At 47.3% G+C, this 141,921-nt stretch overlaps 4 protein-coding genes across 11 annotated transcripts; 2 read left to right on the forward strand and 2 right to left on the reverse strand.

The window, feature by feature from the left end:
* Nucleotides 1-11,930: 11,930 nt before the first annotated feature.
* CCDC116 (coiled-coil domain containing 116) lies at nucleotides 11,931-19,356 on the reverse strand. Its single transcript, XM_007490397.3, has 4 exons — nucleotides 18,257-19,356; nucleotides 16,385-16,972; nucleotides 14,954-16,216; nucleotides 11,931-13,156 (listed from the first exon to the last, which is right to left on the reverse strand). The coding sequence occupies exons 1-4, from the start codon at nucleotides 19,079-19,081 to the stop codon at nucleotides 12,200-12,202; spliced, it is 3,633 nt and encodes a 1,210-aa protein (XP_007490459.2). The 5' UTR covers nucleotides 19,082-19,356; the 3' UTR covers nucleotides 11,931-12,199.
* Nucleotides 19,357-42,019: 22,663 nt separating this feature from the next.
* On the forward strand, nucleotides 42,020-43,597 carry LOC100027865 (ras GTPase-activating protein-binding protein 1-like). Its single transcript, XM_056821350.1, is given in 2 exon segments — nucleotides 42,020-42,270; nucleotides 42,273-43,597. Coding segments are annotated over 2 exon segments (1,380 nt in total). The 5' UTR covers nucleotides 42,020-42,215.
* A 3,011-nt stretch (nucleotides 43,598-46,608) lies between these two features.
* On the forward strand, nucleotides 46,609-51,469 carry YDJC (YdjC chitooligosaccharide deacetylase homolog). Of its 7 annotated transcripts, none has more exons than XM_056821352.1 (5): nucleotides 46,609-46,972; nucleotides 48,073-48,661; nucleotides 48,829-48,988; nucleotides 49,312-49,489; nucleotides 50,373-51,469. In XM_056821352.1, the coding sequence occupies exons 2-5, from the start codon at nucleotides 48,266-48,268 to the stop codon at nucleotides 50,689-50,691; spliced, it is 1,053 nt and encodes a 350-aa protein (XP_056677330.1). In that variant the 5' UTR covers nucleotides 46,609-46,972; nucleotides 48,073-48,265; the 3' UTR covers nucleotides 50,692-51,469. The 7 variants fall into 7 exon arrangements, with proteins under 7 accessions (XP_056677330.1, XP_007490457.1, XP_007490456.1 ...); XM_007490395.3 differs by having other exon boundaries at nucleotides 48,829-48,973; XM_001377995.5 differs by lacking the exon at nucleotides 46,609-46,972 and adding an exon at nucleotides 49,077-49,176 and having other exon boundaries at nucleotides 48,247-48,661.
* Nucleotides 51,470-61,425: 9,956 nt separating this feature from the next.
* On the reverse strand, nucleotides 61,426-117,848 carry UBE2L3 (ubiquitin conjugating enzyme E2 L3). Of its 2 annotated transcripts, XM_007490392.3 has the most exons (4): nucleotides 117,725-117,848; nucleotides 96,950-97,045; nucleotides 74,465-74,651; nucleotides 61,426-63,998 (listed from the first exon to the last, which is right to left on the reverse strand). In XM_007490392.3, exons 1-4 carry the CDS (start codon nucleotides 117,749-117,751, stop codon nucleotides 63,844-63,846), a joined length of 465 nt encoding a protein of 154 aa, XP_007490454.1. In that variant the 5' UTR covers nucleotides 117,752-117,848; the 3' UTR covers nucleotides 61,426-63,843. The 2 variants fall into 2 exon arrangements, with proteins under 2 accessions (XP_007490454.1, XP_007490455.1); XM_007490393.3 differs by lacking the exon at nucleotides 96,950-97,045 and having other exon boundaries at nucleotides 117,725-117,815.
* Nucleotides 117,849-141,921: the final 24,073 nt, after the last annotated feature.

Here is a 141,921-nt window from a genome sequence, read left to right on the forward strand (position 1 = left end):
ATGTCCATCTCGACTGACAGTTCTGGAGTCTTTGCTTTTCCAGCCTTTGTTGCAGACTTCTTTTTTCCCATCTCTCCTTCACACACAGCTCTATTCCCTTCATTCATTTTTTTAACCCTACCTTCTGCCTTAGAATCAATACTGTGTTCTGTGTTTGAGTCAATACTGTATATTGATGCTAAGACAAAAAAGGATAAGGACTAGGCAGTGAAGTTAAATGACTTGCCCAGGTTCACATAGCTAGGAAGTGCCTGGAGGTCAAATTTGAACCCAGGACCTCTCAGTCCACTGAGCCATCCAGCTGCCCTTTCATTTCATTCTCAGTTAGTTCATGGGATTCTTTCATTCTTCTTTATATCTCATATATTTATCTTTCCTTGGTACAGCCACAGGAATCAAGACCGTAAAACTCAGCCCAGTAATATTCTACTCTATTTATGTACCACGATTTGTTTAGCCATTCCCTCCTCAGGGAACATCTAAATGGTTTCCAATTCTTTACTAGCTTTCCTATTGCTATAAATATTTGTCATATTTTGAGAGCTTTTTTCCTATTAATGAACTCTTTGGAATAATGGAATTTCTAGGACAAAGGATGCAGCCATGTTAGTAATTTCATTTGCTTTATGAAATAATCATACTGATTTTCAGGTTCACTAACAATGCACTCTCACGTCTATCTTTCTGCGTCCTCTAATATTGACCATTCCTTTCTATTGGCATCTTTGTCAATGTGTGAGGTAGCTGGGTGGTGCAGTGGACAGAACACTGGACTTGAACTCAGGAAGGCTTATCCTCCAGAGTTCAATCTGGCCTCAGGCACTTACTAGCTCTTGATACAGGGCAAGTCTTTTCACCCTGTTTGTCTCGGTTTGCCTCAGTTTCCTCCTCTGTAAAGTGATTTGGAGAAGTCAATGATAAACCACTCCAGTATCTCTGCCAAGAAAATCCCAAATGGGGTATGAAGAATCAGAACAACAGAATGGGAGGTAACTTTAGGGTGGTTTGGATCTGCACATCTCTTATCACTAGACTGTTAACGTTTGTAATTATTTTGAAAATTGTTTCTTTATACCCTTGCTTGCAGCTCTCCTCATATTGAATATGCCCTGCTTCCTGGTATCACTCTAGTCTGATCAGACAATGTGGCTTTTGTAATATATTGTTATGATCTCTTTGCTAGGATTTTATTTAAAATGTTATATCAGTATTTATTAGGGAAATTGATCAGTAGTTTTCTTTCTCTATTTTGACTCTACCTCGTTTAGATATGGAGAAAACGAAATTGATTTTCTAACATCTTGTTACTGATGCTATTTATAAGTAATTGGTTTTGTCCTGTAACTGCTTCAGTCATGGTTCTTGGTCTCTGAACTTAGTCCCAAATGTAGCTGGTCCATAAAGGGTTAAATTGAGAATTCTAGCTCCCCCGCTAATCACTGATCTAGTCTTGCCTCAAGGAATTAGCCATAGGGGATGCGTGTTAACACATGGGAGTCAGACCCAATATCTTTACTGTGATCCTTCAAGGATGGTTTGCTGTCCAAAAAGGTCTGGTCCATTACCTCCAAACCGCAAATAATGAGCACTTCTTAGTCTCTTGAAAGAAGGAAGGAGATCAATTGCTAGATCCAAGACCAGACTTTCAGCTAACCGTGTTGCTCCCTCTGCCTCAGCTCTGGGACCAATCCTCAACCCCATAGTGTGCCTCCCCTGTTCTGCACTCCCCAAAATCCACAAAAGGGGAAATATCTTTTTGCTTGGGGTCTTTGGCGGAAGTGGCGGCAAGCCATTGACCTGTTTATTGACAGGCCAGTATGTTCTTGCTAATAAATATTATCTTGCCTGAGGAATTCCCTTAATACAACCTTCTGTTAAAATTTTCTCACAACAATATCAAGACCATATTTGTGTCATGGAAGACATTTGATCAGATTCTTCTCTCCCTATTTTTTCAAATGAATTGTTCTTGAATTTATTATCAAAATGCTATCTACCTCCAGAGAGAGAACTGATGAAGTCTGAACGCAGATTGAAGCAGACTATTTTTTTTTTAAACCCTTACCTTCCATCTTGGAGTCAATGCTGTGTATTGGCTCCAAGGCAGAAGCGTGGTAAGGGCTAGGCAGTGGGGGTCAAGTGACTTGCCCAGGGTCACCCAGCTGGGAAGTATCTGAGGCCAGATTTGAACCCAGGATCTCCCATCTCTAGGTCTGACTCTCAATCCACTGAGCCACCCAGCTGCCCCCTGAAGCAGACTATTTTTAACTTTATTGTTTGCATTGTTTTTGTCCATGTTTTCTTTCACGATGTGACTATGACTGCACATGTATAAACTACAGCAAATTGCTTGCCTTCTCAATGAGGAGTAGAGAAAGGGAGGGAGAGAACTTGGAACTCTGAATTTCCAAAAACAAACATTAGAAATTAGATAATTGTAATTAGAAAAAATAAAATATTAAAAAAGTGAATTGTTCTTTAGAACTCTTTTGGCAGAATTCCCCCATGAATCCAGCTGGGGCTAGAGTTTTTTCCTTAGGAAGTTCATTTACATCTTATTCAATTCTTTTTCTCAGATAAGGTTATTCAAGCATTCTGTTTCCCATTCTGTCAATTTGGAGAATTTATTTCAATCCATTTCATTTAGCTTAAGTTTTATTGGCATATAGTTGGGCAAAATAGCTCCTGATAATTGCTTCTGTTTCTTCTTTATTGCTTTTAAACATAACCTTTTCATTTTTGATACTGACAATTTGGTTCTCTTTCTTTTCTTAATCAACAACCTACATTATTATTTTTGTTTGAAACCCAGTTTTATTGGTGAGTTCAATGACTTTTTAAAAATCCTTACCTTCTGTCTTAGCTCTAAGGTGAAAGAGCAGGAAGGGCCAGGCATTAGGGGTTAATTGACTTGCCTGGGGTCATCCAGTTAAGAAGCATCTGAGGACAGTTTTGAACCCAGGACTTCCCATCTCTGGGCCTGGTTGTAAGGAAGAGATAAGAATGGTCTGCAGAGGACAATTGCATGAGGAAAGATTCTGGAATGTTGGAAAGGGAAGGGTTGAGCTGAGAACTCAAGAGCTGCTGGAGTCTCTCTGGGGGTTTGCTGACTGCAAGCACCTGGAAGGATTTGCTGCCAAATACTTGGTGGAATTCCGGTACCTGTCCTTGCTGTTGATACCTGTGTTTCCCTTGGAAGAAGATCTTTGAACCTGAAGCTGGCCTGAAACAACATCTGGTCATCTGCAGCTGTCAGAGAGTGGGAGGTCTGAGTCCATCTGGGCTTGGGTCCCTGCCTAACCTGCCACAGACCTTTAGTGACAATCAAAAGAGGTTTGGGTTAGTGTAGGAGAGCTAGTTCTAGGGTTCCAGGATTTTAGGTGAGAGAGGAGAGGGTGATAAGATAGTCCAACAACTCGATGAAGACCCTTTTCTCCAAGGGGTAGTTCCTGGGTCATTGCTAGAAAATTAGTGATAGTAATTCCCTTTCCCCTCCAAACCTCTCTTAAAGAATAAATTACCACCTCCAGTGACTTTTGTCTAATCTGTGACTGATTGGTCTGTGTGTGGGACCCTAGACCAGACTCTGGCCTGAGCAAGCCATATAGTAAAACCTTTGTTACTGGCCCAAGGAAGTTCATCCAATCCCATCTCCCATATCCTTTCTTAACAGCCTGGCTCTCAATCCACTGAGTCACCTAGCTGCCCTCAGTTCAATGACTTAAAAAAACCACAACGCTTTAGTTTTGTTAATTTATCCTTTAATTATCAGAATTTATATTTTTGTTTTTATTTGAGGATTTTTAATTTTTTAGTTGCATGCCCAATTCCTCTCTTTTATTGATATAAGTGTTTAGAGATAAAAATTTTCTAAGTAGTAAGTGCTGCTTTGGCAGCATCCTGTATGTTTTGGTAAGTGGTCTCATTGTTGACATTATCTTTTTTTTTTTAAACCCTCACCTTCCATCTTGGAGTCAATACTGTGTATTGGCTCCAAGGCAGAAGAGTGGTAAGGGCTAGGCAATGGGGGTCAAGTGACTTGCCCAGGGTCACATGTTGACATTATCTTAATGTCAATTGTCAATTATATTTATGCCTTGTTTTTTTGATCCATTCATTCTTTATGATTATTTAGTTTCTAATTAATCTTTATTCTGTGCTTCCAAGGTCCTTAATTGAATGTAATTTTTATTGCATAAAGGCAGTCTTGCCTTTTTAACATGTAGATTGAGAGCCAGGCCTAGCATCAGGACATTTTAGGTTCAAATCTTGCATCAGACACTTCCTAGCTGTGTGACCCTGGGCAAGTCATTTAATCCCCATTGCCTAGCCCTTACTACAGTATTGATTCTAAGACAGAAGGTAAGAGGGTTTTAAAAATATTTATTGTATTATGATCATAAAAATATGCATCCAATATTTCTGTTCTTCTGTATTTGTTCATGAGTTTTTAATTGCCTAGTACTTGATCAATTTTTGTGTAGGTGTCATGCACAAGAGAGAAATAGCCATATTCCTTTCTATTCCCATTCAGTAGTTTTTCTAGATCTAACATATTAAATTTTTCTAAAATTCTATTCATCTCAATTTCTATCTTTTTTATTTTATGGTTAGATTTCTCTAGATCTGAGAGGGATAAATTGTGGTCCCCCACTATTATGGTTTTATTATTTCCTTATGTAACTCATTTAACTTTTCCTTCCAAGAATGTGAATGCTATGCCATTTGGCACATATACGTTCATTACTGATATCAATTCATTGTTATTTAGCAAAATGCAACTTCCTTGATTGTCTCCTTTAATTATTTTTGCTTTTGTTTTGTCTGAAATCATGACTGTTATCCCTACTTTTTTTTTATCTCAGCTGAAGTACAATACATTCTCTTTCTGTCCCTATTTTAAGTCTGAGTGTAACTTTCTTTTTAAATTGTAAACAAGTCTTGTAAACAATATATTGTTGGAGTCTTATTTCTAATCTACTCTTCTATTGGCTTCAGTTTTATGAATAATTTCTTCCTATTCATATTCACATTCACAATTATGATTGGTAACTGTGTATTTCCCTCGCCCTATTCTCTTATATTTATCTTTCTCTTTTTTTTAAACAGTCCCCTCTTAAAGTGAGTCTTGTTTTGCAATTGATCACTGCTTCCTTTAATCTATATTTCCTCTTCTCACCTCATTCACTGTGCTACTTTTCTCTCAAACTCTTTTCTTTCACTCACCCTCACTTCCTCCTCCATTATATAAACACTTCCTTTCTCATCCAATTTATGTAAGATAATTTTCTTCATCCTTTCTCTCCATTTTCCCCTCTCCCCAGTGTATTCTTCTTCACCACCTTTCATTCTGCCCAGGGCCTCTGTCTAATCTCTTGGAGATGAAAAAGTTTTGAAAGTTTATTTATATATAAAATGTATAAATACACACACAATCCACTCATATAAGAATATAAACAGTTTAACTTTGTTTTATCCATTATGATTTTTTACTCATGTTTACCTTTTTATGCTTCTCTTGAGCCAAGCCCTTTGCTCCTTCATAGTGGTAGCTGCTAAATCTTGTGTGATTTTGACCATGTGTCCACGATACTTGGATTCTTTTTTTAAACTATTGTGGTACTTTCTTCTTGACATAGCAGTTCTGGAAGTTGGCTATAATAAGAATTTTCTTCCTTCCTAGAATAGATACTAGTATTGGCTCTAAGGCAGAAGAGCAGCAAAGGGTAAGCAGTTGGGGTTAAATGACTTGCCCAGGTCACATAGCTAGGAAGTGTCTGATGCCAGTTTTGAACCCAGGACTTCCTGTCTCCAGGCCTAGTTCCCTATCTATTGAGCTGTTTAGCTGCCCTGACTGGTGAATTCTTTCAATTTCTACTTTGTACTCCAATTCCTAGATACCTGGTCAGTTTTCCTTCATGAATTCTTGAAATATGTCTAGGCCCTTTTTTCTTCATAGCTTTTAGGAAGTTCAGTTATTCTTAAATGATCTCTCCTTAATCTATTTTCTATCTTAGGTCTTTTTCCTATGAAGTTTTTTTTTTCAGTCTATTGACTTTGTTTTATTGGTGATGTTTCATGGAGCTCCTAATTGACCATTTCTAATTTTTAAAGAGCTATTTTCTTCAGGGAGGTTTTGTGACTTTTACAAAGCTGTTAATTTCATACATCTCATTTCATTTCCCAAATTTTCCTCAACACATTTGGTTTTTAAAATAATTTTTGTTTGCCTTTAAAGAAAACACCCACGATTCTTTAAGTTTTCTAGAAATTCCTATTGGGCTTGTATCTGCACTATTTTTTTTTTTGAGGACGTGGTTGTAGATGCTTTCAAATCATTGCCACCTTCTCTGTTTTTGTCTTGAGGTTCTTTGTCACCATAGTATTCATTATGGTTGGGCTCTTTTTTTTGTTTGCTCATTTCCCCAGCGTCTTTCTTGACATTAGACTTGATGTTACTGTTGGGCTCTGTTCACTTCTAGGGAGGATGGATAGCATGAGCTTCTGACCTTTTATGTCCTACTGTTGCTTTCCCAGCTCGTTTTGGGGTCCTGAAAGTTTTTAGTGCTTCTGAAATGTTGTGATCTCGGGCAGAAGCCTGTTCAAGGCCTTCATCCTCTGAGCTTTTCTAGTTCCTAAAGCAGAGGTTTGGGTCTGTTGGTTATTTGGGAAACTCATTGGTTAGACCCGGAGGGTTAGGATGGGGAGGGTTTGGTAGGTTCAGAGTCACTGATCTGCCAGCTTCTCTTTGGTCTGGGACTCCTGCTCTGGTTATTCCCCTGAAGGTTTGTGAGCTGAGCTAATAAAGACTAGAACTGAGTCTGAACTCTACTGAGCTCAGAGCCACGCAGCTACATCCCTAGAATATGTTCCCTGCTTAATCCTCGGCTCCATGCTTTCATACAACTGTTCCTCTTCCCATGAATTGGGTAATGGGCAATAGATGGCATCTGTTCTTGCTGACCATGCAAAAAAGGGGGAAAAGACAGTTCCTGCCCTCAAGGATCTTACAGTTTAGTGGGGGAGATAACATGCAAAGAAATACCTTCAAAGCAAGCTAACTATAAGCTAAGTAGAAAATAATTAACAGAGGGAAGGCCTAGAATTAATTGAGGTTAAGGAAGGCTTCTTGTAGTAGGTGGGATTTTAGCTGGAAGATCAGCTATTGGAATGGAGGAGGGAGAGTGTTCTAGGCAGGAGAAATAGCCAGGCAACCGGAAGATGGAGTGCCTTGTTTGCAGAATAGCCACGAGGCCAGGCTCTTGGGCTTGGAGAGTAGGTTTTAGAGTAAGTCTTGAGAAGACTGGAAAGAGAGGAGCAGGGAGGTTAGTAAGGGCTTTGAACTCCAAACAGAGCACTTTGTATTTGATCCTAGAGACCAACAGGAAACCACTGGAGTTAGTGAGTGGATGTGCATCGGGGTGTGACGTGATCAGGCTGTACTTTAAGAAAGCCACTTTGCTGGCTGAGTGTAGGAGTCCTCTCTGCAGAGAGGAGAGACTTGAGGCAGACAGACCCCCCCCAACACACACACACACACACACACACACACACACACACACACACACACACCGCAGCAAAGTCCACAGTGAGGTAATGAGAGCCTGCACCCTGCGAGGGGCAGTGTCAGAGGAGAGAAAGAGGAGCACCATGCAGACATCTCTCTATTTGCACATCTCATGTTTCCTCAAGTTGGGTTTTGCTCAGAAATGCAGGCACATCCTGTTGGGGGGTCCTGTGTCTCCTCTGTCTCCCAATGGACACTGACGTTCGTTAGAGAGCCTGTAGATCCCGTCTTCAGACCTCTGTGTGAGCGCTTGTCTTCTACAAGTTCTCTGTGAACCAGTCTTTTAGGCAGACATGTTTGGCATTTGAACATGGCCAGCCCACTGGCGTTGAGCTCTGGGCAGTAGAGTTTGAGTGCTTGGCAGTTCCCTGAAAGAAAGGACCTCAGCGAAGAAGAGTAATGCATCCCGTGGGGACGTCCGAGAAAAGAACAGCCACAACGTCAAGAGAAAAAAGCACCGAGTGAGATGAGCCCAAGGGGGCCCTGAAGCAGAGGGCGTTGGTGTCGTTTTCAAAGAAATGGTAAGTCGCGTGGAGTCTTGTCGTTGGTGATGGTGGCTGTCAAGGGCCTGATAAATGTGAATTTATGGAAAAAAGAAAAGACGGCGATGCCTGCCATATGCTCTTGTCAGAGCTGCAGTCTGGTAGGCAGCCTAATTCTTTCAAAGCCTCCCAAGCACTAAGCTCGCCCTGGCAATGCGTGTATCAGCCTCATCACCTGTGTGGACATCCCTGGAAAGGGCACTGCCAGGGTCGCTCCATTTGCCTGAACCATCGGTTCCATGTATGGACGATGCAGCACCGGCCAGGGGAGAGCCTCTGTTTTCTTCGTGATAATTGTTGGTGTACATTTAGCCCAAGTGGCAGAGAGTGGATCCATGCTCTGTGGCATCTCCGCCCCAGAGGACACGAGCATCTGCAAACACAAAGTTGGGCACCACCAGCTCTCCCTCCACTTCTCGAGTCAACTGGTTTCCCATCAGCATGGTAGAGAAATGGTAAACCAGTGGATGATGGGCAATGTCTTGACTTCTGCCTGAATGGGATTTTGAAGGCTCAGCCTCACTGTCTTCCAGAGTCCAGTGGCAAGACAATAGGATGGCAGGCGATGGCCCAGGCTGGCATAGGATGGTGCCCCGAAGTCTAGCAGTGCGTAGAGCCAGGGCAGCTCTCCGGGGAGAGTATTCCGGCCCCTTCATTTCAGAGAGGTTGTCAGAAAATGGTCTGAGGATTTCCGTGGACTGCATACATGAACCCATCGTCCAGGATGTGCAGAGAGGCAGTGAGATATCTGGCTACATTCAGGGAAGCAGATTTCAGGATTAAGGAGACGATGACTGACCAGCTGGCCATACCCGCTGCTTCTCCCCCCACTTACTATGATAGTCATTGCTCTACTGGCTCCCAGGCCCGAGTTGAGCGGGAGACCAAAGGAAGTCACCCAGGTGAGAAGTGAGGAGGGCCACTTCCTCTGGGCTTGGCAGCCATTATAGGGGAAGGAGTGAGACGATGCATGGCCCGTGGGATAAGCCACCCAGGGCTTTCCAAGACTGAGAGCACCAATGGGTCAAGGCACTCCCCACCAGCACTGACATAGAGCTGGGACTGACCCCAGAGAGAGCTGTGGTTGCTGGGATGAGGAACCGAAGGTGGGGCTAGGCAGAGGGGAGCCCAAATGAGATTGAGGGAGAAGGGATGCCAGCTAGCTTCGTGCCTCTGAGCGCTTGATGAGGCACTCCCTCCCAACCCCTGGACAGACAGAGGGTGGGGGCCGCAGATGGGAAGGAGGAAATTGCTGGGTGCTTATAAGAATCTGTCTGGGTTTCAATCACACGGCCATTAAACAGTCTCATGAATGATGCTGGCCACTAATGAATGAGGAGACCCCAAATGCATGTCTAGAGCATCAGAGGAAGGAGGATTTCCCCATTTGGTCATTTTTAGCATGTCTCAGCCCATCCTCCGGGGTCTGCAAACAGTGGCCCCTAGAAGCATCCGCCAAACTCCTGCCAGGGGAAAAAGCTTTCCGGAGCGCACCTAGGGTTCCTGCCCTCTGATATAGCCTCTGGGCTGCTGACCCTTCAAGGCAAGCACTACTTGGTAACTAGTCTAGGTGCTCTGCCCTCTCCCCCTTCCCTCAGTTCATTGACAGCCTGATTCTCTGCAGGCATCAGGAAGCAGGGGAACTCAGTGTGGCCAGCTTCTCTAGGTCCTTGTCTTCAGGGGCCATCCATCCACCAAGGGCCCCATCAACGAGGGCCAAGGATGAGATGGAGAGTGTCCAGAAGAGAGAAAGGACATTGGTGAAGAACTGAGAATGTACCCTGGAAGAGGGCTGGTGGGAGGAATGAAGAGAAGCCATGGAGGAGACAGGCGGTTTGGCAAGGGGAGTAGAATGTTGGATTTGATTTCAGGAGCCATTGGATGTAAATCCTGACACCTATCAGCTGTATGATCTTAGGTAAGTCATACAGGCCTCCTGAGGCCTCAGGCCCTTCATTATTAAATGAGAGGGTTGAACTAGAGGACTTCTGGAGTCTTTTTCAACTCTAAGGCTAGTATCCTGACCTCAAGGAGCTTCCACTCTATCACTGACTGTGATGTCTCCTCGACATGAGCACACAACTCAACAGAAAAGCTACGGTTATTCCACAGATGGCCAATCCATCCAAGCTGCTTGAACACCCGTCTTCCAACAGGCAGTAAAGTGTAGTGGATAGAACACTGGTCTGGAAACCATGAAGACCTGCGTTCATTTCTCGTATGGCTTCATTCCTCTGAGTTTCTCCAGGGATACCTTCTCACCCTTCTCCCTGTCCCCCACCTCTTTTGAAAATTATTTCCCCTCACTAGATTGTAAGCTCTGAGAAGGCAGGCATCATCATTTGCCTTTCTTTGCATCCCTAGTGCACAATTCTTGGCACATAGTAGGAACTTAATAAGTGTTTGTTGACTGACTGCCTCTAACCCACCTCGGTTGAGCCAGTCACTTAACTTGTGTCCCAGGTACCTAGGACTGTCAGGTACACAGTTGGCACTGATCTTCATTGGTAGAGGGAGTTTTCTCGTGAATAGTTCCTCAAAGGGGCAGCTAGGTAGCACAGTGGATAGTGCACCATGCCTGGAGTCAAGATGACCTGGGTTCAGTCTGACTTCAGACACTTTCTAGCTGTGTGACTCTGGACGTAACACTTTACCTTACCACTTGGTAAGGACTAGGAAATTGCAGGTAAGTGACTTGCCCAGGGTCACACAGCTAGGAAGTGTCTGTGGCCAGATCTGAACCCAGGACCACCTGTCTTCAGGCCTGGCTCTATAATAACTGAACCACCTACCTGCCCCCTTAGTATCAATTCTAAGACAGAAGAGTTTAAAAAGAGAGTCCCCAAAGGGATGAAACCACGGGTCCAGTCCAGATAAAGGAAACTAGTCTCTTCTAGAGAGCTAGAATTCCTAAGGAAAGAACCAGACCCCACCAAGCCCATTCACCTGGATGGATTTCCCATCTGGCTACACTGCTCCGAGTCTTCTCTGTCTTCTCTCCATGCCCCAGGAAAGTCGCTAGGGGAAACCTGCTTATCACTAGCCTCTGGCCCCCTGAGCCTCCCTTTAAGGAGCGCCCTCAGCTCTGAAACCTCCTCTCTTGCCTGGCTGTGCTTGACTTTGGGATTTCTCTTTCCTTTCTCTTCTCCTGGCTCCCTCACTGGCCTTCAGCTTTCCTTCATGGACCTGGCACAGGCTTTTTTGGGCTTTGTATGCCCAGCACCGAGGACAGCTCCTGTCACATAGTAGGCACTGCCCAAGCCTGGGATCCTCAGCTGGCTTCTGGAGGGACTCTTGGAGTTGTCTACACTCCACCCAACCGAAGTTTACAAAACATGTTTCATCACCACAGCCCTGGGAGATGGGTTCTTCTCCATTTACAGAGGAGCAAATAGCTTGCCCAGGGAAGTGACTTGGCCAGGGTCACAAAGCATCTTTGAACTTAGTTCTGCTCTCTCACCACTGTCCGCCTTGAGATCGTGATTGGTGTAGAGTCTGTGCTTCAGAGCTAGTCCACCTGCAGAGACCTGGGGCCTAGGGTGGGGGTGGGGGGACCAAGATCTGGAACTCTGGAACCCAGCTAGTCCAGAGGAGGCGCCTGAGGCAGAGCTAGGATTCAACCCTAGTAGAGACAGGTTATGTCCCCAGAGCCTAGCACATAGTAGGAGCTTAATCAGTGTTTGCACCTTGATCACCCCCCCCCTCCTACCCCCCAGTTCAGGGGCCTTTTAAAAGAAAAAGGACCTGTGTCCTGAACCCTGAATTCTGTGCCTGCTGACCCTCTGTCCAAGCAGAGGCAGTGAGAAGCAAGGGAGCAGCAGAGTAACCTAAAATAACTTCCATTTATTAGGTACATAGGGATGAGGTAGGGACAGTGCTAGAAGGAAAGAAGGGAGGGAGGAAGGAAGGAAGGAAGGAAGGAAGGAAGGAAGGAAGGAAGGAAGGAAGGAAGGAAGGAAGGAAGGAAGGAAGGAAGGAAGGAAGGAAGGAAGGAAGGAAGAAAGGAAGGAAGGAAGGAAGGAAGGAAGGAGGGAAGGAAGGAAGGAAGGAAGGAGGGAAGGAGGGAAGGCCATTCTGCCGGCAGGGACCTCTAGGCATCTTCAGTATCTTCAGAGATGTTCTCAGGTTCATCCTGATAGTCTCCATTGTCTCCATTTTCTAATTCTGTGAATGCAAAATGCTCAAAGTCTCTCCTCTCCTCCTCCTCCTCCCCCTCCCTCTCCTGAGTCACCTCCTCCTCCTCATAGAAGTACTCTTCCTCCTCTTCCTCCTCTTCCTCCTCGTCCTCCTCGTCCTCCTCATGGTACTCCTCTTCCTCCTCCTCCTCCTCCTCATCATCAACATCTTCATAATATTCTTCCTCTTCCTCATAGGCTTCCTCCTCTCCCACCGTGCCAAAAAAGTCCCTATAAGGGCTCAAGTTGTGGGAGCTCTCTTTGGAATAATCCAGAGAAGCTTTGGACTCCTGGCTCCCGGAAGCGGGAACGCCGGACGACATACTTATGGTGGGGATGGAAGGCCCTTGCGACCCCTCTGCCGCGAGGGAGGGCCTAGGTTTGGCTGTTGTCCTGGGCACAGACCAAGCCGTGTGTGGCTTCAAGGACTTGGTGGAAACTTGGCGAGTGGAGGGGCGGCTGGAGGATGATGATGAGGAAGCGGTGGCGGTTGGGCCACTTATTTTCTTGGCGAAGGGTGCAAAGAGAGCTGCCTGCTCGGCCTTCTCCAGCTTGTCCAGCATGCAGGGCCAGTTGATCTTGGTGCTGAGGCTGATCCTTGGGGCCGCACCCTGGATATCCTTGTAGCCAAGGAAGAGGTCCATGAGGGTACCAGCAACGGAGAAGGACATGAAGCCGAGCCTCTTGGCCAGGCTCTTCTCGTAGTTGTACTTGTAGAGGAGGAGTTTGATGGCCTGGTCCATGAGGAACTGAATCATATACTCCTTCTTTGGGTTGAGGAGTGAGAAGTAGGACATGAGCGATTTGTGGGACTTGGTGGAGATCTCAGAGGGCAGCTTCATGAGGGTCTTGCTCAACCTGTGGTACCTGGCCTAGGCAGCAGCCCAGGGGGGGAAAGGAGATCTGTTATACCAGGAGCACTCCCCGACTCCAGGCTGGCCACCATCAGCCAGGTACAAATCCCATCCATCACTCTTATCACAGCCCACTGCTGGGATCCTTCTTCACACCCGCACATCACTCCATGGAGAGAGCCGTCAAGTTCTTGGCACACTGCCCGCTGCTAGAAAAATGCCCATTCTCTTCCCATCTGCCATACCTCCCTCGACACACTCAGCACTCCTAGGGACACCATTCCTGCCACATTCTGGCCACATCGGTCACCCCAAAGGGTGCCACACCTGCCATCTCTCATCCTCTTCCCTCAATTCAGGGGGCCACATCTTAGGAAGAGGACCCACAAACAGGGCCACGTGAGGACCAGTTGAAGTAACCAGATAGTTATCGATGGCTCCAAGCATACAGAGGATGGGCCATACCTGGTCTATTTGGGCCCAAAGGGCAGAACCACCGATTTAGGGTCCAGCGTGACCCAGGCTGCCTCCAAGCACCCTCCCCTCAGGCATTGAGAGGATCACAGGAGATCCCCCTAGATCACACCTAGCAGGCAATTCCCAAGTCCCTCTAGAGCTGGAGAAGCCCTCTTCAGGGGGCTGGGAGGTTTGGGGGGCCCACCATGGCACTCCTGGCTGCCCAGACCCATCTCTGCTAGCACGAACACACCCATTAGTCACATGATCATTCTTGCTGTGCTCAGCAGAACGCCCACACCCAGGGCACTGCCCAAAGGGCAGCCACTTGGGTGTGCTGGGCTGTGGGGTGTGTGTGAAGAGGGCAAGAATAGGCAGACCTGGGCTCTCGTTTGTGCCCTTTGGGGAGGAGCAGTCCTTGATGTTCTTGGGAGGGCACTTTGCTGAGGGGTCCTGCCTTCACCCCCTCTCACCCCAGGGGAACTTTCTAGAGGTGGGACAGCCCCCCAGCAGCCTCTCCTAAGCCACCCTCAGTTCCAAAGTCCACCTGAAAGTTGGGGCTAATAAAGGGAGCTGTCCACTGCTTGAACAGCTGCCTTATGCTTCATCACCCAGAAGCCCCCAGTGCTTTGGCTCCAAGCCAACTTGGGTGGGAACAAGTCCCAGACCTCAGCAGCACCTGGAGCCTGTAATGGAAATCCTGAAAAGGCTAACATTAAGAGGCAACCAGGGGGCTCGGTGGATAGAGTGCTAGGCCTGGAGACTGGAGGTCCTGGGTTCAAATGTGGCCTCAATGCTTTGTGGCTGTGTGACCCTGGGCAAGTCACTTAACCCCAATCGCGGCCCTTGGGCCTTGGAACTGACACTTGGTATCAATTCTAAGGCCGAAGGAAGGCAAGGGTTTATTTCTGGAAAAGCTTGAAGGTTAAAAAAGTTTTGTTTTGATTTTTTGAAGTGTGATTTAAAAGAATGAAAACCTTTATTTGGTGTTTGTGAACTGTCCGGCCCTGGTCTCCCGCTCCCCTGCCTCCCCCTTCGAGGCAGGTGGAGGGATGCCCAGTTCCCCTTGGGGGAGTCCTGAGGGGGGAAGGAAGGGTGGGACGCAGGAGAGAGTGGGCTAGGGCTCCTCCCCTCAGCAGCCTGGGCTAAAGTCAGAGGTGGGCCGGGAGCTGGGAGTGTCCTTAGTGACCCAAGAGGTTCTCCCTCCCGTCTTCTCGGGAGAAGTCAGGTGGAGCAGCCCTGAAGGCCACTGGGGGGGCGGGGCAGGGGGCTGCTGGGGGAGGGGCAGGGGCCCCCTCCCCCTCCCCCAGCCCCGGCTCCCACCCCTCCAGCCTCCTAGACGTAGCCAGTGGGCGATACCTGTCTCATACTTTCGGAGTCCTTCCTGACCCTGGCTTTGATCTGAGACAGGGACTTGACCTCCTGGGCCTGGGCCTTGGCCTCGGCCAAGGCCTTGGCTTCGGCCTGCACCTTCTCCCTCCGCCGGCGCAGAGACAGACTGGTGGTGCCCAGAGGCAGGGCCAAGGCCGTCATTAGGTTCCGATGGTCTTTGGCCTTGGTGAGCGGGCCTTTGGACGCCTTGCCCTCGCTGGGCTCCTCGGGGAGGTACCACACGGCCTTGTGGGAGATGTGCTCCCACACCTTGTTGGAGGGCTCTTCCTCCTCGGCCTCCTCTTCCTCTTCCTCCTCCTCTTCCTCCTCCTCGGGTCCCACCTCCTCCATCTCCATAAACTTCTGCGACCTCTGTTCCGTCTCCTCCAGCAGCGCCGGGAAGAGGGGGACCCCGTCTTGGCGCCGGGCGTTTCGCAGCTTCAGCACGGCCTGGGTCACCACCTCCTGCAGCACCGGGAAGAGCTGGTGCTCGGCCAGGAAGTCCAGGGTGTGGAAGGGCTCCTTGGTGGAGGTGTAGGGAGGCAGCTCGGAGCCTGTGGCGCAAGAGGAGGACGTCACCGAGGAGGAGCTCAGGGAGCCCAGCAGCAGATCCAGCACTTCCTTCTCGAACTGCTGCTTGATGACGGACAGCTCCCGCTCCATGGGGCACGGCTTGGCCTCTTCCGGGGCGGGGCACGGCTTGGCCTCTTCTGGGGCGGGGCACGGCTTGGCCTTCTCCTCGGGGGCAGGGGGGCAGGCGGGTGGCGCTGGGGCGTACTTCGGGGTGCAGGGCCTCTTGGGGTACTCCATTTCTGTCTGCGAGGCCTTGTCCACCCCGCAGGGGATTACCTGGGCGCTGGGAATGGAACACGGGCTGGGCAGCCGGACTGGGCTGGGCGAGTGGCAGGGGCTGGGCACCTGGGTGGCTTTGGCCACCTCGGTCGGGGCGGGCTTGCAGGGCGGGCTGGGCCTGCAGGGCGGCGGACTGGGCCTGCACGAAGGCGGGCTGGGCCTGCACGGGGAGCTGGCCCTGTCCTGCGAGCTGGGGCCCTTGGCCCTGCCCGCCTGCTCCAGAACGGCCAGGATTTCTGTCAGGCTGGGCATCTGGGCAGTCTTTCTCGGAGGAGCCTCCAGGAGCTTGGCCAGCCAGGCCAGCCTCTGCTCCTTGGACCAGACCAGGTCGAGCGGGTCCACGGACTTCTTCCAGAGGAAGACGTCCTCTCTGTGAGAAGACAGCGGGTGTTTGGCTCTCTGTGAGGGAAGAGATGGACAAAGGTGAGGGCCGATGGGCTCAGCCTCCTCCTCCCAGGCTGTCCCTCCCTCCAGAGCAGCAGCAACCGCAGGGCCCCAGGGAGACTGGCCCAGGCTAGCTTCCTCCCAAAGTCCCCTCGCTCTGGGGCCTCTGCCGGCCCGCCGTACCTTCCCAAGGAGATGGCCTAAGTCTCTTTCCAGGCGAAGTTTCTCGCGGATGGGGGGGAGGTGGGAGGCGTGACCTCGGTGATCAAAGCAGGGGACCTTCCGCCTCAGCCAGGGGGGATTCAGGAAGATCCCTCCGCCAAGGCCACCGCAGGTACAGCGGCCCCCGTAGCCTCTGCCGTCGTCTCTGTGGTAGTAGTGGTTGGACTCGGAGCTGGAGCTGGATGGGTAGTTGTTGGGGAAGCCAGGGTAAAAGTGGTGGCGGCCCCTCCGGAGCCTTCGGGCCTCTTCCATCTCCCCTCTTCTCTCCGACCTCCGGCTGGTCTCCTTCTCCACCTCTATCAAGGGCAGGCCGGCCTCAGTGCGGAGGCGGGTCATCTTCCTGGAGGCTTCATCCACCACCAGCTGCAGGCTATCTAGCACAGGGCCCGTGGCCAGAAAGTCCAGGAATTCCGAGAAGGGTTCAGCCTTGGGGGGCTTCTTGTGGCCATGGGACCGAGGAGGGATGGGAAAGCTGAACGGATAGGGCGGCCGCAGCGCCTCCTTCATCTTGGACGTGTCAACGTTCACAGCCTTCTTGTGTACCTGAAACTAAAATAAAGGAGGGCTGCTATTCCCAGGGCCGCGGAGGGAGAAGCCTCCAGGGCCCGCTGGGTGGGCTTCAGTCCCGAAACTCCCCAAGAAAGAAGACGCTGACCGCTATCATTTGCTGAAGTGTCTCCCTGAACCCACTAAGGGCCAGACACTGCAAACAAGGACAAAAACCAAGCAGGCCCACCCTCAAGTAGCTTATGTCCTACTGATTCCAGAAGGACAGTTACTAGGTGGAAGGAAAGAGGGACAGAGGGAGGGAGGGAAGGAAGAAAGGATAGAAGGGAGAGAGGAGGGAAGGAAGGAAGAAAAGAAGGGAAGAGGGAGGGAAAGAAGGAGGGAGGGAGGAAGAAAGGAAAGAGGGAGGGAATGAAGAAGGGAGAGAGGGGATGAAGGAAAGAGGGAGGCAAGGAAGTAGGGAGGGAGGGAAGGAAGGAAAGAAGAAGGAAGGAATTCTAGTGATTGTCATCACAGTAGCTCCTGGGGTTTTCCCGCCCCCCTACAGCCTCCCCCCGCCCCTCATGGCATTTCTCACTCGGGACTTTATGTCCACGACTTATTTGACCAATAGATTGGAATCTGCCTAAGGGCAGGGACTATTTGATGGCGAGTTATGTCGTTGTACCTCCAGGACCTCGGACAGCACCTGACTTTTTTTTTTTTTAATACCAACCGGGCAACTACTAACCCGGAGCCAGAGCCCTCGATCTGGGCAGCTGACAGTGTGAGGGGCCTCCTAGAGTCGGGTGCTCAGAGACCCAGCGACACCTGTCCAGGGTCATCCAGCACAGGTGTCTGAGGTAAGACTGGAAGCCAGGCCTCACCTTTCCTTCTCTGCTTGCCACTTTAATTGGGCTGTCTTGGGGTGGGAAGATACTGCTGGTGGCCAGGGCTCAGACTTCCTAGGTCCGCCCAAGAAGTCTGGCGGCCTGTTGGGAAGGGAGCGCTTTGACGTGAAGTCGGGGGAATTCCCTTGGAGGGAGGAAAGAGGAGAGGACGAGAATGGAGAGCGAGACCTGGGGCCGAGGCCTGGGCGGAAATGATGCCCCCCCTCATGCAGGAGTGGGGTCCTGGACCCGAGGCCCAATGAAGGCCCCGGTGCGGTGGGCCACGTGGGCCTAAAGGAGCGATGAAGGGAGCCCCTTGGGGTGAATTCCCGCGAGAGGGGAGCAAAGTGAAGAAGCAGGGATTCCTGGGAGGGGGCTGAGAGGCGAGGTCCGGGGGTGCCAGGGCTTCCGAGTGTGCGTGAGCTGGGGGCTGTTTCCCAGGGAGAGCTCCTCTTACCCGAATGGGGCCCTGGGTGCCTTCGTCGTCGGCCAAGTAGCCCGAATGGTGGCGGTGACTGCCCGAGGTCCTGGAGTAGACGGGCCCCAGGGCCTCGTGGCTGCGGGCCTCCCGGGCTTCCAGGATCTGGGCAGAATAGCTGGTCCTGGGGCCCCGAAGGTTGCGGGAGGCCTGGGTACCGGTGCTCTTGGAGATCCGGGGTATGGAGGTCTGGGAGATCGGGTGGGAGCCGTGGACTACGGAGGCCTGGGAGCCCTGCTGGGAGCTCTGCTGAGAGGCCTGGCGGGAGACCTGGCGGGAGACCTGGCGGGAGACCTGGCGGGAGACCTGGCGGGAGGCCCGCTGAGAGGTCTGCCGGGAGGCCTGAAGGCTGGAGGTCTGGGAGACGTGCCGGGAACCCGGGGTCACGATGCTGCTGTCGGAGGCCTGCTGGACGGAGCCCCGGGAGATTTGGGCGACGGAAGTCTGGGAGGGCCCTGCGCTTAACAGGGGAGAGTTTGGGTCTGTGGATTCCTGGTTCTCGAGGCCTTCGGAGGACCGAAAGTAACTGGGGGCAAAGCTTAGTGACTGCTGCATATCGCTGCTCCGCGGGCGGGCGGTGGGGAGGCCTTGGAACTGCCTCTCGAGGTCCCGGGCGGTCCGGTAGTCGGAAAGGTCTCGGGAATTTCGCAGGAGTTCGGAGCCGCGAAACGAGCGGAGCGCAAAGACGGGCGGGGGCCCGGGCGCCTGCTCCTCCTCGGAGCTCAAGGACGGCTGAGTAGTGCTGGAGCCCTGCGAGTGGTGCGATCGGGGGTCGTCTTGGCTCGAGTTCGGCTCTCGCTCCATCTCGACGGCGCCCTTCTGACCCCAGCTCGGGCTCAGGTTCCTGCTGACACAACGCGTCCGCGCTCGGCTACAGCAGCTCTGCGGAGGGCCGAGGCTCGCTGCCCGCTCGTCCTAGTCGCTGCCCGGCGTCTGGCGCAGCCAGAGAGGCTCTGGGGCCGTTGCTAGCCAGGGAGCTCCGGCTGCGGCTCGCTCGAACATTCCACCTTCGGTGTGCAGCACAATGCTGCGGCTCATTTGCATACCGCCGCCCGATTGGCTTGGGGGCGTTCGGAAGAGCGTCCCATTGGTCTCCCCACAATGGGGGCGGGGTCATTGTGGCGAGAGGCCGAACCTGAGGAGAAAGGAAGGCCCTCGGCCTTGGTCCTCCCCCAGCAGGCGCTCCGGCGCCTGTCGCTCCCGTCAGTGTCTCGGCTCCCCGGCATCGACACGAGTGTTCTCTGTGGCGGAGGGGCTGCGAGAAGGTTTGCCAGAGAGCGGCTCAGAGCTGGGGCAGAATGTCATTTCGAGCGCTGCCCTCAGTGGCGAAGCAAGCAAGGCGCCCAGCCCTGCCCACCCGAGCGCCGGGGGGAGCGAGAGAGAGGGCACAGGGCCCGCGTCTCTTCTCACTTAGAGAAAGCGCACACAGAGAGCACTGCTTCCCGGGGCTCCGTCAGAGAGCGCCCAATCCGCCGCAGCCTGAAGCCTGGCCAAGGTCAGAGCGGAGAGCCCGTGCGGCGCACCCGCGCCTCTGCCGAGGAGATCTGACTGACTGAGAAAGATCGCCAGCTGGATGAAGGAAAGGATGGGCGGACAGTGAAAACGGGCGGGCTGGCTGGCTGGAGCGAGCAGCGACGTGCCGGAAAGATGGAGGAAATGAGGCGTACTCAAGGGGATCACCCACTGTCTGGAGAGATGCTTAGGCCAGAGAGAGGATGAATGAATGACTCTGAATGGGGGAAATGGACAGAGGAAAGGATAGTTGGATGGATGGGTGAATGGAGAGCTTCAGGACTGGATGAACAGATCTGGGGATTATTAGATGAAAGAAATAATGTAGGCATGGATGAATGGATCCATAGGTAAGTGCATGAGTGACTGAAGGAATTGATGCCTGGATGGATGAGTAGGTGAAAAAATGGCGGGCAATTGGATGACAAATGAGTATATCGTTTGGGTGAATGGATGACTGAATCACTGGATGGATGAAAGAAAAAAGGCTGTATGGACCAATGAGTGAACAAGAAGATAGAGGGAAGGAAATGGATAGATGAAAAGAAAAGATGGATGGGCATATGAAGGGATTGATGAGTGAACAGATGAATCATGGAATTATTGTTATATTGAGTAGCCAATGGATGGATAGGGGAAAGGAGGGGGAGTTTGCTGAATAAGTGGATAATTGGGATTATGTGGATGATGGATGGGAAAATGGGAGGATGGTTAATGCATCAATGAATGAATAGGTAGATAAAGAATGTGTAGCTGTGTGGAGGACTGGATGAACAAGTAGCTAGAGGCAGAAATAGATAGGTCACTGGACTATGAATCAGGAAGACCCAAATGCAGATCCTCTCTCAGGTCCTTTCTAACTGTGTGATATGGCTCAAATCTCTTAATCTCCCTGAGCCTCAGTTTTCCTTATCTGTAAGAGGGAATGATAACACGCACCTCACATGATTATTGTAAGTGACCAGCAGTTAGCATCAACATAAGCAGGGAGTCCTTGTGACCTGAGGAGGGAAGCTGGGACTTGAAAACAAGGGGCAAAATAAAAGATGCATAGAGTAAAGACACACACACAGAATTCAGAAACAGCCCAGGCAAACTGCTTCTTTGCAGCAACTGCTCAAGGTGTATATTTAAATGTAAATGGACCAATGAGAGCTCAGTGGATGACCCATGTTTTCACCCAGGAGTACAAGGCCTTCCAAGGGTTTACACAACGGTTTTGTGGGAAAGGAAGTTGATTCTGAAAGTTGTTGATTGAATTGTACTTATTCAGGGATCTTCCAGGACATAGTCTGAATCGGAGGAATGCTTTTCTGCTAACCCAGAGAAGGGTGGAAACTCTTGTCGGTTTTCAAATTTTTCAGCCTACCAGACTCCATTTTCTCCATAGGAAGCCGAAGAGAATGTGACATCGACCACAGGTCAAGAGAACTTCAGTTCCCTCGCCAGATAATTTCATCCCCAAGCCACTTTTTCTGATAGAAGGAGCCAGCATAAATCAGTCTTGTGAGTTATCAAATATAGAGCCAGAACAAGAAAATTGCCTTTGCAACTATATCTTGCTAGCACTGACCCTGAACCCTTGTTCATTGGAATCAGTTTTGACCTTATAGTCATAACTCTCAGGGTTCGTTATGTCTGATTCTTCCTCTCACCCCCTTTTATTCAAGATATCCCTGGGGTAGAACAGCTGGGCAGCTCAGTGGATCAAGAGTTGGGCCCAGCCACTTCCGGGTAAGCATGGCTGCAGAGTAGATGCAGCTTGCTTCCTCTCCTCAGAACCAACAACACAGACGACCGCAAAAGACCCTCCCAAAATAAAAAACAACCATCCTCATGAGAAAGGAAATACCCCACAACAAGGCGAAGCTCTGAAGGTAGGTGGGATTCCGGCACCTCCACAATATAAGGGAAGTAAAAGCTGACCCACCCTCCCCTCCCCGACCAAACAGCTGGAGCCAGAGTTAAAGTCAGCACTGGACAGAATCAACAAGTGAGGGAGGGGCACCCCAGGGCTGAACAACGGGCAGCCCCAGATCTGGGGACCTGAATAAGATGAGGTCCTTCTCCTGAGAGTACTAACACCCAAAACCCCGGCTGGCTGGCAAGGGGAGCACAGATCTCGGGTGCCCAGAACTAGCATGCTGTAATCACCGAGTGCGTGAAGGGATCCCCTGATGTGAGCAAGGGGCACCTACAGGTCTTGGGAGTTAGCTAAGACCACCAAAGACTTTCACCTGAGAGCACTAACTCCCAAAACACTGGTAGGCAGGGGAGGGCAGTCCTTGGGCCTCCCCAGGAAGACAGCACAGCTGCAGAGAACCAAGAATTAGCCCGAGACTAAAGCCTTGACCATTAGACCCTTATACTGAGAGCAAGTGCTACTCATTCAGATTTCTGACTGGAAAAGGGAGGGAGGAGGAAAAAACAAACAAAACAAAGAGATGGCAAACTGTACCCAAGAACCCCAATACCCGAACACCAAGAAAAGCAAGAAGAAGGGGGTGACTTTGGATACATTTTATGGAGGGAAAACACAAAAAAAACAGAAGAAATAGCAGAAGAGGAAGAGCAAACAAATGCTCCAAAACCTTCCAAAAGAAATGGAAATTGTCCACAAGCTCTTGAAGAATTTAAATTGGAAGTTATCAAAAAGATGGAAGCCTTCTGGCAGGAAAAAATGGGAAATAATGCAAAAGGAACTCAGCAATCAGAATCACGAAAAAATGCAACTACAGAAACAGTTTGAAGCCTCAAATAGCAGGATACACCAAACTGAAAAGGAAAGCCAGGCTTAAAAGGTCAGAATCAGGCAACTGGAAGACAATGATCTTGCAAAAGAGCAAGAATTAATCATGCAAAGCCAAAAGACTAAGAAATTAGAAGATAACCTAAAATATCTCACTGACAAGGTGACAGACCTGGAAAATAGAGGAAGGAGAGACAATCTGAGAATAATTGGCCTACCAGAAAAGCCAGAAAAAACTAGTAATCTCGACCTCATAATACAAGATATCATCAAAGAAAACTGCCCAGAGATTCTAGAACAAGGGGGCAATACAGGCATTGAAAGAGTTCACAGAACATCCTCTACACTAAATCCCCAAAAGACAACTCCCAGGAATGTAATTACCAAATTCCAAAGCTTTCAAACAAAAGAAAAAATCTTACAAGAAGCCAGAAAAAGGCAATTTAGATATAAAGGAATGCCAATCAGGGTCACATAAGACCTTGCAATTTCCACTCTGAATGACTGTAAGGCATGGAACATGATTTTCAGAAAGGCAAGAGAGCTGGGTCTTCAACCAAGAAGCAGCTATCCAGCAAAACTGACTATATACTTCCAAGGGGAAAGTATAGGCCTTCAACAAAATAGAAGATTTCCAAGTATTTGTAAAGAAAAGACCAGAGCTCTGTGGAAAGTTTGATATCCAAACACAAAGAGCAAGGAAAACTTGAAAAGGTAAATATGAAGGAAAGGGGAAAGGAGAAAAATGTTATCTTTTTTTATTCAAACTCTCTTCTATAAGGATTGCATTTATATCAAAGTATATATATTAATATGTGGGGAAAATGTAATGTGTAACTCTCAAAATTTGTATGCATCATTAAAGTAGTTAGAAGAATCATGCATAGGGAATGATTGGTGCATTAAGACAATATGGAGAAATGGGGGGTGAAAGAAAGAAAAAGGGAGGGGGTGAATCGCTGATGGTACTAAGATATACTTCAAGAAATAGAAAAAAAAACTAAATAGAGTAATCTTTCTCACACAAAGATACACATGGGAAGGGGAGGGGAAGAAATTTCATATAGGGAGGAGAGGAAGAAAGTGCTAATTGGTATTACTTAAACCTTACTCTCAGTGAAATCAACTCTGAGAGCTTAGAACACCTTGATCCATTGGGATCTTGAACTTTATCTTATCCAACAGGGTAAGAGAGAAGGGGAAATTAAGGAGGGGTGGAGGGAGGGAGTATTAAAAGGGAGGGAAGGAGAGGGGGGAGGGGAAGGGAACAAAAAGGGAGGGCCTAGAAAGGGAAGCATATCAAGGGAGGGGACTAGGGGGACTAATCTAAAGTAAATTACTGGTTTAAAAGGTTATAGCTAAGGAAGAAAGGTCAGAACTAGGAGAAGATATCAAAATGCCAGGGAATCCACAAGTGACAATCGTAACTTTGAACATGAATGGGATGAACTCACCCATAAAACGTAGACAAATAGAAGAATGGAATAGAATCCAAAACTCTACCATATGTTGTCTTCAAGGAACATATATGAGGTGGGTTGATACTCACAAGGTTAGAATTACAGGATGGAGTAAGACCTTCTGGGCCTCAACTGATAGAAAGAAGGCAGGAGTTGCAATCATGATATCAGACGAAGCCAAAGCAAAAAGAGACCAGATCAAAAGGGATAGGGAAGGTAAATATATTCTGTTAAAAGGGAGTATAGACAATGAGGAATTATCACTAATCAACACATATGCACCAAATGGTATAGCACCCAAATTTCTAATGGAAAAACTAGGAGAATTGAATAAAGAAATAGACAGTAAAACCATATTAGTGGGAGACTTGAACCAACCACTATCAAATTTAGATAAATCAAACCAAAAAATAAATAAGAAAGAGGTAAAAGATGTGAATGAAATCTTAGAAAAATTAGAGTTAATAGACATATGGAGAAAAATAAATAGGGACTAAAAGGAATACACCTTCTCAGCAACATATGGCACATTCACAAAGATAGATCATACACTAGGTCACAGAAACATGGCACGCAAATGCAGAAAAGCAGAAGTAATAACTGCAAACTTTTCAGGTCATAAGGCAATAAAAATAATGATCAGCAAGGGTACATGGAGAGCCAAATCAAAAATTAATTGGAAATTAAATAATATGATACTCCAAAATCGGTTAGTTAGAGAAGAAATCATAGAAACAATTAATAATTTCATTGAGGAAAATGACAATGGTGAGACATCCTTTCAAACCTTATGGGATGCAGCCAAAGCAGTACTCAGAGGGAAGTTCATATCCTTGAGTGCATATATTAACAAATTAGGGAGGGCAAAGATCAATGAATTGGAAATGCAAATCAAAAAACTTGAAAGTGAACAAATTAACCCCCTCAGAAGAAAACCAAACTAGAGATCCTAAAAATTAAGGGAGAAATTAATAAAAATTGAAAATGATAGAACTGTTAAACTAATAAAAAAAGACTAGAAGCTAATACTTTGAAAAACCAGACAAAATAGTACTGGTCAATCTAATTTAAATAAAGGAAAGAAGAAAGACAAATTAACAGCATCAAAGATGAAAAGGGGGACCTCACCTCCAATGAAGAGGAAATTAAGGCAATCATTAAAAACTACTTTGCCCAACTATATGGCAATAAATATACCAACCTAGGTGATATGGATGAATATCTACAAAAATATAAATTGCCTAGACTAACAGAAGAAGAAATAGATTTCTTAAATAATCCTATATCAGAAACAGAAATCCAGCAGGCCATCAAAGAACTCCCTAAGAAAAAATTCCCAGGGTCTGATGGATTCACAAGTGAATTCTATCAAACATTCAAAGAACAACTAATCCCAATACTATACAAACTATTTGACATAATAAGCAAAGAGGGAGTTCTACCAAATTCCTTTTATGACACAAATATGGTACTGATTCTAAAGCCAGGCAGGTCAAAATAGAGAAAGAAAACTATAGACCAATATCCATAATGAATATAGATGCAAAAATCTTAAATAGGATACTAGCAAAAAGACTCCAGCAAGTGATCAGGAGGATCATTTACTATGATCAAGTACGATTTATACCAGGAATGCAGGGCTGGTTCAATATTAGGAAAACCATCCACATAATTGACCTTACCAACAAACAGACAAAAATCACATGATTATTTCAATAGACGCATAAAAGGCCTTTGATAAAATACAACATCCATTCCTATTAAAAACACTAGAAAGCATAGGAATAGAAGGGCCTTTCCTAAAAATAATAAACAGTATATATCTAAAACCATCAACTAACATCATCTGCAATGGGGATAAACTAGATGCATTCCCAATAAGATCAGGAATGAAGCAAGGATGCCTATTATCATCTCTATTATTTGACATTGTACTAGAAACATTAGCAGTAGCAATTAGAGAAGAAAAAGAAATTGAAGGTATTAAAGTAGGCAAGGAGGAAGCCAAGTTATCACTCTTTGTGGATGATATGATTGTCTACTTAAAGAATCCTAGAGAATCAACAAAAAAGCTAATCAAAATAATCAACAATATTAACAAAGTTGAAGGTTACAAAATAAACCCGCATAAGTCATCAGCATTCCTATATATTTCCAACACAGCTCAGTGGCAAGAATTAGAAAAAGAAATCCCATTCAAAATCACCTTAGACAAAATAAAATACTTAGGAATCTATCTGCTGAGACAAACACAGGAACTATATGAACACAACTACAAAACACTCTCCACGCAACTAAAACTAGACTTGAGCAATTGGAAAAATATTAACTGCTCATGGGTAGGACGAGCCAATATAATAAAAATGACCACTATTTGACAAAAACTGCTGGGAAAACTAGAAGACAGTGTGGGAGAGATTAGGTTTGGATCAACATCTCACACCCTACACCAAGATAAACTCAGAATGGGTGAATGACCTGAATATAAAGAAAGAAACTATAAGCAAATTGGGTGAACACAGAATAGTATACATGTCAGACCTTGGGAAGGGAAAGACTTTAAAACCAAGCAAGACCTAGAAAGACTCACAAAATGTAAAATAAACAATTTTGATTACATCAAATTAAAAAGTTTTTGTACAAACAAAATCAATGTAACTAAAATCAGAAGGGAAGCAAAAAATTGGGAAACAATCTTCATAAAAACCTCTGACAAAGGTTTAATTACTCAAATTTATAAAGAGCTAAATCAATTGTACAAAAAATTAAGCCATTCTCCAATTGATAAATGGGCAAGGGACATGAACAGGAAGTTCTCAGCCAAAGAAATCAAAACTATTAATAAGCACATGAAAAAGTGCTCTACAACTCTTATAATCAGAGAGATGCAAATCAAAACAACTCTGAGGTATCATCTCACACCTAGAAGATTGGCTAACATGACAGCTATGGAAAGTAATGAATGCTGGAGGGGATGTGGCAAAGTAGGGACACTAATTCATTGCTGGTGGAGTTGTGAATTGATCCAACCATTCTGGAGGGCAATTTGGAACTATGCCCAAAGGGCGATAAAAGAATGTCTACCCTTTGATCCAGCCATAGCACTGCTGGGTTAGGACCCCAAAGAGATAATAAGGAAAAAGACTTGTACAAGAATATTCATAGCTGCGCTCTTTGTGGTGGCCAAAAATTGGAAAATGAGGGGATGCCCTTCAATTGGAGAATGGCTGAACAAATTGTGGTATATGTGGGTGATGGAATACTATTGTGCTAAAAGGAATGAGGAACTGGAGGGATTCCATGGAGACTGGAACAACCTCCAGGAAGTGATGCAGAGCGAAAGGAGCAGAACCAGGAGAACATTGTACGCAGAAACTGATACATTGTGGTACAAGAGAACGCAATGGACGTCTCCATTAGTGGCGGTGTAATGTCCCTGAACAATCTGCAGGGATCTAGGAGAAAAAAAACACCATTCATAAGCAAGGGATAAACTGTGGGAGTAGAAACACCGAGGAAAAGCAACTGCTTGACTAGAGGGGTTAAGGGGACATGAATGAGGAAAGACTCTAAATGAACACCCTAATACAAATACCAACAATATGGAAATGGGTTTGAATCAAGGACACATGTGATATCCAGTGGAATCGTGTGTGGGCTAGGGGAGGGGCGGTGGGAGGGGGGGAGGAAAAGAAAAGGATCTTTGTCTCCAAGGAATATTGTTTGAAAATGACCAAATAAAATAATGTTTAAATTGGGGGGGAAAAGAGTTGGGCCCAGAGATAGGAGGTCCTGGGTTCAAATTTGGCCTCAGACACTTCCCAGCTGTGTGACCCTGGGCAAGTCACTTGACCCCCATTGCCTAGCACTTAGCACCCTTCTTCCTTGGAACCAACACACAGTATTGAATCCAAGACGTAAGGTAAGGGTTTAAAAAAAAAAAAAATATATATATATATATATATATATATATCCCTGTGGTGATACAATGCAATCCCAGGATGCATCTGTTTAATATAAGCGCAGTTTAGGCATTGTCTTGGGCAGCTGTGAATAAACATTGACACGATTGTCAAAAGTATGATAGAGACCAAGCTTCCTGTGTTCTGTCGGCCAAACCAACTCCTCGGGTCTAAAGAAGTTATGGCCTCTTTCCAGTTTAGAGCTACTTTGCCAGGTTCCTGTTCACATATAGTCTGGTCTGGAATAATATCCGATGTACGATTGTGTTTTCCCCTAGCTTCCTTGACGTGTTCTGCAACATTTTGTCACTCGGAGATATTATTATATTCAAAGGTGTAATGCAATATCCTGTTCTAGGATTCAATGCTTCAACCTCTGCCAAGCCCAAACACGGCATTTCCAATTCATCCCGGCAGGCCAAATTTGTGTCGTGTGTGCCACAGTTGACATGAATTACAAACAATGTCTTAGATAGCGCTATTGAAGGGGTGGTGAGGGAAGAAATCAAAGTGCCGATTGTTGCTAACGTTCCTCCTAGTGCCAATACAAAACAACATGTGCTTAAAGGCCTTATGTATGAAGGTGACTGCTGGCGTGGATGCCCAGGCAGCCATACCAGAGGGGGTTGGTACATAACAGCAATATTAACATCCTTATTCCAATAATCTATACAATGATGACGATGGTGATTTGTACACTGGATGTCATATAACCCCTTAGCATTCTTAGTAATGTTAAAACTACTACAAAATGTAAGATTAAAATTAATATCCAATATCTCCAATGATTATATTTTATAAGATTTATTAATAATCACTTGAAGTAGAAAAATATAAGAATAAAAGTAAAAACCTGAATAAAGACATATGAGAAAAATTATCCTGTCTGGCACTCCCCCAACCTCCACAAAACTCAATTAGGGGAAAAAACAGTGAGGGGCGGAGTCGCACAAAAACTTGATCTCCAAAACATAAGGATGTAATGTTAGAATGAAAGTGGGATGCTGGGGTTCAAAATTCTAATTACACAATCCCCCCTGTGATTCCCATGGGAAACGAGCAGGTGGAAATCTCCCAGATTTACATGCCTAGTTTCTCCAATGAATCAGTACAGATAACCAACTTATATCTCTAAAGATCTCTAGAGGTACATACAATATTGTACTTTCTAAGGGGAAATTACAATAATTTGGGGATAAGAGGGAAATAAAAGAGAAAGAGAGCAAAACCAATGATTGCTAGGCACACTGAAAAAAAAAGCCAGTTAGGGGTCAGTTCCCTTTGGCATAAGGGTATACATTCAAAATAAATGCATTCAACCCCCCACAGTTCAGTTTCACTACATCCCAAAATCCATTCTGGATCCTTTGGTGCAGTATGTGGTTTCTGCAGGCATCTCTATGATGCCTTGTCCAAACAGTTCATTTTCTGGATTCGGGGAGATAGCAAGTTTCATATCCTAAAATTATTCTGAACCAAGAAAAATTTGTATAAATCTAGAATTTTATGACAAGTATAAAATCCCTCCTGAGGAGGATGTTGACCAATACATGAATCACCTTGGGATACATGGCTGAGTTATGAGGTATATGAATAATTTGTCAAAAGAAAATCAAGAGAGAGAGAGAGAGAGAGAGAGAGAGAGAGAGAGAGAGAGAGAGAGAGAGAGAGAGAATGAAGAAGCAGAAAAGGGAAAAGGAAATATCATTCCCTGGTCTGATTTCACCTTTGCTCTCAGGGATAGGGGAGCCAAAATGGCAGCCAAACTGCAAGTCTGTATCTGGCTCAAGGGAATCCTACGTCTGACATTGTCAAACAGCCACTTACTTGAACTCCCAAATAAGTTCAAGTTCCCTATCTTGGCACAGAATATCATCAATCCCACTGAAATTGGTTGGTCTCCTTGACCTTGTGCTCCTAGGTACTGTGAAAGTTAACTTTGTGCTCCTTGGCACTGTGCAGTGGCTCTTTTGTGATCTTTTCTCCAAGAATTAGACATAATCATTAATCAAAGTCCCATAATATTTAACAATTAATGGCAGGATCCCATATTCTAAAGCTTTTGGGTATTCATTGATATTAGTGCTAATAGACATTTTTTCAAAAATCTTATTTAATTAATTAATTTAGAATATTCTTCCATGGTTACAAGATTTATGTTCTTTCCCTCCCCTCTCCTGACCTCCCCTCCCATAGCCAATGCACAATTCCACTGGGTTTTACTTATGTCATTGATCAAGAACTATTTCCATATTATTAGTATTTTTGCACTAGGGTGATCATTTAGAGTCTATATCCCCAATCATATCCCCAACAATCCATGTGATCAATCAATTGTTTTTCATCTGTGTTTCTATTCCCACAGTTCTTCCTCTGAATGTGGCTATATAGTGTTCTTTCTCATAAGTCCCTCAGAATTGTCCTGGATCATTTCATTGCTGCTAGTAGAGAAATTCATTACATTCAATTGTGCCACAGTGTATCAGTCTTTGTGTACAATGTTCTCCTGGTTTGTCTCCTTTCACTTTGTATCAATTCCTGGAGGTCTTTCCAGTTCACATGGAATCCCTCCAGTTCATCATTCCTTTCAGCACAATAGTATTCCATCACCAACATATACCACAATTTGTTCAGCCATTCTCCAATCGAAGGGCATTCCCTAATTTTCCAATTTTTTGCCACCACAAAGAGCACAGCTATGAATATTCTTGTACAAGTCTTTTTCCTTATTATCTCTTTGGGGTACAAACCCAGCAGTGCTATGGCTGGATCAAAGGACAGACAGTCTTTTAGCACCCTGTGGGCATAGTTCTAAATTGCTTTCCAGAATAGTTGGATCAATTCACAACTCCACCAGCAATGCATTAATGTCCCAGTTTTTCACATCCCCTAAAACATTTATTACTTTCCTTTGCTGTCATGTTAGCCAACCTGCTAGGTGTGAAGTGGTACTTCAGTTGGTTTGATTTGCATTTGTCTGATTATAAGAGATTTAGAACACTTTTTCATATGCTTATTAATGGTTTTAATTTCTTTACCTGAAAATTGCCTATTCATGTCCCTTGCCCATTTATTGATTGGGAAATGGCTTGATTTTTTGCACAATTGATTTAGCTCCTTATAAATTTGAGTAATTAGACCTTTGTCAGAGGTTTTTGTTATAAAGATTTTTTCCCAATTTGTTGCTTCCCTTCTAATCTTGGTTGCATTGGTTTTGTTAATACAAAACCTTTTTAATTTAATATAATAAAAATTATTTTGCATTTTGTAATTTTAATTTTTTCTAACTTTTGTTTGGTCTTAAAATCTTTCCTTCCCCAAAGATCTGACAAATATACTATTCTGTGTTCACCTAATTCACTTATAGTTTCCTTCTTTATATTCAAGTCATTCACCCATTCTGAGTTTATCTTGGTGTAGGGTGTGAGATATTGATCTAAACCTAATCTCTCCCATACTGTTTTCCCAGAAGTTTTTGTCAAATAGTTGGTTTTTGTCCCAAAAGCTGGGATCTTTGGGTTTATCATAGACTGTCTTGCTGAGGCCACTTATCCCAAGTCTATTCCACTGGTTATCCCTTCTGTCCCTTAGCCAGTATCATATTCTTTTGATCACCACTGCTTTATAGTACAGTTTCAAATCTCTTACTGCTAGGCCACGTTCCTTCACATTTTTCGTTCATTAATTCCCTTTATATTGCTGATCTTTTGTTCTTCCAAATGAACTTTGTTATTTTTTCTAATTCGTTAAAAAAGTTTCTTGGTAGTTTGATGAGTATGGCACTAAATAAGTAAGTTAATTTGGGTAGGATTGTCATTTTTTTATGTTAGCTCATTCTACCCATGAGCAATTAATGTTTTTCCAATTATTTAGATCTAGTTTTAATTGTGTGGGAACTGTTTTGTAGTTGTGTTCATATAGTTCCTGTGTTTGTCTCAGCAGATAGATTCCTAAGTATTTTATATTGTCTAGGGTGGTTTTAAATGGAATTTTTCTTTCTAACTCTTGCTGCTGGGATGAGTTGGAAGTATATAGAAATGCTAAAGATTTATGTGGATTTTTTTTGTATCCTGGAACTTTGCTAAAGTTTTTGATTATTTCCATTGGCTTTTTAGTGGATCCTCTAGAATTCTTTAAGTAGACCATGATATCATCTGCAAAGAGTGATAGCTTGGTCTCCTCATGACTTATTTTAATACCTTCAATTTATTTTTCTTCTCTAATTGCTACAGCTAGTGTTTCTAGTACAATGTAAAATAGTAGAGATGATAATGGGCATCCTTGTTTCTACTCCTGATCTTATTGGGAATGCTTTTAATTCATCCCCATTGCAGATGATACTTGCTGATGGTTTTAGATATATACTGTTTATTATTTTAGGAAAAGCCCTTCTATTCCTATACTTTCTAGTGTTTTCAATAGGAATGAGTTGTATTTTGTCAACGGCTTTTTCTGCATCAATTGAGATAATCATGTGATTTGTGTTGGTTTGCTTATTGATATGGTCAATAATGTGAATGGTTTTCCTAATATCGAACCATCCTTGCATTCCTGGTATGAATCCTACCTGGTAATAGTGAATAACCCTTGTGATGACTTGCTGGAGTTTTTTTTTGCTAGTATCCTATTTAAGATTTTTGCATCTATATTCATTAAGGAGATTGGTCTATAGTTTTATTTCTCTGTTTTTAATCTGCCTGGCTTTGGAATCAGTACCATATTTGTGTCATAAAAGGAATTTGGTAGAACTCCTTCTTTGCTTATTACGTTGAATAGTTTGTATAATATTGGGATTAGTTGTTCTTTGGGTGTTTGATAGAATTCACTATTAAATTTGTTTTTTTTCCCCTAGTTTTTTAATATTCATGCCCAATTCATTGAACTCTACTCTCCCTAATTTGTTAATATATGCACTCAAGGATATGAATTTCCCCCTGCAGCTTTGGCTATATCCCATAGATTTTGAAAAAATGTTTCTTTGATTTGTAGTTTAACTAACCAATTTTGGAGAATCATATTATTTAATTTACAATTAATTTTTGATTTGCTTCTCCATGTACCTTTACTAATTATTATTTTTATTGCATTATGATTTGAAAAGGTTGCATTTATTATTTCTGCTCTTTTTGCACTTGTTTGCCATGTTTTTATGCCCTAGTACTTAGTCAATCTTTGTGAATGTACCATGTGCTGCTGAGAAGGTGTATTCCTTTTTGTCCCTATTTGTTTTTCTCCACATATGTATTAACTCTAGTTTTTCTAAGATTTCATTCACATCTCTTCCCTCTTATTTATTTTTTTGGTTTGACTTATCTAGATCAGATAGAGCAAGGTTCAGGTCTCCCATTAGTGTGGTTTTACTACCTATTTCATCCTTGAGCTCCACCAGTTTCTCCTTTAGAAATTTGGATGCTATACCATTTGATGCATACATGTTGACTACTAATATTTCCTCATTGTCTATACTGCCTTTTATTTTTGAATTAATTTATTTAGTCAATTTAGAATATTATTCCTTGGTTACAAGAATCACATTGTTTCTCTCCTTCCCCTCTCTCCACCCTTCCCGCAGCCAATGCACAATTTCATTGGGTATTACATGTGTCCTTGATCAGAACCTATTTCCATGTTGTTGGTGTTTGCATTAGGATATTCATTTAGAGTCTACATCCCCAGCCATATCCCCTTGACCCAGATATTCCAGCAGTTGTTTTTCTTCTGTGTTTTTACTCCCATAATTTATCCTCTGCTTGTAGATAGTGTTTTTTAGATCCCTGCAGATTGTTCAGGGACATTGCATTGACACTAATGGAGAAGTCCATTACCTTCGATTGTATCACAGTGTATCAGTCTCTGTGTATAATGTTTTCTTGGTTCTGCTCCTTTCGCTCTGCATCACTTACTTCCTGGAGGTTATTCCAGTCTCCATGGAATTCCTCCACTTTATTATTCCTTTTAGCACAATAGTATTCCATCACCAACATATACCACAACTTGTTCAGCCATTCCCCAATTGAAGGGCATCCCCTCATTTTCCAATTTTTGGCCACCACAAAGAGCGCAGCTATGAATATTCTTGTACAAGTCTTTTTACTTATTGTCTCTTTGGGGTACAAACCCAGCAGTGCTATAGCTGGATCAAAGGGCAGACATTCTTTTGTCGCCCTTTGGGCATAGTTCCAAATTGCCCTCCAGAATGGTTGGATCAATTCACAACTCCACCAGCAATGCATTAATGTCCCAACTTTGCCACATCCCCTCCAGCATTCATTACTTTTCATAGCTGTCATGCTAGCCAATCTGCTAGGTGTGAGGTGATACCTCAGAGTTGTTTTGATTTGCACCTCTCTGATTATCAGAGATTTAAACACTTTTTCATGTGCTTATTAATAGTTTTGATTTCTTTATCTGAGAACTGCCTATTCATGTCCCTTGCCCATTTATCAATTGGAGAATAGCTTGATTTTTTGTACAATTGATTTAGCTCTTTGTAAATTTGAGTAATTAAACCTTTGTCAGAGGTTTTTATGAAGATTGTTTCCTAATTTGTTGCTTCCCTTCTCATTTTGGTTACTTTGGTTTTGTTTGTACAAAAACTTTTCAATTTGATGTATTCCAGATGATTTATTTTGCATTTTGTGACTCTTTCTAAGTCTTGCTTGGTTTTAAAGCCTCTCCCTTCCCAAAGGTCTGACATGTATACTATTCTGTGTTCGCCTAATTTTCTTATAGTTTCCTTCTTTATGTTCAAGTTATTCACCCATTTTGAATTTATCTTGGTGTAGGGTGTGAGGTGTTGATCCAAACCTAATCTTTCCCACACTTTCCTCCAATTTTCCCAGCAGTTTTTATAAAATAGTGGATTTTTGTCCCAAAAGCTGGGATCTTTGGGTTTGTCATATACTGTCTTGCTGAGGTCACTTACCCCGAGTCTATTCCACTGATCCTCCTTTCTGTCTCTTAGCCAGTACCAAATTGTTTTGATGACCACTGCTTTATAGTATAGTCTGAGATCTGGGACTGCAGGGCCCCCTTCCTTTGTATTTTTTTTTTCATTATTTCCCTGGATATCCTTGATCCTTTGTTCTTCCAAATGAACTTTGTTATGGTTTTTTCTAGATCAGTAAAAATTTTTTTTGAAAGTTCCATGGGTATGGCACTAAATAGATAGATGAGTTTGGATAGGATGGTCATTTTTATTATATTGGCTCATCCTACCCATGAGCAGTTAATGTTTTTCCAATTGTTCAAGTCTAATTTTAATTGTGTGGAGAATGTTTTGTAGTTGTGTTCATATAGTTCCTGTGTTTGTCTCGGCAGATAGATTCCTAAGTATTTTATTTTGTCTAGGGTGATTTAAAACTAGACATGGGCAATTGGAAAAACATTAGCTGCTCATGGGTAGGAGATTTTTTCTTAGGGATTTCATTGATGTCTTATTCACTTAATTTTTTTATGAGATGGAATTATTTAAGTATTCTATTTCCTCTTTTGTTAATCTAGGCAATTTAAATTTTTTATAAATATTCATTCTTTTCACTTAGAATGTCAGATTGATGGTGAATTCATTAATTTCATTTTAAATATTGGTAATTTTATTTTCTTTTTTCCTTTTTTAGGATAAAATTAACCAATGCTCTATTTTACTTGTTTTTTCCCTTCTTTATAAAACTAACTCCTATTCATTTATTAGTTCAATAGTTCTCTTATTCAATTTTATTAATTTCTCCCTTGATTTTTAGGATTTCCAATTTAGTCTTTAATTGGGAATTTTAAAATTTGTTATTTTTCTAGTTTTTCAGTTGTAAAGGCATGATTTTCTTAAGTGAGCTTTTGTATCTCCTTTCCCATTTGGACAATTCTGCTTTTAAAGAAATTCTTCTCTTCAATAGATTTTTTTACCTTCTTTATCAATTGGCCTATTCTGTATTTTTGTGCTATTTCTTTCTTCAGTATTTTTTGTGCCTCCTTTACTAAATTATTGACTCTTTTCCCATGACTTTCCAGTATCTCTCATTTCTTTTTCTAGTTTTTCTTCTACCTATCCTTTTTGAGCTCCTCCATCAATTCTTTTTAGGCTTGAGAATGATTCATATTTTTCTTAGAGGCTTTGGATGCAGCAGTATTAACTTTGCTTTCTACTTCTGAGGTCATGTTTTAATCTTTCACCAAAATAACTTTCTATATTGAGTTTCTTGTTTTGTTGTTTGTTCATTTTCCAGCCTTTTTTCTTTTAATCTAAAAAACTGTTAAAACTGGGCTCTGTAACTGTGGTGAAATGGAACCATGTCCCAAGCTTTAGGCTCTTAGGGAAACTGCCTTCAGAGCTGACTCTAAGAATCTATCTGTTTTCAGTTCTTCCACCATGATATGATGTACGGAGAGCTGTGTTTAATACTCTCCAGGCCTGTGCTGTGGTCTGTGAGTAACCCCAAGAACTCTTTTACCTCTTGGAATTATGACCAGGGTCCCCTGATCCCCTGTGGCTGCAAGTACTGGTGTGTGCTAGTGCCCCTCCTCACCCTAAGACTCTGATTCATGATTGAGACCTAGGACTGCGACCTGGATCTGTGTATGGGAAATGCAACAAAAGTCCTGCACCCAGAGCCTGCAAAGGGATGTCTGAAATCTCTTTTTGAGCAGTTGTCTGACCCCCCCCCCCTATTATCTGTGGCTGAGAGCTCCAGAAACCTTTGCTGCTGATTCAGTCACCCCCAAAGCCTGTTGCCACAGTGGCGCCTGTCTTGGTGTACTGCTTTGTACTCCTCTTCCCCTCTGGCACTATAGATCTTTTGTGCCAGCCTTCTAAGTTGTTTTGGCCTGAGAATTGTTTCACCCCACCTTTTTGTGGACTATGCTGCTCCAGAATTACTTTTAAGGGTTTATTTCAAAGTTTTTTGAAGAGTAATTTTGTAGAGATCAGATGGTTGGTGTATCTTCTCTGCCATCTTGGCTCCAGCCCTCTGTCCTATAGACTTCTTAAACTCTACATGTCCACATTGAACTTCATTTTCCAGGCTCCCAGTACTCCAGGTTTGTAGTCTGGGGGGGGGGGGTAAGAATCCTAGATGTCCTCCTCCTTACATCTCAGTGCTCCCCACCCCCAACCACATCCAAAACTATTGCCAAAACCTGTTACATTTCTATTCATAATAGCTCTCAGGTTTCCTTCCCTTTCTCCTCTGCTGCTGCTGCTGCTGAGAAAAGGGTGTGCACGGTTAATAGCTTTTTAGGCATGGTTCCAAATTGCTTTTCAGAATGTTTGGCCAGTTCATGGTTCTGCCAATAGTGCATTAATGGGCCTGTTCTCCAAAGATCCCTCCAGCATTTGTCATTTTCCTTCCCCCCTAACTTTGCCAATCTCATGGTTGCCAATCAAATGGTGCTGCAGGATTGTTTTAATTTCAATATCGCAAATTATTTATGATTTAGAGCATTTTTTAATTTGACTATTGACTACTTGGATTTCTTTCTCTAAAAACTTCCCTTTTCAATTCCTTTGGCCATTGGTCAATTAGAGAATGGCTTCTACCCTCATAAAGTTGACTTTGATTGCTATATATCCTAGAAATGAGAACTTTATTGGTGAAACTGGCTGCTGAGATTTTTACCTAATCTCCTACCTCTGATTTTTTATGTTAGTTTTGGTTTTGTAAATTTAAAAAATTTTATGTAATTAAAATGATCCATTTTATCCATAGTGAAATTCTCTCTCTCATTTGGTCATGAGCTTCTCTCTTATCCATATATCTGACAGATAATTTCTTCCCTGCCCCATGAATTTGCTTTTGCTATTATCCTTTATATTTAGATCATGCATCCACTTTGAGCTTATCTTACTATATGTAGTGTGAGATGCTGGTTTAGTCCTAGTTTCTGCCAGAATACTTTCCAGATTTCCCAAAAGTTTTTGTCAGATAGTGAGTTCTCACCCCCAAAGCTGTGATCTTTGAGTGTACCACATACTAGATTACTGTGCTCATTTACATCTGCATGCTGTGTGCCTAAACTATTCTACTGGTCAACCTCTCTAATAATAATAATAGTTACCTTGTGAACTGCTAAGTGCTTTACAAATATTACCTCATTTTATTCTGACAACATCCTTCTCCCCTATTCCTTTCTGATTAATAAAATCATAAAATTTGAAGCCAATCTCATTTTATGAAAATAAAATTTTATTTCATAAATTTCTAAATAAATAATTTATTAGAATTATAATAAAATTAATACTGTGTATTGGTTTCAAGGCAGAAGAGTGGTAAGGGCTAGGCAATGGGGGTTAAGTGACTTGCCCAGGGTCACACAGCTGGGAAGTGACTGAGGTCAGATTCAAACCCAGGACCTCCCATCTGTAGACCTGGCTTTCAATCCCCTGAGCTACCCAGCTGCCCTGTATTCTCTCCTCTTTTCCCCTCATCAGAGGCTTCTTGATTCTCCATCCCCTGCTGCCATCAGAGGCATATGGGCTGCCTGTCTGACACGGTTGACGTTTCTCCCAGAGATGTCACGTCCAGCCTGGCATTTCGAATGCTGCACCGTCTCTAGCTTTGCTGCGCTCTTTCCCCGATATCAGACCAACCAGTTGGTCCATGTGGATCCTAACTGTGGCTTCTTGACGCACGCGTGGGTTCCTCAGGAGCCCTGTAACATGCTCTGGTGCCTCTTCTCTTTGAGGACTTGCCCCATTTTGTTGTGATCCACACAGTGAAAGGTTTTAGCATAGACACGAAGCAGAGGTAGATTTTGTTTATGGAACTCCCTTACTTTCACCGTTAGTCAGACAATGTCGGCAATTTAGCTTCTAGTTTCTCTGCCTCTCCACTTTGACCAGTGGAATCAATTAGGCACACAGCATGCAGATGTAAATGAAATGAGCACAGTAATCTAGTGTGTGGTAAACCCACTAGCTAAGTTCTGCAATGGTTAGAGCATCGGGGCTGGAATTGGGAGGACCTGGGTTCAAATCTGCTCTCAGAGACTTCTTATCTGTGTGACCCTGGGCAAGTCACTTGACCCTGATTGCCCAGCCCTTGCTGTTCTGTCTTAGAATTGATGCTGAGGGGGCAGCTGGGTAGCTCAGTGGACTGAGAACCAGACCTAGAGATGGGAAGTCCTGGGTTCAAATCTGACCTCAGCCACTTCCTAGCTGTGTGACCCTGGGCAAGTCACTTGACCCCCATTGCCTAGCCCTTACCACTCTTCTGCCTTGGAGCCAATACACAGTATTGACTCCAAGATGGAAGGTAAGGGTTTAAAAAAACAAAAGAATTGATGCTGAGACAAAAGGTAGGGGTTAAAAAAGAAAAGAAAAGAAAAGAAACAGAACCTGCTCTTCTGGTAATTCTCTGTTGACATACTGCTGAAGCATAACCATGCTGACCTGTGAAATGAGTGCCATTGTTTGGGCATTTGGACACCCTTTGGCCTTGCCCTTCTTTAGGACTGAGACTTAACCAGATCCTTGCCGAACCAGGCGCCACTACCTTGTTCTCCATATTGAGTGCAGCACTGTGACGATGCCATCACTTGGGATTTGAAGTGGCTCAACTCTGCCCTTCATCAGCCTTATCCTAGACTAGCCCCATCCTGGGAATCTGGGGCCACCCTATTCTGAGGAGCAGTTTCTAAGCACTCCAGCCCATCAGTCAATCCCTGAGGATCTTCGTTCTGACCAGCTATTTCTAACTGCCCCCAAGAAGACCTCCACATCCCTGGGCAGATTCCTGGACAGAGACAACCACAAGGACATTTTGCCACTCCCCTCCTGCATCGCCACTATTCTGTGGCTCCACATTCAATGCCCTCTTTCAATTTTCCATGACTATTGCCTCTAAAAGTGCTCTTTCCCCTTCCCTCCCCAACCAGCCCTGTCTGAAAAAGGTGCCATATTGTCCTGAATTGCAATTCCTCCACCCTGAACAAAGGCGGCTCTTTCTCCACTCCTCACCTAGCTGGGCTGAGCTTTTGTACAGGTTGACCGTGGTCGATGGGGACGTTAAGACCTTTCCTGGATCTCTTGGGATATTCTTGCCTCCTCCTCCTCCTCCTCCTCTTAGTTTCTTCTTCCTCTGTTGGGTCCTTCCCACTTTGGTGGCTCATCCTGTCCATTTCCACATGAACCATTTCCTTGCTCTTTCTGCTTTCCCTTCTGTTATGGTTTTCTTCCATTTCTTTGCATTGCATGTCTAAGAAGGCTGCATCCCTGCATCCTAGCATCTTGCCATCCCAGCATCCTGCTCCTCTTGTCTGGAATTCTGCATTCGGCTGAAGGTGTCTTTGCTTGGCTATCTGTAAAGACTCCTCAGCCAGCCAGCCAGCCAGTGGGGCTTCTTTCTCCTTTTCTTTGGGAAGGTTCTTGCCGCTGCTGCCTGGGTGGTGTCTAAGCATCTCTCCAGAATTCTTCAGACTTCCTTCGACCAGATCTGATCCCTGGAATCTATCTTCACATTCAGAAGGGTGGTGACTTAGGTCTTACCAGCCTGTCTGGTGGCTTCCCCTCCTTTCATGGGTTTAAATCTAAATCATGATCAGAGCTCTGGCTGGCTGGAGCTTCTCCACTCTTGGCTTCAAAGGGGAAAGCCCATGTGATCTCAGAATGGACGTCCACGTGTGGAGTAACCTTTTAGGTGTTAAAAAGGAGTGTTTGCAATGACCAGCGACTTGGCTTGACCCAACTCTATTAGTCTCTCCTCTGCCTCCTTTTGGATTCCAATGCCAAACTTGAAGGGAATTAATAGAAGAGCTCATTCTTTGATCCCTGAAGCAATAGGGAGCCAGGGGGGTTTATTGAGGAAGGGTAGATCTCTGCCTAAGGAAAATCCCTTCAGCAGCTGGGTGGAGTACTGAATGAGAAGGACTAGAGGCAGACAGACCCATTGGAGGCTGCTTTAATGAAAGTCCAGGCACAGAAGGGGTGATGAGGTCCTGGGCTCTGGGGGAGCACAGAGATACAGGTAGATGCAAGAGTAGCTGTAGAAGTGAAAACAAATGGAAGGCTTTCCAGAGGATCATGGGGGAAGGAAATTTGGCAGGGAGGCAGGTTCAAAGGAGGAAGAAGTCTCCCATGGATGCCTCCAGGATGGTCACCAGTGGTGGCAGGAGCTCTGTGAGGACAGGAGCAGCCTGAGTCAGGCTCATTATATCCTGATCTCTCTTCTCTTGCACAGGGCAGGCTCATGGTCAGTGTCTGCTGACTGACTAACCAATGCAAGAGTGAAAATTCCAGGCTGGATGTCCAGATACCCAGAGATGGTAGTTTACACTCAGGGCAGCTGATGAGGTCACTGAGGGCATGTAGGGGCAAAGAGAACCTTGTGGAATCCCCACAACAAGGCTGGGGGGGCCTGAGAAGGAAAAGCCAGACATCTAGGAGAAGAACCAGAGCAGGAGGGGAATAACCATTTCTAGAGCACCTACTATGTGCTAGGCTCTGTGCAAATATGATCTCATTTGATCCTCTTGTACCCCAAGAGGTAGGTGCTATTGCTCCCATTTTACAGGGGAGAAAACTGAAGCAGATAGAGGGGAAGTGACTTGCCCAGGATTACACAGCTAGTGGGTGTCTGAGGCAGGATTTGAACTTGGGTCCTCTTAGGACTGCAGTCTTAGCTCTCTATCCATGGGGCCACCAGTAGTTGAGAATCTAGGAGGAGAGGCTGCTCAGCAGGGTCAAAGGCAGCAGAAAGACCATGAGCCTTTGCAAGCATGAGATCATTGGTCACTGTGTAGAGAGTGTGAGGAGGATCAGCCTCGGACCCTGGCTCTTGGGCTGATGCCAGCTAACCCTCTCCGCTCTCTAGGCCTCCCTTCTGCCTTCTGGGCATTTCCTGCCATGAGCCCGTCCACAGAACTATCTGCCCCTCTCTGGATGTTCTTACAAAGTCCTTCCCAAGACAAGGTGCCACCCGAGGGCACAGGCCACCCCAAGTGTGAGTCAGCAGAGGACAGTGGGATGCTCACTCTTTCATTCCTGCTCAGGGCATGAGGCAGCCACGTGGTACAGGGCTTAGAGTTCAAATCTGCCCTCAGACACTCATGTGTCTCTGAAAAAGTATCTTAGACTTTTGCCTGCCTCAGTTCCCTCTACTGTAAAATGGGGCCAAGAGTGGCATCTACATCACAGGGTGTACCGATGCTTAAGAAATGAGTTTTCTGGGAGGCCATTGTGTGAGAGGGTTTTGCCACCCGGCCTTCTTCCGAGTCAAGACTCTTCCTCTCCTGCTCAGCCCTGCAGATTGCAGTTGACCAAAGAGATGGTTATGGAGAAGCCAAGTCCCCTGCGGGTCGGGCGGGAATTCGTGAGGCAGTATTTACTCTGCTGAGCCAGGCACCAGACATGTTGCATAGGTTTTATGGCAAGGACTCATCTTATGTTCATGGAGGTTTAGATTCCAATGGAAAACCAGCTGATGCCGTCTATGGACAAAAGGAAATTCATGGGAGAGTGATGTCCCCAAACTTTACAAATTGTCCTACCAACATTCGTCATGTGGATGCTCATGCTACCCTCAACGATGGCATTGTGGTCCAGGTGATGGGCCTGCTGTCTCATAATCACCAGGCATTCCCAAGATCCATGCAGACATTTGTACTTGCTCCTGAGGGTTCTGTTGCAAACAAATTCCATGTTCATGATGACATCTTCCGATACCAAGATGAGGTTTTTGGTGGCTTTATTACTGAACCCCAAGAAGAATCTGAGGAAGATGTAGAAGAACCAGAAGAAAGACGGCAGACCCCTGAGGTTGTTCCTGATGACTCTGGAGCTTTTTATGACTAGACTGTCAGCAATGCCCTGGAGGAGCATCTGGAGGAGCCTGTTGTGGAGCCAGAGCCTGAGCAGGAAGCTGAAACTGAAAGCCAGGAAGAAAAGCCTGGACCAGCTTTGGAAGAGCCTGTTTCTGAGGAGACTCCAAAGAGTTCATCATCTCCTGTCCCTGTAGATACAGCTCCAGCAGTACAGGAGGACCTGAGAACGTTTTCTTGGGCATCTGTGACCAGGAAGAACCTCCCACCTAGTGGAGCTGTTCCAGTGTCTGGAATACCACCTCATGTTGTTGAAGTACCAGCATTGCAGGCTCGCCAAGAATCAAAACCGGAATCTCAGACACCACCACAGAGGCCCCAGAGGGACCCGAGAATAAGGGAGCAACGAACTAATATCCCATCCCAGCGGGGACCCAGACCAATTCATGAAGGTGGTGAACAGGGTGATATGGATACAAGGAGAATTGTACGATACCCAGACAGTTATCAGCTTTTTGTTGGAAATCTTCCACACGATGTGGACAAAGCCGAACTAAAAGATTTCTTCCGAAGTCACGGGAATGTTGTGGAACTTCAAATTCATAGTGGTGGAAAGCTACCCAGTTTGGGTTTTGTGGTGTTTGATGACCTAAAGCCAGTGCAGAAGATCCTTGGTAGCAGGCCCATCATGTTCAGAGGTGAGGCCCGTTTGAATGTTGAGGAAAAGAAAACAAGAGCTCTTAGAGAAGGTGATCGTCGGGATAATAGACCACGTGGACCAGGAGGCCCACGCAGTGGCCTCAGTGGAGGAATAAGAGGGCCTCCCTGGGGAGGAATGTCCCAGAAACCAGGATTTGGAGGCGGAAGGGGAATTGGTCAATGTCAGTGAATTCGGGGCCCATGATCCTGCAGCGTTGTGAATTTCAGCCTTGGGCATCCTGGAATGTGACCCTAACCTGTTATATAGACTGCCTACATTTGATACAATTTCAGGCCCTTTTTGGTTTGGGTTAATGTGCTGTTTTCATTCCCCGCTGCCGCCCCCCTCCCCCCCCCGCCAAGTCCTTGTCCCCAATTCCATTTTTGTGGAACAATATTTTAGGAAAAGTCCATTTTAAAAGAAGAAAAGAACCCTGAAATTCTTGCTCACCTCAAATATACGGACTAGATTTTCTTCTTCTATTTTACATCAGTGGTTTTATCCCAAAGGACTCTATCTTTTGCTTATAACTGATATTGGAATAATTTTTCGTTCCTTTTCCCACATGTTCCAAGAATCTGTCAGAAGCCCAGGATTTGGCAAACATTTTGAGGGCAGGAAAAAACCCCGGTTGTTCACTGAGGGCCGGGACTACTCTCTGGTTTGGAGCTGTTGCCACTGGAAAAATTGACAGTGCCACTTTTCTCCGTGGCTGGTCAAAAAACGGAATAAAGCGTATTCAGAGAACTTTTGTTTTGCTTTTGATCCGTGATCACGCACAAATGAATTTTTACCACTTGCAATTTTGGATTGTGGGATAAGTTTTAAATGCGTAGAATTCAACTCTATAAAACGCTTTTCCTGAATCTGTGGAAAATGTTTTTTATTGGATTAGGGAGTTTTTTTTTCACATTTTAGTTTGTATTTGTAAACAAAACAAAACAAAAAACCAGCAAAATTGTTGTACCTTCTATTTATCTCATTCCAGGCTTGGCAAATTGTTTTAAAAACAAATAAAAAATAAAAACATCTAAAAAATGACTTTTCTGCCTTATTTTGGCCGCCGGATCACACTGCTGGGACAGCGAGGGAGCGCAGAGGATAGAGCAATGGGCCTGGAGTCAGAAAGACGCATCTTGCTGAATTCAAATCCAGCTACAGACACTTCCTAGCTGGGTGACCCTGGGCAAGTCACTCCCCTTGTTTGCCTCAGTTTCCTCATCTGTGAAAGTGCACTGAAGAAGAAAATGGCCAACCAGTTGAGGACCTTCGCCAAGGAAATCGCAAATGGCGCCCCGTGACTGAGAAGGCCTGACCACACTTTGTAGTTGGCTTCTCCTGGGCTCTCAGGCCATCAACGCCGCGCCTCTCGTCTTGTCCTCTTGGACTCCGGATTGCTTTGGCCCAGGTGGACGACTTTCCAGTGAGCACTACCGAATCGGAACCCTCTCAGAAATCTTTGGAATATTTGCCTTGGCATGTTTGCCAGGCTTGTGCCCTCTGCCCTTCTGATAAGTGGGCCACCTGGGCTTCTACCCAGAGCATTTCCACCAATGTTTACTAGCCCAGGGTCAACCCTGGTTCCCATGGAGGCAGGGACACTGCTTAGGGGACCATTGCTCTCAGCAGATGGAGAGCCAGGCCCAGGAGGTCCTGGGTTCCAATCTGGCCTCAGCCACTTCCTAGCTGGGTGACCCTGGCTGAGTCATTTCACCTTTTGCCTAGCCCTTGCGGCTCTTCTGCCCTGGAACCAATAGCAGTATTGATTCCAAGATGGAAGGATGGCTTTTGTTATTATTGAAAGGGTCTGATCCCAGGTTGAGGCCCTGAATTGGGGGGAATGTCACCAGTTCCATTTTGGACATGGCGGCTTTGCCCTGGGTCATCTGGATGGAGAAGCTGGAGCATTCACTGATAATGGAAGGCTGGGGCTCAAACACTAGATGAGGACAGGAGACAAAAGTGTCTTAGAAAGCCAAGTAGGTTCATGGATTTAGAGCAGAGAGGAAAGGGAAACTGAGGCCCCCAGAAGATTTGCTCAAGCTCACACGGAGGGCAAAGCCAGGCTCTGAACCCAGTCCCCCATGCCAAATCCAGTGCCTTGAGGCAGCTGGGCTTGAAGTCAGGAAGACTTGAGTTCAAAAGCCTTCCTCAGACAGTTTCTAGCTGTGTGACCCTGGGCAAGTCACTTCACGTATGTCTCCCTCAGTTTCCTCAACTATAAAATGGGGGTATTAACAGCACCCACCTCCCAGGGTGTTTGTAAGGGTCCAATGAGGTACCATCTGTCCAGGGCTCAGCACAGGCCGTGACTGAGTATAAATGCTCCGGCTCTTCCTTTTCCGCTGTCCCACCCTGGAGAGAATCCTGGGTAATGGAGGTAGCTGAACCAGGAGGAGGAAGAATGAGAAGGGGCTGCCGGAATTCTGGGGGCGACCTTGGAGAGCTCCCATCAAATGGAGCTGTGCTGGTATCCCTGCCTGCCTCAGTTTCCTCATCTGTAAAAGGAGCCCGAGAAGGCAGAGGCGAACCACGCTGGCATCTTTGCCAAGAAAACCCCAAATGGGGGCCCCCAGGGTCTGACACGAGGAGCAGCCGCCTCTGTCCCAATCCCCCGGCGCTGGAGAGCTCGGCCCAGGCAATAAGGCCAAACCCGCCCCCAAAGTGAAGGCTGGGATGCCAACGGGGAGCGAGGCCGGGAGTTGGCCCCCCTATAGCGGCCAGAGCGCGCATTGCCGCGCGCTGGCGAAGCAGGGCTGGTCTTCCAGAGCTTGTATTCTAGCGGGAAAGAGGTGGAGAGTGAGAGCGGGAGGAACTGGCCAATCCGAGGAAGCCGCCCCCCCCCCCCCGCAGGAGCACTTCCGGGGGAGCCGCGGCGCCCCTCCCCGCTCCTTACTGACAGTGTCTGCACTGAGCGTGCTGGGCGCGTATTAGGCGCTTGCCAGGTGGGATCTTTTCCGGGAGTCCCTGGACAGTGGAGCCCCGGGGGGCACACCGACCTGGGGAGGAACGGGCCGAATCAGCCCGGAGAGTCCGCAATGGCAGGGCTGGCTGGAGCGGGGGGCGGGGCAGGGGCGGGGCTGGAGGCCGAGACTAGCCCCGCCCCGCATCGCCGGGTCTCCGTCTCCACGTGGGAAGAAGCCCCGCCAGGCGAACTTTCCCTGCGGCCTGTCCCGGCTCCTGGCAGTTAGCCGCCCCCTTCTGCCCCTCCTCTCCAGGCTGGCGACGGTCCCTCGAGGGGAGGCCAGCCTGCCGCCACTCGGGTGATTGTCCTCACCCGGCCCAGTGGACCTTTGGGCTGGCCCCGGCTCCCCGCGCGGGCACCTCAATTCAGCGGCTCCGGCCGGGAGGCTGCCTGGGAATCCCGCCGTTTAACACCCCCAAAGCAGACGCCCGCCGACTCATACCTGTCGGTGATTTCCTAGGACAGCCGCTAAGAACTTCGGGAAAACGAGTTCTGAGGCTTCGCGATCAGAATCTCTGCTCTGCGGTGGAGATCAGTTCGCGGGACCATAGACTGAAGGCTGGCCCAAACCCCTTATTTGGCTCTGCTGTTGGTCCAAGGTGGGATTTGAACCCAGACCTTTCTGGCTGCAGGGCTTCTAGGTGGTGAAGTGGACAGAGCACTGGGTAGTTCCCCTGGATAGAAGCTGGCATCCCAAGTGGAGGGGACCCCAGGTCCTTCTGACAATTCCGAGGGGGTTATTTTGCCCAAGTGCGCTGGCAATTCCAGGGTAGGGAGTGCTCTCTCCCTCACATCATCAATAGCTCCCTACCCTCTCACTAGTGGTCAGCTTCAGGAGAGCGGGACACTGTCCTCCTGCCCTAGCTTTGTCTGCTTTCCCCATCAACCGGAGTACTTCACTTGGAGAACAATAACGAGTTCTCATTTTTTAAAATAATTCTTTAAAATTTACAAGTGGTTTTCTCCCAACCTTGTATTTTACAGAGAGAGAAATTGAGGCAAAAGTGTCCACCTTGGTAGATAGAATGTTGGGTATATAATTAGGAAAATCTGAGTTCAAATCCTGCCTCAGGCTTTATTTTTCATCTGTGTGACCTTGGGGCACCTCAGTTTCCTCATCTGTAAAATGGGGATAATGATAGCACCTACTTGACACCTGAGATAATACAGATAAAGGCACCCTCAGTGGAGGACTCTAAATGCTGCCTGTTATACGATTCTCGCCCAGAGCTGGTCTGTCTGTAAGACAGAGACAGCAATAATAGCTACTGCCCAGCCCCAGGGTGCTTGTGATGATCAAGAGAGACTAACTGGAAACTCCTCCGCATGATGATGCAGCGGGTGCTTAGCATTTATTAAGACAGTATTTGGGACAGCAGCAAGTGGGCTCAGTGAGGCCTAGAGAGGGAGGTTCTGGGGCCAAATCTGGCGTCAGACACTTCTTAGCTGTGTGACCTTAGACAAGTCACTTAACCCCTATTGCCTAGAACAGACTGCTCTTCTGCCACTACTCAGTATCGATGAGTAAGGTTTATTAAAAAAAAAAAAAAGTACTCAGGCAGCTGGGTAGTGAAGTGGTTAGAGCCCAGGGCACTGAAGTCTGGAGGGCCTGAGTTCAAATCGAGCCTCAGACACGTCCTCGCTGTGTGACCTTGGACAAGTCACTTCACCCGATTTGCCTCGGTTTCCTCATCTGTAGAAATGAGCCGGGATCTCTACCAAGGAAACCCCAAATGGGGGCACGCCCTAAGGACAGACAACCAAGGCATCTATCAAGTGCTGACCCGACAAAGCCGAACCATCAATGAAGGCAGAGAGGCGCAGGAAGCCGGGAGGTGCTCTGCGGCTGGGCAGCCCGGATAAGGCCTGAATCTGGGGCCCTCCGGACGGAAATGCTCCCAGGAATCCTGGCCCGAGGAGATGCTGCGGTCTCCTCAGGGTCCTCCGTCTGCTCTCCTCCATTTCCAGCCGCCCGCAGCTTCTCAGGGCTCGGGAGGAGGCGGGGGCTGCTAGGACCACCCGGCCCAGGATGGCCCCGCCCCCCCTCAAGGCCCCGCCCCCGCAAGGCGGTTTCCTGCTCCGCCCGCGCCCCGGCCGGGTCCCAGCTGTGCGCTGTCCCGGACCATGAGCGGGCCGCGCGTGCGGCTCGTCGTCACCGGGGACGACTTCGGCTACTGCCCGCGGCGCGACCGGGGCATGGTGGAAGCCTTCGTGGCGGGGGCGCTCAGCGAGGTCTCCCTCCTGGTCAACGGCGCCGCCGCGAGCTCGGCGGCCCAGCTGGCCCGCAGGTGGGGGCGCGGCCAGGCCCTGGACGGAGCCCGGAGCCGCCTCGGTCCGCGCGGGCCCGGGAGGGGGAGGAGCCCGGGTCGGGGAGGTCTGGGGAACCTGGGACGGGGGCTGCCCAGGAGGTCCGGGAGCCGGGCCCGAGGTTCCACGAGCGCCTCGATCCCCGCAGGCACCGCATCCCCGCCGGCCTCCACGCCAACCTGAGCGAGGGGAGGCCGGTGAGCCTGAGCGCAGGCTCCGGGGCCTCCTTGCTGGGCCCCAGCGGCTGCTTCTTGGGCAAGACGGGCTTCCGCGAGGCCCTGGCGGCAGGCCAGGTAGTGCTGCCGGAGGTGAGGGCAGTCTCCTAGGGGCGGGGGAGGAGGAGGGGAGGGGAAGGAGGAGGCCCCGCCCCAGCCCCCCCTCCCCCTCGGGCCGCAGGTGCGGGAGGAGCTCCGCGCGCAGCTCAGCCGCTTCCGGGACCTGGTGGGCCGGGAGCCCACGCATGTGGACGGGCACCAGCACGTGCACGTGCTCCCAGGTAGGGGGGAAGGGGGGCTCCCAGTCCCGGGCCTGGGAGAGGGGGGGGGGGGCACTGCGGGCGTGCTTTGCAGGTGTCAGGTCGGCGGGCAGAGCCCCGCCCCCATCCAGGCAGATGCTCCTGCCCCGCCCCCAGGCGTGCGCCAGGTGTTCGCCGAAGTGCTGCGGGAGTACGGGGTGCGGTACACGCGGGTGCCCGTGGAGCGCGGCCTTCACCGCTGCGAATGGCTGGAGCCCCAGCTGCAGACCTTCGCCGTGGCCCTGGAGAAGGACGCCCTGGCCGCTAGGGAGGAGTTCCAAGAGCTGGGCCTTCGGTAAGGCCCCCCCACCTGCTTGTGCAGGGCCTGGGGTTCCCTCTCCAGCCAGCCTCAGACTCTCAGCCCCGCCCATCCCCCCCCTCGCTTTGGACCCCGTCTCCTTCCTGTGCAGCTGGGTGACTGACGAAGTCAGGAAGAGCAGCGTTCAAATGTGGCCTCAGTTTCCTCATCTGTAAAATGAGCTGGAGAAGGATCTCTGCCAAGGAAACGGCCACAGAGCCAGGCGGGCCAAAATGGCTGAACCGCACGCTGGGAGACAAACAATCCCTCTGCCTGATGTCACCAGCTCAGAGCTAGGGCAGCCCCTCCTTTCCAGAACTGGGTGGCACCCAGGCCCAGGACTGTGGCCCCTTTGCCCGGCTCTCCTCCCCATCCTTTCACATGGACTGCCCAAAGTGAGCCCAGGCCCGGGGTCTTCCGGGGGCCTCCCAGCATTCCTCTCAGCCTCTCTGCACCAGCCTGGGCAATGAATGGCCACTATTTGTCCCCTCATCTTGTTGGGGTGGCTCAGCAGGCCCAGATGGAGGGATGTGATCACTCCTGGCCCCAGCATGGGTGCTCTCTGGGGATGCCTCCCCCATCCTTGCTTTCAAACTTAGGGGTGCCTTGGTCTCCAAGGGGGAGGCTGGGGGGGGGGAGACCTCACCCTTGCCCAGTCAGTCCAAAGAACCTGGGGAGCCTGGAGAAGGCTCAGAGGGACCCGGAGAAGGGATCTGAAGTCACTGAGGCACATTTCAGGTAAAACAAGGAATGAGAGCTGTGCAGTGGGCTCCCTTAGGAGACCTGTAAGCTTGTCAGGGATGCTGGGTCTGCCATCCAAGTGAGGTAGGGCGTTACCCTCCACCCCCCACCCCCCGGGACACAGTTTTTGTCTCTCCAGGTGTCCGGACGCATTCATTGGCTTGAGCACGATGGGCAAGGACATGTCTGTAAGCCGAATCGAGGCTGCCATCGACCAGGCTGTGGAGAGCATTCAGATTCCAGAGGATGCCCTGAAGGGAGGCCGAGCCATCACTCTGGAGCTCATGGCCCACCCTGGGTACCCCAGTGTCTCGCCTGTTGGTGGCTGTGGGGAGGGCCCCGATGACTTCTCCCAGTCCTGGGAGAGGCTACACGAGCTGCAAACCCTGTTGGACCCCACTCTCCACAATTTCTACCGACAGAGGGGCATCAAATTGTGTGCCTTCGAGGACTTATGAGGCTGCTGGGGAGGCTATGCCCACCATTCTTGGCTTAGAGGAGCCTGCATTTTAGCCCCATCTCTATCACCTGTGTCCAGTGGGAGATCTTGGACAAGTCACTTGTTTCTTTGGCTGTAAAACGAAGGACTCATCTAGCCCTGACATTCATCCATTTAATGGGCAGCCTGCCATGGTGTAAAGAGCACAGGCTTTGGAGTCAGAGGAACTGAATTCATCTCGCCTCTGCTACTTTACCATCCTTGTGACCTTGGGTAGATTCCTTTTTGCTCAATTTCCTCACCTGTAAAATAATGGAAATGGACTAAGTCCTAGTTTAAGGTCTCTCTAGATCTATGATCTCCACAGACGACAAAGTCAGCCTTGGAATTTAGATGCCTCAGTTTGAGTCTTGGCCCGGACAGAGACTAGCTTTATGGTCCTGGGCAAGTCATTTTACTGGCTGTCTCCATTTCCTCTATTGAAAAATGGGGATAATAGCACCTACCATCAAAGATGATGATATTTGTAAAGAGCTTGGCACATAGTAGGCACTTAATAAATGCTGGTTCCCCCCTTCCCTGTTTGCTAACAAAGAGGCTCATGGAGGGTCACTGTGTGTAGAAAGGAGTACGGACAAGCTTTGAATGCCGGGTTTTATATTTGATCCTGGAGTTTACCGAGTCAGTAAGGGGAGGGGCACAATGCCATGGTGGGAGCCGCACTTTAGGAAGGTAATTTTGGCAACTAAATAGAGAATGGCTTGTATTTCTTAATTAAATGTTTTAGTGAGCAGAAATCTAATTTCTTTTTCCCTCTTCCTCATGAGAGGGAAAAACCTCCAAACCTCTAGCAAAAATGCAAGCTGAAGCAAAAGAAATGCCCCGCGGCCATTGCCCAGGCAGATGGATCTCACTGGGTACCCAGAATCCATCACTCCTCTGGTGGGTAGCATGCTGGTTGGTCTGTCCTGAAGGTGCTTTGAAGGCAGAGGAATGAGGAGTGGGGCTGGTCGGCAGGCCATGATAATGGAGGCAGGGCCTAATGGGCTACAGGTGGAAAGCTTGATCTGTGACCCTTGGGTTTCTCTGGAGAGTGGGTTAAAGCCCGCCAAGATTGGTGCTCCTCGGCAGGAAAGTAAGGAGCAGGAGTGATGGTGAGCAGGGAAGAGAGCCCAGTTCTAGGCCTGGGCCTACAACTCTTGCTCATGTACCTTTCTAAGGAGTGACTTCCTCTGCCAAGGAACTTGAGTGGTTCCTGGGAAATTTTGAAGAGCAGATAAGGAAGCCTTAGAGCCAAGACTAATGTAGTGAGGCCTCTGGGGAGTGGTTGGGCGGGCGGGCGGGCGGTCCTTGTGGAGTTCCATCTGCCAGGAGAACTTCCTCCTCAGCCAATGGGCTGGGGAGGATTTGTTCTGTCCTCACCGGCAGGCTTGCATACTTGGCCCTTTACAGCTGAACTCTACAAGCCAGTTCCCTAATGGAGGGCAGCCAGGAAGGGGGCAAAACTTCAGAGACAGGCTTGGCAGGCTGGATTTCGCAGCCCATCTTGTGGGAAAAGCCCCTGAACCACTGGTAAATACCCGAGAGCTAACCAAGAGATTCCTTCAGCCAGAGCAAGGGAAGGAAGCTGAACGAGAACCCACGTGGATGCAGGGGTGGGCATTGACTCCTCCGCCTCAGTTGTCCCAGACAGTCTGCCTGTCAAGCAGCAGGCCCAACTTGGGGAGTTTTGTACTCAGGGAACCAGGAAGCCACCTCGAGGCTGAGCTCGTGAAATCCTGCTGAAGAAAGCAAGTGGGGTCTGGGTAGGGGCTGCTTAGGCTATCACCACCGCCCAGCACCCCCTATTCCGCTTCCAGTGCTACTTGGAGAACACCAGGCTTTAGCTAGGGGTCTCCCTGTCAGGCCACTATATGGGGCCAGGCAGATCAACATGTGAAATCTGGGGATGGTGGCATGAAGCACAATGCTGGTCACCACATTGCATGAGGAGTTTCCAAAAGGACGTGATGGTCAGCCGGGAGGGGGGGGGGGGGAGGGATCAATAAAGCCTTATTGGGGGCCATGGCTCTAGGATGTTTTCTGTGGCCATTTCTCCATCTCATCCCATCTAGTCTTTGGAGTTGAGGATCTGTTGGAATGGATCCCCCTAGAACTGTATTGGCAAAGACGTGGCATGTGTGCCCCAGTGGCATGGAGGCGGCTGCTCCCCTCCCCCTCTCCACTGTGCCTAAGGATAATGGTCACATGTCCTGCTACTCTGCCTAGCAGCCCAATACGATTCCTCCCTCTTCTGTCTGGGGTAATTGGGGTGGGGGGTGGGGGGGAGGCTCATAGGCAGCTTGAAGGTGCATTTTAGGCACACAGTCTCTAAAAGGTTCGCCAACACTGCCCCAGGACAAGACCTTATCCTTCCTAGTGTGATAGACCTAACCTTTGGCAACCTAGTGAAACCTGGGGATTCCTTATCAGAATATTTTATCCACTAAGTTAGTAATCAAAGGAAATGCTCAGTTTTAGTTAGAGGTTAATGGAAATAAGGATGACATTTTCCATTCTTTCCAATTCACTGAAATATCTCCCTGGACCCCTTGGCTGAGGTCAAAGGATCCAGATTAAATGCAGAAGCCCCCCCTGAGGCTAGAACTGTTCTAAAGGGCATACAGTGATGGGGTGGGGTGGGGGGGGCTGGGACACTATGGTTTGGAAAGAGAAACCTGCCAAATTTAAGGGGCTGCAAAGTACCAGCAGCCAGGATACCATCACACCAAGAGACTCCCAAAGGCAGGGGGAACACCCCCAATGGTCCTAGAACCCTTGCTCAGGCAGAGATGAACAGATGCCCCGTTTGTCTGAATCTCAGGCCAGTGGATCAGGGGAAGCGTATGGTGGACACAGCATCATGAGTTCTTGGCAATGAGTACCTAAAGACATTTGCAACATTCTCTATGCCAATTTTTGTGGAGAGGGAGGGCTAAACGGAAGCCCCTGGTCTTGTCTGAGACATTCCGTGTAGTTCATTTGAAACAGTATTTATCTCTGTGAAGAAGGCCAGTGATACTGAGCCCCTCAGTAGATGATCCGTTGAATAAAATTCTTATACTGATTGCTACTCCCATTCCTGAGCTCTTGGATGCGGATCAGGTAGCCCAGGAATTAGGGTTAGCCCCAGGGGAGTGGAATGGGATTGTTGAGGCTGACACTCTTCAGGAGAGCTCATCAGACCTTTATTTGGGCCCACTTCCTGAAGGCAGTCATGTCCACTGCCACATTGACAAGGTGCTACTGACTGGGTTGGATAGTGCCTCAGAGAAGCCACAAGGGAAAAACCCTTAGAAAATTCAGACTGGTCTGCTCAGCTGCGTTTTAGGGGAACATTGGACCAGAAGGGCCTAGATAGTTCCAGATTTAGTTTGTGATTATTTCCTAGGGACCAAAAAGGACGCCCTGAGGCTATGGTGGCGAAAGTATGGCCAGAGTTCCTAGAAAGTCAGAGGGACTTGGGGGGAGCTGCTTCCCCCTCTCCATCACGCCTGAGGACATTTCTTTCACTTCACCCGCCCCTCTGCCCAGGGAGAAGAGATTTGGGTTAAGGGGAGGAGTGCCGTACATGGCACTCGGGCTCTAAAAGGTTTACCATCACTGTCTTGAGGCTTCTTGCACTCAAGTGTCAGAGAACCCATGGTCCTCACCTGAGGATTTTGATGGCCTCAACTTACCAAGTTGTTGCTAAATCTGCCTCTTTCAAGGTCATAGCCTTAGAAAACCTAAGGGGAGCCCATTTTCTTCAAGGTCTCTGTTCATGGCTCAGTCTGAGTAGAGCCTTTGGCAGACAACAAAGGGGTGGATCGATGAAATGATCCTCTCTTTGGACCATGGGGCATATCAGTAGAAGGCCTGCTGAGTCAAAGGGTACCACTATTCCTGTGATGATACTTAATCATTAAGGGCTGCAATCTGACATATGCGTAGGGCCAGCATTCCTGAAGACTAATCCGGAGACCAAGTCACAGAAAATGATTCTGTATTGATTTGATGAGCGAGTCCCTGCAGAGCTTTGGGATGAGCAGTTGGTTGGATGGTGGCCTTGCCCAATGGCCTTACCTGTGTCTCCCTACGTACATGGAAGAATGTGAGAGATGTGGTGTTTGAAAACTGGAGAAATCTGCGGAGCTGTAGGCTAGAAAGGATATAACATGCTCGCGATTCACTAGTGTGAGATCCTGGATCAGAAAGAGTCCAAAGAAGGGGACACCCCATGTGTGGTCTGCTGTTTGTTCTAAGCATCTGCTGCCCCCTGGGGGAAGCGGAGAGGCTTCAGCACTCATACCTGAGGAAGCTTTTTTGGCTAGTCTGGCCTGGAACAAGACTTTTCTGCCTTCTCTGAAATACTCCAGGAAAGCCTAGATGTGGGTTTTATGCTAAGAAAGCCTGTCAGTGTTCTCTTTCTTTGAGAAAGGGGTAGGCAAGGGTTTCAGCTGAGCTAGAAGCTAGAGGCAGCAAAGCCCCTACACAGACAGCAGCGTCCTGTGCAAGTTAGGGGTCCAAAAAGGCAGTGCCCTGCATACGAGTTTGCTATTTGAGACCCTCCACAGGTGGGCCCAGTCACGTCAGTTCCCTATAATCCTGCTCTTCTCACTGAGGCTGGATTTCCTGCTATCGGCCCCCAGATGTAGGGGGAGACTTTGTTCCTCCCTTTCTTCCCAACTGCTGGGTGTGGCACTAACTGGGCTTTCTGGGTGGCTATTTAAGGCAAATTCAGTGGTGACAGATAAAAGAGCTACAGTTTGGGGGAATTTACCCAGACTACTTTGGGGCAGGGGGTAATAGTTACCTGGAGGCCCCCCACCCCATGGGGACAGTTGGGGAGCCTGAGGTACTTGGCTTGAATATTCTCCTATATGTAGCGGGTGTCCATTAGGGCAGGCACGGGTGCATTTTGGGTTTTGCATCTCCAGGCCTAGCACATAGTAGGTGCTCGGTAAGTACAGAGGAAGTCCGCAGTTTGTACCTTCACATGATCTCTCTTCTGACCAGTCCTCTCTAAGGCCAAGTCCAAGAGGAGCTTAGGATCATCCGGGCGATGAATGGGCCTGGGGCTAGCGTGGGGATGCCCGGGACAAGGTGAGTGCAGGTCTAGCCAAGGAAATTCCACGCCTTGCTGTTTTTTAAAAGTTTTATTGAGGCCTTTTCTTTGTACACCACTCCCTGTAGTTAGGGCTACTTACTGCCAACCAGCCCCTCGCCACCCCACCACAATCTCTCATAACAAAGAACCAAACCCCACACGTACGGCGACCTTGCACTGGGGCCACAGCAGTGTGCCAGGAGGTGCCTCTGCTGGGGTCAGGGCTCGGGGTCCCACGTTCTTTGCATAGCACTTATCGGTCCCCAAGGGCGCTGCTGCTCCCCTTCTCCAGCGGCTCCCTGGGATCTTGTCTCTCTGGATCCCGCTTGCTCTTCGGCTTTTCTCTTCGTACCAAAGACAACGTCCATTGCGTTCACAGCCCACGGTGTACTGGGCCCTCTGCCCATCCCTGGGCTCTCCCATTCTCATCCCCAGTTCTCCGATACACGCTGCTCTGGGCATCTCGGTCTAACTTGACCGCTGCTTGTCCGGCCGCCTGGGGGATGTAGATGGCCAGCGGACTGGCGAGTTGTCACAGGACACACTCTGCTTGAACAATTTCCAGCTGCTATCAGCAATGGCTGGACCAATTGACAGTATTGCCAAACAAATCTGCGCCCATCTACCCAGAGCTCTTTCAACACTGACCCGACACTCATCACGAGGAGATAATCATTAACGTCGGAGCAAAGTGCTGGGCAGCGGGGAGACCAGGGCCTACAGGACAGACCCAGAGGGGACGGGGGCCCCGATCAAGCCCTTGTTGGGGACATCGTGGACCCACGTGAATGCCTTCCAGTTCTGAAGTTCTCTTCTGTCCTTATCTGTAAAATGAGGGCGTTAGGCTCAGCATCTCCAGGCCCCTTAACATAACCTGCCTCGTGTGACGTTGCAGAACCTCCGACATGGATCACACCTTACAGAGAGGCTTTCTGCTAATGGCAAGGGGGACCCCTTCAGCCACCCTAGACTCCTCCTCTCTCGAGCTCTAGGGTTACCTTGGCAAAAGGAAACCAAACCAGGACAGCCGCAGAGCTCTCCCTTTCGATAGTGACCAAAAGAGCGGGGCAAAGCCGGTCCTGCCCCGAAGTCAAGGCTGGGGTGCTGCTGGGGGAAGAGCCCTCCAGCCTCTGGATGGGCTTTTCCTTTGCATTCCTGGGGTCCGTCCCTAAGCTGTGCTTCCATTTCCTTCTCTCTGCAGGGCTTTCTCCGAATTCTTCCTGCCTACCATTGCTCAGGGCACAACAATCTATTGTCAGACCTCAGTTTCTAGCGGTTTCCCCACGGCACCTGGCACGTGGTGCCTCACCTCGGGAGGCCTTGTGGCGTATTCCCCAGCCTCCTCAGACTTGACCTGTCCCAAGCTGAACTCATCAAGAGAAGATTTAGGAAGGAAGAACCAGCTGGCCCTTCCCAGTTTGTGCCAGCAATATTGGGCTCAAAGCTGCTTAGAGGCCTCCAGTGCACCAAGTTCCAGGCACTCTGCCACTACACCTCCACTTGCAGACACCAGGCCTTCCACCTCTGGAATATGACAGCGTCCTAGCCAGCTTCCCACCCCAACCCCCTTGAGAGGCCATCAGAATCTCCCTAAGGCTTTCCTGCTCCTTTGAACCTTTCGATAGCCCCACAGTGTACAGGTCAAGTATTGTGGTACGGCATTCAAGGCCCCCACCTAACACTACTCCTTTATAGGTGCTCTATTTGCCGTGCACATTCCAGGCTCCCTACCTTTGCCTATATTTCTCCTCTGACCAAGAGGATCTTTTCCTCCCTCTCCATGAAGACTTTGCTGACCGTCCGTCCTTCTAGCGCCTCTTCACCTGCCACTTATCTGGCCTCTTGGGGAGCACATCCTCCCCCACCTTAACGATAAACTGAGGGATTTGGGAGCCCAGAACATTGTGGGCATGCCAGGGATGTCCAAGGCCTGGCAGAAGCTTCCTGAATACGTAACGGATGACTCGAGGAGCAGGGCTGGGCAAGCACATCTCAATCTCATCCCCGGAAACCCACCCCACAGATCCAAGCTTTGATCCGATTTTGTCAGTGTGCTCTGTCCCTCCCAATGGAGAAGGTAAAGCCCGTGAACCAAAGAACGTGCAGCGTCTAGCAAAGAGAACCCCATTCACTCTGCCCAGCCTTCTGGAATCGTGGCCACCGAACGGATCAAGGGCTGTTATTCGGGCTGGACAGACCCTCCACCCCCCTGTTTACAGGCTTGGGCCAGGGGAAAAGGACCTCTTGTACTTGGAGACATAAGGGTCCTCCCTCCTCGCCCATGCCCCCCCCCCCGCCCCTCATTTCCCCGATTCTTCATGACTTGGGGCCGTTTTTGCATGGTGGTTGAGAACACTGATGTATTCCTTTGAGGATTTTACAGATGCAAAGCTACCTGGGAGTCAGGAAACAGGCCTGTAGCTGTTCATCTGATTCCAGGAGAGAAGGTTCTGATGGGCACTCGGGCCAGGCCAGAATTCCTCCACTTCCGAGTGGGACCTTAGTACTTAGTGCTCAGACTCAGAACATTAGCACCTGCTACACGGGGAACCCTGCAGACGGGATGATCAAGGAAGTCCAGCAGGTGGCGGCAGGCCCCGGAGGCCGATCCCCCTACAGTAGTCATCCTAGCCTCCCTCCAAAGGGTTGGATCAGTGATGGGAAAGAGTCCCGGGATGGTCCACAGCTCTGCGGCTTCCTGCGGCACCCCATCTGCCAGCTAGCAAGACCTTCTCTCGAAAGGGAGTCGAGGTAGGACGGAGGCTGCCAGTGGAAGGCTGGGGAGTGCTGGGGAGGCGGCCTTCATTCAGCAAGTCAAGCACGCTGGGCCTATTCCCTTCAGAGCTGGTACGTGTCTGGAGAACTCCTGTCGTGCAACACAGGCAGGCAGCTCCCAAGGCTCAGAAAGGCCTATTTCATATACACGCAAGGGAAGAGGACGAGACTTGAAAGGATGCAGACTCAAATCTCAGCTTTGCCGTGCTTTCTGTGACCCTGGCCCCCCTCCTCTGGCCCTTTTCTTCATCTGCCGAGGAAGGGAGCTGAAGCAGATGAGCGCCGGGCCCCGAGTCAAAGCTACGGGGCGAGCCTGCAAGGGAATTCCAGGACAGGCCCGTTCCTTCACCTGGAAAGCATCCCGCCCTCTTTGCCTGCGAGCCACAAAGAATTTAGGCCCAAGAAGGAAAGAGAAGAGGCGAGAGCTGATGGCAGTCTCAGAGCCGGTCCGGGGTCGGAGACTCCATTCGGGGCATCACGCACAACGGAAGCCCCTGGAGGCCCAGGACTGTGGTGCCCGTTTCCGGTCCCTAGCCGCGGACGGTGGTCCAGCCTGGCTGGCTGTTTCCCCAAAGCCCTGGATCCATAAGGAAACGTCTCTCACAGCCTGAGGACGTCCCGGACAGCAGCGCTCTCCCTCTGAAAGGGTGACCAAGGGAGCACAAACTCATTTACAAGCGCATGCGATGCTCGTGCCGTGCAGTTTCTGCTGCAGGACCTCGAGTGCAGCTGGGCAGCCTCAGCTGGGAGAAGGGGGATTTAGAACGGGGAGGGAGTTGGGGACGAGCCCGACTCCTTTCCCAACACACCAGGCCAGGGTCCCCAGGGGCCACAGTCATCTCAGAAACTCTGGACCGGAACGGCCCCACACGAGGCAGTAGGGCAGGGTGTTAGTGCTGGACTAACAGGACGTGGCTTTGAATCTTGACTGGGCAGGTTGCAACCTCTATAAGCCTATCCTCTTGCCTGTAAAATGGCTAAAGCAATGTCTCTCCCTCCCTCTCCTTCATCTGTGGGCGTCTTCTACAACAAAGAACAAGGAGGGGGGAATGTCCAGGAAACCTGCCCAAACAACACACCAACCCGGAGAGTGCCCCTGGCCGCAGTGGGCTAAGTGCCCCTCTGCAGCTCTATCCATCCTTGATCCCCCGGACATCCCCTCATGAAACCGCCGTCCTAGGCCTTACAGTCGCCAGATTCTGTTTCTTGCCCACGTGCCTCCCATCCACGTCTACACTGCACCTCCACCTGGCGTCTAACTCCGCTTCTCTCCCAGACCTCAGCACACGGCCCAGGTTCACACAACTTGAATGGACAGCTGTTCACCCCAGGAAGAGCTTTTGAGACAAGGTGGGCATCAAGTCCTGGAGGCTGGCCACCCGCCAAGGCAGGGATGCGACTCAAAGACAAGCTAGGCCGTTGCAGAAAGCAGGAGTCCGCCCCTCTGACCTTTGGCCCGAGAAAGCTTCACATGTCCTGAGGGGCTTCCACCACTAACACATTTCAGTATTTCCGTCGGTACAGAGCTTATCGTTATTGCTGTAAGGCAAAGAATCGAAGGTTCCCTAAAGCCAGCACGTCGTACCCCTAATTGAGGTCGATTCTTTTTTTTTTAACCCTCATCTTCCATCTTAGAAGCAATACTGTGTGTTGGTTCCAAGGCAGAAGAGCGGTCAGGGCTAGGCAATGGGGGTCAAGTGACTTGTCCAGGGTCACACAGCTGGGAAGTGTCTGAGGCCAGATTTGAACCTAGGACCTCCTGTCCCTGGGCCTGGCTCTCCATCCACTGAGCTACCCATTTAGTTTGAGTCTTGCAGCTGCACTTCCTGTGTGAGACAGACTCCTCAGAAGGCCAAGTCTTCTCCCCCAGTGATTGCTAGGGCTGTTGACGAGGAGATGAGACTTCCTAGGCAGGCTGTCCATAAAGGGGAGTAGCCCCTTCCTCAGCAGCCTCATCATCAGGGACAGACAACACTTGTTTGGCCAAGACCGAGACATTAGAAACAAATGTGGAGAAATGTGCTGCTGGTCCAGAGTGGGCCCCAACGGTGGTGACGAGGGCAAGCAGGGCAAAGGAAGAGAACTTGTGAAAACCCTCACAACTTCCCAATCCTTTGGGGCAGGGGGAAGTAAGGATGAAGACGAAGAAAACGCTCGAGGGAGAGGCCTGTGCCAGGTGCATGCCGGGGAAGGGAAGGAAGCTCGCTTCTTCTGCATCTTACATGGCCAAGCTGTGTCCTGGAACCAGACCACGGTCACTGGCCTCTCCTAGCTAAGTTTCAACGATCTTTGGATTCTAAGACTCAGAGTGAAAAGGAACCCGGGAGGGCAACCAGCCTCCATTTTACCAATGAGGAGGTCAGGACCTACAGAATAGGTGCCCAGTTGGTGGTCAGCAGACCCTGGCCTGGCTGGGCTGCAGGCTGTTCCTCCCAAGCCCGCGTTCTTTCAGGTCTGGTGGCAGTCAGAAATCCGAAATCCAGCAAAGCAACAAACCTCTTCCTTATGCTAGATGAACTCTCCATAGATTTGATTTGATTTCCAACTACAAAGATTTTTCCAGCTCAGGCTAAAGGCCTCTGCGATGTGTGACAACAGGGACCAGGGGCTCTTTTGAAGATCCCAGCCAGTGTGGCTGGTGGGCAGCTCTGCAGTGCTCCCTTCCAAGCCTAGGGATGTCACGGAAGATACAGCCTGGAGCCCGTCAGGAAGGGGCCCGTGCCTAGACTGAGAAAGGCCCCAGGGGAGCATGTCCTTACAGAGCAATTGAGATGAGTGCAAATGGGGATGCCAAAGCTTACTTTTTCCAGGCCCCGCCGGATGTCTGACAACAAAAAGTCTGGCCACAAAACCTTTGAGAGCATTTTTATTTAGGAGCAGAATGGAATTGCAGAACCTTAGAAAGCCTAGACCACAGCGAGGTGGAAGGGAAGGGATACGGAGAATCTAGCACACTGGCAGAGAACAGTTAAAGGGCAGGAAGGAGAGCAGTCCTGAGTGACCCCAAGGACAGCCATCGCCTGTCAGCCACCACCACACACAGCCATGTGGGTCTCGTGCTGGCAGAAGCTCCCCACCCCCCTTTTCCCAACTCTCCCTCCTGAGCTCTTTACAGAAAAGCCAGCCACTCCACATCTGCCACCCAGCCTCGGCCTGCTGGCCCAGAGCAACAGCAAGCCCTCACACCCGCGCACTTCCCAAGTGCCCGCGGTGGCCATGGAGGTTCCCTCTCAGTGGCATTAAGCGGAGAGGCAGACAATCACAAAAGTCTAAATGCTGTGAGAGAGAGAGAGGCAAGTGTTATTCAAAGAGGAAAGACCAGACAGTTTCAAAGAACAGCAGACATTTCCTGATCGGAGGCAGTCACCGGACAGACAGTGGGGCGGTCTAGGGAGGAGTCTGACGCTTTTGTTTGACAGAATTTGGCATTTTATTACAAATCCAAAGGAGGGAAACAAAGTCTGTACCAATTTTCAGCAAATGAAGAGACAGTGGTGGCTGTGTTGCTTATGTGCGCTCCTCTGCCCTCAAGGGCATCCCCCAAGGCAGTCAGGCAGGCACCCCATTTCCTGGAGAGGGCCGAAGAAGCTAGGGCTATTTACAGGCCAGCAAAGGGTCAACTGACAAAGGAAAGCATCAGATGCTTTTTAATGAGCAATACCTCCCCCTTCTGCAGACAAGAAGCAGGGTAACCTACATTTCGATGCCCCAAGGGAGGAGAATGTTACGGTGGTCTTCAACCATCCCTTCCTCTGAGGCCTAGTCCGCAGCAGCCAGATTAGGCTAAAGATCTGAGATCATTTGAGGCAGAGTTTAAAAACGGAGAAAATAGTCAATCTCATGCCACCAGAATGACGCCTGCAAATCCCTGTGTATCAACTATGGATATTCTTTAGGATTTTATTCATTTACTTATTGCCTGGGAGGGATTGGGGGGGGGGGGGTCCTCCTTATTTTTAAGAGACAGCAACATTCTAATCCCTTTAAGTCCATATGATTGCAAATCTATAATCACTTTGTATTTCTACCCAAAAAAAGGCAGTCAAAATGCTTACTATGAAACACAAAACCCAAAGCAACCATCTTTAAAGGGCAGGAGAAGATCTGGCAGCCAGAAGGCAGGCTGGAGCTTCCTTACTGGGGCAGCCTGGTCCAGAGGGAAGGGGAAAATGCCTTGTTTCCCTGAAAGTGGCTCTCAAACAGGCCCGGGGGTGGGGAGGAGGAAGCTCCTGATGAATGATGTTGACCAGGGCCAGCGCTACAAGCAGAGTCCCAAACTCAAAGAACCCAAGAAAATTCATCTTGGTGGTAAGGGCGGATTTGGCACTCAGATGCCAAGTTCTCTACTGTGATGGAAAACGTCAGCAGAATTTGCTTTCGCCCATCACCCAGTCATCTCCGGGTGGCATTCTGCATTTGAATATTAGAAGTGGTGTATGACCCTGCTCAGCCCATTCCAAAAGCTGCAACCGCCTGGCCCCTGCCAGCAGCCCCTTGTGTTTCTTAGCTAGTTGGCCAGGACAGTCCAATTCAAATCCGCACCAGCGTGGTACTAAGGGCTCTTCCCCTTGGCTGGGGCAGGTCTGGAGCCAGGCTGGAATTCAATCACACACACAAGCAGACAATCGGGGGTTTGCCCATTTAATCAACATCATATTTATAACATCAGCCAGAGTTACACAACAGCCAGGCTCCTTCCTCATCAGACTTCACCCTTGTGATCAGCCTCACAGCCCCATGGGATCTCACAAAGCAAGGGCTGCTGGGCCTTAGGCCATGGCTTTTCAGGGCTGGAGGAAGTGGGGGGAGGGAAGAGGGTGCATGGGTGGGTGGCTGGGGTGTTCCAAGGCATAGTTCTAGGGTGAGGGAGTGTGATTAAATGAACGCAATAAAATAAGACCTACGAAGGGACATGGAGGGCTCGGGAGTGTGCACCGCTCACTACCTTTCTGTTTTAAACCTGAAGAGAAACTGAAGATTTAGGATCGATTTGGGCAAGAAAAGAACACACCATCCTTTAAGCTAGATTGAAGCAGTGATTTTTAAAACAAAGAAAGCAGAACTAGAACATCTTAAATTTTTAATCCTTTCTTTACAGGTTTACCTAGACCACTTTTGATTAAGAAAACTGTAGAAAGTTAGTAACTGCCACAAGTTAACGCCAGGAGGTGGCACCTGTCAATTTCCCAAAGAGTCCTGGTTGCGGGGTGTTGGAAATGCACTGCTCCGGGTCTCCGCTCACCCTGGTTGGAATCAATCACGGAAGATTTAGTCCACGGGTCGCTTTTCCCCATATTTCTTTGTAAACTCTTCAGCGTTCTTACAGAATTTTTTACGGTCCTTAGAGTATTCTTCAGCTAGGTCAGCCCGAAGGGGGTGCTCAGGCTGGGGGTCGTTCACCAGTGCTATGAGGGACTGGATGACTGCCAAGAAAAGGACAAGGGCCATCAGTGGTTAGAACATTCAGCTGCACAGCGCTAGCCTGGCAGGGCCTCTAGAAAGAACTCAGGGGTCAAACCAACCAGAAAAAGCCATCCAAGGTCCAAGGGGGAAATGAACCTCCAGATCGCCTCATCCCAATTCCCACCCAAATGTCAGAAGTTGGGGACAAGAAGGGACCGACCAAGCTCTACAGTTTGGTCTGGGTTCAAACCCCAAGCCATGAGCATGAGGGGCCTCACTCAGGATTCAGGAGGATGTCCATCCACCACAGGATACCAGACTCAGAGGTGAGAAGGGTCATAGGGGGTTATTGATTCCCAACCAACCCTTTTGTTTTACAGATGAAGAAACTGAGGCCTAAAGAGGTTGAATGACTTGCCCACAGTCCTACACCCAACAGAATCTGAAGTCTAGTCCTATGACTAGGTTTGGCAATATTTTTAGCTGCACCATGATGCTTCCCAAGGTCCCACCAACTCCAGAATCTCACGATTCTGGATTCCAACAACCTCATTTTACAAAGAAAGAAACTGAGGTCCTGTCCTGGGTCACATGGTCACTCCACCAGCGGTCAAGCAGGCTGTGTTCCAGGGCAACAATCTTTCTGCCCTTTGCCAGATTCTCACCTAGGCTGAGCCGTGTGAATCACTGACATCGATTTGCTCAATGGTATTCCCTGGTGCATTTTCAAGTCACCTTTATTGTCCTCAAGGTCTTGCTCTCAACAAAAGCAGATGAGACAATGGTGCACAGGCCAGCACCAGCAGAGACCCCATTTTACCAAATTCTGCAATAGGAAAGGGTCCCAGCATTGCAGCCTGGGCTATTGGCTAACGGAGCAAGGAAAGTAAAAACCGCACCACTGTTTGTTCAGAGGACCCCACACTAGGTGCAGGGGAAACAAGGAAGACATATGAGGCAGTTCTTGCCCTCTGCCTTGCCAGAACAGGACAGGAGAACCAGGAAGGCCTGAGAAATCAGAGAACAGATCTGTCCAGAGAAAGGCTCATTAAATACCTTGAAGGAAGGGAAGGATTTAGAACCACAGAATTGTACAGAAAGTCCTCGATCTGAGAATGCCTAATGCGGTGGTCTGGCTGAATACAAAAACAAGGCTGGCATGCAGGGCAAAGGCAGACCACAGAAGACAGGCCTTGAATGGAAAGGTGCAGAAATTCATCAAGGTCGGAAGCAGGGCCTGCAAAGAAGAAGGCAGCATCAAGAGGACACTGAGGCATCCAATACACAGCTGGCCCCTGGAAGAGACTGGATCTTGAGCCTAACTTGAGTCCTGTGCACACAGCTGGGCGAAAGACAGTCAAATCAAAGTGTGTGAGGAGAGGAGACAGAACTCCAGGGGAACCTCACATTAAGGGGGCAGGAAGATGGCTGAAGAGGAAAGCGAGGAGAACCAGAGAAAGCTGTGTCTAGGAAGCCAAGGGAAGAAAAAAGACCATGGGACTCGGCAATGAAGATGTCATGGATGCCCCTGGGAAAATAAGCCTCACTGGAGTGGTGGCAATGAGTTTGGACTCCAGGGGAAGGCAGAGAGAAGAAATGATGAGGAAGGAGAAATCATAACTCTCAATAACTTCTGGACAGATGACTTCACATCTGACTCTAGCACGCTAATTGCATGACCCTGAGCAAGGTACTCAACCTTTCTCAGCCTCAGTTTTCTCATCTATAACATCCTGTCACTATTATAACTTTTTCTAAAAAGTACAGCAGTGAGGGGGCAGCTGGGTTACTCAGTGGATTGAGAGCCAGGCCTAGAGACAGGAGGTCCTGGTTTCAAATCTGGCCTCAGACACTTCTCAGCTGTGTGACCCTGGGCAAGTCACTTGACCCCCCTACTCCCCCTTACCGGAAGGTAAGGGTTAAAAAAAAAAAGTACAGCAGTGAACTGAGAAGAGTATTGAAGAAAGGCATCTTCAATCCTGACAGGAGCAAGGGCCTGAAGAAAGTGGGAGAGGAAGAAGCCAACTAGAGACAGGAAGCATTCTCAAGTGGGGAGGTCCACCTTCCTCTTACCCCAGGCAGCTGTCCTTTTACGGAAGCTGGCGGCTCCTCTACCTAGTGAGAGTTTGCCCAACACTGTGAGGAAGGGAGGGAGTTCGGGAGGCAGGAAGGCGACCAGCACACGTTTCAAGAACATGTTGGGGTCAGGGACAGAGAAATGAGAGCAGCAGGAGGAACACCTGGGGATTGAGGCAGGATTTGAGAGCAGGGGGAAATGGGATGGGGCCAGACACATCAGGACTGAACACAGACAAGAGTCGATGAGTAACACCTGGGAAGGAGGGGAGATCTGAGGCTGGGACAGACACGAGGCACCTAAGGAAGGAGAGATGGAAGAGACACACAGGTGGGTGAAGCAGAGGTGCGGAGAGGTTGTCCTCTCTCAACACTGGAGATTCTGAGCCAAGCCCCCACCATGGTGGCAGCCATGCTTCTGCTTTCGCCTGGAGGGGGTTTATAGTTTAAAAAAAGAAAAAAAAATTTGCTGGGTTTTTTTTGTGTGTATGTGAGAGGCCACAGAAAGCCAAACCAAGGCGTGAAAGGAATTTAGGGAGTAGGGGTGAAAAAACTATGTGAACTTGGACAAGTCACTTAACTCCCATTGCCTAGCTCTTTTGCCTTGGAACCCATGGAAGGAAGGTATGGGTTTTAAAAAAGGGAGAGAAAAGGAGCAGGGGGCCCAACATGAATGAAAGGATAACCATGAAAACAAGGGAACAACAGAGGACACAAATGAGCAGTGGAGCCCACCGAGAGTCCAGCAGCTTGGGAAGAAAAGAAGGGAATAACGGGGGCAAGCTCAAGAGCTGGAACTTGTATGAAGGCAAGTAGATCCTTGAAGTAATCAAATAACAGTTTTGCCCCAGTGAAGAGATGGAGTCAAAGCAATAGAAGGAGGGATGATGGCCTAGAAGGAGATCTCAGGCTGCTCAAAATTCTGTCAAATGTTCTGGAAAGCCAAGAGTTGGGCCAGAGTGGAAGGAGGAGGATTGTAGATCTCAGCCAGCACAGGGCAGACCCCTGGGCCCAGAAGGCACAGGTAATAAGAGGAAAGGACTCAGGGAAGTGGGGGGAAGGGGGGTATCGGGGAGCTCAGGATCATGGCTTCTGATCACATGAAGCAGTGCAGAATAACTGGGAAAGTGCTGAACTTAGGAGACTTGGGATTGAAACCAATCTCTGGTGCTTACTAACTCACTGTGCAGTCATTAGTATCGCATTTAATCCCTCTGGACCTCAGTTTCCTCATCAGTAAAATGGGGCTAATTACAACACCCAGATTCTCAGATTCAGCAGACCCCTCGAAGGTGGTCTAAGTCAAGTCTTTGGAACAAGAACCCCCATCGACACCACCTTGGGATATGGTTATGGACCTCAAGGGAGGAGGGCGGCCCAAGCCACTCTTGAAGAGTTCCCCTCTATCAAGCCTCTCGGACACTGCTTCCCACTGCTCCCAGGTCTAAAGTCCATCTCTACAAAATGGGCATAAAGATGCCAACACTGGCTATCCCAGAAGTGCTTTGTAAACTAGGAAGCCTATGACATAAAAACGGGCCCTGTCCCCCATGACAATTTACATGGGAAACATCTTTGCAAAGCAAAGTCTTCAGGCCCTTCTCTGGGTCCCCCTTGTCTGGCTTTTCTCCATCAAAGTCTGCCCTGAAATATGGCAGCCAGAGTGAGCCTTTGTGCACTCGGACTTAGTTCATCAGAGGAAGTGCTGTGTATCCCGGCTTCCTTCCGCATCTGTATCTGGGAAGCTGCCTTTCCGAACCCAGGCCCTTCCATTTAGCCCAATTTGCTGGGATGCCCTGGTCGGGGCACTCTTCTCACGACATGTTTTTAGCTTCCCAGCACTGGCCCAAAAAACTGCCAAGTGGTCTGAAAATGCTCCTTCTGTCCCACTGCTAGTCAGCTCTAGTTCTGAGACAGTTTATGGGGGCTCTGGTGGGGTGGCAGCCAACTCCTTATTCCCTATGGAACCCCCCCGCTACCGCAGGTCTGAATTATCCTGATGGGGATTCCCAAGGGCACGAGCAGTCCCGGGATGGAGTCCCAGCTCTCCTACATTCATTTACTCTGTCAATTCCTCTACCTGCCTCTCAGGTCTGCTACAAAGCTCAAAAGAGCTAAGGAGCAGGCAAGAGCTTCAGCAATGGAGAGGATGGTCCTGTCCTACTTCTGCCTGGGGCAAAGCTGAGGGTGCCAGGCTGCAGCAGGCCTGGCCCCACCATTTCCTAGGCACATGCCCATGGCCAAATGGCCTCTCCAGGCCCCTCTCTTCTCCTCCCTACGATCCATACTACTGAAAACCATAGGGAAGGGGCTGGTATAAAGTGCAGAGTTGGGGAGCCTGCGTGCTGGAGGCTTCTGGCCTGGGCACTTGTGCTCTGACTCCTACCCAAAGACAAGCACCCACCCAAGACAAACTTTGAAAGCAGTGAGCTGCATTCACACCTACAGTTCTGGGGCTGTTCAGGGCTCGGGAAACCACCTGTCATTGGCCCTGCCTTTGTCCAAAGGGTTCTGTGGATGCTCTGCTGCGCTCTGGAGGGCACAACGGGTCGCCTAGGGTTGGGCAGTGGAGCAGCAGCAGCAGCAGCAGCTCAGACAGGACCAGCTAAAGTGAAGAGGCACTGGCCTACAGTAGCCACAGATTTATTCATGCAATTCCAAGAGCTAGAGGGAATACCATCTGGGTCAGAAGAAAGGGTCTTGGAACAGTGCCATTCCAGAGGAAATAAGGTGCCTCCTGAGGGAATGAGGAAAACAATCTGGCAGAAAAATAAGGAAGCAGGAGGATGTCCCCTGCCTCCTCCCACCTTGCTCCTCAGGAGCTCTCCTGTCATCCAAAGGGCCTCCATTCTCTGATCACCTAAAGGGAACCTCAGCTTCACATACCCCTGGCTCTCTCAGCGGAGATGGGTCAAGAGAGCCCCTGGAATCACCCCAGGGCATGGAGAGGCCACCTAGTCCAGTCCTCCCAATTTTAGAGAGCAGACGTTCGTGGCTCTACCCAAGGTCACACAACTGGCAAGTCAGACAATCTTACTCAACCTTCTACGGACAGCTTCTCATCTGATCTAGCGTATGCACTGCCCCACTGCGGTCAGCACAAAAATGACCAGCCCCTCCAAGCTGAGCTAGCCCCACCTCTTTGCCCTTTGTGGTTTGGAAGGAAACTGCCCGCCTCTGCCACAGAGAACTCCAGGGATCTCCTGCCCCAGCTGACTCTTTGGTGGTGGTCACGTTCTGAGCGAAAGAGAAGAAACGGAGAGGCTGGAGCTCCTGGCAACATTCCAACAAAAAGTCATGACAGTTTTTCCCTCCAGATGACAGAGGCCCAGACCATATGGCTTTCGTTCACTGGAACCCTTGGTGGAACGGGTGGGCTACATCAAAGCCCAGGAGGATAAAGATGGGAACTTGCTTGGCTGCTGGGGGAAGCTTGAAAGTGAGGGGAAAGGCAAGAGGAAAGGACTGGCAGCTGCCAAGGGCTGCAGAGGACTGACTCCTGGAGGACTCACAGGCACTGAATGAAAAACTCAACAACTGCTGCCATGCCAGGGCTCCTCCCCCTGCAGTATGCTTCCAGGCTTTGCCTTGAAACCTCTATAATGTAATCTACAGGCCCTGGCATGGCCTCCTAGCTCTGCTCTCCCTCATCCATCCCTCAAAAGGCTGCCCAAAAGGCTTCCTCATCAATGCACAATTTAGGCCATCCCTCTATTCAGAACCCTCGAGTGGTCACTGCCTGACAAGAGATCCACCTGCAGCAGACCCTCCCATCCCTATAAATGTGCCCCCAAGTCCATCCCAGAAAGCCACCAGCCTGCCTCTCAGACAGAAGCTGCCTCTGCTCCCTTTCCTCTCATTTTCTAAACTCAGACTGTCCCCCCATTCAACCTTCCTGCAGCCTCTGATCCTGTTGTCACACTCTCCTCCTTGATTCTCTCAGCTGGCTACTTTTCAGGCCACCCTGTTGCCTGGTTCTCCTCCTACCTCTCTGATTACTTCTTTGCTGGACCGTATTCCATCCAGTTCATACCCTCTTGCCCTGAGTGCCCCTGAGGGTCTGTCCTGGGCCTCATCTCTTCTTCTGTGCCACCTCCCCTGGTGAGCTCATCAATTCCCAGAGTCTCAATGATCCCTTCTATGCAAAGGACTCTGAAGTCATGTGGCCAGCTCTCCTCTCTCATTCCTAGCTGCCTTTTAGACATGCAAGAGGATGCTCTCCAGACATCTTGGAACTAAAATGTCCAAATCTTCATTAGAACCCCCCCCATCCCTTTCTATTATGAGTCCCCTCCCCTCCTTCCAGCCACCCAGGTGCCGTCCCTGCTGCTGGCCCTCACAAGCCACATTCAGTCAATTGCCAGGTGCAGCCACTTCTCCCTGGGCATCCTTCTTCTCTCCAGTAACCTCTTATCTCACTTCTGGCCATTGCCAAGTCAGCTGTCAAAGTAAGCTTACTAAGCTACAGGTCTGAATCTATCCCCCTCTACTCAATAAACCCCAATAGGAGAGACAAAATCCTCTCCTGGTGTCCCAAGCCCTTCCTGACTCAGTGGCACTGAACTAGCCAATCTCCGGAGCATTTTGGCTGATCCTGACCCTCCTCATCTCTGCCTCCTGGCTTCCCTCAAGGACTCGCCCTATTTTATCCTGCATGCCCCTTGTCTGCATACCACCTGCCCACGCTGACTATGAGCTCCTTGGGGAGAGGGGAGCTCTCAGCTTTTCTTTCTATTCCAAGGGCTTACTTAGTCCACTCCCTGGAACACAGCCGGAGCTTACTAAGTGACTCGGGTATCACAAGGCCTTGGTAGGATGCTGACAACTGACAGGCACATCATTTCCCTTAGAGTCTGTGTTTCAGCTACCTATGCTAGCTTCCTCACTTGCCTTCAGGCCTGGCCACTGAAGCTGCTAAAAGGCCAGGGCTTTCCCTAGGGCATCCCCAGCAGCACCCCAGGCATTCCTGTGCTTGTTTCTCCTGCACAATACTGTCAGCATCCCCAGCACCAAGTACTATGGGCAAAGAGCATAAATAGTCCTTTAAGAACTAACTGAAGGGGGTGCAGCAGAGTGGCTCAGTGGATTAAGAGCCAGGCCTAGAGATGGGAGGTCCTAGGTTCAAATCTGACTTCAGATACTTCCTAGCTGTGTGACCCTGGACAAGTCACTTAACTCCATTGCCCAGCCCTTGCCTTTCTTCTGCCTTGGAACCAATACATGGTATTGATTCTAAGATGGAAGGGGGCAGCTAGGTGACCCAGTGGATAGAGTGCTGACATGGAGCTGGAGGAAGCTGAGTTCAAATCTGACCTCAGATAATTCCTAGCTGCATGACCCTGGGGAAGTCACTTCACCTCCACTTGTAGCCCATACCAGTCTTCTGCCTTAGAATCAGTACTATTAGGAAGGCATGGGTTTAAAAAACTAACATATTGAAGAAAATGGGCAGTTAGCCTAGTGAGTCTGAGGAGCCTGGAGAGGATCAGGGGGAGGACTCGACTACCTCAAACGATCCCAAGTGCTTTCCTGGAGAAGTTGACTTCCTATCTTTTCAGTGAGGTCCCATGAAGGAGAATCAGGGCCAGCTTTCAGGAGACAGATTCTGCCTCAGCAGAAGAGTCTCTGTCCAACTTCATGTGGGTTAGGTCTATTATTCTCTCACTGTCTGCCTAGTACAAGAATAATTATATCAAAGAATACAATCTAAGAGGATATTGTCATTGCTCAAGTGTATCCAACTCTCCACGATGACTCCATTGGGGGTTTTCTCAGCAAAGATCCTCAACTGGTTCACCTTGCCTTCTCTAGCTCATTTGACAGATAAGGAACTGAGGCCACCGGGGTGAAGTGACTTGCCCATGGTCAAACAGCTAATAAATAAGGCCAGATTTCAAATCAGGAAGATGAGTCTTCCTGATCTCAGATCCACTGTACCACAAGCTGCCCACAGTCTATAATTATATTAGTCCAAAGATGGGAATGGAGGCTTTATGAAATAGCGAGTGCCCTGTCAAAAAAAAAGGATTCGAGTGAAAGCTGGATGTTTGTCAGGGACAGCATAGAACAAAGCAAGCCCTGTGAAGCAGGGCAAAGTCCTAATTAGGCGTTTTTAAGCTCTTCTGCATCATCACCTCTCTGGAAGCCTATGGAACCCTCAGCAGAAAGTTTAAAGCAAAAAATAAAATCCAAAGATTTACAAAAGAAGCCAGTGACAGGGAGACACAGTTAGCAAAACATACACAGGTGGCCAGTCCCCTGGACCAGGTGATCTCTTGGCGCCCCTTCTTCTAGCTCTAGGAATCACTGATTCACTAATAACATGAAGAATAGCAAAGGAGTGGTCACCAGAGCAAAGTCCTATGGGAGGAAAAAGGTCTGGCCCAAAATGCCAGTCTGAGGTAATGACAACGCTACTTTTTTTTGAAAGCCATTAGCAGTTAATTACTGGAGGCCAAGCAGACACGAATCTGCCGTGGGCCTGGTGCCCAGTTCACCTGGTACCTGATAGCATTACAGTATGCTGGTGCTTACAATTTCACTACTGTCAGAACACTACTATCAGCGCCAAAGCTGAGAAGCCCCGACCGATGGCAGAGCCAGCACCTGGTAAGCCTCCCCAAATCAGCTTGGGGTCAGGCTTTACCAAAGACACCCCCGCCCCGCCTCATGACACTGAGTTGGGGCCTGATTTCCTTCCAAATTGGCAGGAAATCCCAGCATGGATTTGGTATGGGAAGGTTCTCACTCTGCTCCACGTGGGGCACAAACTACATCCATCCATTTTGGGAGTACTGTCCTCCCAGCCTCTAACACGGCAGGACCTGTGGTTCAAGCTGGAGCGTCTCTAACCCCTGGCTGCTAAAGGCAGTGCTGGTCTGCTCCCACAGAACCCCTGCCACCCATGGTGCTCCGTAAGTACAGAAACTGAGGCCCACAAGGCCCGAGGTTCACACAAGAGCAAGCCACCTACTTGACAAGGTCAGAAAAGGCTCAGAGACCAGGCTGGCTTGGGAGGGGAGGACCCCCAGAGTCTCGGGCATGGGTTTATTTCTGGTAACACTGAAGGTCACGAGGCTAATCAATAACAGAGCCTGAGCCCGAGTCTCCAGACATTTCCTCAGATCCTCCTCCAGACAAGGAGGTAGAAGAAAGGGAATAGTGACTATGAGTGTGCAGACCTCAGCTCACAGGGCAGTCTGTTTAGTCAAAGAGCTGCAGGAGATGGTCTGATTTCCCACACTGGGAGCACTCAGTCAGACCGGCCGGAGGGGACAGTGTGCTGCATCTGCAAACCTAAGCCAAACTGCCTCCTGGCTCGTTCCCAGCACTCCCAATTCTACTTTGTTCAAAGCTTCAAAGAGAAACTTGTCCAACTCATAGCCTGAAGATGGACTATGTGAAGGCCAAGCACTGACCCTTTGAATCCAAATGCTCTCACATTTTGGACTACCAGGTTGCACATTTAGAGATTCTCCTGGGGTGTCAGAGCTAGAAAGTCCTTGAGAGGTGCTGGGGGCCATGTGTCTAGTTCCCTCACTTTACAGATGTCGGCCTAGAGAAAGCAAGAGACTTGCCAAAATAACATGGTGATGTCACATTGGCAGAAGCCAGCTTCAAACCAAGCCTCCTGGGGCCACCTCTTGCTCCTGGGATCTTCCCTGGGAGGGTGGCTGGTTCCAAGGGGCAGAGCCAGTTCAGTGACAAAAGGGTCTGTTGGCCTTGGATTTCAACTCCTCAGGGTTTCATTGATAAGACACCTACAGAGCCAAGTGCCACCCTCATCAACAAGCTTGGCTTAAGCACCTACTCTATTGTCAGGAACTGTGCAAAGAAAGGCAAGGACCCCTTTTGCTCTCTGGGGGCTCCTAGTTTGTTAGGGGAGACGACATGAAAATCATGAGGTCCAAACATGCACTAGACTCTAAAAAGTGGGGATACCCTCTGGTGGGAAGGAGGCTTTTTGTAGTCAACTGATGCCATCAAGCTCAGGGCTCCAAGCCTAACCTCCGCCGCCCTTTGCTCTTCTGAAGCATCAGTACAATGACTCTTGCAACATTCCCTCCTTGGACAGGCTACTGGAAAACAAGGGCTTCACCAGTCTTTGACATGGGAGTTAGGATGCTGGGTGGAGGGAAAACTGGAAAGGAGACGGGTGCAAGTGAAACGATCCACCAGCACCAGGCCCCCTCTTCTCTGCTCTCCTCCTCAGTCTAGACCACACATGTTAAATGAGATGGCTGGAAAAACTCCCAGAGTGGCCCAAGCAAATGAAAATGTAACTGGGAGACGTTTTAGAAAATAAATTGGAATACAACAACACAGATCACGCTAATCTATGGTGTTTTTTTTTTTAATCCACTATGTGGCAGCCGGGTTCCCACAAGGATGGCCCCAGAGCAGGTCTTACCTTGGTCAGTTTTGGTTGCTGGCTTCCAGTTTTCAGCACTAATTACTGGCAGACAGACCTGCCCCTTTTCATCGATATTCGGGTGGTAAATCTTTGTTTTAAATGTGATCTTAGGTGGTTTGAATGGATACTCTGCTGGGAAGTTGATTTCGATTCTGAAGGCTCCCTTGTCATATGGAGGGTTGTCCTGTGAAGAGACAGAGTCACAAACCCCAAATCAGATCCAAATGAACACACGGAGTATGTGGATAATAATGTCTATTGCTGGAATTTCAACTGGCCAATTTGGAGGTCCAAAGGCAGATTCCACCATCCCGGTAACATTGTTAGCTAGTACACCTACCGCCAAATCTCCTTCATCACTAGGCTCAATTGGAAGCAGTAAGACTAGGCCATGGAATCAGCCTCCAGATTCTTTTCAAAACCAAGAGAGCAAGTGTTCAAGTGAAAAGGGGAGAGGCCGGCTCTTTCCAGAAGAGAACTACAACAAAGCAACTTCCTAGCAGAAGGGTGAAGCCAGATCCCAGCAGCTCCCAGTCTATAAACATCAAAGGTTTGACAAGAGCCTTTAGGTGGCCACCGAAGGGAGGAGGGGAAGGACTGCCCTCCCAGGCCTACTTCCATCCCAGGACTGTGTCCAATTTCACAACAGGAGATCAATGTGATCTTTGGGGGTCAAAATGGTAACAAGGAGAGTGAGGTGCCCCAAGGGTACCCATGCCTCTTGCAAAGTTAGTGAGTGGTCAAGCCAGTCTTCTTCAAGGATACCATCTTATTGACCACATGCTCCGCTTTCCCAGAGTAAAACAAGACTCGGGGAAAGGGCTCTGACATCACCGGGGCTTCACAAACAAGGTCACTCTGCCAAAAGACCCCTGATGGGGATATACAAGGGACCATGCTGGCATTATTTATCTGCCCAGCCCAACACATTTCTTGACCTCACATGGGTTGGGATCTCCCTAAACTCCGCTTTTTTCTCCTTTAGGACCCAAGGTTAGATGGATACCAGCTGCTTTCTTTAAGGCACCCACCACCAGTGCCCTCTCCCATCCAGGAGCTTCTCTCGGTTAGCATGGCACACTAGGAAGAAAGAATCCTGAATTCCAAGTCAAGAGACCAGTTGCAATGAGTATGTGAAGGGCTGGCCTGTGGATCTGTTCTGCTTGGCCCGGGAGGGCAGAGCCATGAGCAATGGGGAGGCAAGTTTGTCAAAAGGCAGATTTAGGTTTGAAGTCAGGCAGCCTCTTTCAACAACAAGGACTATCCCAAAGTGAAATGGGCTGCTTCAAGGTGGGGGCGGGGCTCCCCCTCCTTATATTACTAATAACCACAACTGATTAAAATCACAGGAAGCATTTATCAGCACTCTAAGGTTTGCCAAGTCCTTTCCTAAGGGGATCACACACCACAAACTTGGGAAGCAGGTTTTAAAAATGAAGAAACTGAGGCACAGATGGAAGGTCATAGTCTTCCGCAGGCTGAGGAAGCTAACAAGTACAGCAGGCCCTGAGCTCTAGCCTCTTGGGAGGAAGATAATGGCAGGGATGCTGTCTAGGTGATTCTCAGCTAAAGATGGGCCAGGCGGTTTCTGAGGACCCTTCCCACTCAGAGACCCTGTCAATCTAGGCTCTTTCACTGTACTGAGTGATGGTGGGCAAGTCTCTTTCCCTCTAGGGATGGCAGACTCCCCACCTGTTTAACAACTCCCTAAAGTCTAATCCAGGTTTTGTTTTGTTTTTTAACTCTTACCCTCTATCAATTCTATGGCAGTAAAGCAACAAGGACAAGGCATTTCAGGTTACATGACTTGCCCAGGGTCACACTGCTAGGAAGTATCTGAGGAGATTTCAACCTAGAACCTCTGTACCCAGGCCTGGCTCTCTATCCACTGAGCCCAGTTCACTGCCCCCTCTCATACAGTTCTAAACCTCCTGCTCCTTTGCCTTGCTGTCCCTTCAGCAGGTTTTCTAAGGGTTTTTTCTCAGTTAGCAATGACAGAGAAGCAAAGCTAAGAATATCGAGAGAAAAATCAAAGGTCTGATAGCCATTCAAGCATTCATTAAATAAACATCAGAGGGGAAAGCTCTGTGCTAGAGATAAAGCTGCATGTTGGTGGGATGAGTAGGAAGAGAGCCAAATACTGAGATGACTGTAACACAAGGTGTATCCCTCAAACCTTATTTCAAGCAGGGCTCACTTTCCCAAACTGAACTCGTGATTATCTGCCCCCAAACTTCACTCCCACTTTTGGCCCTCAGTACTAGCAGCCAGGGTCACCTGAAAAAGAAAAGGGGAGCTCCTCTCTGCTGCGCACCCCTCAACAGCCTCCTGTTATAGGCTTGTCAATTCTGCCCAGGCCTGGCCCACCTAGACTAGAGCTGTCACTTCCTTGTATCCACAATCACTCAGTGTTGCCCAAGGGATGTCACTGAGCCCCTGGGGCGCATCTCCACTGTAAAACAAGGAGGATGAACAAGATAAATGTTCTGGCTGGTCCCTCCTCCACTCAGTCTTCCAACAGGTCCTCATTTTCCTCCTAGTGAAGTATCAATTCTGCAGTGTAGCACTGAAGGCCCATCCTAGTACCCCATCTGTATGGCTACAGTGCTCTCCTTCACATAAGAAAGGAAGAAAAGGGAGAGCGCATTCATGAAGTGCCCGTTATGCTCTGGGTTCTGTGATATAATAGAGGAGACAGAGGTAAAGTGACTTGTGCAGAGCCACACAAGTGTCTAGAGTCCACATCTGAATTTAGGTCTTCCTGCCTTCAAGGCCAGCACACTAACGACAGTCCCAATGCAATATACCTCCTCTAAGCTCTTTTCAATTGTTTCCTGTGCCCATACCACCTTGCTGAACTAAGGCCCAAAGTCAAGCGACCCCACCACACAATACCATTTCCAGATTCACCGTTCCCCAATCCAAAGTCCATTGTGACCTTCCTCCCTCTCGGGCCTCTGGCATTTTGATCACATTTTGTGATGGAGGCCCAGCCACCATAAGGTTTGGCCAAGAGCTTTAGCTAAATATTCTAAATTCCCTCTCACCCCCTGGAGTTTCTGCTTATATCTAGATCTATCCAGAATAGCAGGGGTCCGAAAGTTGACTGAGAAATATGTTGGGTACAGTCACATCTTGCAACCGAGATGACCTGAGCTGGTCCAGGCCTAAAGGGCAAGTTAATAGGAATGGGAAGGGCGGAGAAACAGAACTCATTCTTACCTACAAAGAGGACTGGGACATCCCCCCCCACCATATGGTGCAGAAATACCTCTATTTGACCAGAGAAATAAATGAGGTGCTGGAAGGGGAAATAATTGTGAAGGATAATGCCAGGGAACAGAAACAAGCAAAACAAGGTTCCTGACCTGAAGAGCAGAGATTATGAGGGGAAAACTGAAAAACAAAACTAGAACAGCTGAAGCAAGTGGAGAAGACAATGGTGGATGGGGAATCTGGAGAATGGATTCAGAACCGTGCCATACCCTTAAATCGGGACTGAGACAGAGGGACAGTGTCAGGAACAGAAGAGTTGTACCAGGAAGGCTTCAGACACCTGGGACACCCCTCCTGACTCTGAAGGAAGGAACCTGAGATGTACAGAGAAATATGGCCATTGTGAGGACTCAACTCACCTATTTTTGTTAGTTACAAGGGATTTATCCTTTTTCTCAGGCTTTTAACTGGGGACAGGGGTCAGAGATGTTAGCAAAAGTGATACCAAAGGAGGAGAGATGCCTCAGCCAGCCAGAGGTAAAGAAACAGAGAGAACCATCAAAATGTTTTCCTTCCCTCTTGAGGTTACAGAAGGGAGCACAAACCAGCAACAGTTTTTTTTTAAACCTACATACAAGTAGAAAACATTTTTAATTCATCCAAAGACAACAATAGCTCCGATGTCAAAAGATGAAAAATTTTGATTTCCATAGTTTTGACTAACATTTTCCCCAAAAAGTTTAGGCCCAATCTCTTAAACATGGCTCAGGAAAATCAGGTAATAGTCAAGGATGGTACAAAAATGACTTTGAGCCAAAATTTGTTAACACTGGAGGTCAAATAGCTATTAAGATGACCAATTTAGGCCTTGTACAAGAAGATTCATAGCTGCACTCTTTGTGGAGGCAAAAAATTGGAAAATGAGGGGATGCCCTTCAATTGGGGAATGGCTGAACAAATTGTGGTATATGTTAGTGATGGATACTATTGTGTCCAAAGTAATGATGAACTGGAGGGATTCCATGTGAACTGGAACAACCTCCAGGAATTGATGCAGAATGAAAGGAGCAGAACCAGGAGAACATTGTACACAGAGACTGATACACTGTGGCACAATTGAATATAATGGACTTCTCTACTAGCAGCAATGCAATGATCCAGAACTATTCGGAGGGACTTAGGAGAAAGAGCTATCCACATCCTGAGAAAGAACTGTGGGAGCGGAAACACAGAAGAAAAACAAAAGCTTGCCACATGGTTCAATGGGGATACGACTGGGGATGTAGACTCTATAAACAATCACCCTAGAGCAAATATCAATAATATGGAAATAGGTCTGGACTAATGATACATGTAAAACCCAGTGGAACTGCTCATTGGCTCCTGGAGGGGAGTGAAAGGAGGGGAGGGAAAGAACATGAATCATGGAATTGTGGGAAAATTGTCTAAATTAATTTAGACAATTAATTAAAATAAAATTTTCCAAATTAAAAAAGAGAGAGAGAGCAAAGTGAAGGGTGTGAGGACCAAATGGCATGTTCATCAGGGCCAGTAGGGATGACATCATGCAGGACATGGAGTTGGGAGTTTATGGCAGGAACTCAAAAGAGATGCAGAGAAGCTCCCTGAATAGCAGCTCATTCAAAGGACGAAAGGCAAAAGAACAGGGATTATGGCTGGTCGGAGAGGTGGTCAAAAAGGTGAAGGGGGAGTCACTGAAGCAAGGATTGGTTGGAGACTGCTTAAACTGAAGTTGGGAAGCTTGAGGAAGACAAGATGCAGAGCCTGCAGAGCTTGTCCAGAAGAGGGCTTGGAACAGCTCTGCCTACTTCCAGAGTGCAGAACCAGAACAGGACAACAGCAGGGGGTAGGGAGTCACCTTCAGCTGAAAGGAAGAATGTTCTTCTAATCAGAGCTGTCCAATAGGACTGCCTTGAGACTGAGTCAATGGGGGGGAGGGGAGCGTTCTGGATGGTCAAGCTCCTTGAGGGCCAGACTCAATGATCTCCAAGACCTTCCAGATCTGAGAGGGCCACAAGATATGTGTCAGCTCAGCTCATCACAGCTTGTGCGGGGCCTCTTCCATTTTCAGCAGCTCAGACTGAGAGGTTGATGGTGAAGGACAACTGTTCTTTTCTACCCTGCTGGGCTGGGGGGGGGGGGGGGGGGGTGCTGCCAGCTCCCCTGTAGCTGTACTCTGAGAGGTAGAAGTTCTAGTCTGGTCTATGAGAATCCGTGTGGTCCCACCCTCTGGGCTTCATTTTCACCAGATGGAAAATGAGAGCTTCCTCCCTAGCCTCCCCAGTTGTCCCAGAACACACCTGGGCCACTCACTGGGTGATGGGAAGAACCAGAGGCACCACTGTTACCACCACCAGAGGGCAGCCCCTTCCCATGAGCTGGGTTCCTCTAAAAGTGTGGTCCCCTTCCACATCCACCTAACTGGAGGGCTTCGGAGCCTTGCCACTGCTGTACCCTCAGTACTGCCAGGCCTTTCTCAGGTGTTTTTTCACTCAATTTGAAAGTGAGCTCCCTGAGGACAGTGACCATCTGGATGTTTCTGTCTGGATGCCCCGTGCCTGGCACTGAGTAAATACTGAATGAGTGTCTTTTCATTCCCTCCCTGCAATACCTCCACACGATTCCTCCTCTTCCTCTGAGAAGACACATTATAAATCCTTCTCTTTTCCACCCACCTCCTGCCTAAACTTCTCTCACACTCCATGCCAAGGGCCATGGGAGCTTTGGCAGAGAAGAACCAGCATAGGGCCTGGCAAGCAGGGTCCCACCTCCCCACCATCAGCTTCCCTGTACTTTGTACCAGTGACCAAAACTAAGCTGGCCAGTACCTGCCAGGGCTCTGGAAGACCCTTGAATATGGCTCCATGCCTTTGGGATTAACTGAATAAGGACTTGAGCAGAGGCTCTATTGGCTGACTGAAGGAGGCCCAGGCTTTGTTGCCTCCCAACTGCATTCCTCTAGACTTTTCTACCAACCCCTGTGGGTTCTCTAAGCAATTTTCTATCTCCAGCACTTAGCATGGTGCCTGATCAAAGTAGGCACTTGACAAATGTTTACAGATGGACTTTGCCTAAAACCGTACCAACTTATCATGGATACATATGGGTTATTAACAAGCATAATTGGAATAGATGACCCATGAAGCTTTTTGGGTCATGTCATTTGGTATTTTTGTCAACAACTTGGAAGAAGGCAGAGATGGTGGATTGGAGAAAGAAAAGTGAAGGTTCCAGGCATAAATCCAGGCTCTGCCATTTGGCAGAACCAAGATGGTGGAGGGAAAGGAGCATTTTTGCTGAGCACTCTCAATCCTCTAAACAACTTTTTAAAAAATGCCTCAAATTAAATTCTGGGAGGGCTAATGAAAAAAAAGTCAGTATCTTATTTTTCCAGCCAAGGACAGCCTGTGCCACTGGCTATGATGCCTGGAAGCAGCAGCCACTATGGTGGCACAGCAAGCAGCTTCCACATTAAAGGAACAGATGGCTTGGAGTATGATATTTCTGAAGTCAAAGGAGCTAGCTAGGTTACAACCAAGAATGACCTACCCAGAAAAACTGCGCATAATCCTACAGTGGGGGAAATGGATACTTAATGAACTAGAGGGCTGCCAAGCATTCTAGTGGGAAGACCAGCGTGGAATAGAAAATGTGACATTCAAATCCAAAATTGAAGAAAAAGGAAAGAAATCATAAGGGTCTTAATGTTAAACTCTTTATATTCCTATATGAGAAACTGATACACATAACTACAAAGACCTTTATTAGGGCAGTTAGAAGTCTACATAATCCGAGAGCATGAGAATGAATCTGTATGTTGGGACAGATCTCAAAGAATGGAAGGGTAAGAAAGAGGGATGTACTGGGAGAAAGCGAAGAGGAATAATGGGGGGAAAATCTTTAGAATGGAAAGGGAAATGGGAGGAGCAGGCAACACTTGAGCTTCACTCTCATCCAAAGTGGTTCAAAGAAAAAAATATATAAATATACAAACAAAAAGGGGTATAGAAATTCATCTTACCAAACAGGGAAGTAGAAGTAGAAGGGCTAAAATCGAATCAAGTTTAAGGGAAGCAGTTTATCAAATGCCACTCAGTCTCTCTGTTTGAAAAGGAGATAATAATACCTACACTAACTCACTATTCTAGCTAGTACACTAACTACACTAGCTATTACAAAGAAAAGTACCCCATAAACTGTAAGTCACTTTGGAGCTGTACGAGATTGTGCTTGTCTTGTCAACTGGATGACAAAGCAGGAAAGGCCAGCTAACTTCAAAGGAAAAAGCAGGGATCCAAAAAGATCTAGGGCCTCTAGTACCTCTAACCTGATCAAATTTAGCTTTAAGAAAGTCTAATCAGCGGAACAGCAGCAGAGTGTTCTCTAAAGTTTGGAAAGCACTTCCCATGGGCATGTGAGATTCATGTGAATCTCACAACAAAGCTGAAATAGTTTATATCATTAACTTTATTCTGAGAAAACCTAAGGCTGAGGGTTAGATTTCTTACCCAGGGTGACACAGATAGTGTCTTAAATCAGAATTTGAACTCAGATCTTCTTGAATCTCCAGTTTAGTACTCTATGCCTGAGCTGCCAATAACCTCCTGACCCTGGATGCCTTCTAATCCAATCCTTCCATTTTACAGATAAGAAAATGCAGGCCACCTGGAAGATTTAATGACCTTTCCACAATCTCATACAGGAAGAGAGCTGGAATCCCAGATAAGAGCTGGGATTTGAATCCAGGTCCTCAATCTCAGATCCAGTGACCTTCCCCACTATACCAACACAGAGTAAGGGTTCAGAGAAGAGGAACCAGAGAGGGGAGATTTGTTCAGGGAAGCCAATGAGCTGCCATTAGTAGCAAAAAAGGAAATGTGATGCTGTAGCAGGAAAACCCACCCAGTCTGTGAAATCACTGAAGTACAGGAGTGATGTCAAGGATGGCACTAAGGATGCCAACTGGGATGACTAAAAGGATGGGTGGTGACCTTGACAAAGACAACAAGATCGAACAAGGAGGTGGCATGGGGGGAAAGATATACTTAGAAGTAGGTCTGATACAAAGGATTATTACATGACATGCACCTTTACTGGATCCTGCCGTATGGTCCTAGATGCCCTTTTCAGCTCTTTTCCACCAAATTTCCAGAGAAAATTTGTTGCAGAGTCTGCATTTGTTGCTTCCATTCCTTCTCCCAACTCTGAACAATCCAGCTTCTAGCTCCATTCTCCAAAGTTACCAATTACCTCTTTCTTAAAGGCCCAACTTGGAAGTCTTTTTTCAGTCCTCATTCTGTGTGGAGTTACTTACTACATACCCTTCCTTTTCTTCCTGTCTGACCTCTCCACTGCTGGTTCTTCCTTCATATCTCTCCACTCATCTGTGGATGCTCCTCTAGGCATTCCTTAGCCATCCAGAGGTTTTCCTTAGTGCAAATCTACATAATAGACCCAGTGCCAGGCTCTTCACTGAGCTTCAGGGCTAACAATGCTAGCAACTGCTGGGGCAGCTACCCTGGAGAACTCCAGAGAACTGGGACCCCAAGGTTAATAAATTGGACATATCCTCTGACCCCATGATACCACCTGAAAGGGACCAAAGAAAGAGGAAAAAGACAGGCAAACATATCTGTGGCTGCTCTGTGGGGATGGCGAACAACTGGAAAATGAGGAGATGGCCATCCACTGGGAAATGGCTGAACCAGTGATGGTACACACATGGGATGGAGCACTATAGGACTGTAACAAAGGTGGTTCAAAGAAACTGGAGAATGAATACAGAGCAAAGCAACAGAACATGGGGGGTAAGTTCTAGAGCAACAAACCTCTTTGGAAGATTTTAGAACTCTGATCAATGACCAATCCCAGATAAAACACACTCTCTACCTCTAGTTACTGGTGTTAAGAGCACCTCTTTTCCCTCCCAAGGTTGTTTTGAGGATCAAACGAGATCACATTTGTAAAGCACTTGGCATGGTGCCTGGCACATAGTAAACATTTTATAAAGATCAGCCACTATTGTTGTTGGCCAGGGCCAACATAGGAATGCATTTTCCTTGATTCTACATACTTATAACAAGGGTTTTGTTTTTTCTTGCTTTCCTAATTGGAGGAGGAAGTCAGAAAGGAAGGAGAGAAAGCAGATTGTCACTTGAAAAAAATTTAACTAAAAAAATAAAGCATTAACAGGAAAGTTTAAGAAGAAGTGGAAGACTATAAACTAACATGAACAGTGAAGTGAGCAGAACCTGGAGAACAATTTCTAGACTAATGTCATAAAGAACAAGAACCCTGAAAAGCTTAAGAACATAGATCAATGGCACTGACCAACCACGATTTCAGGGAATGATAAAAGAGCACCCCCACCCCTCCCATGCCACACGGGTAGTGAACTCAAGATACAGAGCAAGACACACTTTTGGCAGAGCCAAAAAAATAAGATAATTGTTTTCATTTATTACAAGGGTTAATTTTTCTTCTTTTTTTCAACTGCAAGGTTGGGGTGGAAGGAAAATAAATAAATGCTTGTTAAATGAAAATCAAAATACCCCACCACCACAAACCAATCCCTGCCCTTGTGGGCCCAATGATCTGAGGTCCCTCTCCAAGGAAAGAATCTATTTGGGTGAAGAATTCAATTCCAGAACCACAAACTGAAAACTTATGTCCCCAGAAAGGAGTAAGAAATGACACCCCAAGAAGCAGATAAGGAGAAAGAAGTACCAAAGTGGAATGAAACTGTTCTAGACAAAGGGCAGGGAAAGGAGAGATGGCTTCCAGTCTGGCTGACAAAGCGAAGGAGAATAAAGCTCAAGGAAAACTTCAAGGACAAGATGGCATTTGACCTGGCCCTCAAAGCCAGCAGGAATTGAAATAAATCAAGCTTGAGAAAAGGTCATTCCAGGCAGAGTCTGAGTCAAGTCCAGTCTGAGAGGGTGGGGCGTTCCTGAGCAGCAAAGCCACTGAGGCTTGCCAAAAGCTGCTTGCTCGATGTAAGCCATAGTGAGGCTATGATTCTCCTGGCCAGAACATGTATAAAAGCAAAGGAAACATGAATGACTAAGGGGTGCGCAGGGCCTTTGTTTCAGAGAGGCCCTGCTGGTGGAATCTCTACCAGACAAAGTCATCCTGATCTAGACAAACAGGTAGAATTTACCAGAATCTTTCAAAAATGAGGCAAACAAGCCGCCTTCCAAAGAAGAAGACCGAATTCCCTTATAGTACTGAGCAGACTTCTTCTGTCTTTGCCTTTACAATTGGGGCCTCCCTAGGAGAGTGTGAGGGAACACCTGGGTTATGGCTCTGCTTCTGTCACTGATCAGCTATTTGACTTTGAGCAAGTTGTTCCAACCCTGGTTGCTTCCACCCACAGAAAGGGGAGGTACTTGGGAGCTCTAAGAACCCTATGGTTTTGACGTGGTGTGGCCAAGCACCCTCAGTTAGCCAAAGCACTACAGAAGTTTAGGGGGCAGCAGGAGTGGTGCCGTGGGGCAGGCAGTCCCAGTTTGACTTTGGGCAAAGTGCTGCTGCGTTTGGATTGCACAGTCTGTGCCAGCCGGGGGGAGCTAGCCAGGGACATGGCAGAGCCCTAACACTGCACAGGCTAGGGAGTGATCACTTTTCCCCGTAAACTCAGTGCTTCTAAGGAGTAGGCTGCGATGACTTTCAGGACAACGCAGAACTTGAACTAGCCCATGACAGACTGGGGGGACCAGGAACAAACCAGTTTCAACGAACCAGCAAGTTGGTGACAGAGAAGGCCTCCCCAGGGAGCAGCCCCGCCAGAAGCCAAAGGGAGCTGTGGAGGGGATCTGAATTCCCCCCACCCCCTCCAATCCAGCTGCTCCATCTTCAGCCAAGACCTACAGCTGTGTCTCCTCTGCCTATCTACTATCCCCTTGCACCTCTTCAAGACACCGTTGCTAAAGAGCAGGGCTGCTTCAGGCAGTGGGGGGGGGGGGGGGGGGGCTCTGAACAAGTTTTCACAGAGAAAGGAGCTGGACAGCCAGGCTCTTGGATGTTTACAGAGAACATTCCTGCTTAACTATGGGCTGAACTGGACCAAGGAAGGGCCCTTCCAACTCTGAGTCAATAACTACAAAAGGGATGAACAGGAGGGAGAGAATGATTCGAATGTTCTTAGAACACTCCAGCATGAGCTGATCCAGGCCTGACCAAGCATGGCAGCAATGAGGCAGAAAAGAAATACTTCACTTTACATTAAGATGAAAATCTGGCCCCATTTAAACACCAGTTATCGGTTCATTTCTCCAGAAAAACATCAAAAGAAAGAACATATTTAAATCTTTGCCTCAGGTGTGACACATCGAGCAGTTGTAGAATGTACAAATCGCACAAAGGTTTCAAATACTAAGAGAAACTGTGAAAATTAATCAAAGTTAATGCTGATTGGGGAATCCACACAAAGCCCAAAAGGGCCAAATGCTCACGTGTCTAAGTGTGTCAGCACCACAGTAAGAACTCAAAGATCTGCTGAGAAATGTATAAAATGTAAGGGAGGAAAATTTCTTTTCTTTAAAACAAAAACAAAAAACAGGGGGTGCAGCTAGGTGGCTTGGTGGATTGAAAGTTGGGCCCAGAGACAGGGTTCAAGTCAGATACTTCCTATCTCGGTGACCCTGGGCAAGTCACTTAACCCCAACTGCATAGACCTTACCACTTTTCTGCCTTGGAACCAATACACAGCATTGATTCCAAATGGAAGGTAAGGGTTTTAAAAACAAACCACTTTTATTTTCTGTCCTAGTAACAACTCTAAAACAGAAGAGCAAGGGCTGAGGTAAACAGGGTTAAGTGATTTACCCAGGGTCACTCAGCTAGGATATGTCTAAGGCCAAATACGAACCCAGGTCCTCCTGACTCCAGGTCTGGTGTTTATCCACTGTGCCAGCTAGCCACTCCAAGGAAAATTTCTTATGCTATGTGCATAAATCTGTTATTTCCTCCGTGTAGGTACTGTCTCCAGCGGTTCTGAAAGCAACTCCTCCAGGCCTACTTTTCTGATGGGGCTTCTAAAAAAGTGATCATGAAGTATTCTTAAACAGCCCTGGCTGCCATAGCAGGCTCTGTTAGAGACTGAAGATGTGGAGACCAAAAGGACCGACCACAGGCCTGCTCTCAAGGAGCTCATTTTCTATTAGGGAAGGTAACGCCTAGGAGATGATTTGGATCAGACACAAAATAAAGCTGACACTGCTAGACAAGTAAGGAAGGGGGAGGGATCACACTAGGAAAGGCCTGGCAAGGGCGGGGTCTCCAGCCGGGCAACTCCTGAAGGAAGCAGAAGCCATTCCCTGATGACATCTTTATGAAGCTTCTCCTACATCATCACTGGATGGCCAAAGGAAAGCACTTCCTAAGTTGCTAACAAAGACTGCTCTAACAGCAGTCAAGAAAGCACATTTGCACTGACGCCTTGGTACAGCACAAGGAGGGTCCAGGGGTCCCAAAAGTCATGCCAGGGGAACACAAACTTGGGTGGATCTTGCCAGGCTTGGAAGAACTGACTTGGGCCTGCTGTCCAAAGAGCAGACTGGCTCAGTTTGGAGCCATCCCTAAGCTGGCTGCAGAAAAATGAATTGTGGAGACCACAGTCTGCCTAAGAAGAAGGGGGTCACGGAAGGGGCCAGCAATCAGCCAAAGTACCAACAGGGACTCTTCAGGTCTGGCTGCCTACACAGTAAGAGACCTTGGGAGTCCTTGAAGGTGGAGTGAGCACCAAAGGTGCCCCGACAGGCTGTCATCTTGGCAGGTTCCCAGCTCGTCAGAAAGAGCCCGTCCCATGACTACTGCAGGCTCATTTCTGTATACTGGATCTCAGTGAGAGCTGCAAGATTCCTCAGAGGACACCTCAAAAAAGGCCCATTTTTACAGAAAAAAACTGGGGTCAGAGGACAGGCAGCCAAAGGAGAACCCCCCACTGAAGTGAGCAGAATTCCTTCATCACTGTGCTGGGTGAGGCTCTGGGTAGGGAGAGCCACTAAATTCCTAGAGCTGTAGCTCAAGGACATGGAAGTCCTAAAAAGCATCATAGCAAGAGCTGGAGCCCGGAGTCTAGTCTTCTGGCTCATATAAGTGGAGCTGTGGTGACAACAGGGTTTTGGAAATCATGAGCCATCTCGATGTGCGTGCCCATTTACATGACAGGAACAGGGTAGAATGCTGATTGAGGGAGTCCAATCCAGCCTTAGACACTGACGGGGAGGTCTGGGCACCATGTGGGTGGCCTCTCTCCCAGCCTGTCTTTCCTTCTCTTAAAAGGGCTTTGTAGGGAGCTGGGCCGTCACAATGTGTATATATGTGTATATTTCAATGGTGCTGTTATTTATAAGACACCTCACACTCCAGCTTTTTACCCTAAACTGACTGGTTGGTGACTTGATCACATTACTTAATCTTGCTGCAGTACAGTTTCAGTTTCCTCATCTGTGAAATGGAATAACACTGCCTGGGGGATAGACTTTACAGGAAAGTACTCTGTGAGACACAGACAGTTTGGTATGAGTGTCAATATCCCTGATGTTCAATAATGATGGCAGGATGGGAATCTGGGTCTCTTGACTGCCGGGGTAGAACAGGAGGAACTCTCTCCCTATCCCCCAAGCCTCCCAAGCCACACTCCCTGAGATGACTCCCTCGAGAGGCAGGAAAACTGGCTAGCACAACAGGAAAAGTTTCAGCAGGAGGAACCTCTCCAGAAAGCTTAGGGACAAAGGGTAAGTCCTACAGTGGGAAGAGCTCTTGAGTGGAGACCAGCCTGCCCGGGGTTCCAGGCCCTTTCTCTCTCTGGCCTAGTCTATTCTCCTTAAAATGAGGGTGTGTTCTACATGATCTCCAAGGCCCCTTCGGGCTCTGAAATCCTGTGCTGAGTGGGCAGTGTCTCCAGAGCGGCACAGGATGGAAAAACCATTCAGCCTTCTAGCTGCGTATTTATTTCTTCAGCACCCCGGCCCCTCACTCAATTCCATTTCAATCTGTGAGATATGTAATCATTTGTTTGCTTCCAGTGTGTGGCAATCTGCAGTTTCCTTGGGTCTTGTTTAAGAGGATGTCTAGATTCTTTTATTGGGTTTGAACCAAGCTAAGCCACACAAAATCAACAGGGAGCCTTACAAGTTCTGCAAAGATGCCCCAGATCCAGGATAACAATGATGTGAAGAAAGGCCAGTAACCTGTAACCTGAGAACCAATAGAAACGGAGCCTGGCTTCATGAAACTGCTCTAGATTTCAATGTGACTATCCGAGAAAAGTGGCTCAACTCCCCATATCCTAGTGCCCTGCTGAACTGGAGAGGAGGGGGGCAGATTTTTCTTCAACAGGTAGGCAGGCCAGGGTGAAAGCTGTCTCTGAGGAAGCTTCCTCTGGCAGCACATACAGGATGGACTGGACAGAGATGGGGGTGAGTTCAAGCCAGGTGGTTATTGTCATGATCCAGTCTTGAATACCTAGATTTGGAGAACCTTCCTGGAGGAGCCATTCACACCCTCCCACCTTTTGAAGGCTCACCTGGTATTTGTTCCACACTAGGTGGGTGAAGTTTGTCCCCACCTTACAGAAAAGGAACTTGTTTTCCTCTATGGGTGTTTAGAAGCTGGATTCAAAATGAGGGTCTCGATGGACCATTACAAGTCTATGACCTGGATAACTTCCTCAGTCACAGGCAGCTTGAGTGCAAAAAGGCCCTCATTAAGGGCCTCTGGATGTCTACAAATGGAACCATTTCTTTCAGTTCCGCTAAGGGAGCAACCAGGCTTCCATGAACAGTGTTCTACAGAAAGATTCTCATCCTAATTCTATTGCTAGCCTTTGTCCTTCTTGGCAAGGTCTCTGCAACCTCTCCTCCTTGATATTCTCCTTCTAGGTTTTCAGGACTTTCAGAGACCCTCCTGCCCCCACCGTTTTCTTACCTCTCTTATGGCTCCTTCTTGTCCCCTTTGCTGTATTCTCCTCTCTGGCTCACAGGCTCTAACTGAAGGCATCCCTCAGGGTCCCTCCACACTACTTTGCTCAGTGATCACGTAAGTTCCCATGGATGCAGTGATCATTTTCATGTTAATAATTCTCAAATTAATGACCTCAATGAGTCTCAATGGATCTGGCCTTCCCAGAGACATCCTAAAACCCAGCTCATTATCGCTCCACCACAAATGCCCTCCTCTACCTAACTTCCCTTTTCCTCCCAGCCACCCACACCTCACATCCAATCATACCCATGGCCTGTCAACTATTTCAACTATGTGCCGACTTTTTCATTAAGTGAGACAATAATTCTAACATGCTTAGTGTAATGCCTGGCACACAGAAACACTACGTGATGTTACCTATTACAAGCTCCGATTCAAAGCCCACCACTTCCGGAAAGCCTTCCCAACTCCACCTGATTCCTTCCTATTTATCTTACTCTCTTCTTTGCACAGTGTTGTCTTTATGTTGACTCTCCAATGGTGAGAATTAGGCTCACCAAAGCTGGATGCTACCATCGTGGTGGATGTTTAGTACAAAGTACAAATGGAAGAGGTATGCCCCCACTGAGGTGGTATAGGGATGCACCAAACCCAGAATCCCACGGAAGGGTTCTGCCTAACTGTCTACACAGGAAAAGTGAAATGGATAAAAATGGGTGGGCAGAGGGACATAGCAAAAAGGAGTCAGCATCTGAGCTGGAATTCAGCCTCTGGCACTAACTAGCTCTGTGATTTCCTTGGACAAGTCTCTTACTCTCTTTGACCCAGAGCCTGGCCAATAATACATATGTTTCCGGACAGAAGCTTCTATGGCTGGACAAGAATTAAATGAAGGCAGAGAAGAGTGGGCTGGACCGTATGTGGAAAAGTAGGCAGCCAACTCAATGCCACAACGTTGCTCGCTAAAACAAATGTCCATCATGTAATACCAGATTGTTCCTGAGTCACAGAAAACCCCAACTTCAGAAGAATTAAAGATCACTCAGGGCAGTGGAGAGAGCCAGACCTAGAGACAGGAGGTTCTAAGTTCAAGTCTGGTCTCACTCATGAAAGAAAAACAAGAGACACCATGAATCGGACAGGGTCTACACTGTCCAGCAAGAGAGAAGTCAGGAACTGTGCTAGGGGGCAGGGTTACAAATGGAAAGAATCAAACAATTCCTATATGCTATTAGCTTACATTCTAAGGGGGGAGGGGGGGACACAAGTACCTAAACATGCATACAGCATGAAGAGAAAGCCAATCAATGCCTACCCACAGAGTACTATTAGCCCCTGGGGAGGGAGGCGATGGAAAGATTTCATGAAGAGGGAATCCATCCAGAGATGGGAGACAGCTAGTGAGAAGGCACAGGGATGGGAAACGGAGGGTCTGGAATGAGAAGAGAGAAGCCAGTCAGACTGATCTGCAGCAAGTGGGAGGAGCAATGTCCAACAAGGCTGAGAAAATAGGCCAGGCCAGGTTATAGAAGGCTCCCAAAGCAAAGCAGGCAGTTCCATTTTCTCTCAGAGGCAGTAAGAAGCCCCTGGAGCTGGGGAAGGTGTAGAGGAGTGAAATGGGCTTAAGGTATCTCACTGGCAGCCGTTTGTAGAACAGACAGGACAGGTGAGAGCACAGGCAGAGACCCCCCCCCCCCCAGAGGTGCAAGCATTCACCTGAGTGCCAGAGAATGAAGACCTGAACCACAGTGGCAGCTCCAAGAGGGAGAAGAGGAGGGAATCAGATACAGCGGCTCAAGCTGGGAAGGTAGAAATGGCAAACTGCGCTGAATAACTAGATGTGTGTGAGGAAAAGCAATGCCCAGACTATGAGGCAGAAACACCACAAGGGAAAGAGCCAAGTCTGGAGGACTAGAGGCCAGAGAAGTTCTCTTTTAGACAAGGTGAACTGAAGATGACCCTGAGTCACTGGATTAAATAGTTAAATTCATGGAGTTCCCAACTTAAGAGCTGTCCAGTGTGGCCCACTGATGTGCCCCTTTAGAGTTTGGGAAATGCATGTTTGTTTAATAAACAGAGGCAAAACACCTTAAGGGCCTGACAGTCCCAAGGCAGGATTGGCTGGAGTGTCCTTTTCTCCATTTCTCCATCTGCCTGCCCAGTAGAGGATGCTGGAGGAGGTGGTCTGTTACAGCTTCTGTTTATCATTTCTCCCCATTACCTCTGGGCAAATGAATGCCTACTATATGGAGTCCTTCACAGCCTGCTTTCAACTGACCTTTGCAGACAGTCCCCTTGGTGGCCTTTATGGTACAGTGACACGGGCCTTCTTGTTCCTCTTGCTCAATACCCCATCTGTCCTGTGTGGGCTTTGCCCAGGTTTTTCCCACTCCTGAACACACTTCTTCCTCACCTCCACCTTCATTCAAAGCCGAAATCAAGCACGTGCTTCAACCTAAGGCCTCAAAGCTAGCTAACACACTGCCTGGCAGAGCTAGGGGCCAAGAGGGTCTCAACAGGCCAATTCTTCAGTTGACTATAATGAGATGACATTCAAAAGAGAGAAATTTCAAGTCTTCCTTTGGGTACCCAAAAAATCAACTTCACAAAAATCAGATGGGGGAGTTGAGGTTGGAAAGATCTGCTCCTCCCCCTCCTCCTAATTAGTTTGCCCTTCATTTTTGAAGAGGACCAATGACATCATGCATGGAGTGATGTCTTGACTTGCCCGTGAATTGGATTTACGTGAGGCAGAGCTGCAAAGTGGGCAGCCTCACTCTCTTCCAGCTCTGAAATCCTAGGGTGGAGGTTCTTTCCAGATCAAAACTTTTGTCTGAGATTTCTTCACAGAACCTGCTTTAGCCACCTTCACCCATTCTGCCAAGGCAAGTCTCCACATGCCTCAGGGAGCCTCCCCCTAAATCACCAATAGATTTGAGGCCTAGTTGGTTATCCTCAACCTGGTTTATGGTATCTGCAGAGACAGTTTTACTAGGCTGTGGCTGCTGCCTGCACTACAGCTTCTTGGCGCTCCAGGTGAGAGTTGGGTGCGCCAGGCGGACATGGAAAGTGGATGGGCAGCTCAGTCCTCCCACCAAAGGGGGCTACTCCTCCAAACAGAGCTCGTGAAGGTCTCACAACAACCCTGGTTACTGATGAGGAGGCGCAGACAGACAGGGGTGACACAGGGGATACCTGGGGTCACAGGGCTCCTCCACATCTGAGCTCACCCACATGCCCCTGAAAGGAGTGTGTGGTGTGAAAGACTCAAACGCTGATAGGCTCACTAGGACAGAGCTTCCACGCTGTTCTCTAACAGTGCCTTCGGCCTTGGCTGAGGGCCCAGATCAGAGCAAGGAAGGTGATGTTGTGGGGACACCATGGTTGATGGATAGTGACAAACTGGGGAATGTCCAGAGGAGACAACCAGGTTGAAGAAAGGCCTGAAGTCCATGTTAGAGGATCAAATGAAGGGGCTGGGCAGGTTCAGCTGGGAGAAGAACTGGACTTGTAGGCTGCCTTCAAATGTACACAGAGCCACCAAGTGGATGAGGGATTGTCCTGTTCTGGTCCAGAATAGCATGCGCCATGGGGCCCATTTAGGCTGGACAGCAAGAAAGCCCAAAGCAGGCGGTGTCCTGGACCTGCTCCTCCCTGGAGGCCTTTAGTCAGAGGCTGGTCTTGTCCCCCACCTCTGGGTCCAGTGCCTGACATGTAATAGGCTCATAATAACTGAACATAATACACACACTTGCTAACCAGCAGGTTTTCTGTCTCCTGAGGGCTTCCCTGTGGTTAGTAAAATTCCTTTCTTGCTGGGCAGCTGTGGAGTTCGGTCTGAGAGAGACAGAGTGCGCAGCTGCCTACCTTCCTGCCAAATGGCCTCAGGAATTCTACATGTGGAACAGGGTGCTCTCCAACATCGGGAAGCACGAGTGTCCACAAGAAAACGAAGAGCCCTGATCACAAAAGCTGGCCTGGCAGGAGACCACCACTGCCTTGAGAAGCGAGTTCCCATGGGGCCCAGCACCTGTCCTGTCCTTGGGCTCCTTTTCCAGGCTCTCCCCTTTCTGATCCACGTCTTCCCGGGGGCATCTCCTTCCTGCTCAACAAGATGACACGGTTCTCCACTGACTGAAGCAGGAAGAGCTCTTCCCCTTGGTAGTGTCCTTGCCAGCTTTGGTAACCTAGTAAACGGACAATGCTGCTGCCGGCGTGGTTTTTAATCCAGAAGAGAAGGAATTGCTACATTTCAGGTGAAGTGAGTGAAAATAAAAGATCCAATTATTTTCCCATCCAAGTGTCCAGAAGCCCCTTAAAAGCTATTGCTCACCTTCCCTCCAAGGTTTACATAAAACATCATCCCTGCTTCTCACCTTCTAGGACTTCCCTGAACACCAAACCAGAAGCCTGCCATGCTCATCTTGCTCCCTTTCTCCTCTAATGAAGTTGTACAGGGTTTCACCCCAGATCCATCTGAGGGGGATGCAGGTTCCACCTATTTCAATCCTTCCTTAATTCAAGGGCTTGTCCCCTCTGCAAGGTAGCTCCATCTTTATCCTTCCTTCCTTCCTTCTCTAAATCTCTCTCTGCTGCCTCATTTGAGACCAAGTTCAAGGGATCCGGATACTTCTAACTGCTCAGAACAGCTACAAGAAGGATGCCACTGTTGTCTCTGTGTTTTGGGCACCAAGCACACAGGAGGTTCTTTTCTCCATCTTTGCTGTGCCAATGAAAGACATACGGTGCCAGGGCTCCCTCCCCATGCTGCTATGAGGGAAGAACTGAAGAACTTCAACAAGTGCAACAATCTACACAACTCGCAAAGCAACTGGAAACAAAGTCAACATCCACACACTGATGTGGGACAGATACAAAGAAGCAGGGCTGCCCCACAGAAGTGACACAGAAGGAAGCCAGCACAGCCAATAGACAGACGGCGATTTCCCAACAGAGACCCCGGGGCTGGAGGGGTGAGACCTAGAAGGGACTTTGGGGACCATCTAGCCCCAAAGCTTTGTGCTCCAGGAGGAGGGCCCAAGCCCATAGGCCCCTGCAGGGAGGGAGCAAGGAAGCAGGACATTAAGCCTGAACTGCCTGCCTCAGAAGTTGCTGAGCAGAAAGCAGCATTAAACCAGAAAGGGCCAACAAAATGGGGAGCTGGAAATGATCCTCCCACCTGTCCAGATCACATGGGGGAGGGCCATAAGCAAAGAGCTGGATGGGATCTCAGGCAACCACAGGGCTGACCTACCTTATTTTAAAGAGGACACAGAGAGCTTAGTGACTTGCCCAGGGTCACAGGACTACCAGAGTTTTCTGACTCCAGGCCCAGCCCTATGGCACCGTGGCAACCCCCTAGCTGATCCCTCATCTCTGTAGGCCTCAGTCTGCCCCACAACCCAGGAAATAAGGGGATTGGACTAGAAGGCCACTATATGTAGGACCCCATAATCCCACAAATAGGATAGAGGTGTTTCCTATTTCCTTTCCAGCCAATATAAAATACAATAAAAATAAAAATAAAAATAAAATAAAAGCTGTTCCCTAAAATTCGGGGTGGGGGTGGGGGTGGGGGGCTGCGCTTCAAAGAGGAAGAAGAGGGAGCATCTGGATAGTTCAGTATATTGAGAGCCAGGCCCAGAGATGGGAGGTCCTGGATTCAAATCTGGTCTCAGATCCTTCCTAACTATGTGACTCCTGGACAAGTCCCTTAAGACTCATTGCCTAATCATTAACACTCTTCTATCTTGGAACCAATACATCCTATTGATTCTAAGATGGAAGGTGAGGGTTGTTGCTTTTTAAAGGGAAGATTTGTGGATTTAGGAGAGACCCTTTTTTGTTTCAGCCAGCTCTCTCATTGTCTTCTCACGAGGCAAGCTGCCTCCAAAATGAATGGGCTACCCTGAACTGGACATTTCCAAATGAAAGCTGGCTAAAATACTGTCCAGGGAGCTTGTGGACATCAAGGAACTACCTGGGAGCCCAGTCCAGTTAGATGATATAAAAATTGGGGTAAGTCCAAAGTCCAGGGAATGTGATGACTTTCTAGAAAGAATACCAAACATGGAACAGGAGGAAGAGTAGTTCCTTGTTCCCTAGGTGGCACCCCCAGCGGCTCTGGCTGGCATTCATTTCTCCTCCTCCTCTAACCAGGAACAGGGCTTTTTCGCCTGGCTGGTGTCCTGTGCCCCCCCTCTCCTCCAGGGCTGGCAGGGTCTGGAGACACCTCCAGATTCTTCTCAGAATTATGGTTTTAAAAGCATCAAATAAAATCCAGAGGATGACAAAAGAAATCGATGCCACAGAAATGCAGTTATTGAGAGATCTTTTTCTAAGGTTTCTTCCAACTCCAATTGAGCCTGTAAACTGTGATTTCAGATGATGAATCAAAGTCAGCCCTTATGGTCCACCAAAGAGGTCCCAGAGCACCATATTCTGTAGCAGAAGGCCCTGTGTGTGTTTAGGGACAAGGTGAGGCTGACAAATGTGTCGATAGAGATAACAGGACATTACGGGGCATAAAAATGTGAAAGCAAGCCCCAGAGTTCAGAGGAACAAAGAACCCAGCAGCCAAGACATATTGGCAGTCTGGAAGAAGACAGAGTTCTGGTCCAAGATGACCAGCAATATCAGAACCTGGGCTTCTGATTCCAAGCCAGCAATCTCACCTACTCCATTATGCTGCTCCTCACTGTTATTTGCCCAAAGTGATCACAAAAGGCTGGAGCTGGAAGAAAACCCATGGAGCATCTAGCCCAATTCCTTTTTTTTTTTTTTAAACAGAAAACACCACTAAGGCCAACAGGAAAGAAGGGCCCTACCCAAGATGGGTAGGGGCAGAGCTAGCCCTTGAACCTATCTAGGTCTGTGTCTCCAATACTCTACTCCAAGAGATGGGCTAAGATGGGGGTGGGTATGGATGGAGAAGGGGAAGGAAGGGAAAGGAAGAAAAGGAAGGAAAGGAAGAATTAAAAAGAAAGTTATATGGAGCCAGAAAAGAATCATGCCAACCCCCTTGGAGATAGGCAGCAGAGGTTTCACAGGGTTTAGAGCTGGAAGAAGCTCAGTGTCATTGCCTAAGTCAATCCCCGCCATTACAAGATGAGAAAAACTAGAACTGGTCAAATACTAGAGGCAGGAAGAAGAAAAGGCCAGCGTCAAGCCCAAACCCTCTGCCTCCAAGCAGCCTTGGAAGGGCTGAAGAATGGAGGAAATTCACACCAATCTTCCAGGACTGGGTCAGCAGAGCTCAGGGCAGAATGAGGGCAAGAACATGACAGCACCTTAAAGAAGAAGCAGTCTCATACTCACAGGAACGATGAGCCCTTGCCAAGTCAATAAATTAGCTTCATCAACCTGGATGTTACGGAAGTTTTTCATCCCACACTTGCGGATTTCTTCCAGCTCCTGCGGACCAACAATAGAGAAATAAACATCAGGCCAATAAAACCCCCTGCACTTCCGTCCCTCACCACCTATCCGATGCCTTCTAGCAGGAAGGGCCTGGACCCCAAGCGAAACAACAAAGGACTACAAATGCAATGAATCGAGGATAAAAGGGGGAAACCTGTGCACAGGCTCACTGTAGTAAAAATGAGAATACAGTAACTCTCAGAGAAAACTCCATCTAAAAAAGCAAGGTAGAGGAGAGGAAGATCACTTCTTATTTGGGTGGGGGACCAGTAAGGATGGTGGCATTTGACCTGGTCCTAAAAGGTGGATGGTTAAGACACTGGTGAAAGAGATGCAAGGAGGTGGCACTGCAGCGGAGGAACCAGTGGGAGTTGGCAGAGGCGGCCATATAAAATGGGGATGCCTTGGAGCCAGATGATCTTTCTCTGACTCTCCAAAAAGAACACTAACCAAAGAACCATAAGCCAAACTTTGACACTAAGAAAAATGGCAAGTGGTGAGCCCATCTCTATGGGATGAATCACAGCTACTTTCCCCAGAAGTGTAACAAATGGCCTCTTGATATTTCTCCCAATAACCTGACCTATTCTCAACAAATGAACTGAAAAATCTTCTCTCAATCCAATAAATGAACTGGAAAAAACAAACACCGAAAATGATAAAACTAGTAATAACAACAATAACCATTTACATTTATGTAGCACCTACTCTATGCTAGGCATGGAAGGAAGCGCTTTACAAATATGATTTCATTTGATTCTCACAATAAAGAAGGAAACTGAGGCTGAGAGCGGTTAAGGGACTTGTCCAGTGTCACACAGCTAGTGTCTGATGCTGGATTTGCACTGAGGTCATCCTCTACTTTTTTTAACCCTTACCTTTAGTTTTTTTTTTTTAAACCCTCACCTTTTGACTTAGAATCAATACTGTGTATTGGTTCCAAGGCAGAAGAATGGTAAGGGCTAGGTAATGGGGATGAAGTGACTTGCACAGGGTCACCCAGCTGGGAAGTGTCTGGCGAGGCCACATTTGAACTCAGGACATCCTATCTCTGGGCCTGGCTCTCAATCCACTGAGTCATCCAGCTACCCCCCTTACCTTCAGTCTTAAAAATCAATACTATATATTGGTTCAAAGGCAGAGGAGCAGTAAGGGCTAGGCAATGGGGATGAAGTGATTTGCCCAGGATCACACATCTAGGAAGTGTCTAAATCCAGATCTGAACCCAGAACTTTCCATTTCAAGGTCCAGTGTTCTAGCCACTGCACCATCAGCTGCCTAAAAACTTTGAACTTTTTCTAGGTTAACTAGAGTCTAGATCCTAAATCAGACTGTACAGTATTCTAGAAGAGAGTGGAGTTCTCTCTTTCCCTAGGAAAGTATCAAACAGGCCATACGTTCGCCTATAAGCACTCAAACGTCAGAGCTAGCCTGCTACAAGGAAGTGGCAGGCCAGGGCTGGCTTTTAGCCAAGTCACTAGCCTCCTTGAGCCTGCTCCCTGGCCTTTGGGCCCGAGGACAGACAAGCCTGCTGTCCTGACGTAATGAGCAGATAAATGCCAGTTCATGGCAAGCCACAAGGTGCCTTAAGACACATGGGAAATCTTTGATGCCAGTGAACTCTCAATTATGGAGCTTCATCTTGAAGCCTCACTTTCTTCCCCTCTATTACAGGCAAAGTGTAAGGAAGATGCTTGGTGAATCTTAAATGGGGAGGTCAGTGCAGTCTTTTTTCTTTGATACTAAATTTTATTTTATCCCCCCCATTACATGTAAAAACAATTTCCAGCATTTCCCAAAGAATATTGAGTCTTCCATTCTCTCAACTCCCTTTCCCCCTATGCCCACACCCATGTTGAGATGGTAAGCAATCTCATAGGTTACACATGTGCAATCATGTAAAACTTGTTTCCATATTAATCCTTTTGTGGAAGGAAATTCAAATAGGAAAAAATGGGAAAAGGGAAAAAATCTGCTTTGGTCAGGGTTCAGGTTCAGTTCTTTACTCTGGAAGCAGGTGGTATCTTTTATCATGAGTCATTTGGGATAGTTTTGGATCATTGTACTTCACAGTACAGTGGAACAACTTCACAGCTGTTCCATTGCGCCGTATTACGTTCCCTGTACATTGTTCTCCTGGTTCTGTTTATTTCACTCTGCTTCAGTTCATGTAAGTCTTTCCAGATGTTTCTGAGCTCCTCCTGCCTGTCATTTCTTACAGCACAATAGTATTCCATTACAGTCATATACTAGAACTTGCTCAGTGACTCCCCAATTGATGGGTACCCCCGCACTTTCCAAATCTTTACCCCCCAAAAAAAGAGCTGCTTTAAATCTTTTTGTGCATCTAGTTCCTCCCCCCCCCCTTTTTTTTATCCCTTTGGGATACACAAAGCTAGTGATGGTATTGCTGGATCAAAGGATCTGCACTGTTTTATAGCCCTTTGGGTACAGGTCCAAATTACCCTCCTCAATAACTGAATCAGTTCACAACAGTGCATTCATGTCCCAGCTTTCCCATATCCCCTCCAAGTTTTGCTACTTTCCTTTTCTGTCATGATAGCCAATCAATCAGAAAGGTGTGGGATGGTGCCTCAGAGTTGTTTTAATTTACATTTCTCTAAATAATAGTGACTTAGAGCATTTTTGCAGTGACTATAGAGGTTTGATTATTTTGTCTGAGAACGGCCTGTTCATCATCAGCCCATGCACTGATGATTATAACCATCCAAAGAACTAGAGATCATGAATATTTGAATTTTTCAAAATTAATCATACCTCAGGCTCATATGGTTGTCTCATTATTTTATATTCTTTTCCAAGTTCCAGGTTGCAAACTGCCTATAAACCCAACCCACCTCCAAGGCTCTCTTTATTTATGTCTCCAAAGTGCTACTAACATGCATTTCTGTCTGTACAACCCTCATTTTTCGGTTCTGGAACTGCATTCTTCTCTGGGGCCCAATGTCCAGGGTCCCTGGTCTCATCCTCTACATTCTATTCCCGGAGGCCTCGCCCTGCTTTTCCCAGCAACCTGCTTCTGGCCCACCTCCTGTTATAACCAAATTAAACTCCTGGTTCTTCATTTCCATACAGCTTATTAATATTTACTTGAATAAGAGAAGGCACATATAGCGAGAAAAAGCCAATTTCTAACTAGCCATGTGGGGGCCTTTCCACATGGCTCCCTAAGCCACCTTCCTTTCACCCCAAGAGAATAGCAAGCCTATTTCCTGGAACTCCCTCTTTTAGCCCAATCAATATTCCCATCATTTCCGGTAGGCCCCAGTACATGATCCTGGGAGGGGGTTCCCTTCACACATTCCAGACTCTCTGGCTACAGGATAGGACACCACTATCTGCCCTGTCCCTCAGGAAGGCACCTCTGTCTCTTCCCCCAGCCAGTCTCATTTCTCTACAGTCTTCTATCAGCCCATTCTTACTGTGAGCTTCATCTGGTCTCACCAAAATCACTGCCACAAGCTTCTCATGTGGCTTCTCCACACGCCACTGCAGCCTCACTTCTCTCCCTCTGGAACTCCTCTGGCCACAGACTTTCAGGGGTTCCCCAGAGCCTATTGATTTCAATAGAAATTCCTGATCCAGGCACTGAGAAGCCCTCCCCCAAGGTAACTACAACACATATCTTTCAAGCCATTGGCAAAAGTCTATATTTGTGGCCCAAATGGGCTACGACTCTGAACTCTTATGCTCATCCATCCCATCCTCTATACCTGGTTAAGATCTTTGCTGACAAAATCTCTCTTCCTTTTTCTTCTCGGTCTTCAACCTCAAATGCCACCTCCTGAGCTCCCCTTCCTCAAAAGTAATCCTGCCCTCCCTCCTGGCCTGATGCCACAATCATGTTTGCACTGACTCACATGTACATACATTTCCCTCTTATTTTGGATGAGTGGTATAGTCTGCAATAAACTTCCAGTAAAGATTTGGCAGGCTTTAGAGAGGAGTTTCAGAAATCAATTTGTAAGTCCTTTGTTCAGAATGTCCATATCTTACAAAAGTATACTGACATGCTATAACTGAAACATTACATTTTGATGAAAACTAGTAGAAACCTCTGGCTGGCTCTTTAAAGTTCCTATTGCTATACTAAGCACCCAGAGGCAAGCCCAAGCAGCCACCCCCGGTCTGCATTTCACACCAAGGCAAAGCTTCTATGGGATCATCCCTTCTAATGGCCTTCCATGTTCATCAATGATTATGTGCCTGCCACATGAAATCATCAGGACTAGAGTCTAATGAAGGAAAAGCAGGGGGAAAAAAGAAGAGAAAAGAAGAGAAAAGGAGAGAAAAGAAAAGAAAAGAAAAGAAAAGAAAAGAAAAGAAAAGGAAAGGAAAGGAAAGGAAAGGAAAGGAAAGGAAAGGAAAGGAAAGGAAAGGAATGGAAAGGAAAGGAAAGGAAAGGAAAGGAAAGGAAAGGAAAGGAAAGGAAAGGAAAGGAAAGGAAAGGAAAGGAAAGGAAAGGAAAGGAAAGGAAAGGAAAGGAAAGGAAAGGAAAGGAAAGGAAAGGAAAGGAAAGGAAAGGAAAGGAAAGGAAAGGAAAGGAAAGGAAAGGAAAGGAAAGGAAAGGAGAAAACTGAATAGAGTAAACTTCAGGTATTCCAATCCTTTTCAGAAAAAAGAACTGTTCGCAAATACTCTATTGATTTCTAATAAAAGATCATTTAAATACCTCTTCAAAGCCCTATGTTAGGAGATTGGAAGATGGGAAGGAGGTGAAAGAGCCAGGCCCTGCTCTCAGATTATAACCAGAAGGGAAGGTTAAAGAATCAAGACTCAGATTAAACTACCAGGTAATCTTATGGATTTTTAATCCCGTATCATCCAATGAGAATCTGCCCCCACCCCAACTCCTACTTTCATCCAAGGTGGGCTTACCAGATGTACTCTTCTGAGTGACTAAAAAGCCTAGGCAACTGGATACATGTGGGGGAACTGGTAGCATTGTTAAGAAAGAGAAGAGACATCTGAGGGCTGAGTTTGTATTAGACACACCCTGGCTGATGGAAAAGGAGCATCTGAATGAAGAAGCCCATTTAGTAGCTGGTGAGACAGTGCTCAGGAAGAAGGTAGGCACTGGGGATAAGATGAGGGAGGCTCCAGAAGCTGCTGCTGTGGAAGGACGAGGAAGCATGCTGAAGGGACCAGTACCTGAGATTTCCAAAGTGTGTGGGGGACAATTGTCAAGACATGCTTTGGAGAGACTCAATGTGCGTGTCGGCTAAAGCGACTGTGTGGATCCTGGCTTTTTCAAGCTGGAAGGAACCTTCAGGATCCTCTAGCCTTCATTCTGTAGATGAGGAAACATGATGGAAGCCAGGACACCAATTCAGATATAGGCTGTCGGCCTATGGGAGTGTCTCCCCACATGGCACTCATCAGGCCAAGGGTAACGAGAAGAGAAGCCCTTGAGTCATTTTAGTGAGCACCAGCTCAGCCCCATTCACGTGGGGTTGTTTCCACAGCACAGGCTGCTATCATGAACCCTGTATGATCCATGCCCAAAAGGAGATTTCCAGGGAGAAATGCCTTTCTACGGCAATATTGACAATGAAGGGAAGGGAAGAAGCTTTTCTATAGTGTTACTCTGTGCCAGGTTTTTTATAATGTCATGGCTGATCCTCACAGCAACCCTACAAAGTAGTTGATATTATCCCTGTTTTACAGTTGACGAAACAAGAGGTTAAGTGACTTGCCCAGGGTCACACAGTTAAGAAGTGTCTAAGCCAAATATGAACTCAGAACCTCTCATCTCTAGGCCTGGCTCTCAACCCACTGAGACATCTATTCATCTACCTGCCTTCCCCTGGACTTTCAGTTTTAAATGCACTTTCATATACATTAATTATAACCCTTTTTCAGATGAAGAAACTGAGACTCCAGAGAGACGTATCTGGTACACAGTAGATGCTTCATAAAGGTATACCCCAGTCCTATAGCTAAGGAAAAGAGAAGAACCAAAAATGGAATGTGGGTCAATGTTTGTGAGGACTGAAGAAAAGGACAGAGCTGAGGAGTTGATAGAGGTCACCTTGGAACCAAGACAGCCTGGGCTCAACCTCTGTCTGATAAATACCAGTTGTGTGACCTTGGGTAAGTCACAGGTGCTTGGAGGGCCAAAAAACTCTTAAAATGGCTAATCTACCCAGGAGAGTGAGTTCTCCCCAAACCAAGAAAATCTCAAGCCCACCCTGCCCCAATCCAGAAAAAAAGTCTGAAAAATAGAAAATACGCAAACGTTTTGCCCCTTTCCCACCTGTTACTGTGAACTTAGAAGAGATTTCTCTAGGAAGCTGGAAAAGACTGCATTAGCTCAGCAGTCTCCAGAATCAGCACTTCCTAGTTGTGTGACCAGAGTCTGTCTGAGCAAGCCATTTAACCTGCTTGCCTCCTTTCCTCAACTGAATGATAGGAATAACAACAGCATCTACTTCCCAAGGCTATTGTGAGGCTCATTTAAAGTACTGTCTGTAAAGCCCTTCGCACAGTGCCCAGCACAAAGCAGGAGCTAAATGAATGCTGGTTCACCTCCTGAAATATCATTCGCTTCACTTGATCTTGCCCAGTTCACAGACAGTTGCCTCTCTCACAGACTTAAACTTCCTGTGATTCCTTGGCTCCCACCAGGAGTGGGGCTCCACGTGGCTAGAAGGTCAGTGGGCAGATGCTTCCCTCCTCCAGGGACCCCAGTTTGACCCTCTGAATGATAATGGCTGACACTCAGTAGCTGGGCAGCTCTCAGCTCCCCCCGCCATAATAAGAGAGAGTTGGACTCTGAGCCTTTGGGTTTCTTAGAACCCTACTATTTTGTGACTTGTTCTCTTAAGGGTTCTGTCCTCTTAGACTAACATGAATCGTTAGTAATCCTACAAGGGTGCCCAAACTCTTCTAGTCACTCTCTTAATCTACCCACGGTTGCCCAATGGACTTTGAAGGAAACCATGCATCCTTGTAAGCAGTGATTGAGTAAACTCAGCTGGCAGCAGAAGAGGGGGAGGGACCATTCTGTGCTTGGAAGACAATGCAGGACAACTGTCCTGCATTGTCCAATGCAGGTAGCTCCGTGGATGGACAACCAGACTGGAGATCTTGGGAGGTCTTGGGTTCAGATGTGGCCTCAGACACTTCCCAGCTGTGTGACCCTGGGCAAGTCACTTAATCCCCAATGTCAAGCCCTTACTACTCTTCTGCCTCGGAAGCAATGCTTAGTATTGATTCTAAGATGGAAGGTAAGGATTTAAGAAAGGAAAAGACTATAAAAGCCCAGCCTTAAATAAACCAAGAATTCTGAGCCACTAACATTCTTGATCAAGAAAAAATCTACTTCCTTAATAATTTGGCAAGAATTAGTGCACGGTGCAAAGTGAGAAACATATGAATTAACCCTCCTCAAAAGCACAAGAAATGAGACTTGCCTGGAAAACTCAGTCATTCAAATGTAGTAATCATTCATTAGGGGAGAGCCATAGTCTTCTGGAGCTTAGTCTGGTTGGGTACCACACCTCCAAGCTCAAACTTAAAATCCTCCAGTAGCTTTTAAAGCCCTTCAGAATCTAGCCTCCACTTCCTTCCTCTCCGGTCTTCTAAAACCTTACTCCCCAATTCATTGTCTCCTGTAATCTCATGACCAGGACCTTCTTGCTGATCTCCCAAAGGATGCTCCATCTCCTGACTATGGGTATCTTTACAGGCCGTCCTAGACACCTGGAATTCTCACCCTCATCTCTGCCTCCCAGATTCTCTGACTTCCTCAAGTGCCAGATAAAGTCCCCCATTCTACAAGATGCCTTTCCCATTGTCCTTAATCTTCATGTCTTTTCTCTGAAATCCTATTCTTATTTTGTCTTCCCCACTAGACTGTGAGCTCCTTGAGGGCAGGCAGGGGCTGAGTTTTTTGCCCCTCTCTGGATAGCCCAATGCCTGGTACATAGGAAGTCCCTCACATGTAAAATGCGGGGCCTTGAAAGCCCTTTATGCTCTCTACATCTATGGTCCCACAATACAAGATTTCCCAAGCTCCAAGAATGGTCCAAAGAAGACTGACTTCCTAGAGAAGCATCTTTTCCCTTTGAGGTAGGTTGCCTTTCTTCCCAAGATTCCCTTTCCTCATCTATAAAACATTTTCCTTCCTAGATTCCTAAGTTCCAGCTAAAAAGGACAACCGCCTCCTCCTACCCCTTCAGTTCAGAGAACCAATTCCAGATTCTCTAGAAGGGCCTCCCCCTACAAAACAAGGGCTCCTTACCTTGCTCTCCATGATCCCATGCTGAATGTTACCCAGCTGTCCTAAAGAAAAGGAGAAAAGTTTGCAAAGAAGCCTAGGAAATGACCAAGAACCAAAGTGCTCTAAGATCAGAGCCCTGCAGTAAGAGACTGAGAGAATTCATTTAAACAGGAAAGAGGAGAATGAGGAGGAGTACAAAAGGGAGGGCTCCGGCATAAACCCCACAACTGCCCGTTATCTCAGGCAAGGCACTTCCTATCAAGTTTGGGGTTGGAAGGGCCCTAAGCTGCTTTCTACCCAAAGAACTCCAATTCACAACAGACCTTGTGCCAGGCCCTGGAGCAAGACACAAAAAAGTATAAGAAGTGGTTTCTGCCCTCCAAGAGCTCCCAGGCTAGCCAGGGGAGCCAGCACAGACACAGATATTCACAGGAAAGAGGTCATTGCCAAGGAAGGCAGGAGGGGGTGAAATCAAGAAAGGACTCAAGGAGAAGGGAGGGAAGGCTGAGCTGAGACTGAAAAGAAACCAGCAAAGGCGTCTTACCTAGAGGCAGAGCTGAAAAGGAAGAGGCAGGACAGCTTGAACCACAGCATGCATAAAGGGTTACCTGCAGCAACTCGGGGGAATCAGACCTGGAGTTGAGAGGACCTGGGTTCTAATCCGGTCTCAGCCACTTCCTGGGCAAGTCAAAACTAGACTTGCTTGGCCCTTATGGCTCTTCTACCTTAGTTCAATTCTAAGACTGATAAAGGGTTTGGGGGGGGGGGGGGGGGGGAGTAATATGTAATACAGCTGGGGACCAGGGAGTGTGAGATTTAACTAGCAAAAAGTCGAGAGTTGACCCTTGAAGTTAAATGGGAGCCAATGAAATTTGGCGAGTAGGGAGATACTGTGGTGGCTGTGAACTTGTGGGGAGGACAGGCAGGAGTGGATATGATGCAGTCCCGCCAAGAAGTGGGGAAGCCCACCTGGATAAGGCATCATCAGGCTGAGAATCTAGAGTAGGAAATCCCTTGGTCCACTAGTGGGACAAGGGGACAGCCACCCACAGCGAGTGACAAAGTGCTTCACACACAGTCGCCCATGACAAACATATGAGCTTTATTTTACAGTTGAGGGAACTTGGGCTGAGGGGGAAGTGATCTGCCTAAATGAACTGGGAGGGACCTAGTGACCTGCTGGGGAAGCTGTCCTTAGCCTTAGAGGAGGAAACAGAAGCCCAAAGCGGACGGCAGGCAAGTCCATGCCATCCACGTACAGTGAAAGAACAGAGACGAGAAGCTTTAGGCAGGATCAAGGAATCAGAACTGTCTTTAATCATCTGAAAAGTTGTCCTGTGGAAGACAGAGAGCCTTATTCGGGATGGCCAGAGGAACAGAAGATGGAAGCTGCTAAAAGGCAAAACTTGCTAACGAGGACAAGAGTGATCCCAAAGAGCAGTCAGTAACGGGAGGGGCACGAGGGCATGTTCTGTGGGAAGTACCACAATCCCTGCAGATCTTCCTGTTCACCATCTCAGTCACCATCACCCTGAACTCCTACTCACTCACACACAGCTTCAATTGCACTGCTTGTCAAATCTTGTTTCTCCCTCCACGTTCTCTCCTTCTCCCATCTGTCACCTTCTCTGAACAGCCTCCCTCCCCACTAGGTCAGGCTCTCATCATCTCTCGCCTGAACTATATTTGTCCTCCCCATTTCAAGGCTCTCCTCTTTCTAATCTATTTTCCACACAGCCGCCAAAAGGTTTTCCCTAAAGTCCAGGCTAGCCCACGTCACTTCCCTCCTCTCCTCAATAAACTGCAGTGGCCTTCTATTACCTCCAAGATCCAGCCTATTTTGTTCGTATATTATTCTGATAATATAATAATAACCAGGCCGGTATCTGAGGTAGACAATCTCCAAAGAAGCACATTCACACATCCTGGGCAAATAAGTGTTTTTAAATACTGGGATGCACCATCCAAAAAGAGCTACTGGGCTAGCCCCAGGCCTTCAGCAGATGAGGATACAGTCAGGGAAAAGAAGTCCTCAGAGGCCTCGGGCCCCAGGGCCAGCACTCACTCAGACTGTCTCACACCCCAAGCGGGCTCTCTCCCAAGTCAGAGGGACCCAGAAAGACAGTTAAGTTAGTTGATCAAAAAGGAAGAACAGCCAAGCAATCCCAGAGCACCTCTCTGCCTATTGCAGAGGATCCAGAAGGAAAAACTTTGCTTCTAGAACCACAAAACTGCTAGAGCCTCAGGCCTAGTCAGGAGGAGCTGAGCTCTGATTTGGCCTGACTCTTAGCTGTGTGTCCCTGGGCAAGTCACTCAACCCATGTTTGCCTCAGTTTGCTAATCTGTCAAATGGGGATAACACATGATGAGGATGAAATGAGCGAATAATTATAAAGCACTTAGCACAGTGCCTAGCACATAGCAGACCTGGAACATAGCAAAGAAATTCCTAACCCCCCCCCCCCTTCACAGGGTCCTCCTCAAGTCCCTCTCTCCAGGCCAGAAGCTTTCCCTACTATGATGCTTAAGCACCAGGGCCATCCCTGGGGTGGATGTGGTATATTCAGATCTCATAGGAGACAGAAAATGAAGGGGAATCCATTTATAATACAAAGACTAGGAGTTCACCCCAAAGGGTAGTGGGAAAGATGGGTTGAGAGAGCCAGGGATAAACCTAGCTAAGGAGGTAGCAGGGCAAGCAGGAGCTACAGATAAAGAAAAGAGGACACTGGGAGACAGCCTGGAGGAACAAGCTAGCCCAGGGGAACACAGAATAAGCAGAACTTAGCCATGGCCGAAGCTGGTAGTCCATAGGTTCCAGTGAGAAGCTGTGGATGCCAGCATCTCTTGACACTCCAAACCCCTTAGGATTTCCTTTGGCCTGAGGTCTGGGGCTAAGGGGAGCCCTTCTCACAGAGGCGATGCCCCACTGGACACGCTGTCATCAAAGGAACGAGTCCATGAAGTGATGAAGTGAACCCAGGCTGTAGGAGATGCCCACTGAGAGCATACCAACTTGCAATGACAGTTTCAATCAGTTTTCATAGATTTTGAGCTGGGAGCGGCCCCTGAGCCCTGGAGCCCACCCTCTCATTTTACTAATGAAGAAACTGAACCAAGGAAGGGATGTGGCTTGACCAAGGTCACAAGGATGATCCCCAGGAGCCTCAGGACTTGGGCCTCCCTCCTCCTTCCACCCTGTGTCAATATGACTCAACTGAGAGAACTGGGGGGGGGGGGGGGGGAGGGGGGGGGAGGACACAGGTCACTTCAGTTCCTTCTGCTGCTTACATCCATTTCATTTAGGGAGAAACTGAGGTGCAAAGAAGTTCAAGTGACTGGCCCAAGGTCACTGAGCTCTTAACAGAGCTGAGACTAGGTGGCTTAGCTGGGCTCCTGGCGCCAAGCAGAACTGGATTCAGTGACCCCCAGCCTCCTGCACGCTCTAAGCATTCTGTACATAAATGACAGCTGCCTGGCAATACTATTTACTGGGACATCTCAAGTATGCCAAACTTGTATCCCGAAATAAATCCAAAGCTTCTTTCTCCCAGCCAGGGCCTGCAGTCTCATCCTCTGGTCTCCCACAGAGGCCTGGTCCAGTGTTATAGAAGCCAAACACAAATGCGGCAAATATTTGATAACTGACTGCCTGGACGGTGTGCTCCGTTTGATGCCTGACAGCTGCAGCACCCTGCCCTGCCTACTTTAACAGGCTTGCCCCAATCCATTCTCAGAAGAACAAATGGGCCTCCATGAGGTTATCTCCAGGCCTAGCCTTTCCTCAGCAAGGTCAAAGCTAGCTCCCCCTACAGCCAAAACAGGCTGACCCAGAGCAGTGGAAGAAGAGAACCCCAAGTCCTATTTCTATTGGGGATCCTTGGGGGTTGGGGGAATTGGTTTGCCTCAGTTTCTCTCCCTCTCCATCTCTAAAATGGGGATTATGATAGTACCTACTTCCCTGAGCTGCTGTACAGATCAAAGGAGAGAAAAACTAAAGCATTAAGCCTAGTGCCTGGCACACAGGATTATTTCTTATTCTTATTTCTTTCAAGACCGGGTAGCTAAGAGGGTCCAAAAACAATGGCAACAGTGGAGTGAAAGAACTCCTGGGAGCCCCAGGACCTGTATTTCAGTCATGGTGTCAACTGTAAAATGGGCCTGTAGATGATCTTTGTTCCACTGCAAAGAGTTCAGGAAAACTGCCTGGGTCTGACTAGCCACTCCTGGCTCAAACTTGAGCCATTTCCTATTTTCTCTGGGCTTTAACATAATCACCACCACCCCAACTTCCCCTTCCGGCCTTATTTTATAGGGTTTTCCTTCCCAAATACTATGACAGTTCAACTAGATTGCTTAATGTTTCACCAATGTGATTCTATATATACTCAAATCTCCCACCTCCATACCATTACCCTGGCTGTATCCCATGTCTGGAATGCATTTCCTCCTCAGCTCTGATTTCTTGATGCTGCCCAGGTCACCTTGTATCTATTCTATATAACCCCGGATTTGTCTTTGCTGTCTCCCCTGGCAAGGTGGTAGGCGAGCTCCCTGGTTTTCCAGGCAGACTAACTGTAAAGCACTCTAGAAATGCTAGTGTAGGTGAACTAGGATATACATACAGGCTGCAACAGTCCAAGGGAAGGAGGAATATTCAAGGGAAGGGCAGCCTCATTTCCTCAGCTGGGCCTTTCCTCCCCAAACCTCCTGGTCAGCCTGCCCTCCTGCCTTCCTGACACTCCATCCCATCTGGTGGTTTCTGTCTCTCATATAGTCCCAAACCTAGCTCAGGGACTCCCATCACCTCTGGCCCAGAAAGTTGCTAGTCTCTCCCCTGTCTCATCTGATCCAGCCTCCCTTTAGAGGCTGAAGCACAGGGGACTCCTCTCTCCCTATGAACCCCACCCCAGGCAAACAGAAAGGTCTCCAGCCCCTACCTATGTGGGCAGCCTTCCGGGGCCTTCAATGTTCTCCCTCCTATCACCTCTGCCTCCTGGCTTCCCTGACTTCTTCAAGACTCAGCTCTAATTCCACTTTCTCCTGGAGGCTCTTCCCCATTCCTTCCCCCAAGCCCAAATACTGGTGCCTTCCTTAAATGAGATTACCTTCCAATTAGTGCTGCCTCCCCATTAGACTCCGAGCCCCTAAAGGGCCAGAATGGTGTCTCCAGGGCTCAGAACACTGTCTGGCATACAGAAAACATGCAATAAATGTTGGCTGCCTGACTGGCCTTAGACTCCACTGCAGGTAGGAAATCCGAAAAAGGAAATTAAAGGAAAGAAAAGTGACTGAGTCAGTTACAAGGCAAAGGGCTCCTTTGGGCCCACCCACTAAGGTAGAAGGCTCTTTTTCCATCCACCAATGAAGACTGGCTAAGTCTTGTGCTAGGACTGGGGGACGCAAAGACCAAAGGGAAAGCAACATGTCCACATACTAGTGTAGAAAAGAGAAATACAAGGGGGAAGGAAGGAAGAAAAGGGGAGGCATTTGCAGCTCTAGGAGGGGTGGTTGTGTTCAAGCTGAGGCTAGAAGGAAACTAGGAAGAGCCAGCCTGGGGGAGACGGTGGAGTATCCTCTGGGGGTCCAGCAAGGTCGGTGTGGCTGACCTAAAGAAGAGAGGAGCAGCTAGGTGGCTCAGGAGATAGAAGGCCAGGCCTGGAGACAGACAGGAGGTCCGTTCAAATCTGACCTCACTCAGATACTTACTAGCTATGTGAAGCTGCACAAGTCACTTAGCCCCTATCGCCTAGGCTTCTCTTCTGCCTTGGAATCAATACACAGTATCAATTCCAAGGTGGAAAGTAAGGTTTAGAAGTGACACAGAGGTGGCAGGGAGGTAGACTCAACAGAACCGGATTCCAGTGGAAAGAGTACTGGCCGCCAGAGAGACAAGAGACTCTGGCTCAGGCATGGAAGGTGGCCTGAGCAAGGCATCGCCATTCTCTGACCCTCAGTCTCTTTCTTTGTAACACAAAGCCCATGGATAGACACGCCAAAGAAGACAGCAAGTTATGATGGGAAGAGAACTGAGACTGGGGAAAGTCAGTTGATTCTCAGTTGGCACTAATAATAAAGATCACAGGAGTCCAGGCAATTAACTCCACAGCTGAGCTCAGTAGAGGGCGTGAAACTCCCAGGAATAACTCACTCCAATGAAATCACAGGTCAGGACCCCACCCCCCTAATAAGTAGGAATATTTATTCCAAACTCTTGCCTTGCCCAGCCTAGCTGCCCCCATGCTAGTCTGGAAGCTGGTTACCCTGGGGGTCTGCTCTGTGGAGAGTCACCATGTGACTTTGCCCAAGTGACCTAACTTCCCCAGACAGACCTTGGCTTTCTCACCTATTAAAACAGGGGAGGGGGAGGGGAAGGCACCCCCCCACACACACACACACATACATACTAGGTGGCTCAATGGATTGAGAGCCAGGTCCAGAGATGGGAGGGCCTCAGACACTTCTAGCTGTGTGACTCTGGGCAAGTCACTTAACCCGCATTGTTTAGTCCCATGTTGGGGAACCTATGGCACCTGTGCCAGAGTGCTGGAGGGGGCTGCTCCCTTCCCCCTCTCCACCATACCTAAGGCTATTTCTTCCATCACCAGTCCCCAATGGGAGCACTTCTTCCCTCCCCTGCCTGGGATAAGGGGGCAGTTTGGAACCAATACACAAGTATTGACTCTAAGACCAAGGTAAGAGCTTTAAACAAAAAGAAGAGAGGCTGGATTGGAGCTAAAATGCTATATTTGAATAATGCGATTCACCCCCAAGGGGCCCTCTAGCACCTCAAACTTCTAAAGTGCTCTTGTCCCAAGCAGCCTTCAGAAACAGTTAAGACCTTAACACTAGCCCACTTTACAGAGCCAGGCGCCTACCTGCCTAGAAGATGAGAGACTAGACAAGATGACTGCTGAGGTCCCCTAAACCTAGGGCTGGGCTGCTGCAACTCACTCGGTCAGCTTTACTACGCCGCCCCCAGATATCTGGCCTTTGATCCCTGCCCAGTTCATCCTCCTTTTCAAATAATCCCTGCCAATAGAGTTAATAAATGAGTTTGAGAGGAAGGCTGGCTGCCCTGAGTGTTGGAAAGGGCACAAGCTGGTTGCCTTTGGAGAAATCATTCCACTTTGGTGGGGAGAATCGGGGCATCAACAGCTCCATTGGAAAACTCTGGACTTGGAGAATCTCACACTGTTTTCCAAGAAAAGCATCTGGTCAACTTAAACATGTCGTATAAGAACTTAGTAGTAGTAAGTGCCTACGATGAAAGCTGTGGTGCTAGGGACCAGGGAAACAAAGGCAAAAATACAACAGTCCTTCCCCTCCAACCTTCCATTGTGTGGAGAGTATTCCCAGAAGCTTTACTGCCTTTCGGTTGTTATTCCAATAGCTGAGCCTTAGAGAGAGCCCTAGGTGAGCAAAGGGCTTTAATGGCAGGGGCTAGTAGGCCCACTGGACAAAAGAAGAATCTTGGGAACCAATCAACTTTGAGGTTTGCTGAAGTTGAAAACAAAATAGGTGCCCATCAATTGAAGAATGGTGGAACAAATCAATGAAATTATATAGCATCATAAGAAACGACTATGAAGAATGCAAAGAAATAATCAAAGAGAAGGTCATCTAGCAAAATGGCGGCAGGAGTTAGTGTCATTTTAACTTCATCTCACAACTCTCTGAGATAGGTACTATTATTAACCCCATTTCAGAAATGAAGAAACTGAGGCAAACGGGTAAAATTACTTCCCCAAGGTCACCCAGCTCATAAATGCTTGAAGCCAAATTGGAATTTGGGTCTTCCAGACTTCAGGCTTTTCCACTGTACAATCATCAACGCCCTAGCCCAAGTCTATCCCTGCTGCCATACTGCCTCTCCAATTAAGGCCAAAGTTATAATCAAACATCACTGTCCACAAGAAACAAAAGCTTCTAGAGCCTTTAATTCTACTAAACAGAAAGAGAAAGTAACTTGCCATTGACCCCCATGCCTCCAAACTGCTGACCCAACTGGTTTTGTTGGGAGAGCTGGCAAAGACTTCAGCCCTGATGGATCTAAGCATCTTTCAGGAGCTGGCAAAGGAGGCACCTTTCATTCCGCTAGCTGCCTCAACAGGAGGAATGCACACATAGCCGTAGAGTGGCCATTTGTTTGGCCGGCCCACCGCACATGCTTCAAAAAGGTCAAATGAAACTGCAAAGAAATACGGAGGGCTGAGGTGGGAGATGGAAAGATCAGGAGAATGAGAACTGCAGGCGGGCGCAGGCGTGTGTATACACACACAGGCGGACACCCACACAAACAGATACAAAGACACATACAGCAGACAGACACACATCCCTGACTACACATAGGTGCAATCACAAAAAGACCCAGGGTGGTGGCATGTCAGCTGAATGGAGGCCCAGATCAGAAGGAATTCTTGGGTCTGTTCACATCAAGCCTAATTGCCAAATTCGATGGATTCATGGAAGATTTTAGCCCACGTTTTGTCTGTTACCTGTGACATTTAGGGCCATTTTCGTAAAGGGGAGCCCAGGCCTTAAGAAGCCTAAAATGGAGCTGGCCTGTTGTCCAAGGCGCCCCCAGCTCATGCCCGAGGGGCTTGTCCTCAGAGGACACCCCATCACTGATGTATTTTGGAACTCCAAAAAGTTCCCATCGATGGAACTGTGGCCCTTGAAGTACTGAAGTGAGAACACTAAAACAGTGACCTACCAGGGCCAGCAGCTCTTCGGGAGAGAAAGGAGACTTCTCTGGGCATGGGAAAACCCTGCAATGAATTCCAGTGTCATGCTCTGAGATCCAAAATCCCTGCTTCACCACAGAAAACCTGCCAAATGGGACTGGCTCAGATAAGCTGGAAATGACCTAACTGTCCAGCATAAGGGAAGGGTCCAGCAATTTTGTGGCACATAAAGAGAGTGAACTGGGAAGCAGGACGAGGAGGATCTTAAAGGCCAAGTGGAAATAAGGAGAAGCAGCCCAGAGTACACGCACTAACCATCTCAGTATTAAGAGCAGTCTGCAGATCTATTTTAATCACTAAATTCATCAGTTTCGATTTTAATTGCTTAGCAAGTTTAACTCTTTGCATGGATGGCTCAAGTTTTTAATCAACCATTTAGAAAAAGATCTAAGTTCCTTCCCAGCTTTAATTAATAGGCAGCTAGATGGCACAGAGAACATGCTGACCTGGGCTGAGGAAGACTTGAGTTCTAATCCTGTCTAACAGTGTGATCCCTGAGTGATCTCTTCAGTCTCAGTTTTCTGATCTGTAAAATGGGGTGATAATAATAGCACCAAGTCCCAAGGATATTGTAAAGATCCAATAAGATATTTCCTATACGTAAAGCACTTTCCAACCCTTCAAATGCTACATTGTGCTTATTACTGCTATTAATGAACTGTATTTACCAAGAAGCATGAGCCAGTATTACAGTGTGATACACTACAATTTTTGACACTAAGTTACAGGAAATAAAATTCAACTGTCTGATTTATTGAGCCCCTGCTATAGGCAAAGCCCTGCCCTAGGTGAGAGGGACGGGAGAACTGAAGCTCAAATGCCATCTGCCAGCATCTCAAAGAGCTATTGGTCTAAGGGGAGGAAGAAGACAGATCATGAATAGTCTATAGAGTAAAGAGGAAGGATTCAAAGTGGCTGGAGAGTTCACAAAGACAAAAAGCCACCCAGAGATGACATGTGATATGGGCCGTGGAGGATGATGGGCAGAAGTTCTGCTAAGTACTTTCCTCCCCAACACCCTTGGGAGACAGGCAGTCCCCTCTCAAAAAAGAGGCTGAGTTTCAGAGCAGGTGAATCACTGATGCCCAAGTCACACAGCTATGAATCTAGAACCCAAGCCCTATCTCCTGAATCATTCTGCTGGCAAAGCTGTGGGCAGACAGCCAGTAAAAACACAAAGGCAATGGGGGGACACTGGCCAGACTAGAGTAGGTGAAGCACAGAGGCTCTGGAGGGCTGGGAAGACCACTGTGCTCCCCAAATCTAAGCTGGATTCTTTGGCCTGAGAGTGACAGGAAGGTTACTCTAGCATGGGTGCAAAAGGAGTTAGAACACACAGAAGGCAGACAGAGGTAAGGAGTCCAGAGGAAAGCCAAGTGAGAAAGTACAGGAACAGCACTTCGGAAGGGAGCAAAATAATGAAAACCAAGCGGGTGCTGCCCCTCACCTGAGGAATGGGGGAACAAATGGACAGCCTACTGCAATGAAGTAACAACACTGCCTCATAAGGAACAGGCAAAGAAGAGGAGCAGAAAGAGCAGAAGAAAAAGTGAGAGACGGAAAGAAGAAAGTGAAGACAGACAGTGATATCAATATCAATGGGAATTGGAGTTCAAATCTGACCTAAGAGCTTTGCTAGCTGCATGACCCTGGACAAGTTCACTTAACCCTGGTGGCCTCAGTTTCCTCATCTGTGAAAGAACTGGAGAAGGAAATGATTCTAATATCTTTGCCAAGAAAACCCCAAATGGGGTCATGAAGGGTGGGACATGCAGGATAGGGCTGAAAGTAGATAATTAGAGGATGGTAGTCCCACTGATAGAAAAGGGAGAGGAGAGCAGTTAGAGAACAGAACATAAATTTAGTTTGGGGCATGTTGAAACTAAGGTGCCCAAGACATTTTTTTAGACCAGTTAACTGAGGCAGAAAAGCAGGGTTAAGTAACTTGCCCAAGGTGCTGTGGCCAGGAAGTGTCTAGGATCTGATTTGAATCCAGGTCCTCTGGACTCCAGATCTGACATCATCTGAGTCACCTAGCTGCCCCTGCCCCATTATGTTTCTTTCGAAAATCCACTTTCCTGGGAGCACCTGAACTTAAAGAACATTCATTTGGAATCCAAGGCCCTAAGTTCAAATCTACCTCTTACTCCCTGTGTGTCACTAGAGCACCCCTGACCTTAGGGGCATCAGTCTCCTCATCTGCAAAAAGGGGACGGAGTCCTAGCAGGAGGCTGGGAGAAGCACTCCAGAAGCACTGCCAAACTTCAAAAGGAAAGCAGGCTGTGCCCAAGGACTGCCGCCTCCTCTGCTCTCCTGGGTACAAGGATTTTCTAGAGTCCCTAAGTTGGGAATAAAAATTAACATCCTGAATGAGGGGCTCAAAGCAGGCGCAGGAATGATCTCTGACTCTGGGCACCAAGTTAGCAATAGCTCCCTGTAGCTTTAAAAACCTCCTACCCATTTTTACAAGTCCTGGCCTCAGAGAGAGAAAATCATGGGGAAACCTCAGAGGTGGGAGTGGCCAGGAGTTCCCTCAACTCAGCCCCAGACAGATGGTCCTTCAGCCTCTCCCAGAAGAGCCCAGGGGCACCGGGCGGCGTGCTCCTCATCGGGCAGCGCATCTCGTTGGCAAACAGTGCCCTCTGCCTCCCCCCCCCCCCGCCCCCCGGGGCTCCTTCAACGCTAGGGCGGCGGAGATGGGAAGGGAACCTCAGCTCAGTTTCATTTCTGAACTCCCAGAATCCCGGCCTCCATGTGGGGCTACGCTGGTTTCTGTTCTCACTCGGAGCCCTCTGCCCTCTGACACCCAGGCACCCGGCTCAGTCCGCCGCTTCTCTGTGGACACCGGGTGCCCGCGGAGTCTCTGACAGCGCTGAACGGGCGACGGTGCCCGGCCCAGGGGCTGCGGCTGCATCCGGGGGGCCCCAGAGCCTGGCCGTGGTTTCCCGCAGCTGCAGGAGCCCCCAGATGCCGGGCCAAGGCTCCTCCCCGGGGGTGGGACCCCGGAGGTTCTGGGGGACAACAGCAGGGAGCGGAGTCATCCCCCCACTGAGGGGTACAACCCGCCCCAGAGCACTCCGGGAGTTTGGGGGAGCTGATCCCCAGAGCGGGCAGGGCGGCTGCTTCCCCTTCAACAGTAACTGCCCCCCTTCCCGGGCCCAGGGAGCCCCGAGTTCGAGTTCCGCCTCAGACACTTCCTGGCCGCGCGGCCCCGGGCCCGCCCCCGTGCCTCAGTTTCCCCGACCATAGAGGGCAAAGAGAGATGACAAGGGTCCCCAGGGCCGGCGGCTGCCCCCCGCACCTTCCCCTCGCTGGGCCGGGCCCCGGCGGATCGCGGACAGGGGTGGGGGCGGGGAGGGGACCGCAGGGGCGGGGGACCGCCCGGCGGGGCAGCCAGGCACAGGGCCGGCGCAGCCCTGCCTCCCCAGAAGGGGAGAGAGGCCCCCGGGCACCGCTCGGCCTCTCAGGCCGGGCGGCGGAGCCGCCTCACGGGCGCCCGGAGGCCCGGCCGGGCCGGGGCGAGGCCGAGGGGAGGCCCGGGCCGGGGCGGGCGGGGGGCGTGCGGAGGTCACGGGCCCGAGGCCCGGCCGGGGAGCGGAGCGGGAGCTGCCGCCGCCGCCGCCCGGGCTCGGGCTCGGGCTTCGCCTCGGGCCGGGCCCAGCCCCGCGGAGCCGCCTTTACCTTCATCAGCCTCCTGCTGGCCGCCATCTTGGGTCTGGTGCTGCTGCTGTCCCACAATGCATCGCGGCCGCCGGGCGGCTCGAGCCCCTGCACTTCCTGCCGCGCGCGAGCGCTGAGGGGCGGGGCCGAGCCTGGGCTCTAGAGAGGAGGCGGAGGGTGGGGATGGGAGGGGGACTAGAGGGAGGGAAAGAGAAAGGGATGGGAAAGAGAGAGTGAGCGAGAAAGGGGGAGTGAGGTGGAAGGGAGCAAAAGGGAAGAGAGGGAGGGAGAAGGGTGGGGACGAGGAAAGGAAGAAAGGGAAGGAGGTAGAAAAGGATGGAGAGAAACAAGTTGGACAAAAGGGAGCTGAGGGGAGGAGAGAGCTCCGGGGTCTTAGGGTATTCCGGGTAAGCATTCCTGAGGCATCTCATTGGGGAAGGGCACAAATCTCTGGGCCTGGAGTCAGGAAGACCTAAGTTCAAATCTAGCCTCAGACACTTCCCAAGACACTTCCTGGGCAAGTCACTGCACCCTGGTTGCCTCACTTTCCTCATCTGTCAAAAGAGCCAGAGAAGGAAATGACAAACGACTGGAGGATCTTTGCCAAGAACACCCCCGACGAGGTCACGAAGAGTCGGGCACGACTGAATGACAACCTCCTCCTGGGCTTGTGGAGAGGACCCTAATTGTAAAGCGCTTCCTTGGCCCCCGGGAGGCGCTAGCTCGGGGCTTCTCTCCCCTTCCTGGGTGGTAGGACCCTAGCCGGACGAGAAGACACGCCCATCGTCTCTGTCCCCCTGGTCCACCAGAGCCTAATCTCATTAACTGGCTGTTTCTTTTCTTTTGTTATTTTTTAATTAATGGGATTTCTTTCCAAGTGTGTCCGCCCTTCCGTCCCTCCCTCCGCCTTAGAAGGCTTCCTCCTCGCGGGCAGACCTGGAGCCGCGGGCTCTGCCGCTTTCCAGGTGCTTTTCTGGAAGGGGTGTCAGCAGTCCTTCTATGGCTGTATGAAATATCCTCCTGGTTCTCCTTGTTTCGCCCCTCTGGATCTCTTGTGGGTCTTTCCAAGTTTTGTTTTGTTTCCTAAGTTCACCCCCACATCATTTCCTATGACTGCTTCTTTGCTCACTTGGTCTTTGGCAGTAAAAATCAGCTCCCACCAGCCTGGAACTCTGCACACTTCACAGCAGAACACCCGTAAGAAAAAAGAAAGGGCAGAGAGGAGGCCCAGTGGGCAGAGAGCCAGACCTGGAGATGGGAGGTCCTGGGTTCAAATTTGACTTCAGAAACTTCCTAGCTGTGTGACCCTGGGCAAGTCACTGAACCCCACTTACCCAGCTCTTACCATTCTTCTGCCTTGGAACCAATACTAATATTGACTCTAAGAAGTAAGGGCTTAAAAATAAGAAAAGAAAACAGAGAAGAGGAAAGATGAAAAGAAAGAGAAGAAAGAATGGACATAACATAGGAAAGTGAAAAGAGAAGGGAGAGGAGAAAATACAGGAAGATGAGAGTAGATAGTAGCCCTCACCCCCCTATAAAAAAGAAGCTGAACAGTCTGGACTAGGGAAGGGGTCTAGTCCAAACCCCTCCTATTACACCAGAAGAAACTGAGGCAAGGGAGACAGCAGACCCCAGAATTCTGGCATTGAGAGTGGCAGGATCTTGGACTCTGTGCTATCCCTCTTCCTACCTGATTCCTTGGTTCAATCCCAAGGGTTCACTCTCATAAAAAATGGGTTTGGGTTGATTGATTTTGCCCAAAATGTGAACTTGTAGGTGAGCAAGAGGCCCTAGGCCTTCCTGGAGGTCTTATGCTGAACCTAGTTCAAGTAGAGTGTAAGCTTTAGGCACAGGATCTCTATTGCTTTTTTTTTCTTTTACCCATACCTTCTGTCTTAGCATTGGTCAGTACCAAAGCAGAAGAACAGTAAAGCCTAGGCAATTGGGGTTAAGTGACTTGCCCAGGGTCACACAGCTAGGAAGTGTTCACCTAGCGGCTCCATTTCTGTCAGTGGAGAATTTATAAAGCTCTCTCTCCCTCTCTTTCTCTGCCTCTGTCTGTCTGTCTGTCTGTATGTCTCTCCTCTCTCTCTCTCTCTCTCTCTCCTTTCTCTTTCCCCCTCTCTCCCTCTCTTTTCTCTCCTCTCTTCTCTTCTCCCTGTCTCTTCTCTTTTTCTCTCTCTCTCCTTCCTCCCTCCCCCCCTATATAATTATAAACCAGAATTTTTGAAGCACCTACTATGTGCCCAGCAGTGTGCTGAGGGATGGAGAGACAAAGAAAGGCCAAAAGTTAATCCCTACCCCATGGAGTTTCCCTTCTGCTAGAGGGAGAGCACACAACTGGGGAGAGTGTTTGGGTTGGAAGGGTGTGGCTATGTACATTGGACTCCCAGTTCCAGGGGTGAGCAGAGTCATAGATGAGTAGCCTGGTGACCACTCTCCAGAACCAATGGCGAGATTCATCTGAAATCGGGTAAAATGGGGGCTCTGAGGCTCACCACCCGGCTAAGCACACAAGTCACTCCATCAAGCTGGGCCTCAACTTCCTCAATGATAAAACCAAGCGACTGGATTAGATGACTTTGAAGTGCCTTCTAGGGCCATGTCGATGACTCAGCAAAGCTTGGAAATTGCCACCTTTGAGACTTTGTCCTCTACTTCCCCACCCCCCCTCCCATCTTCACTCAGTCCAATCTAATCCTTGATTAAAATGATGGGCAGGCAGACAGAAAAACAAACAAAGCAAGATAAATGAAGAACAGACACAGGACCAAATCCCTCCAATCCCTTATAATGGGACAGGTGGGGAGATGACCACCGCCTCCAAGGAGCCAAGGGGAACCAGGCCAGAGTCCAAGGTTCTCGTGGGGAGGAGGGGAAGATGGTGGCATCAGAAAGTGACGCCCAGGAGCCACCTTCCCTCCAAATGGATCTGCATTTATGGTGCACATTCCAGCATGTGCAGGCCTTCTCCCCTGCACAAGGCACCCTGGCAAATTCTAGAAAGCCTCTTTCCCTCCTCTCTATCCTACCAGTGCTTAGTATTCTTACAGCACACCTCCAGCCCCTGCCTGAAGGCCTCTAGACACCACCCAGGGGAGCCCAGACTATGTTAGGATGGAGCCAATAGCTCAAAAATGTTTCTGGACATCCTGACAAAAATCTGCCTTTCGGGCACATGCCCCCACTGTTCCTAGTTCTGCCCTCTGCCACTAAGCAGAGCAAAGCGAACCCTTCTTCTTAGTGGCTGCCCTGGGGATCCCCTTTTGCCCCAAAGTCTTCAAACAAATGCAGAATGGCCTCTCCTTGAGGCTTCTAAGGGGATTTCAAAGCCCAGGCAGACCTGGACGCCCTGAGGTCCCTTCCCATTCTGAGGTCCTGGGCCTGGGTGAGCCTGATAGGCCGGCCTTGAGCTCTTTGAGGGAAGGGCTCCAGTCTTGACTTACTTACTCATCTTTGGGGTTTTTTCCACCTGAGGTACCCTAGTCAGTGACTGATAAATACTTCTGGAATGCAAGTTGGGTGTTGATTGTGTTTCACAAAGCCCTGTGGGATTGCTTGGCAGGTTCATTACATAAACAAGCCATAATTGTGCTGGGCCTTTAGATAAGGGAGAGAAGACTCTAAGCCTAGAGTGGGTGGCACATTGATGAGACCTTTCCCCATGCCACAGTTTTGCTGATGCTTTCCCCTCTCAGATTGCTTCCTGTCCGCTCCTTTCTCGTTCTCTCTCCCTCTTTCTTGCTTCTCTTTCTCTCATTCTCTCTCCTCTCTTCCTTTCTTTCTTTCTCAAGCTTTCTCCCTCTATCTCAATCTCTCTCTTCTCTCTTGCCCTCTTTCTTTTCTTTCTCATTCTCTCTCCTCTTTCCCTTTCTCTCTCAATCTCCCTCTCTTTTCTGTTCTCTTTCAATCTCTGTCTCCCCCTTTCTTCTCTTTCTCTCATTCTCTGTATATCTCCCTTTCTTTCTCTCTCTCCTCTCTCTTTCCCTCTTTCTCTCATTCTCTGTATATCTCCCTTTCTTTCTTTCTCTCCTCTCTCTTTCCCTCTTTCATTCTCTGTATATCTCCCTTTCTTTCTCTCTCTCCTCTCTCTTTCCCTCTTTCTTCTCTTTCTCTCATTCTCTGTATATCTCCCTTTCTTTCTCTCTCTCCTCTCTCTTTCCCTCTTTCTCTCATTCTCTGTATATCTCCCTTTCTTTCTCTCTCTCCTCTCTCTTTCCCTCTTTCTTCTCTTTCTCTCATTCTCTGTATATCTCCCTTTCTTTCACTCCTCTCTCTTTCCCTCTTTCTTTTCTTTCTCTCATTCTCTCTCTTCTCTCTTTCTCCCCTTTCTCTTTCTATGTCTCGATTCTCCTCCTGTCTCCTCTCTTCCTTTTTCTCACTGTCTCTTGCCACCCCCTTTCATTCTCTCTTCTCTCTTTTCTCTCAGTCTTTCTGTTTGTGTGTAACATGTACATCTTCCTACTTATTTACCTATGGCCTCCCCCATTGATTGAGGGCAGGGGGCACCTTGCTTGGGCCTCCCTGGCTGTGCCTAGCACCTATCTGCTGCCTTGTGTGACCTGAAGGAAAGAGGGTGCCAAAGATGACTGGAGCTGAGTTAAGTGATGGGGCCTTTCCTCCCAAGGTGCTGGGACTTTTTTCTGCTGGCTGGAGAAAAGTGGTCAGAAGAGGGAGACAGGAAAGTGCTGCTTCCCCAGAAACCAGAAGTGGGAAGCAAGGAGGAAGCCAGCTGGTTGTCTACACCATCACTACCCAGCAGAAAATGGGGGGGGGGGTGAGGGGGGGGATGGCACAGCTGGGTGACTTAGTGGATTAGTGGATTGAGAGCCAGGCCTAGGGATGAGAGGTCCTGGGTGTAAATGTGACTTCAGACACTTCCCAGCTGTGTGACCCTGGGCAAGTCACTTGACCCCCATTGCCTAGCCCTTACTGCTCTTCCTTGGAACCAATATATAGTATTGATTCCAAGGCTGAAAGTGAGGGTTAAAAAAAGAAGAAGAAGGTCCAGGGGGTGGAGACAGGAGCTCAGAGGCAGGTGATTGGGAAAAAAGGGAGGCTGCTTTGTAGCAGGAATACTCAAGGAAAGAAACTGATATCTAGAAGTTGGCAGTGAGTTCATTAAAAGGCTATTTGTGTGTGTGGGTTAGATGGGCAAGTGTGGCAGAGGAGGCCTATCCTTATCTGAAAACCAAAGGAAAGGGTCCAATCCAATGGAGATTCTGAATGGGCAAAGTAGGTAACAGTGGGGGATTTGGATGGAAACCCGGGCTCCCAGGGGAAGAAGGTGGGGGCTAAGAGCGTGGATTTAGCTCCTCTTCCTCCCTATGCCCATATATAACTCAGGTGGTCTAGAACTTGCCAGGTGGACAGTGGCATCTCCATAGGACTTGGGAAGCCTAACCAGGTGTCTAGGCTACCCCTAAGTATGGGTAACCAGGGAGTAAAAACATACAACGCAGTTCATTGTGCTTTAAAACCCCCTGTAACTCTTTATTAGAATGGCCAACTTTCATATACCATAATAAGTACTAATAATAACATTTTTATAGACTACTTTAAGGTTTGCAAAAGACTTCACAAATATGATCTCATTTGATCCTCACAACAGCCTTGGGAGATAGTTGCTATCTTTCCCATTTTACAGATGAGGAAAGTGAGGCAGATAGGCAAAGTGACTTGTCCAGGGTCACACAGCTGGTAAGTATGTGAGGCTACAATAGAACTCAGGTCTTCTTTACTCCAAGTCTACTGCTCAACCCACTCTACTACTTAGCTGCCTCTAATAAGCACTTAATAAAATTTTATTGATTCAGATTAACTGCTAATTTCATAAGCAAAGTGATTTATCATTTAGAGCAAGATTTAAATAAATAAAACATCCTAGGTTCAAATCTGACCTCAGACACTTCCCAGCTGTGTGACCCTAGGCAAGTCACTTAACTCCAATTGCCTAGCCCTTACCACTCTTCTGCCTTGGAACCAATACACAGAATTGATTCTAAGATGGAAGGTAAAAAAAAATTAACATAAATCTGGTTCTTCCATATAGGTCACCCAACCAATTTATTCTGAAATTTTCTTATAGATAGAAAATCTTTAGATAAAATCTTTCCAGTAGGGTTTTGACATAATTGCACTTCAGACACCAACCAATCATTCAAGCTTCCACACTAGCCATTCAGGGAATTTTAAGGACTCATTCACAGCCTATGGGAATGAAGGAGCAAATTGACTTCCTGAACATTCATGCAGGAAATTTGCAAATATTAATTTAATCCTTGAGGGCAGGGTTTGGCTCTTACTCCTTCTGAGAGTCCCCAGAGCAACCAACCTTACTCATGAACATTGCTCAATGAATATTTGCTTCATTTAATGGAATCCAACACAAGTGTGATCTCAACTTGAATTCCTCAGAGGCTGCCATATTCCTTGGCTTCCAGCCATCCCCATCACTGGAAGGATATTGATAATGAGTTTGGTTTCAGGGAATTTAATTTCATTAATAACGTTTCAAAGATGGACTAAGAAGTTAAAAAAGGAAAACGACAATTGTTGGAAGGGCCGTGGGACGACAGACACACAGGGTACTGTTGGTGGAGCCCTGAGGTAGTCCCATCATTCTAGAAACTGTGTCCAAAAAAATCACTAAAGCTTCAACCCAACAATATCAAAGAGACGACAGAAAGCAGAAAAGAACTCATAGATACCAAATATGTATAGAGGCAAAGAGCTGGAAAGTACGTGGTTGCCCATCAATTGGGGAATGGTGTTATATGTGTCCACTTGGAATCTAGAAACCCCAAGTTTGTAGCAACTTGAGATCTGGAGATCTCTAAGCTTGACCTTGTCACATGAGAGTTTTACCAAGAGGGAAGGCTCAGACTAACAATAGGCCTTAAAGTGCTTGGTGGGCCCAGTTAGGTGGGGATAACAGACTCAATCAAATGTTAAGTAGCCTTTTTGTCCTGGTAGTTTCTCCCTTTGTGTCAAAGTCCTCTCCCAGGCAGCCCAGTCCTTGGCTGGACCTTTCCCTTTTGTGTCCATTGTAAAGCATCAGCCTCTCACTGATAAGCCTGTCTAGAACTCCTCCTTTCTTTGTAGCCATTATAAAGCCAATCAACCATACTCTCCTGTCCCCAGGAGATATCTATAGGTTCCCAGCTATCTTCCCCTGTGGTGATTTCTCCCAGGGCGTAGGCCCTGTAAAGTTCTTGGTGCAGGACTCTGTGTGGCCTATCCCTTTCCTGATTAAAGATTTATTTTTTCTGACTATTTAATAGTTCTGTGTTCCCTCCAAGTTAACGTATGAATGTAAGGAAAATGATCATACTATAAAGAAAAGAGGTAAGGGAAGGTTTCACAGAAACCCAGGAAGACGTGTAGGAACTGATGCTGAGAGAAATAAGCAGAACCAGGAGAACAATTTATGTCAATAACAACCATATCATGACGACAAACAGCTTTGAAGGACTTATCTGAAGTATCTGATCAAAACAAGGACAGATGGAGAAGCATACTGCCCACCTCCCAAAAGAGGGCACAGAATGGGACATACATTTTAAAACATGGCCATTGTGGGAATATATTTTACTCAATTCGGGTCAGTGGGGATATGACTGGACATGAAGGCTCTAAATGATCACCCTAGTGTAAATATCAGTAATATGGAATTGATCAATGACACATGTAAAACCCAGTGGGATTGCTCATTGGCTATGGGAGAGGGGTGGGAGGAGGGGAGGGAAAGAACATGAATCATGGCACCATGGGAAAATGTTCTAAGTTCAATAAAATTTTTCAAATAAAAAAATGTTATTTGTTACAAGACATTTGTTTTTCCTTTTTTTTTCCACTGAGGGAAAAGGAGTATCAATAACATCACCACTAAAGGAGAAGAAAGGAGGATCTTCAAAGCATTTTTGAGGAAGGCTGAAGGTATGTCAGAAGAAACTAGCTTTCCAACTCCATACCATGTGCAAAGGAGAAGTGCATGGTGGGAGCAAGAGCATGTTTCCACTGAAGAACCGTACAAGAGAAGAAGCATGAAGGAGATCCATCATAAAAACATCAAGGTGATCCACCTCAAAAAAGGATGTGGGCCAGGCATGTAGCAAGATCAAGGGATAACCATGATTCATTGCCAGAGTTAAAAGGGTAACCAGGTCACAGAGGGTTGTAGAATCCTCCATGAAGAAGTTGAACAATACTATACTTTTGGATGAACGGAAGAGCATGCTTAGTAGCAGAAAAGATATGAAACAAGGCTGGGAGGTAGGGCAAAGGAGTGGCCTTTGGGTGGAGCAGAGGACTCACCCTGGAAGATTTCTGAGAGAAGAGGCTTTTCAGTTTGACAGGTCTAGTCATTTTTATCTCCCCAATATCTGTTCTGTGAGGCTCTTTCTCTCTCCTCATACAGCTATCCCAGCCAGTTCAGGCCAGATTTTCCTCATTTCTCCCCTAGATTATTGCTGTAGCCTTCAAACTGGTCTCCTTGCCTCAAGTCCATCCACTCTGCCATCTCTCTTCCACTCAACCGTGGATTGTGGAGCTGGTAAGTGGGAAGATGGTGGAGGGAGGGAGAAGAAAAGTTCCTTCTAGGGAAAGGCTCTGGAAGAAGGATTGCTTGACTTCCTAGAAGCCCATAGTGCTAAACTGACCAGGATCTTAGCACAAGCATCTTGTTAGTGCCTCTGATCAGAGAAAAATAAGGAAATCAACCTTATTACTAAAGGGGGGCAAAAATGACTCTGCTGAGGCTCCCTGGGAATTCCTAGGATTTAGACTGGCTAGGCTGAAGCCTCTTCCCTTGGCCCCCATTCTTTCCCATCCACGTCTTTATTCCCATCCATGTCAGCCCTCTGACCCCCAGTTCTCTTGCCAGTTCCTCCCCTCCACTTCCCATCATACTAGCTTTACAAGTGGATCATCCCCCTCTCTCCCAGCTACAGTCCCCGGATGAACAACTCTCTTCCCATGTGCTTGTTCCTATAGGTTGTCTCCCATTTCTGGAATGCCCTCCTTCCTCACAATGGACCCTCAAGAGCTCAAGCTCTGGGCCAGACCTTTTCTGAACTCCTTCTAGTCCCCATTCACTATGTTTTGGGGTGGTTCTATGACTCCCAATTTATTGACCTGTGGCATGTTGATATGCTCTTGGCAAAATGTTAGCTCCTTCAGGGCAAGAACCATCAGATCCAGCATTCAATCCAATCAATCCCTTCAGGGGCTCTGGGCCACCCACCCTCTCATCCCCCAAATCACAGCCTCATGGGATGAACCTCTTTATTTTTGTTAAAGGTGAACAATTTTATTTTATTAAGAAGTAAAATATTTTAAAATATTTTTATAAATTGAATGATGTAGCACTTGAGGAAACCGATGGAAAGAATTGGAAAGGAAATGAATAACTTGTACAAAATCTCACCCAAACAATCCACTCCTTGAAAATCAGAATGGATTCATCCAAAGTCAAAGAGTCTAAGAGGGAACTATAAATACTAAAACAAATTTAAAATGATAGAAAAAATAGATTAAAATCTAAGGTATCCGGGGCAGCTGGGTGGCTCAGTGGATTGAGAGTCAGGCTTAAAGACTGGAGGTCCTGGGTTCAAATCTGGCCTCAGACACTTCCTAGCTGTGTGACCCTGGGCAAGTCACTTGGCCCCCATTGCCTAGCCCTGACCACTCTTCTGCCTTGGAGCCAATACCCAGTATTGACTCTATCATGGAAGGTAAGGGTTTAAAAAAAAATCTAAGTTATCTCATATAAAACATGATCTAGAAAATATATCAAGAGAAAAAATAGAATCGTTGTGAGGAACTTCTTCAAACTTAACCCAGCTGGTCCTCAGAAAGCAGAGCTGCCCTTCATTGTGGGGCCTGTTTCCAAATCGCTGCTGATGTAGCCCCAGAGAGCCCAGGGTCACTGCAAGGAGGTGTTATGTCTAAGGAAATGCTGTTTGTCAGGTAGCCGACCTTCTGCTTCTCTGAACCAGGCTGGGGTAACAAATTTGCCCCTGTGCTGGGCTGGAAAGACCTGCTAGGGTTTGTGCTCACCTATGAGCCCAGATCCCATTTGTGGCACAGGAAATAGAAGGCTAGGTTTAGAACCAGGATGGATCCGAGTTCCAATTCTGCTTTAGATGCTTCCTAGCTGTGTGATCCTGGACCACTCGTTCACTCTCTCTGAATGTCTGTGGGGTTTTTTTCTCCATAAAATAAAGGAGATCTTCCCTGTGATCTCTAACCTCCAAGCTCCCTCCAAAGAGCCACTGAAGGATCTTCGAGGAGACAGCTTGAGTGCTGAGATAATAAGGGCTTCAAATGAAAAAAAAACCTTGGTGTGTGCCGGTTGTGTGCTACAGACAATTAGAGAACAAACTCTATGTAATAAGGTGCTAATTATGGGCTGCAGGTGAGGAAATGTGGAAGAATCTGGCCACCGTCCAACAGAGCTTGGAGAGTAATTAACACCTGTCTCTGCCCTCCCAAATCTATGGCAGGTCAGAGAGTGGCAGAGTTGGGAGGGACCTCCTCGAGACCATCTACTTGAACCCCATCATTTGAAAGAGAAAAAAACTGACAGCCAAGGCCAGAAAAAGGCTTCGTCAAGGCAGCACAGTGCAAATTTCCAACTGCTGTCTAGATACCCAGTAATCTGTACTTGGACTTTCTTTGTTTCTTTTCTTTTTCTTTTTAAAAAAATTCTTAACTTCTTAGAGGCCCAGCTTTGCCAGATCTCAAACTAGACTACAAAGCAGTGACCATCAAAACTATATGGTACTGGGGGGTGTAATGATTAAAATAGTGGAAGACTTAAATTGTAGTTGATAAAAGAATGGTTATTAAAAATGTGACTGCAGAAAATATGTTTTCAAGACAGTGTCTTGTTTAAATAAAATATAAGGTGGTCACCAGGGAAGAATTCCCAATTATTAAATATACCCAAGTCAGCTGGGTTTTGTAGAAATTTTAATTAATACAAATGTGGAATTAAAGAAAAGGAGAGAAAGAGAGAAAAGGGGAATAATGAGAAAAGGATAGGCCAGCCCAGGGTAGCCCTGGCCAACCCAGGCCTAAACCCTAAAGAGAAAGATCAGTCAGTCCTTAATCGCTCACCACAAGATTTGTCCAAGCAAGGATTCTAGTGACACCAGGCCAGCTTCATCTCAGCTGACTCCACCAGCTCAATCCTGAATCTGAATCTGAATGTCTTCAGTTCCCTTTCTGAGTTCCTTTTAAAGGGAATTTTCTCCTATGTCACTTCCCCTAAATTCTTACATCTACCAATCACAGTAGACGTTTTCCAAAGGACAGACCATTCTTAATTCACACCTGAGTAGACTAAACTTTTGAGTAATTCACACCTGAGTAAGTTCTCACCTCTTTGCCTTTTGTAAGTTCACAAGTTGCCTGACCTTTATAGGTACTTAGCACCTTTTTGTATTAGATCTAAAAATAGGCACAGCTTAAGAACTTTTGCCTTACTATAAGTATGGGTTTAAGTACTTTTCATTGTTCAGCAAAGAGTTTACAACTTTATCTTCCCCTAAAGTATGCTTAAGTAGGGGTGGAGTAGAGGTCTTCACATTCCTGATCTAAGTAGAAGTCTCACATTCCTGATCTAAGTTCCTTCATTGTTTAAAATGGGGAATGGTCTTAACCCAACCTTATGAAGTAGGGTCTGAGAATTTTTAAGGTTCACAATCCCCCCTGATGATCATTGGGAGACTAGTCTCCCTATTGATCATTTAACATAATCATCTTGTAGTCCTAAATGCACTTCTAACTACAGATATATACAATATTCAATTTTCTAAGAGGAAATTAATGTAGTGAGGGAGGAATAGAAAAGAAAGAAAGCAAAACCAATGTTTTGCTAGGCGAATTGACAGATAATCAAATTAGGGGCAGTCCGTTTTGGCATAAATGTGTACATTTACCATAAATGTTCAATCAATGTTCAGTTCAATCAACCATATCCAAAGTTCATCCTTGATCGTCTTGATGTAGTGTGTGTTTTTCAGCATCTTTCTGCAACAGTTCATTCTTTGGATTCAGGGGTTATCAAGCTTCTTTCTTGAAGATCTTTTCTCGAACAAAAATCAAAATCTTGGATTTTTATAAAAATACAATCTCAAACAAAAAATAAAAAATTCTTGGATTTTAAATTAAAATACAGGGGGAAGCTGGGTAGCTCAGTGGATTGAGATCCAGGCCTAGAGATGGGAGGTCCTGGGTTCAAATCTGCCCTCAGACACTTTCCAGCTGGGTGACCCTGGGCAAGTCATTTAACCTCCAGTTCCTAGCCCTTACCACTCTTCTGCCTTCAAACCAATACACTGTATTGATTGTAAGACAGAAGGTAAGGGCTTAAAAAAAAAATTGGGCTTAGATCAGCATCTTATACTCTATACCAAGATTAACTCAGAGTGGGTAAATGACTTAAATATAAAGAGGAAAATCGTAAATAAATTAAGTGAACATAGAATAGCATATCTATCAGATCTATAGAAAAAGAAGGAATTGAAGACCAAGCAGGAGATATAAAACACTACAAAATGTAAAAAGAATATTTTTTATTATATTAAACTAAAAGGTTTCTGTACAAACAAAACCAATGCAACCAAAATTAAAAGGGAGGCAACAAATTGAGGGGAAATTTATAACAAAAACCTCTGACAAAGGTCTCAATTCTCAAATTTATAAGGAGCTAAATCAATTGTACAAAAAAAATCAAACCATTCCCCAATTGACAAATGGTCGAGAGATATGAATAGGTAATTTTCAGATAAAGAAATCAAAATCATCAATAAGCACATGAAAAAAATGTTCTAAATCTCTCATAATTCAAGAAATGTAAATCAAAACAACTCTAAGGTACCATCTCATACCTAGCAGATTGACTAAAATGACAGTAAAGGAAAATAATAAATGTTGGAGGGGTTGTGGCAAAATTGGGACACTAATGCAGTGCTGGTCGAGTTGTAAATTAATCCAGTCATTCTGGAAGACAATTTGGAACTATGCCCAAAGGGCTTTAAATGAGTACATATCCTTTGATCCAGCAATACCACTGCTGGGTTTATACCCCAAAGAGATAATGAGGAAAAATACTTGTACAAAAATATTTATAGACACCCTCTTTGTGGTGGCAAAAAATAGGAATATGAGGGGATGCCCTTCAATTGGGGAATGGCTGAACAAATTGGGGTGCACGATGGTAATGGAATACTATTGTGCTCTAAAATCAAGGACTTTCCATATAAACTGGGAGAACCTCAATGAACTGATGCAGAGTGAAATGAGCAGAACCAGAAAAACACTGTACACAGAGTGAAACATTGTGGAACAATCCAATGTAATGGACTTTGCTAAAGCAGCAATGCCACAAGCCCGGACACTCCTGAAGGACTTCTGTAAAAGAATGCTATGCACATTGACAGAAAAAAGGGAATAGAAATGGGAATAGAAATGAAAAAGCAAAACATATGACATCACTTATCACATGTGTATATCAGTATGTGATTTTGGTTTAGGTCTTAAAAAAATTGCTCTATAGTAAAAATGAATAATATGGACATAGGCATCAAGTGACAATATTTGTACAACCCAGTGGAATTGCTTGTCTATTCTGGGAGAAGAGAGAGAAAAGGGGAGGGAAAGAAAATGAATCACGTAGCATGGAAAAATATTAAAAATAAATAAAATAAAATAAAATTCTTATCATCTGTCTTAGGATCAATACTGTGTATTGGGAAATATCTGAGGCCAGATTTGAACCTAGGACTTCCCATCCCTAGGACTGACTCTCTATCCACTGAGTCAACTATCAGCCCCCTATACTTAGACTTTCAATGTTTGACCTTTTAGATCAATGATTTCAGAATACTATTAGTGGGATGGCCAGATTCAAAGAGTATCTGTTAACTGTTCAATGTCAGGATAGCTGGAGGTCTCCAGTGGAGGGCTCCAGAGATCAGAAATTAACCTGTAATATTCAACATTTTCATCAGTGAACAAAATAAAGCCAGAAAGAGCATACTTAGCAGATTGGCAGATGACAATAACTGAGGAGGAACAATTAATAGAGAGTCAGCATCTTAGAGAAATAGGATAGAGGGCCAATATACTAAATGACCATCTATGGCCATGTTGGCAAACCTATGGCACATGGGCTATTCATTCGCCTGCCCCTCTCTACCCTACCTGAGGACATTTCTCCCATCACTCGCCCCTCTGCCCAGCCGTTCAATGGGAGTGTTTCCTCCCTCCCCTGTCTGGGGTAAGGCAGGTAGCTCACATATAGTGTGAGGGTTGCAATTTTGGCACTCAGTCTCTAAACAGTTAGCCATCACTGGTCTAGGGATTGGAAAGATCTTGGAAGACTGGGACACTAGACCAAATCTAATTAAATCCATTTTATTAGGGAGGTAAAATCTTATACTTGAACTAAAAAAAAAAAAGTCAGTTTCTCAAGAATAAGATGAGAAAGATTTTTTTTTTCTAAACCCTTACCTTCCATTTTAGAATCAATATTGGATATTGGTTTCAAGACAAGGGCTAAGCAAATGGGAATTAAATGACTTGCCCAGGTCACACAGTTAGGAAGTGAGAAAGACTTGAAGCCAATGATCATGGGGCTTTAATGGACTGCAAGCTCAATATGATATGCTATCTCTAACAGTCAGTGGTATTCGGGACTAGATTGAAAGGCCAAGGTTCCAGAAATAAGGACACGAAACTTCCATCTAGACCCAGGGCTCTGTACACTACACTGTCAAACTGAACAGAATTATATCTACTTATTACTATGATTATATCTAGTTTCCTACCATGCATCAGATACTGGCATTCTAATGGTATGATTCTTGGAGATGAACCCCCTTGGCCCTCATATCTCTCCTTTTTAATTTAATTGTATATTCTTCAGTTCAGTTCAGTTCAGAGAAACAATTTTGGACAATCATTTTGTGACATTTTACAATTCAGATGCTCTTCCTCCCCCAACCCAATTATGCTACCATTTTCAGGAAATATGGATTTCCATAGGCCCCATGTCTTGACTGGGCATATATCACACATACAATCCAAAGCTCTGAAGGAAAGAAAGTGAAATATGGCCTACTTCAATGGCCAATTGGATCTCAATGTTCCTTCTTGGGCTGGGGATTGCATTTTTTGTTTTGCTTTGTTTTATCACAAATCCTGGGAGGTTACCTTGTTACCTTGTTTTGTTGATAATAGTTTAGTCCAGTGATGGTGAACCTTTTAGAGACCAAGTGCCCAAATGGCAACCTTCATGCCACATGTGAAACACCCCGCCCCCTTTCCCCAGACAGGGGAGGAAGAGCTCCCATTGGGTTGCTGGGCAGAGGGGTCGATGATGGAAGAACTGTCCTCAGGTGTGGTGAAGAGAGAGAGGAGATGAGCCCCCTCCTGGCACTCATGCCATAGGTTTGCCAACATAGTTTTAGTCCTTCATCCCCCTCATTTCTCTAAAGGGGGCAGTAACAACAGGTTAGCTGACTCTCTCTGGTTTAGCTCCTCCCCACCAGAATCTTAGTTCCCAGAAAGCTCTCAAGCACAGTTATCCAGTCATCCATGAAAGAGAAGTTAGTTGTACACATCAGAGCCTAGGAAAGAAGGAGAAAGAAAGAAGAGATAAAATCCTAGTTCCACCCAAAGTAATAGAATAATAAATAATAATGAAATATATATAGTACCTACTGTGTGCTGTAAGCCCTGAGGATACAAAGAGAAGCAAAAGACAGTCCCTGCCCTCAGAGAGCTCCCAGTCTAAGGGCAGAAACGCCACCTATGTATGTATAAACAAGCTACAGAGAGGATAGAGGAAATCATTAGAGAAGGAAGACAGGTGGGGAAAGATAGGATTTTACTGGGTCTTAAAGGAAGCTGGGAGGCAGAGAGGAGGAGGAGGAACATTCTAGGCAGGGGTAAGCAGCCTGAGAGATGCCTGAGCTCAGAGATGGAGGGTCTTGTTCCCAGAAAAGCCAGGCAGCCAGGATCTCTTGGTCAGAGAGTACTTGGCTCACTGGGGAGGTTATGAAGGTCTTTGAATGCCAAGCAAAGCATTTTGGAGTTCCTGAAAGTGACAGGGAGCCACTTGACTTTATGGAGTGATGGGGTGACGTGGTCATTGCCTGGAGAGGCTGGAGACAGGCAGACACCTCCCCCCCCCCACCCCACCCCCCCCCAGCAGGCTATGGGAATAGTCCAGGCATGAAGTGATGAGAGAGCAGCACCCTACGCCGTGCCTCAGGTTCCTCCACCTGGGAAATCTTGCCACTCGCCCGCCCGGAAGACGTCGGATTCACGCCTCCTGCTAGAGATCCTGCCCAAGCTGCCAGAGGCCACCGAGCTTAGGAACTGGAAGCAAAGCTGTGCTCACTGGGGAGAAAGTGAGTTTTGACTCGCCCCGCCCACTATTAGCGCTTTCGGGGCATCTCCTCCCCCCTCCCTTTGGTCTCTTGCTCAAGAGACTGTAATCAAAACAATACCGAGAATCCTTCCGGAAAATGTGACTCAGTGGTCCTCCCCACCCCGTGACTCCCTCCCCAGTTCTCTGCCCCCGGGCAGACTCCCATCTAGAAATTGTCTCTCCCTATTGGAATGTCAATTCCTCCTGAGCTCTGACTTTCTTCTTTTTGGCTTTTCCTGATATCTCCGGGGCTTAAAGCTATTCTCAGCTGAAGGAAGAATCTTTTAAAAATGCATCTTCAATCATTCATTCATTCATTTATTCACTCATTCACTGCTCTTTATCCTTCCTTTTCCGGATATCTGACACTTAGCAGCTCTGTGACCCTGGGCAAGTCACTTCCCCCATTTGCCTGAATTTCTTTATCAATAAAATGAGCTAGAGAAGGACTTGGCAAACCACTCCAGTATTTTTTTTTAAGTTATAAACTTGCTTTATTATTGCTCAAACTTGAGTCCCAACTAACAACATTAACAAATCTAAACTTTTCAGAAATATCTGCTAGAAAGATTTCCCCTTCCCTCCAACTCACTGAGAAAGAATTAAGGAACTGGTGAGAAGGGGAGGAAGAATACCGGATGAAGACACACCCTTTTCCTCAGATAAAACCCAGGAGATCTCAGCTTCCTCTTCTAGGGATCCCTGTTGCTCTTCTTTTTGGCTAATTCCTTCTCCAACTTCTTCCAGAGGCTCTTCTAGGTTCAAGTCACTGGAAGCCTTATTCTCAGAGAAGTGGTTTCTGGGCATCAGTACCAGTGTCCCTCCCCTGGGGTTCACTCTATGTTCCTGCCTCCACTAGGGAGTGTGTGTGTGTGTGTGTGGCTGGTTTGGGGGAGCCGTCTCCTCCTTTCCCAGGCAATTCGGTTACTGTGATCTTTATTTACAAGTTAACAGTGGGGAGCCGCACATTTCCACTGAAGACCTGGCTGGTCAGACTGTGGATTCCCATTGCTTCTTTTTTCTCCACTGCAGTGCTGTCTTGTGAAGGGGATCTCTTATGTCTCTTCTTTTTTGAGCAACCCCCCTGCTTATATGCCCTGCCTTGTAGTCTAAGTTTCTCCTAGAGGTGTGGGTTGGACTGCAATTAGTGGAACTATTTCTTCCTGTTTTCTTCTTTTGAAATAATAGAATGCGAGCTTCCAGCCCTCTGTTTTCTTCTATTTTTTTAAAGATAATTTTTTCCTATATTGTCCATTTTTGTGCCTAAGCTTATAGAACCAAAATCCCCAAAGAAAAACCCAAATAAATAATTGCAATGAAATTGAAATAAACAAATGAAAATTTGTCTCTTTTCATCTGTGTTCTGACTCCAACAGTTCTTTCTCTGGAGTGTCAACTTTGAAAAGGACCAAACCACTGAAGAACAAATCTTTAATCAGGACAAGAGACAGTGCTCAAGATTCTGGTGCCACCCAGAGCCAAAGCTCTGGGACTCCGGGAACAGAGTCTCTGGGAAAACACACTCAGAAAGAAGAATAACAGAACTTGGGGTCTTATATACCTTTTGGGAAATAAAGGACAGGGAAGTATGATTGATCAGCTTTACAATGGCCACAAGGAAATAAGGAGACCAGGGCTGGATTACAATGGATACAAAAGGATGATTCTAGCCAGGGGCTGGTCTCTGATACAATGATACAAAGAACCTTCAAAGACAAAGAGGGTACTTTATGATTTGATTATATACTAATCTTACCTTAAGGGGATCATTAAGTACTTTTAGGTTGATTGTTCAGTCAGAGATTAGGTCAGTCTGAGACTTCCCTTAAGGCAAGTCCCCAGGGGACAGGAGGAAGCTTGGTGGTTCCAAAAACATAGTTGACAGGAGATAGATGGCATTCTTTGTCCTAAATCCTTCACAATTATCCAGGATCATTGTATTTCTGAGAGTAGCTGTTTCTGTGTACACTCTTCTCCTGGTTCTGCTTATTTCACTCTGCATCAGTTCATGGAGGTCTTTTCAGTTCTTCCCAAAATCATCCTGTTCATCATTCCTTATAGTACAATAGTATTCCATCACCATCAGATACCAGAACTTGCTCAGCCATCTCCCAATTGATGGACATCCCTTCGGTTTTCAATTCTTTGCCACCACAGAAAGAGCTGTTATAATTATTTTTGTACAAGTATGTCCTTTCCCCTCTCCTCCTTTTTTAAGCTCTTCGGGATATAGACTCAGTAGTGGTATTACTAAATCAAAGGGATAGTCCTTTGGACATAGTTCCAAATTGCCTTCCATAATGGTTGGATCAACTCACAACTCCACCAACTCCCCGCCTTCATGATTACTGTAGAAGATACCACTCTTCTCTTAGCCCCCCAACTGAGGAGTCATCATCTGTCCCTCACTATCTATTCCCTCTTCCCACATCCAAGCCCTTGCCAAGGTCTGTGGGACTCTCACCTCTGGTGCAGGCCTCCTTACCCCTCACTTGGACTAATGCAATAGCCTGCAGATAATTTTGCCTGTTCCAATCATTTCAAATCGTCATTCAATAAACTCCTGTGACTCCAAATTACCTCCAGGGGCAAATACCAAATCCTTGGTTTGGCCTTCAAAGCCCTTCATAACCTGACCTCCTCCTCCCTTTCCAGTCTTCTTACACCTTATTCTCCAACACATGCTCTTCTTTCCAGTGGTGCTAGTCTCAACAATGAATGAGACTCTCCATTTCTTACCTCTCTTCTGAATGGGATGTAAAAATTAAAATTATATCTCATTTAGGAGATTTATTAGATAATCTTCAGAAATTAAGGAATAAAGAGGATACAAAATAAAAACCACATGCATGGCTGGTTAGCCATTTTCAAAATCCCCACCTTACCACCATCACCTCTGATGCTACATCATGCCAAAAAGAGGAGGCAGGAGCCTCAATGCCCATTTTCTTTATCCTCTATCTACAGGAAGTACACAATGACAGGAAGTCAGTGGGCTCTAGGTATATGTAGTTCTTTTTTAGGGTAACAGATTTTCAATTATACAGGAACAAATATTTAGTATTGATTCTAAGAGAGAGGTAAGAGTTTTTAAAAGTGGGGATGATAATAATAGCATTTGCCTCTTAGGGTTGTTGTGAGCATTAAATGGAATAACATCTATAAAGCATTAGCACAGTACTTGACTCAAGCAGGCTTACATAAATGTAATCTGGTTGATTGATTGATCATTGTCCTTCATACTGGAAGATGATCATGGATATTGCTGGTCTTTTGGCTCTGTATAAATTGGGCTACATGACTTATCCAGGGTCACATAGCTAGTAAACGTTGGAGAGAAGAATTTTTTAAAGTTTATTTATTTAATTAATTTAGAATATTTTCCCATGGTTACATGGTTCATGTTCTTTTACTCCCACCCCCCTCCCATAGCCGACACACAATTCCAATGGGTTTTACATGTGTCATTGATCAAGATCTATTTCCATTTTATTAGTATTTGTACTAGGGTAATAATTTAGAGTCTACATCCCCAGTCATATCCTCATCTACCCATGTGATCAAGCAGTTTTTTTTTTTCTGTATTTCTGCTCCCACAGTTCTTTCTCTGGATGTGGATAGCAATCTTTCTCACAAGTCCTTCAGACGGAAGATTTTAATTCATGTACATGAGTTTTACTCACTCCATCCACCAAGCCACCTAGCAGAAGAATTACCCCCACCCTTGTACTTCACTCTTCTGCCATAGATAATACTTCCAGGTCTCACATGTCACCTCCTCCATGAAGCCCTCCCTGATTCCCCCTTTCCTAAACTGTTAGTGCTTTCTCTACCACCCCAAATTCTCATGTTTTACCTATCTGTGCACATGTGTATCTTCTACCCTTCCTGCCATGGACATGAAGCCCAAAGAAAGTGGATTGTTCTTTTTTAGCTTTGTTGAATGAAGGAAAGCATGAATAATGACAATACACTGAACATTTCTGTTACACAGGCCACTGTGGCCACTGCACAGAAGCAGCTTAATCCTTGTTTGTGGAATTGAATTAATCCAGGAATCAACAGTGTGAGCTAGCATTCCTAGATGCCAATTTCATTGACACTAGTACCAGTTCTCAGAGCTGGAAGGCTCTGCTTTGGAAGGTATTGCTGTTAATATTAATGAGAGTTAGCATTTCTACACTGCTTTGTCTTTATTTTTAGCATCCTTTTAAAAAATTTTGAGTCCCAGATTTTCTCCTGTCCTCCTGCCCTCCTGTACTCAAGCAGTATGAATGGGAAGTCATGCAAAAGATATTTCCATATTAGCCATGTTGCAAAAACTGAAGAAAAGAAAAAGAAAGGAAGTTTAAAAATCTGCTTCAGTCTGCACTCAAAGCTCATCAGTTCCCTCTCTGGAGGCGGAGAGCATTTTAAATTATGGATCCTTTGGAATGGTCTTGGATCATTGTTTTGCTGAGAATAACTAAGTCATTCACCTTTGAACATTGTACAGTATTGCTGTTACTAAGCATGTACCATGCTCTCCCCGGTTCTGCTCAGTTCACTCTACATCAGTTCATAGAAGTCTTCTCCACTTTTTCTGAAATGATCCTGATTATCATTTCTAACATTCCATCCCCATCATATACCACAATTTGTTCAGTCATTTCCCAACTGACAGATATCAATTTATGTTTCCAACTCTTCACCACCACAAAAAGAACTGCTCAAAATATTTCGATGCAAATAGGTCCTTTTGATTTGCACAAAAATATTGGCAGCTGCTCTTTTTGTGGTGGCAAAGAACTGGAAACTAAAGGGATGTCCCTCCATTGGGGAATGGCTAAACAAATTGTGGTAGTTGATAGTAAATGGAATACTATTATGTTATAAGGAATGATGAGTAGGAGAATTTCAGAAAGAGCTGGAAAGACCTCCATGAACTGATGAGAAGTGAAATGAGCAGAACCAGGAGAACATTATACACGGTAACTGAAATACTGTGGGATGATCAAATGTGAATAGACTTTGCTACCAACAGCAATACAATAATTCAGGCCAATTCTAAGGAACTCATGACAAAGAATGCTCTTCACCTCCAGTGAAGAACTGTTGGAGTCAATGCAGATCAAGGCAGACTATTTTTCACTTTAGTTTATTTGGATTTTTAATTTTGGAGTTTTGGTTTTATATGAGTATTCTCTTACCACAGTAACCAGTATAGAAACATGTTTTACATGTTAATACACATATAACCCTAATCAAATTGCTTACCATTTCTTGGGGAAGGGTGGAGAAGAGAGGAAGGAGAAACTTTGGATCTTATAACTTCAGAAAACAAATATGGAAAATTGTTATTACATGTAATTGGGAAAATAAAATAAATTTTAAAAAAAGAAGTCCTTTATCCTTTTCTGTGATCTCTTTGGGCTACAGAACTAGTAGTAGTATGGCTGGATAAAAGGCTTGGAAGGGGGTTTGTTGTACTTTGTTTCTTAGAGAACCACTGACTCACTAGGTGATGTCTTTTGACAGGTACATAAATTGAATTGAAGTGAGACAGAATTGCAGAAAGTCACAGGCTTCATCTTTTCTTCCAGAGTTACCCAAATCCTGTGACAAGATAAAAGTCAGGACAACTATCAGGTTAAAATTAATGGTTGGACTATGATTATATGAAATTACATGGTTGCTAGTATTTATTATATCATGAGTCATAAATTTATTTACAAATAGAAAGGAAACAATAAAGAAGAGAAATGTGATGGGGATGTAGAAGTTATCCTATCAACCTAAATGTTTTGCTCTGAGTCTGATTAATGCAAGCAGAGATTAATTAGCTCTCAACCAGGAAGAGTGGTAGTGAGTAACCACACAGCCTCCTACAAGATGAAAACTAGTCTCTCCAGAAGCTAAGAAAGGGGTCAGCCTTTTACTCACCCAATGAAGTAATCCAAGAGTCAGTGTCCAAGTAGAAGCCACCCTCTGAACCCACAATCTAAGCCAGAGAAGATTCTTCCAAGTCTAAGACTATCTCCAGAAGACAATCTTTTCAGACTCTCAAAGACAATCTGCCCTGAAGGAGTTTGGGGCTTGCTTTTTTATGATGACTTCTTGTCACTTCCCCTCTTCATAGAGGCCAATCACAGTTTCCAAACTGTCTAGTACTGCTCAGGGGGCAGTGTCTGTAGGATGGACTTCTCACCTTCTGAAGGTTAAATTCTCATTTAAAAGATTCACAGATTATTGGCTGATTGAATCAGAAAAGGTTCACAGTTTCCTGATTTGATTGAATTTCTAAGGGTGTGAATTCTCTAAGTACCTTGCTAGCTTCTCACCTAGTCCTAAGTAGGGTATTTAATCTTTTCTTCTTTCAATTCAAAAGTAGACTAGAGGGAGTTAATCCTGTCTTTAGTCTAGTGAGGTACTAAGTAGGGGTACTTAAGTTAATGTTAACTCAGGATAGACAATAAAGAATTCTTTAATTGTCTTTTCACAACTCTCCCTGTGATCCTTTGGGAGACTAGTCTCCCTAATAGATCATTTTAACATAATCAGAAACCACAATAGTTAGAGATAAGAGGGAAATAAAAGAGGGAGAGAACAAAGCAATGTTTGCTAGGCACATTGACAATGAGCAAATTAGGGGGCAATCCCCTTTGGAATTCAAGTTTACATTCAAAATGCCTGTGTTCAATTCCCGCCCCCCCCCCCCCCCCCCCCCACCGTTCAATCAGTTACACTCTAAAGTTCATGCTGGACCTTCTTATGCTTCAAATAGTTCATTTTCTGGTTTCAAGAAGCTAGTAAGCTTTTTTCCTGAACATTTTTGGATATTTTTTGACAATTATACCAACTGGTAATGATCTGAGACACAATGGATTACCTGGGTGTCTTCCATATCTGACCAAGCTGTAGGCACTCCACAGAGCCAGATCTAGCTGTCTTTACAGCCCTTGAAATAAATTGTTTTCATTGACTTATTCCCCCAGGGGAAGTCTTTGCATTCCTGGGATAGACACCTCCCCCAAGTCACTGATGGGTTTATGGCCTGTTGGTTCCCTCAACCTGATTGAGTCCTTTTGTGCTGTGGCAGCTGTGATTCTATAGAGCCAGGGGTGAGAGCTTGGTGGCAGGTGGCTACCACAGGGGGAAAGCAGCCCTTATACTAGAGGTGCTAGCCTCCCCTGAATACTCTGTACTCTGCAGGATCAAAGGTTATGGATAATTTTATAGCCCTTTGGTCGTAGTTACCAATTGTTCTCCAGAATGGCTGGACTGCTTCACAATTCCAGCAATAATGTGTTAGTGTATCAGGTGTACTTTAGATATATTATCTCATTTGACCCTTGCAACCTTCTTATTAGGTAGGTATTGTTAGGATACCCATTTCACAGATGAGGAAAGTAAGGCAGACAGAGGCTAAGTGACTTGCCCTTGGCCACACAGCTCAGGAAATATCTGAGGTAGGATTTTAATTTACCTGGCCCCAAGTTGAGTACACTTTTTACTGTTCCACCAGATGCTAGGTGTTTCATATTTCTGGAAATATGGGGAATATAGATAATTTAATGGCTTCTCCAGGATGCTAGGGAGCTAGGTGCTGCTTCAGAAGGAAACTGGTCCTCTACAGTTCCATTGGACACAAGGATTCAACAAAGGTTCCCTGAGATGTCAGCCTAACTTAGACTTGGGGACCTGAACTCTCTCAAAGGCACAAATGTCAGTTGTGGTTTAAGAGTCTCAATGAATCAATTAGAAAAGATGTAAAGGCTATGGCTACAGCCTG

The sequence above is a fragment of the Monodelphis domestica genome, chromosome 3 (assembly GCF_027887165.1).
Source record: "Monodelphis domestica isolate mMonDom1 chromosome 3, mMonDom1.pri, whole genome shotgun sequence".
Lineage (NCBI taxonomy): Eukaryota > Metazoa > Chordata > Mammalia > Didelphimorphia > Didelphidae > Monodelphis > Monodelphis domestica.

What these genes read in the sequence shown, in the direction of transcription:
- YDJC (XM_056821351.1), top strand. Translation starts at nt 48,498, where the DNA reads ATGAGCGGGCCGCGCGTGCGGCTCGTCGTCACCGGGGACGACTTCGGC. An exon ending in GCGGCCCAGCTGGCCCGCAG is followed by an intron (nt 48,662 to 48,828) that starts GTGGGGGCGCGG and finishes CGATCCCCGCAG; the next exon opens with GCACCGCATCCCCGCCGGCC. An exon ending in GCCAGGTAGTGCTGCCGGAG is followed by an intron (nt 48,989 to 49,076) that starts GTGAGGGCAGTC and finishes CTCGGGCCGCAG; the next exon opens with GTGCGGGAGGAGCTCCGCGC.
- CCDC116 (XM_007490397.3), bottom strand. Translation starts at nt 19,081, where the DNA reads ATGGAGCGAGAGCCGAACTCGAGCCAAGACGACCCCCGATCGCACCAC. An exon ending in GCACCCAGGGCCCCATTCGG is followed by an intron (nt 16,973 to 18,256) that starts GTAAGAGGAGCT and finishes CCTTTATTTTAG; the next exon opens with TTTCAGGTACACAAGAAGGC. An exon ending in TAGGCCATCTCCTTGGGAAG is followed by an intron (nt 16,217 to 16,384) that starts GTACGGCGGGCC and finishes CTTCCCTCACAG; the next exon opens with AGAGCCAAACACCCGCTGTC.
- UBE2L3 (XM_007490392.3), bottom strand. Translation starts at nt 117,751, where the DNA reads ATGGCGGCCAGCAGGAGGCTGATGAAG. An exon ending in CCAGCAGGAGGCTGATGAAG is followed by an intron (nt 97,046 to 117,724) that starts GTAAAGGCGGCT and finishes GTTGGTCCGCAG; the next exon opens with GAGCTGGAAGAAATCCGCAA. An exon ending in AGCAACCAAAACTGACCAAG is followed by an intron (nt 63,999 to 74,464) that starts GTAAGACCTGCT and finishes TTTTCTTGGCAG; the next exon opens with TCATCCAGTCCCTCATAGCA.